The 144179-nt window shown below is 36.6% G+C and overlaps 3 protein-coding genes and 2 pseudogenes across 8 annotated transcripts; 4 read left to right on the forward strand and 1 right to left on the reverse strand.

Annotated features, from left to right (window-relative positions):
• Positions 1-16409: 16409 nt before the first annotated feature.
• NBDY (negative regulator of P-body association) lies at positions 16410-71025 on the reverse strand. 5 transcript variants are annotated; one of them, XM_087829443.1, is made up of 5 exons: positions 70697-71025; positions 68642-68778; positions 51072-51159; positions 18298-18427; positions 16410-17239 (listed from the first exon to the last, which is right to left on the reverse strand). In XM_087829443.1, exon 1 carries the CDS (start codon positions 70930-70932, stop codon positions 70726-70728), a length of 207 nt encoding a protein of 68 aa, XP_087685569.1. In that variant the 5' UTR covers positions 70933-71025; the 3' UTR covers positions 16410-17239; positions 18298-18427; positions 51072-51159; positions 68642-68778; positions 70697-70725. The 5 variants fall into 5 exon arrangements, 3 of the variants coding, with proteins under 3 accessions (XP_087685569.1, XP_087685568.1, XP_087685570.1); XR_015716518.1 differs by lacking the exons at positions 51072-51159; positions 70697-71025 and adding an exon at positions 22686-22746 and having other exon boundaries at positions 68642-70689; XM_087829442.1 differs by lacking the exon at positions 51072-51159.
• LOC107537273 (large ribosomal subunit protein eL39-like) lies at positions 54719-54896 on the forward strand. Its single transcript, XM_087829445.1, has one exon. The coding sequence runs from the start codon at positions 54719-54721 to the stop codon at positions 54872-54874; it is 156 nt and encodes a 51-aa protein (XP_087685571.1). The 3' UTR covers positions 54875-54896.
• A 16930-nt stretch (positions 71026-87955) lies between the features above and the next one.
• Positions 87956-95418, forward strand: LOC107537271 (BTB/POZ domain-containing protein KCTD12-like). Of its 2 annotated transcripts, XM_016213249.2 has the most exons (4): positions 87956-88039; positions 88448-88504; positions 89537-89718; positions 93466-95418. In XM_016213249.2, the coding sequence occupies exon 4, from the start codon at positions 93472-93474 to the stop codon at positions 94348-94350; it is 879 nt and encodes a 292-aa protein (XP_016068735.1). In that variant the 5' UTR covers positions 87956-88039; positions 88448-88504; positions 89537-89718; positions 93466-93471; the 3' UTR covers positions 94351-95418. The 2 variants fall into 2 exon arrangements, with proteins under 2 accessions (XP_016068735.1, XP_016068736.1); XM_016213250.2 differs by lacking the exon at positions 88448-88504.
• LOC107537264 (polymerase delta-interacting protein 3-like) lies at positions 94963-98174 on the forward strand (annotated as a pseudogene).
• A 28099-nt stretch (positions 98175-126273) lies between these two features.
• LOC107537265 (uncharacterized protein C1orf50 pseudogene) lies at positions 126274-126857 on the forward strand (annotated as a pseudogene).
• Positions 126858-144179: the final 17322 nt, after the last annotated feature.

Below are 144179 nucleotides of genomic sequence, written 5' to 3' on the forward strand. Positions count from 1 at the left end.
GCGTTTCACAGGGTAAAATGGAGAGATCTCCCCTCCTAGTTGGAAGTGTGTGAAGCTTCTAAAAGCCAGCCCTACACCCTACAAGGTGGCTGCTCTGCCTTTGTTCTTTTCTTGCTGTCTTCCTTTGAGAATTAATGATTTCCCATAGTTATACTCTGATTTCTTTCTCTTTATCTTGTCTGTATGTACTGTAGCTTTTTGCTTTGTGGTTACAGTGAGGCTTAAACATCTTATAATATGTATTTATATTGTGTACCTATTAACAAACTATTATGGTATAGCTGTTTTTAATACTGTTTTTCTTTAACTTTTATACTAGATTTAAGTGGTTAATACCGTCACATTACAGTATTAGAATATCCAGAATTTGACTATATACCAATTTTACCAGTGTTTTATTATCTTCATGTTACTAGTTAACACTCTTTTACTTCAGCTTGAATAACACCTTTCAGAATTTCTTTTAAGGTAGGTCTAGTGGTGATGAATTACCTCAGCTTTTGTTGAAGAACTTTGTTGGATGGAGTATTCTTGGTTGGCAGTTTTTATCTTTGATTGCTTTGAATATATTATCCTATTCTCTCCTGGCCCCCAGTTTCTCTCCTGAGAAATCTGCTAAAAGGCTTAAGTGAGTTCATTTGTATGAGGTTTTTTTCTTGATGCTTTTTAAATCCTTTATTTTTGACAGTTTTTAAATATCATGTCTTGGAAAAGATCATTTTAGATTGAAATTTTAGGGTATCTTATTAGTTTCATGAACTTCAATGTTCAAAACTCTCCAGTTTAGGGAACTTCTAAGCCATTTTTATTTTTTTAAATGTTTTTATTGATTTTAGAGAAGGAGGGAGAGGGAGAGAAATATAGAAACTGATATTTCTCTCTCAGCCAATCGATGAGAGAGAAACATCGATTGACTGCCTCCTGCATGCTTCCCACCAGGGATTGAGCCCACAGTCATGTGCTCTGACCAGGATTGAATCAGTGACCTCTTGGTGCATGGGTCGATGCTCAATCACTAAGCCACACCAGCCAGGCCAATTTTTAAAATTTAAGTTAGCTTTCTGGCCCTTTCTCCATCTCTTCTCCTTCTGGGAGTACAACAATGTGTAGAATGTTTCTGTTAAGTTTGTTCCATAAATCCCTTATCAATTTTTATTAAAAAAATTTTTTTGCTCTTCTGACTGGATAATTTCAAATAATCTGTCTTCAAACACACCCTTGCAGGACAATTGGTTCTGTCCAAAACGTCCACAGAGACATTTGGTTCATACCAAACGGTTTAAAATTTGGTCCTATCAAAAGTGTCCATAAACATATTTGTCCCACACAAAATTGTCCTTGATATTTCCTTCTGTCAAAAGTGTCCACTCTTAAATAATGTCTCTGGGTTCAAATAACCAAAATATTTATTTATACTTTCGTTTTTCAAGATTAATAAATGAAAAAATAATTATGTTTTATTGGTTCAATAATTGTGTTGTGGCTGTATTGTCAATGATAACTGTTGGGGTTTTTTGTTTGTTTTGTTTTGTTTTGTTTTGCCTTGTTAGCCTAGCTAGTGATGGCACTTGTCAAAGACCAAATATCCAGGACCTTTTGGTGTGGACCAAATGTCTGCCACTCAATCTCACCGATTCTTTCTTCTGCTTTTCCAATCTGCTGTTGAAGATTTCTATTAAAGTTTTCAGTTCAGTCGTTATATTTTTCAGTTCCAAATGTTCTATTGATTTTCTTTTATATTTTATATGTCTTCGTTGAACTTCTCATTTTATTTTTCTATTGTTTTCCCGATTTTGTTACATTGTTCATCTCTGTTGTTTTGTAGCTTTCTGAGCATCTTTAGAACAATTATTTAATTCCTTTTTGGCAATTATTCTATGCCCATTCCTTTGAGGTTACGTAGTTACCAAAAATTACTGTGTCTTTTGGTGGTGCCAAGGTCTCCTGATTCTTTGTGATCCACGTAGTCTTGCATAGGTGTTTGCAAATTTGAAAAAGCAGTCACCTCTTCCACATTTTACAGATTGACATTGGTAAGAAAAGATCTTCACCTGGCTCAGCCAGCACGGCTTGGTGGTTGAATGTTGACCTATTAACCAGGAGGTGATGGTTCAATTCCTGGTCAGGGCACATGCCTGGGTTGCTGGCTCAATCCCTAATGGAGGGCGTGCAGGTGGCAGCCGATCAATGACTCTCATCATTGATGTTTCTAACTCTCTCTCCCTTTCCTTTCCTCTCCCTGAAATCAATAAAAACATATTTTAAAAAAAAGATCTTCACCTGAAGGTGAAGGCACATTGGAGTTTGCAGCATGCTGTCATCTCTGTTCTAGTGGTGAAGGATACCAAGTACAGGGATATATGGCCAGGGGGCATGGTGTCTTATTAGTTTGGGCTGCAGGATTCCGCAGAATTGACAATGACCTTTTCTTTGTCAAGCCCTGTGGAAGGTCCTTAGAAGCTGGAAGGGCAGGCATCAGAGATAGATTCAGTGGGGTGCACACATTCAGCTGCAGGAACCAGCTGGAGTTGCCTGTGTAGTGGAAGGGGCTGGTGCAAAAACACGTTAGTGGTGTGAAGTAGGGCAAGCAACAAGGTTTGGGGCCAACTCCAGGTTCACTTGCAGTTGCTGGAACCTTGGCTTTTGGCATGCAGTACTGTGGCTGCTGGGACTTGACACAAGCATGGCAACAGAGACCAATATTAGGAGTCAGGCCAGGGACATGCAGAAGCATAACTGGTGGAGCTAGCTATAGATGAGCCCAGTGGTGTAGGCCAGTGACAGAAGACAAAACGGGTTCTGAGTCAACAAGCAGCTGTGGTGGCTTTGGTTGCTAGTGTGTACTTTCATGGCTGAAGTATCTTACCATGGTTACACATAACAATAGAAGCGGAGGATGTATCTCTGGCTGTGAGAGTGAAGATGCACATCTGTAGGGGCTAGCCTTAAGAATGCCCATGATTTTGGGAGTTTGTTATGGAGGTCTTGGCTGGCACTGTACATTTGTGCATCAGCATAGACTTGGAGTGGCTGCTAGTAAAAGTCAAAGGCTCTGGAACAGGTGAAAATAGGGTGGAGGACTCATGTGGCTGGCATCTGCAAACACGAATACCTGTGAGGTAAAACCTGGTGAAATTTGCAGGTCTGTGGCAGCTGTGCTGGCCATTGGTTTGTTCAGTGGTGAAAGCAGCTGAAACGGTCTTCTGCAGAGCTGGTCACTGGAAACCATGGTCATTCTTAATGCATGGTTGAAACTGGTAACCTCTGTTTTTCTTCTTTGTTTCTAGCCATCTATATATCTCAGCTCTGTTAGCCTTTGGGTGGAGTAAAACCAAATCTGGTTCTTCTTGCAGTGCCACAAAAGGCTAGAGAAGCTTTTCACTCACTTCATTCTCCCTTTTCCCATCAGGGGAACTATTTCTAGCTGGGTAGTTCCCTCTCGGTAATGAGCAACCCTGGCTTTGGAGATGGAATGATGCAGACAAAATGAACCTATCTTTCCTTCCCTTTTTGTGCGATTATTTTCATATATTTGTTCCAAAGTGTGTTGAACTTTAAAAAATATATATATATTATTATTGTTGAAAGTATTACAGATAACCCCTCCTTTTTCCCTCATTGATCCCCTCCACACCACATCTGACCCCGCACCCCAGGCCTTTGCCACACTATTGTCTGTATCCATGGGTTATGCATAAATGCATATAACATCTTTGATTAATCTCTCCCCATCGACTCCCTCACCCCCACCTTCTCACTGAGATTCATCAGTCTGTTCCATGCTTCTATGTCTCTGGATCTATTTTGTTCCTCAGTCTATTTTGTTTATTAGATTCCACATAGGAGTGAGATCATGTAAAACTGAATCAAGGAAAATCAGTAAATCAGAATAGGCTAGTAGCAATTGAGTAAATCGAAGCAGTAATAAAAAAAACTCCCAGCAAACAAAAGCCCTAGTCTGGACGGCTTCATAAAGGACCTATTTCCTTAAATTGTAGGGTTAGATGGTTTACTAAAAATTTTCCTTGCTTCTTGAGGTAGGCCTGTAGTGATATGAATTTCCTTCTTAGGACTGCTTTCACTGTGTCCTATAGATTTGGGGTTGTTGTGTGTTAATTTTCATTTGTTTCCAGGAAGTTTTTCATTTCTTTCTTGATCTTATTGGTAACCATTCATTGCTTAATAACATGCTATTTAGCCTCCATGTGTTTGAATGTTTTTGACTGTTTTTACTGTAATTGATTACTAATTTCATGCCATTGTGATCTGAGATGCTTGATATGATTTCAATCTTCTTGAACTTGTAGAGACTTGTTTTGTGTCCTAACATGACCCATGTGCACTTGAGAGGAATGTATCTTCTGCAGCTTTGGGGTGAAATGTTTTGTAAGAGTCAATTAAATCCATCTGATCTAGTGTGCCATTTAGAGTCACTGTTTCTGTGTTGATTTTTGTCTGGAAGATCTATCCAGTGAAGTCAGTGGGGTGTTAAAGTCCACGACTATGACAGTATTGGTGTTGATCCCTCCCTTAAAGTTCTTAAGGTTATTATTGATAGGTCCTTATTTATTGTCCTTTAAATTCTTTATGCCTATGTTTCTCTTTCTATTTCTTCTTCTTATTACACCAGTTCCTTTAACATTTCCTGCAATGCTGGTTTGGTGGTGATAAACCCCTTTAGCCCATTTGTCTGGGAAGCTCTTTATTTCACCATTTCTTTTGAATGATAGCCTGGCTGGATAGAGTAGTCTTGGTTTCAGATCCTTCTTTTGCATTACCTTGAATACTTCATGCTATTCCCTTCTGGCCTGTAGTTTCTGATGGGAAGTCAGCCGACAACCTTAAGGAAGCTCCTTTGTAGGTAACAGATTGCTTTCTCTTGCTGCCTTTAAAGTTCTCTCTTTGTCTTGAATTTTTGGCATTTTAATTATGATGTGTCTGGGCATGGGCCTCTTGGGATTCTTCTTGCATGGGACACTCTGTGCCTCCTGAACTTGTGTGACTTTTTCCTTCACCAGGTTAGGGAAGTTTTCTGCCATTATTTCTTCAAACAAATTCTCTATCTCTGGTTTATTCTCTTCCTCTTTTGGCACTCCTATGATGCGAATAATGTTCCATTTTATGTTGTCCCACAGCTCCCCTAACTGTGCTCCTGTTTTTTGTTTTTTCTTTTTGGATCTCTGAGTGATTTTTCTCTACCCTCTCTTCTAATTTGCTGATCTGATCCTCAGCTTCCTCTAGTATGCTGTTTATTCCTTCCAATGTGTTCTTTATTTCTCCTATGTCATTCTACATTTCTGACTGGTCATTTTAAATAGCTTCTATATATTTTTTTCATGCTGATGAGCATCCTTACAATCAGTATTCTGAACTCTATATCTGATAGATTGCTTATCTCCACTTCACTTAGCTCTTTCCTAGAGATTTCTCTTGTTCTTTCATTTGGGACTTGTTTTTTTGTTTCTCCATTTTGGCTACCTATTTGGGTTTGTTTCTATGTATTAAGTAGGCCCCCTAGGACTCTCAGTCTTTTTGAAAGGTCTCTGGTGCAGGCCAATGTCAGATGCTGTTTGTGACTGGCCTGAGCACCCTGTTTGGAGCTATCAACAACCCACGGCTTTAGGTCCCCTTCTTTGGGGCTGGGTGCGGTTCAACAGCATCAAGATGCACATCTAAGTCTGCTTTTCCAAGGCCTGGGTCCACAGATCAGGCAAAGACTCAAAGCACTCTGAGGTCTGCCTGCAGGTTGGTTAATCTGATTCTGTTAATGAGCCTCAGGCTGTAGAAACTCCAGGGGTAGGGTGAGAGGTTTTCCAGCAGGGTCAGGCAATTGCTTTCCCCTCAGGCAAAAGCTCCTTGGAAGATAAATGTCTGCTTCTGCAGTATGGGGGAATGACTCAGCACAGGAATCCAGAGGGGTGCCCTCTGAACTCTATCTCCAGAGCCCACCACCCTAGATTCTCTTCATACAGCTCCAGTCCACTCTGCCATCCTTCTGCTGGAGCCCAAGGTGAGTGGCTGTATGCAAAACTTTGTATGTTGGTTCTTAAGAGGGTGCCTGCATTTCCAGCCATCTTTCCCTGGCAGATGGAAACCTGACTGCTTTTCACAGCCAGATGTCATGTGGGTACCTTTCTCAGTTCTGGTGCTCCTGGCTGGGAAGCTTAGGCTGGGGTTTAGGCCCCAGAGTCCTCAGTGGGAACCTCCCACCGCTGAAATATCCCTCTAAACCCTCATCTGCTGCCCGTGGGAGCCCATCCAGCCTTCTTGTGCCTCCGTACTTCCTACCAGTCTCTATGTGGTGTCCTCTTTTCCTCCTTGATTATGAAAGTGCTGTCCAGCTCGTCTTCAGTTACAGTTGATTATTCAGGATGGCTTTTCTATATTTTAGTTGTAATCCCAGTTTGGCCATGGGAGAGTGTCAGTGTAGCTTACATTCAGTCTGCTGCCATCTTTAATCTCTGAACTTTCTTAAGGTTACTCCAGTGCTCTTCCAGAGCTGATTTTGTTCAAACAGAGCTGCAAACTATTGATCTTTGATAGGGGACAATGGCTTCGGTAGCCGACATGGCCATCTGGTGACAGCCTAGGTATAGTACAATTTTTCATTTATTTTCAATATTTAGCTTCTCCATACCACATAAAAAGGATGCTCAAAGTATATAAACTTAATATTAGGTTCAGTAATTAGTGTTTTAGTTGCTTATATTACTTAGAAATGACCCAGACACTTAATAAATATCTATTACTTAACTTGGCATAACTCTATGATTGCAAGACAGCAAAGTAAATTTGGAAGCTCTTTTTAGGCAGACATACTGTAATAGCAATAAAATCTAACCATCATCTCAAGTCATTTCTTTGTTATCTACTTTTAACCTTATTTTGATAAGAAAATCAGATAGAATAAAAATATATGCTGACATTGTATTTAATGCTGATAACTCAGAAGGTACAGCTGTTTTTATTTAACAAACAGAATTACACTAATCTTATTTACCAAAGACTTTCAAAATTCATGTTAGTTTGAACAACCTTTGAACTTGCCCTTATATTTCTGGTAGTTTTAATAATATTTAATTTATATTAGCTCTCATTTATCTCTAAGTCAATTTAAATAGGAGTCATAATATTTTTATAAATTACTTTGGTAATTTCCATCTGGAGATAGAAAAATATCACATATACATAACATAAATGCATACACGCACACACAGACAGACAGATGCAAATAGAGATCTTATATATTTTATTGTAAAAATTAACCATGAATTGGGCAACACAGCAATAAAAACCTACTTGTTTATATAAAATAGCTGCCTCGCATCTTACTCCTCTTTATATTTATATCTCAATTGTGTTTTTGGACAAAATGAGACAAGTAAAGGTTACATGGTCAATATGAGGGATAATGCTTTTTACCCATATTTGTGGTGAAGACTTTATTTTATCTTGATACGCAATCTTACGATATTTGTAGACTATATTTAGGCTCAAGTGGTATCTAATGGCTATCTAGGGGTCACCAAAATTATCTGATTGGATAAACAGTTCAGTCTGTTTTCAATTAGCCATTTTACTTTTCAGCATCAGGCACTTGCTCTTGTTGAAACTTCAGTCCCCTGAGAGGCCCTGATAGGGGTGTGGGACGAAAGTTCAAGCAACTGTAGGGACCTGATGGGCTGAAGAAGGAAAAGTGTGGCAAGGATGGGCAGAGGAAGGAGGAGGTAGTAATCTGACATATCAAAGGATTCAAGAGAGTGAACAAAATATCAGAGGTGTTAAACAGGGGGAGGAGGAGTAGAAACAATGAAAATGGAGAGGTCTTAGAGCAGCCAGTATGGGGAGATTGCAAGATTCTCAAGGAGGCCAGAAAGTTCCAAATTATCCTCAGCAAAATCATGCCAGTGAGAAGGAAGTGGACAGAGTTGGCAAAAGGAGGAGGACAAAATAAACAAATAAAATATAGAAAGACATAGATACAGAGAACAGCCTGATGGTTGTCAGAGGGGAGGGAAGTTGGGGCCTGAGTGAAAAAGGTGAAGAGATTAAGGAGTACTACCAATTGGTAGTTACAGGATAGTCACAGAGATGTAGATTGCCACAGAAAGAATACAGTAATTACTGTCGTGACGGCTATGTGTGGGGCCAGGGGGGTGCTTGGGATGTCAGGGATACCATTCTTTAGACTACATGATTTTGTGACCACGGTGCTGTACATCTGAAACTAGTGCAGAATGGTGTTAAGTGTAAACTGTAATTGAAAAATCAATCAGTTACTTAATTAAATAAAAACAGTAAGAAGGATGCAGCCCCACCTCAGTTTAGGGTCAAAGGAAAAATGTGGAAGGGACACAATAAGGGCTACACATATTGCAAACATTTCCTTTGTGGAAAAAAAGGGAAAGGCAGCAGTAGTAGCAGCTTCTCCTGGGTCAGGAAATATTGGTTTAAGGCTGACTCTTATAGGACATCCCTATGTTACATTAAACATTTTGCTCTCTCTTGACCTGTTCCATACTCAGTGTAAGTGAGGAGGTGAAGTAGTTAATCTTAAATGCCCAAACAGCTCTAGAATTCGAATCTGTTCTCACCAACAAACCTTGTTTGTGTATGCTTAATGCCTTAACTTCTATGTACCCAATTAGTAATCTTCTATGTATCTAATTAACAAGTTGAGAGGAGTGATATTAGAGGAATGCTGGTGTGAGAGATCCCCTTGGCCCCTCCCCCTGAAATTTCAACAAATTAACCAACTATAATTCAACAAAGAATTCCCTACTCAACACAGAGGCATGCCTGAGACCTGCACATTGAAACATCTAAAGGTGGGCAACCTTGAATAAGCTGGGAGACAAGAAGGGAGGAAAGCTCAGACAGTCCTCAGATGCAGCCCTGCAGTCATGAGTTTGAGGCATGGCCGGAAGAGGGGAGGAAGCCCACAGTAGCAGGCTCTTCCTTTGGCCAGAACAAACAGAGCGCTGCTGTAGGCAGTCCAGCAGGGCAAGCAGAGAAAAGAGTGACTGAGCCAGCAGTTGCTGATATAGCATGGGATTCTGCCTTGTGGCTGTCCACTGTTGGGTGTGTGTTTCTGTCCAAGAAACGGAACCCCAGAGCCCTTCCACCCCTTGGACTCCCAAGCCCCTTGGATTTGTTTTACATTTTATCCGTAAAACAAGACCTATTGAAGCGGAACCACTATTTCCCTCTTTGACTGATCCTTGTGTTTGGTGCTTAGGGCTGGACCCCATGAAGGTCTGGGGCGTCCATTAAAGTTAGGGCAAAACAAAGCCTACCTGCAAGCAGCATGGCTGTGCTGACTTACAGAAGCCAGAAGCCATGGAGGTCAAGTCTGGGAGATCACAGAGGTAAAAAAATCTTGCGATTTAGTGCCATCTACTGGAAAATAGTAGAAAGACCTCTTCAGAGAATGCTGCTATAGAAGGAAATTTATGCCTAGATAAAGGAGAGGAGCAAATACCATGAAGAGACACAGTAATGAGGATGATCAGAAAGAAAATGAAAAATCTCCAGAAACTGGAACACATGGAAATATGTGATATAAATGACAGAGATTTCAAGATTGCAGTTCTGAAAATATTCCACAAGATGCAAGAAAATACAGACAGGCAATTCAGTGCACTCAGAAAACAGATCAATGAACAAAATGAGTACCTTACCAAAGAGACTGAAACTTATAAAAGAACCAATCAGAAATCCTGGAAATGAAGCATGCAATTAAGGAGATTAGGAATGAGCTACTGAGTATAGAAAACAGAGCCAATCAGATAGAGGAAAGAATTAGTGATATCAAAGATAGGAATCTAGAAATGATGCAGAGGGAAGAAAGGAGAGACCTGAACGTAAAGAAAAATGAAAGAGCTCTATGAGAACTATCTGACTCTATCAGAAAAATCAATATTAGAATAATAGGCATTCCAGAAGAAGAAGAGAGGAAGAAGGGAACAGAGAGTCTATTCAAACAAATAGTGGATGAGAACTTCCCAAACCTATAGAAAAACCTAGATCCTTGAATTCAAGAAGCAAACAGAACACCCATTTATCTAAATCCAAAGAGGCCCTCTCCAAGTCACATTGTATTAAAATTGTCAAAAAATATGGCCAAGAAAAAATTCTCAAAGTAGCCAAGGAAAAGAAAGAAGTGATTTGCAAAGGAAAACCCACTAGAATTTCATCCGATTTTTAGCAGAAACTACAAAGCAGAAGAGAGGAAAACCAAATATTCAAATGTCTGAAAGAAATTACTAGCCACAAATAATATATCCAGCAAAATTACCCTTTAAATATGAAGGAGAAATAAAGATGTTTCCAGACATACAGAAGCTGAGAGATTTTATCACCAGAAAACCTCCAAAACCTCCATTGCAGGAAATACTCAAGGGAGTTATTTTACCTGAAACAAAGAATATAAGGTCACCACCACACTACAAGTAAGATCACCAAAAAACTTATAGCATAAATAGGGATAATTTGTGACAACAAAAACATAAAAGAGGAGGGAGTAAAGGTCTAAACTGGCAAAGGAGGATGAACATCATATGCACTCAAAAGAAAAAAAAAAACACTATTGTACACATGCAACTATATTTTTAATAAACCTAATGGTAACCACACACAAAAATCCCGAAACTAGGACACATAGCTTAAAAAAAGGGGAACCCTGGTACATTGCTGGTGGGAATGCAGACTGGTGCATCCACTATGGAAAACAGTATGGAGGTTCCTCAAAAAATTCAAAATGGAACTACGTTTTGACCTAGTGATCCCACTTCTAGGAATATATCCTAAGAATCCCGAAACACTAATCAGAAAGAATATATGCACCCTTATGTTTATAGCAGCATTATTTACAATAGCTAAGACCTGGAAACAGCCCAAGTGCCCATCAGTATACTGATGAGTGGATAAAAAAGCTGTGGGTCATTTACACCATGGGATACTATGCAGCTGTAAAGAAGTATCTCTTACCTTTTGGGACAGTATGGATGGACCTGGAGAATATTATGCTAAGTGAAATAAGCCAGTCAGAGAAAGACAAATATCACACGATCTCACTTATATGTGGAATCTAAAGAACATAATAAACTGGTGAACATAGATTCAGTGACATAGAAGCATGGAACAGACTGACGAATCTGAGAGGGAAGGTGGGGATGGGTGGGTGGGTGGTAGAGATTAACCAAGGAATTTATATGCAGATATATATAACCCATTAGGCTTGGGGTGGGGAGTAGGTGGGGTGTGGAAGGGGTTAATGTGGAGAAAAGGGGACATCTGTAATATTTTCAACAATAAAGGTAAGTTAAAAAAAATAAGAGGACACAGAGGAAAGAAGTATGAAACACCACCAAACAAACGGAGGCACAGAGCCACCAGAAAACAAAAGATAAAATGGCTATAGGAAATCATCATACATCAATAATTATCCTAAATGTAAATGGTCTCAATTTACCAATAAAGAAGCACAGAGTAGCAGATTGGATAAAAACAAAAAACAAAATACAAACTCAACCATATGCTGCCTTCAAGAGACACACATAAGTTGCAAAGACAAAGGTAGATTCAAAGTGAAAGGGTGGAAAATGATTCTCCAAGCAAATAACATCCACAGAAAAGCAGGTGTAGCCATACTTATATCTGGCAAAATAGATTTCAATACAACAAAGATAACAAGAGACAAAGATGGGCACTTGATAAAGGGGACACTACATCAAGAAAACATAACACTTCTTAATATATATGCACCCAACTAAGGAGCACCAAAATATATAAAGCAACTACTAACAGAACTAAGGGGAGAAATAGATCAAAACACAATCATAGTTGGGGACCTTAATACTCCATTGGTGGCTCTAGACAGATCAACCAAACCGAGATCAATAAAGAAATATCGGCCTTAAATGAAACGCTGGACCAAATGGACATAATTGACATTTACAAAGCCTTTCATCCCAGAACATCAGATTATACATTCTTCTCCAGTGCACATGGAACATTATCAAGGACAGACCATATGTTGTGTCACAGTACTAGCACCAACACATTGAAGAAGACTGAAATTATACCAAGCATATTCTCTGACCAAGATGCCTTGACATTAGAAATCAACTGCAAAAAGGAAGTAAAGAAACCCACAAATACATGGATATTGAACAACATATTACTAAAAAATAACTGGATCAAAGAAGAAATAAAAGGTGAGATCAAAAAATATATAGAGAGATAAATGAGAATGACAATACAACATATCAAAATTTCTGGGATGCAGCAAAAGCAGTAATAAGAGGGAAGTTTATATCATTACAGACCTATCTCAAGAAACAAGAGAAATCCCAAGTAAAAAACCTAACATCACATCTTAAAGAACTAGAAAAAGAACAAAAGCAACCCAAAGTCAGCAGGAGAAAGGAAATCATAAAAATTAGAGCAGAATTGAATGAAATAGAGAACAAAAAGACTATACAAAAAATTAATAAAACTAAAAGCTGGCTCTTTGAAAAGATTAATAAAACTGACAAACCCCTGGCTAGACACACTAAGGAAAAAAGGGAAAAGACCCATGTAAACAAAATCAGAAATGAGAGAGATCACCACAGACATCACAGATATACAAAGGATCATACTAGAATATTATGAAAGACTATATGCCACCAAACTCAATAACCTAGAAGAAATGGATAAGTTCCTAGAAATATATAACCTTCTTAGACTAAATCATGAAGAATTGTAAAAACTAAATAGACCGACCAGCAGTGAGGAAATTGAAACAACCATCAAAAATCTCCCCCCAAAAATAAACGTCCAGGACCAGATGGCTTCACCAGTGAATTCTACCAAACATTCAAAGAAGATTTAAAACCTATCTTCCTCAAACTCTTCCGAAGAACTGAAGAAGGGGCAATACTTTCTAACCCACTTTATGAGGCCAATATAACCCTGATACTAAAACCTGGCAAGGATAACACACAAAAAAGAAAACTACAGGCCAATATCTCTGATGAATACAGATGCAAAAATCCTGAACAAAATACTAGCAAATGTAATAAAGCAGTACATCAAAAAAATAATACATCACAATCAAGTGGGATTCATTCCAGGGCCACAAGGATGGTTCAACATACATAAATCAATCAATATAATAAAACACATTAACAAAAATAAAAATCACATGATCTTATCAATAGATGCAGAAACACTCCATAAAATAGGAATAGAAGGAAAGCACCTTAACAGAATAAAGGCCATATATAAACCCTCAGCTAATATCATACTCAATGGTGAAAAACTGAAAGCTTTTCCTCTGAGATCAGGAACAAGAGAAGGATGTATAGTTCTAGAAGTGCTAGCCACAGCAATAAGGCAAGAGAAAGAAATAAAAGGATGGAAGAAGTAAAATTGTCACTTTTTGAGGATGACATGATTCTGTATATAGAAAACCCTAAAGACTCCACCAAAAAGCTATTAGAAACAATAAACTAATACAGTAAAGTTGCAGGATACAAAATCAATGTACAAAAATCCATTGCCTACCTGTATACTAACAACAAAACTTCAGAAAAAGAAATGAAAACAATTGAGACGTTGACATTTTATCTACTGGTTCACAATGAGGCATGAAATTTAAGAGAAGACAGAACAGAAAAATATTACTGAAATATAAACAGTGAAAAAGATTGGAACATTGAGGGAAATAGCATTGTTGGAAAGAAAGGACCCAAGTCATGAAGACCATTTGATGCCTGACTGAAAAGTTGTTCTTTATTCAAGAGGGGGATATTTTATGAATATTCTGCAGCTCAGCTTTCCTGGGGCACACTTTCACCTACAAACTTTGAATTCACACACGGCACTTTCTCCTTTTTCTGTTTTGTGGTGCTATTATCAGAGGTCATATCAATAGAGTTAAAGCTTTTGCAAAGGATATCACCACTATGATATAGTAATAAATTTTTAGATGCACTGGCATATTTAAACCCAATTTTATGTAAGTCCCAATTTTATGTAAGTTCAGTGTATCCACGTGGACAATGTGAAGGGAAGAATTATATTTCATAATACCTGAATCACAAGAGCAGTTAGGACAATGGATCTAAGACAAAAGGAAATGCAAATTATAACTGGCTGGCCTTATAAAATTAAGGCAATAGAGGAAGAATAAATGCAGGACCAGGTGAATTTTAAAGTACTATGTAAGCAATGTGCTTTGAAAACAATCGCAGGCTTTGTCCTAATAAGACCCCCTAGGCATCTATCTCACAACACTCTAAAATGCATATTCGTGTTCAAAGATATTCTACACAGTTACTATAATCATACTGCCTTGGAATAGCTGAGCATGAAGCAAGTCACCAGGTAAACCAAGATATAGCCATTGATGGAATAGCATGTGGACATGGTAAACCTGAATACCTTGAGGGGGAGAAGGGAAGGGGCAATGCTATAATGTGGAAAAGGAAGAACCCAATGTATTTGCTAAAGAATGAGGTATCCTGAAGTGCTAGTCTTTTAAATGTGCCTTTCCTCTGAAAAGTCTGTATGGAAGCCAGTGCTTTCCCCTAGTAGTTCTGCTCTTCCCCCAGGGTTTTGGCAGGCCCTGAGGTCCTGTTTTCCTGAGTCTTTCCCTCTGCTGGTACTAGAGGTAAAACTGAGAATGCAGTGGTGCTTGTGTTAAACAAAACACTTCCACAGCTGAAAGCTTTCCTGAAGGAAGGGTTTATATAGCCAAAATGCTAGCTAGAAAGGATCAGGTCCCAGTGCCTACAGGTTAAACCAGCACAAGCAGGGCTGGGTGAAAACAACAAACATGCCCTCTGTCCTGGAGTTGATGGGCACTTTGTTACAGTTTGTGGAATAGGTAAGTTGTTTTGAAAATATTTACATTGGGTATAGATAAAGAGAGTGGGAGAAAATGAAGCAGGGCTAGTTCTGGGACAGGTGCATAATCCTTAAGGAAAATGTTTTTGCTTAAGGATTGATGGTGGGCAAGAGTCCAGAAAGTTCATGTGTAAGCATAAAGCTGGGGTGCATGCTGGTTGGTGGTGCCTGACTATTCTCTTTAGATAATGGAGGGAATAGCCACCTGGAAATTAATTCAAACATTCAACATACATTCAGGAATGTAAGTAGCCTTTTGTTGGTTTTGCCCTGTAGTTTTTAAAAATTTTTCTTTCTTTTTTTTTTTAAGTCCTCACCTGAGGATATTTTTCCATTGATTTTTAGAGAGTGGAAGGGAGGGAGGAGGGGGTGAGAGAGAGAGAAACATCAATGTGAGAGAGACACATTGATTGGTTGCCTCCCAAGCACAAACCCTGACCCAAACAGGGCATTGAGCCTGCAACCAAGGCACGTACCCTTGACTGGGAATCAAACCCGAGACCCCTGGGTCCGTGGGCCGACACTCTAACCACTAAGCCAAACCAGCGAGGGGCAAATTTTATTTTTCAATTACAGTTTACATTCAATATTACTTTGTATTAGTTTCTGTTGTACAACATAATGATTAAACAGTCATATACTTTACAAAGTGTTCCTCCCAATATTTCTGGTACTACCTGGCACCATACATATTTATTACAATCTTATTGACTATATTCCCTATGCTGTATTCTACATCCCCATGACTATTTTGTAACTACCAATTTGTACTTAATCCCTTCACCTTTTTCACCCAGTCCCCCAACCTCCCCTTCTTGCCATGCCCTTTTGAACTGAGTACCCTCTCTTGTCTCTTCCTTCCACCCTCTGGCCTGCTGTAATTTAATTTAGGATATCTCAGAATTTTCTCCTTGTCACTTGGATGGTGGCCACCAGCACACTTTCACCACGGAATGTGAACTTTGGTGAAACTTGGGCCTCCAATGAGGGCAGGGATCACAAAACATCCTTGACAAAGGCAAAGCAGAATGGTATGTACCAGAGAATGGGTGCTTTTTAAGTAACAAGGTCCACACTTACAAAGGATATTTTAAAGGAGCACTTAAGTCCAAACTGTTAAAAAAAGAGAAAAAAAGAGCCCGGCCGGGCGTGGCTCAGCGGTTGAGCATCGACCTGGGATCCAGGCGATCGGGGTTCGATTCCCGGTCAGGGCACATGCCCGGGTTGCGGGCTTGATCAATGACTTTCTCATCATTGATGTTCCTGTCTCTCTTTCTCCCTCTCCTTTCCCCTCTCTGAAATCAATAAAGATATATTCTTTAAAAAAAGAAAGTATTTTCCCTAGAACTGATAGGGAGAGGTTGAGATTGTGAAAGAAGAGTTTGGTCGAATAAATTCATTCTTATTCTGACATTTCCTGGCTTTTTTTTTTTCTTTCCAATTCGGAGTCACTGAAACCTCCAATGTGGCCCCGGTGCTTGCCCCTGTTGAACAAACTCAAAGAGTCTGGACACTTTGCTAGAAATAAATAATACAATTTATTCAAGGGTATTAGGGTTTACAAACTAGAAACATTGCTAGGAAATAGCCAGAGTCTTCCAAAACAAAAGAAAAAGAAAAGCTAAGTGTCTTATAGTAAAAGGTACATTCTTGAGAAAAATCAGTCCTGCATTCTTAGCCTCTGGATTGGTCCAAGATGGTAATTCTCTAGATGACCAGTGATGTGGACACTGCATGTCATGTGGTCTGGATACATGAAAATTCTTTCCTTCATCCTTCAGGGGTTAAATCAGAGGGTTATCTGGAGGTTTGATGTATGTACCGGCATTGAGGCAGGACTGGAAAGTTCATAACTTTGTCTCAGTCTAGTTAAAACAAGAATAGAATAGTTTCCTCATACCTTAACCTACTTGATATTAGTAATTAGCAGCTTGACTATAGTGGCTCCATTTTATTTCTGCACTCCATTCCTAATTTTCCCCTTTTGATCAGGATTTTTCTTTCAGAAACCATCATAGATCAAACAAAACATTTTAAAGTCTCTCGATGCCAAGTTGACAATGCCTTTCTTGGGTCCATTATGTCCCATGTAGGGGAGATGTGGGCAAGAGACATGCTTACCATATATGAGTTTATATTCAGTTCAATATTTGTGCAATTTTTATGTTGAAGCCTTAGGATAGGTCCAATTAGAACATTATTATATATATTTTAAAACCAGTTTAAGTCTTGAAAATAGGACAGTTCAGTTAAACAGCCGTCTCATTTCAGGAGGTGATGATGCAGGTGGTTCCCAAATTTAGGCCTATGGTACAAGCAATCTGGTATTTACTAAGAGGCATCCCTATGGAAACAAAAAGATAAGCAAAGGTTACTTACTGATGCAGAGTATAATCCTAATGTCTCATTTCTGAAGACTGCCAGTTGAAAAGATTTCTAGAATGTCTGGGTTAAAGAATCTCTAGGTGGAGTAAAGGGAGGAAGTGATGATCTGATAGATTGCAAAATGAATGTCTCTGGTGATTTTTTTTTTGCAACTGGCATTGAGATTGTGCATGTATAAGGTGTTGTGATTGTTCTGAAGTTTATATTGCTGTCCCACTTTAACTTGCATGACTTTTGGAAAAGAGCAGTTTTAATTTTCAATGATTTCAAGTCAGAAGGCTGGGAGAAAAATTGGAAATGTTAGTTTGGAGAGTCAGCCAGATGTTGTAGGAAACAAGAACAATTCTGGTCCAGTCCAACATACAGGTAGGAAAATAAAAACTTCAAAATATAATGAATAGCACTGGAATTTAATATCCAAAATGGTGTATTACTCAAATATAATTTTTTCAGAATCACCTAATTTTTTAAAAAGATAGCCAAATTAAGACCAAGGTGTTTCCAAAATAGGTCTATTTAAAAAAGATCTTTTTCTGTTATTTACATAGAAGCAGCAAAATTGGGCTTTTAAAAATTGGCTTTGCTGGAATTTTTCATAAGGTATCTTCGGATTGAATTTTAAAAGGCCTTTTGAGGCCAGAAAAGTCAAGGCAAGGACTTGCCATTCAACTCTGCCTGCAATACCTATAGATTTGGTGAGTTCCTTTCCTCTCAAGGTTCCAAAATATCTTGAGTTTCCTGTGTCTGCCAGGAAGTGACCTTTCTTACTTACCTGGTAAGGCTGCTTGGGGCCCTGGAAGGAAGGTATCAGGCTGATATTTGCAAGGGTTTTACTGGCCTACATAAGTCAAACTTAGCTCCTTACAGCTGTTTGGTCATATCTGAGTCTATGCATGTCTCTTTCAAATATGACATTCCAGTTAAAGCCTTTATAATATAATCAGTTTCCAATTGTGTTCTGTTACAAAGAAAACAGATTCTTATTGAACTTATGCAATAACAAATAAGAATACTCACACAGAGTTTCTGAATTCTGGAGGAATCAAGTAGGGAGAAAAAGACAAATGTTTCAATTCTGCTCACGAAGGTATATTTTACCAAATTGCTCTAAGTCATAGGTAGCTTAAGAGAAAAAGTTTTCTTATATCTGCAAAACAAAAGATTAAAGAACCAGTAATATTTCAAACAGAAGTCACAGAAGTTATAATCATTCTTATCAGTTCATTCAGTCCCTTGTTATTAATTTTTGTTGCTCTTGATCTTTTTGTTAATAGCACTTTATGAATCCAGTTTTTCCATTAGTTTTCTTGACTATGCCTGATGATCGAGGGTGTTGGGGTTAGTGGTAGATAACTCCAAGTTGTTTGCAAGGTTTTCCATCAAGGTTTGTATGATTTACTTAGTAAAGTGTGTGCCTTAAACACTAGAGATTGTGGAAGGTATGCCCCAACTTGCAAACACATTTTCTAACCATTTCTTTGCCACTGAGAATGGCATTAGCCTTTTGGCAAGGAAAGGCTTCAACTCATCTGGAAAACACATACAAGAACATATCAAGAACCCATAATAAGTGGAAGTTGAATGGTCAGCTTAAATGCACTATGGAGAATGAAGGAATGCAAAAAAACAACAAAAGAGCTTTGGCGAGGCAGCGTTGAAGAACCAAGTGGTTGTCTTGGGTTTTCTATAGTCCTGTTTGTTTAAGTTTATAGCTATTCTTTACCCATCTTAGTTTCTCTGATTTAGGAGCAGATTGTTGCCATGTTACAAGGTTATCAAAGTCAGGCACCGAGGGGTCAGTTTTGCAGAAGCAGAATGGACTTCATCTGCTTGTGCCACAATCTTTATAGATTTTGTTGATGTTGCCTTTACATGAAAGTCAGCTAAGACATTTCCTTGATACTCAGGTTCAGTTCTTTTAGTATGAGCCTCAATTTTTAAGACAGATATCTTATTCACGAACATATCAGAATTCCAGGAATTTCCCACATTTTCTGGAACATTTATACACCTATACAGACACAACATGCAGAAGGCTTAATATTTGGACAGAGATTATTATGAAATAATACTTCATATATTGACCAAAGTAATAATAAAATATTTCAAAGACAAATATAGAAGGTTAGCTCTTACTATTGAGATGATTCAGTTTTATTAAGTAACCAAAGACCTGATTAAGATGACATAAAACACAGAATATTATTTAGATAGAACACAGAATCATTGCTTTCTTGGCAGAAAACTTTTCACAATATCTAATTAAGAGAAGTCCAAAAAAAGTTTGTTCTTCTAGGAGATGAAATGGTACTCACTTTACTTCTATTCAACTTATTAGAAGTCCTAGCCACAGCAATTAAGCAAATATATATTATCCAAATTGGGAAGAAATAAATAAAATTATCCCTGTTTGCTGATGACATGATCATATATGTAGAAATTCTTAAAAGGTCCCACCAAAGAAACTGTTAAACCTAATAAACAAATTCAGTAAAATTGCAGGATACAAAATCAACACACCAAAGTTGTACAAAATTCACATTTTTATACACTAACAATGAATTATCTGAAAAAGAAATTATGAAAACGCCACCTAGAGTAGCATAAAAAATAGAAATAAACTTAACCAAGGCAGTGAAAGATCTGTAAAGTAAAAACTAAAACAATGATGAAAGAAATTGATGAAGGCACAAATAAATTGAAAGTTATCCCATATTCTTGAATTGAAAAAATTAGTATTGTTAATATCTTCATACTACCCAAGCACAATCTATAGATTCAATGCAATCCTTATCAAAATTCCAATGGCATTTTTCACAGAAAGAATCCTAAAAGTCACATGAAAATGTAAAATACCCCCAAATAGCTCTAAAAAATTGTGAGAAAAAATAGCGAAGCTAGAGGCATCACACTTTCTGATTTTTATCTATATTACAAAGCTACAGTCAGCAAAAGAGTATATGGTGTTGGCATAAAAACAGGCACATAGACAGATGAAATTGAATAAAGCACAGAAATAAACCTATGCACATATGGTTAACTAATTTGCCAAAAATAGACAATGGGGAAAGAAGGTATTTTCAATAAATGTTGTTGGAAAAACTGGATATCCACATACAAAAGAATGAAATTTGACACTTTTCTTAAACTATACATAAAAATCAACTCAAAATTTATTAAAACTTAAACATAATATTGAAAATTACTAGAAAAAAACAGAGGGGCAAAGCTCTTTGACATCAGTCTTGGCAATGGGTTTTTGTGTTTTTTTTTAAATAAAATACCAAAAGCACAGGCAATAAAAAGCAAAAGCAAACAAGTGGAACTACATCAAACTAAAAAGTTTCCACGCAGCAAATGAAACAATCAACAAAATGAAAACACAACCCATGGAATGGGAGAAAATATATGAAAACCATATAAACAATAGGAATAATATTCAAAATATATAAGAAACACTTAAAACTCAATGTGATGATGATAATAATAATAATAATTCAATTTAAATATGGCCAAAAATTTGAATAGACATTTTTTCCAAAGTCATAATGACCAATGCATATGTGAAAAGATGTTCAACATCAATAATCATCAGGGAACTACAAATCAAAAGCACAATGCAATATCACCTCTCACTTGATAGAATGGCTATTAACAAGATGACAAAATTTAATAAGTGATGAGATTGTGGAGAAGAGGGAACCTATATACTGCTGATGGAAATGTATACTGATACAGCCATTTTGGAAAATGGTATGCTTATTCCTTAAAACTTAAAAAAAGAACCTCCTTTGATCCAGAAACCCCCCTTCTGGGCATATATCCAAAAGAAATAAATTCACTATTGTGAAGTAATATCTGCACTCCCATTGTCACTGTAGCATTATTCACATTATTAAATATGGAATATTTATTAATATTTCCATAAATAAATATGGAAACAACCTAAATGTCCACTGATGAATAAATGTATAAATAACATGTGATCATATATGTATAACATTAATCCATGAGAAAGAACAAAATCCTGCCATTTGCAACAAGACAAAAGAACCTGGAGGACATTATGCCAAATGAAAGAAGCCAGACTCAGAAAGACAAATATTACATAATCTCTCTTATATGTGGAGAGGATGATATATATATCTCCAAACTTATAATAACAGAGAGTAGAATATTGCTCATCAGCTGACTTGTGGGGGACAGGGAAGATTTAAAAAAAATTAGAGTGTTAGTTGCCAGAGTCTAAGGTAGATGGAGTCAGGAGCAGTTATTATTGAATGAGTACAGAGTTTTGCAAGATGAAAGTATTCTTTAGATGTATGGTGGTGATGGTTGCACAACCATATGAAATTTATTATCATTTAATTGTACATTTAAAGATGGTTAAGATAGTAAGTTCTATGTTATGAGTATTTTACCACAATAACAAAAATGTAATTATGTAAAGTGTGGATGTTAATTAATTTGATTGTCATAATCCTATAACAATGTATACATATATAAAATCATCACCATAAATATACATTTTTGTTAGTCTATCTCAATAAAGCTGGAAAAACTAAAAAATACATTTTTTAAAAAAAGCTGTTTCTTTGAAGACATCAATAAAATTGATAAGCCTTTAGCCAAGCTAATTAAGAAAAAAACACAAACAGGACACAAATAACTAATATCAGAAATAAAAGAGGGGAAATCACTACAGGTACTATAGATATTAAAGGGATAATAAAAGAATACATGAACAACTCTAAGGACACAACTTAGATAAATGAAATGGACCAACTGCTTGAAAGATACTATTTGCCAAAACTCATACAAAAATAGACAATCTTAATTGGCCTATATCCATTAAAGAAATTAAAATAGTAATTAATAATCTTCCAAAAGAGAAAGTACCATGCCCAGATAGGTTCACTGGTGAAGTCTACTAAATTTTAAGAAAGAAATTATATAATTTTTCTAAAAGCAGTATACTTCCCAGCTCATTCTACAAGGCCAACGTTACCCTAATACATAAAGCAGACAATGATATTATCAGAAAAGAAAACCTCAAACCAATATCTCTTGTAAATATAGATGCAACAATTTTCAACAAAATATAAGCAAATTGAATCCAACAATGTATGAAAAAATTTTATATCAATATCAAGTGGGATTTATCCTAGATATGCAAGTTGATTGAACATTCAAAAATCAGTTAATGTAACCCTTACATCAGTAGGCTAAAGAAGAAAATATACATGTTCAGAGATAAAGCACTTGACAAATTCCAGCACCCATTAAGAATGCTAAACCTTCTCAATAAACTAGGAATAAAGGGGAATTTCCTCAATTTGATAATGAATATCTACAAAAAACAGACAGCTAACATCATGCTTAATGGTGAAAAATTCAAAGCTTACCCACTAGTATCAGGAGGTCCCCTATCACCACTCCTTGTCAATACTGTACTGGAAGTACTAGCTAATGCAGTAAGACAAGAAAATAAAATTATATATATATATTTCAAAAAAATACATAAAACTGTCTTTGTTTGCAGATGACATAATAATCTATGCAGAAAATCTGAGAGAACTGACAAAAAAAAGAAACTCCACATTGAACTAAAAAGTGATTATAGCAAGGTTGCAGGGTACAAGGTTAATATACAAAAGTCAATTGTTTTCCTATATACCAGCCATGAACATGTGGAATTTTAAATTGAAAACACAATACTATTTACATTGCAGCAAAATAAATAAAATATTTAGGCATGAATCTAACAAAATATGTACAAAATCTATATGAGATAAACTACAAAACTCTAATAAAATCCAAGCACTAAATAAATGAAGAGATATTCCATGCTTGTGGACAAGACGACTCAGTGTTATTAAGATGTCAGTTTTTCCTAACTTGATTTATAGATTCAATGCAATCCCAATCAAAATCCCAGGAAGTTATATTATGAATATCAACAAATTGATTCTCAAGTATATAAGGAGAAGCACAATATCCACTATAGCCAACACAATTCTGAAGAAAAACAAAGTTGAAAGACTGATGCTACCTAACTTCAAAACTTATTATAAAGCTACAATAATAGAGGCAGTATGATATTAGCAAAAGAATGGGCAAATAAATCAATGAAAAAGAATAGAGAGCCAAAAAATAGACCCACAGAAATATAGGCAAGTGATCTTTGACAAAGGAGCAAATACAATACAATGAAATAAGAAAGCTTCTTCAACAAATGGTGCCAGGAAAACTGGACATCTACACACACACACACACACACACACACACACACACACACACACACACACACACACAATGATTCTAGACACAGTACTTACACTCTTTAGAAAAATTAAGTCAGAAAAGATCACAGACCTAAATGTAAAACACAAAACTAAAATTCCTAGGAGATCATATAGGAAAAACCCTAGATGACCTTGGGTTTGACAATGACTTTAGATACAACACCAAAAGCATGATTCATAGAAGAACTCATTGATAAGCTGGACTTCATTAACATTTAAAATAACTGCTCTGCAAAAGACAACTTCAAGAGACTGAAAAGACAAGCAACAGACTGAGAAGAAAATATCTGTAAGGGGACTGTTATTCAAAAATATACAAAGGAAACTTAAAACTCAACAATAAGAAACAACCAACCTGATTAAAAAATGAGCCCAAAACCTTAACTGCCGAAGATGATATACATGGCAAAGAAACATAAACATCAGGGATATACAAATCCAAGCAACAATGAGATACCACTGTACACCTATTAGAATGACCAAAAATCCAGAACACTGAAAATGGCTAATGCTGGCTAGAATATGGAGCAAAAAGAACTCCCATTCATTGCCGCTTAAAATGCAAAATGGGCCCTGGCTAGGTGGCTCCACTGGTTGGAGTGTTGTCCTGTGCATTGAAAGGTTGCAGGTTTGATCCCTGGTCAGGGCACATACAAGAATCAACCAATGAATGCATAAATAAGTGGAACAACAAATTGATGTTTCTCTCTCTCAAATCAATTTAAGAAAAGAAAAGAAAAGGGGGGATGGGGGATATCTGTAATAGTGTCAATAAATAAAATAAAATGCAAAATGGTTCAACCACTTTGAGAGACAGTTGGTTGATTTCTTACAAAGCTAAACCAACTCTTACCCTACAGTCCAGCAACTGTGCTCCTTGGTATTTTACCAAAAAATCTGAAAATATGTCCACACAAAAATCTGCACATAGGTGTTTATAGCAGCTTTATTCATAATTGCCAAAACTTGGAAGCAAGCAAGTTGTCTTTCAGTAGGTGAATGGATTTGTATAATATGGTACATCCATACAATGGAATATTATTCTGCTCTAAAAATAAACAATTAAACCTTGGAAAGACATCGAGGAAGCTTAAATGCATATTACTAAGTGAAAGAAGCCAATCTGAATAGATTACATACTGTATGATTCCAACTACATGGTATTCAGGAAAAGGCAAAACAAGGGAGACAGTAAAAAGATCAGTGGTTTGGTGGCCAGGAGTTGGGGGTGGGGAGGGGAGGAATGAATAGGTGAAGCAGATGATTTCTAGTGCATATGTTCATATATCATTATACATTTGTCCAAACCCCTGGAATGTAAAACACCAACAGTTAATCTTAACGTAAACTGTGTAATTTGGGTGATTACAATTAACTAATGTAGGTTTATCAATTGTAACAAATGTACCACTCTGGTGGGTGATGTTGATAATGAGGGAGTTTATGCATATGTATGGGCACTCTGTACTTTACACTCAATGTTTTGTGAATCTAAAATGGCTCTAAAAAAATCTTTAAAAAAATTCAAAGAGGAAGGAAATCTTATCACATGCTACCTTAAGAACATTATGCTAAGTGAAATAGGACAATTACAAAAAGACAAATACCATATGATTCTACTTATATGAGGTATCTAGAATAGTCAAACTCAGAAGCAGAAAGTAGAATGCTGTCTGCCAGTGGATAGGTGGAGGGGGAAATGAGTAGTTTACTGTGTATAGAATTTTAGTTTTGCTAGATGAAAAGATTGGTTACACAATATGAATATACTTAACACTACTGAACTGTATAGTTAGAAATGGTTAATAAAGTAAATTTTATGTTGTGCATTTCAGCACAATTTAAAAAGGGCATTCTAATACACTGTTATAACATGAACAAACCTTGAAGAGGCTATGTTAAGTGAAATAACCTATATACACACACAAAACAAATATTGTGTAATTCCACTGATACAGGGTAGTCAGAGAAGTTCAATTCATATAAAGTGCCTTGGTCAGGTGGGTCACTTGGTTGGAGCGTCATCCCGTACACCAAAAAGGTTGTGGGTTCAATTCCCAGTCAGGGCACATATCTAGGTTGTAGGTTTGATCCCCGGTTGGGTCATATGTGGAAGATAACTGATCAATGTTTCTCTCTCACATCGATATTTATCTCTTTCCTTTCCTCTCTCTCTTATAAAATCAATAAAATCATATCCTCAGGTGAGGATTAAAAAAATATATATCAAAGAGAAAGTAGATAGGTAGTGTTCAGGGGATGGGGGAGGAAGAAACAAGGAGTTGTTGCTTAATGGGTAGAGTTTCAGTTTGGGAAGATGAAAAAGTTCTGGAGATGGATGATGGTAATAGTTGTACATTAAACATATGTGAATGTACACTTAAAATGGTTGAAATGGTAAATTTTACATTATGTATAGTTTACTGCAATAAAAAATCTTTGGTATATTCACCCACTAGCAGCCAAGATATTCAGGCAGCCACCAGAAGCTGGAAGAGGCAAGAAATGGATTTTCTGTTAGAGCCTCTACATGGAGCCCAGCCCTGCTGAAAGCCTAATTTTGGCCCATTGATGTTAATTTCAGAAATTTGGCCTCCAGCACTATGAGATAATACACTTCTGTTGTTTCAAGCCATCAGGTCAGTGGAAATTTTTTATAGCAGCCCCATGAAAATAATGCAGCTCCTCACATACATCTAGGTGACTTGTGATCTGGAGAAAAAAAGGTATTCTGTATGACCTAAGACATGTTCCGGGGAAGTTAAGCCTGGAACTCTGTATTTACTTGCCTGTGCTTTCTTTCTATTCTGCACCATATGGTACATTCATGAGCACGATCTGTAGAGGTTTGTGAGTCCTGTCAATTATCCGGCCTGTGTAATCTCTGCAGTCCACATTATGAAAAAGATTTTTGTAACAACTCCTGACTCAATAATTTAAGTAATGGCTAAGGCTTTTATGGGGAGGAAGAAAGATGAGGGAAGTGGGTTTGAGAAACTGTTGTTGCCAGGATGGTTCCTGGCCATCACTGGGGTGAGGTCACCCAAACACGGCAAGCATGGATGACAGGAAAAACATATTGATGTCCCAGGTCTGGGGACATTGCAAAAAACAAAACAAAAACAAAAACCCTTTGGTATAAAATCTAAAATCTATGGTACAATTTGCGTATCTCCTTATGATCTCCACTACCTATTTCTCCTGCCTGATCTCTCACCACTCCATCTACTTTCTTTTAATTAGTCAAATATGCAATATTTTCTCATCTTTGGGTTTTCATATGGTTGCTCTGATTGACCTCTTTCCCCTTCTGTTTGCCTAGTTACTATTCATTATTCTTCAGCTTTATACTGAATATGTTACTTTGTGAACTGTACCATTTCCCTTCTTTTCAGGAATTGTCCCTCCCTGATTCCTTATGACTGTTGAGACTGTCAATCAAGGAGCCTCATCTTTCTCTCCTTAGTGGTGAGCATATAGTCTTAGACTCTCCAATCGGAGCACCTACTCTGGAGGATAGTGATTCATCCATAAATTGACATGTGATCCAAAAAGTCAAATTAAGTACTTTTTGAGCTACTTATATGTGGAGTTGGAAAAGAGACCACCTTTCCTTCTGAATGCGTGAGCTTGATGTAATGTAATTCGGAGTGCCATCTTTCTCATATGAAAAGATGGCCTGGCTAAAAATAAAGAAAGCTGACCTGAGGGATGAGAGATGTCTGAGGACAACTTGAGCACATGGACCTAGACATGCCTTATAACTTGTTTAATGGTCTGCCCTTCCTGTTAGACTAAGCTACACTGACTGCTCTCTTACTCACCATGATATGCCCAGTACTTGGTATAGCATTAGTCACATTATAAGTATTTAATCAATAAGTTTTGAAAGACTGAGTCATTATTATCTATGGGTTTATGCCCATTTTACAATAATATAAATATTTATCAAAGCTTCCTTCTAATATTTTTGTGATTTGATATCTCATTTAAACTTATGGTACAAGGAGGGAGATCTAATTTTTCCCCATATGATCAGCCAGACATACTTAACACAATTTAATGAATGATTCAGCCCTTCCCCACTAATTCAAAATGCCACCTTTAGATTCTTAGATAAGCTTATGTCCGTTTCTGGGTTATATATCCTGTTACGTTGATTTGTGTACATTATTTCTATGATAGTAATAAACAGTTTTATTTATTGTAGCTCTACTATATTATTTAATGTACATAAAGATATCCCCAAAATTAATTTTAATTTTTTCATCAAATTTCTGAACAATTTTGAACTATGTGAAACACTGAAAGTTGCTGACTGAGGTTTTCTCATTCTTGTATTTTTCACAATAATTTTTATTAATGCTTTTAATTAAGATACCCTATTTATTTAATGAGTATTTTAGAAATGAAGTGGAATATTACAAATAATAAGCACATCAACCATCCTGACCAGGAAAACAGTTAAGATGTAGAATAAGGGATATCATAGAACATATAGATAAATACCATCGAAAAACTGATAATAAAATGAAAAGAATGTTCTAGAAACTTAATTTTTTTCAAATTTTACCCCTTCTCCCCCACATACACTTTTCTGATATTTTCATACTATCAAGTATGAGGAATGGCCATTTGTAGGAAGAAGATCATATTCTGACACTAATTTTAGTAATATTTTATATTTGGAGTTATTATGAAATTTTTACTGAAAATTCACATTTTCCTAGATAGTAATCAGACAGAACTAACACAGCAATGAGAGACAAAATTTAATGTGACCTTAATGGATTTATAAGAATTCAAAGTTATATAGTAAGGACTGGGTGTCACCAAAAGAGAACACTGATGGCATTATTTGCTTTGGTGAGTTCACCATGATCCAGGACATGGCCTTCAATCTTAGAGGTTAAACCTGATCTTGGTCATGTCCCAGAATTAATCCAAATCAGGAGATGGAACTATGCTGATTATATCATAATACTGAAAGATATAAAATGAAAACAGTTTATTAATTTATATTGAGAAATGCAATTAACACACACATCAGGTACATCTGTTAAGAGGATAACACCCCACTTTCTCTTCTAGGTAGATTACAATGGAAGCAAAATTATTAGAGTGTTTCTTCTTAAACATTAAATCAAAGTCATAGAATGCTGATAACTGGCTTTGTGATTTATACCTGATATATCTGCCTACACAATGAAGATTTATCTGTCACATACACCAGAAATTTACATCACCCTAGGCATTTTTCCCTGAGAATAGTGCTGGGATGTCTACCTCTGTGTGTCTTGTTTTTCTAGGCTTCCACAATTGGTTACGGGTCCCATTCTGTCCCCATTACCCATAAACACATTCTTATATTACTTAGAAAATCTATATTTATTGATTTACACAAATACATAAATATAATTTAATTGCATATAATCCAAACAACATAGGCAAAATTACTCTTGCCACCAAACCTGTCTTTCTTTAGTCATCTTATCTCTAGAAGAAAACACGAGTATCAGTTCTTTCTAGACCTTTTTCTTTCTCTTCTTTTTTTTCTTTAATCCTCATTCGAGGATATTTTTTCCATTGATTTTCAGAGAGAGTGGAAGGAAGGAAGGCAAGAGGGTAGAGAGAGAAGCATTGATGTGAGAGAGACACACTGATTGGTTGCCTTCTTCATGCATCCCAACCAGGGCCGGGGAGGAACTTGCAACCCAGGTATGTGCATTTGACTGGCAATGGAACCCACGACCCTTCCATGCACAAGCCAATGCTCTAACCACAATGCTCTAGCCACACTGGCCAGGGATAGACCTTTTTCTGTGTATTTATATGTATACAGAGAAGGTAGTTACAGTAATATAGTTTTTGATAAGAGGTTTTAAATATAAATTATACCATATATACTATTCTGCGAATTTTAATCCACTTAATGTCTTAATAATTTTTCTATATCAAAACAGATCTATCTCAATATTTCAACTGCTTCACGATATTACATGGTATAACAGAATAATTTTCTCTATAGTCCTGTTTTATTCATCTTTGTGCTCTCAAACCTGAAAAGTGCCTTTGTATCATAGCAGGTCTCCAATTAATAGTTGGTTAATATATTAATTACTTTTCTGGACATCTATTATATACAGAACATGACTCATCATTCAAGATAAAAAGAAATACATATAATGCTTCTGACTTCAGAAAGTCTGCAATCTGTTTGCAAATGCAAGGTATAGAAAATAATAATAACAATGACAAAAACAATAGAAAATATTTATATAACACGCACCATATGCCAAGGGCCATTCTCAGTGATAATTTATTGAGTTGTTCCTTTGTTAAAAAGTATTTAGTAGCACTGCAACTTTTTTTTATTACAAACAATGAAGCACATTTGTTCATATGTGGGAGGGTCTCCATAGGTTCCATAAATGAAATATGCATCAAAGAGTACACACTTTAAAGTTTTGATATTGCTAAAATAATATAAAAATTTTGCAATCTCATAGACAATGGATATTTCATCACAGCCTTTCTAAAATTAAAGATTATGGACTTTTAATTGTTGCAAATATGATGGGTTAAAATGATGTCTCACACTGAATTATATCTCTATGATTAATAATGAAGTCAACTTAATTTATAATTATTGGTCATTTATATTATGTCTTATAAGAACCATCTGTTTTGTTTTTTTAATATGTTTTTATTTATTTTAGAGAGAAAGGAAGGGAGAGGGAGAGAGATAGAAACATTGATCTGCTGCCTATGCACGCCCCCTACTGGCGATCGAGCCCACAACCTGGGCATGTGCTCTGACCTAGATTTTAACTGTGACCTCTCTGGTTCACGCTTAACCACTGAGCCACACCAGCTGGGCAAGAACTGTCTGGTTTTTCACCATTTTTCGATTGGAATAGTGTTTTTGTATTATTATATACAAGTGTTTTACATATTATGGAAACTAATAATTTATCCATTATATGTCTTTTAAATCTTATCACACTGTACATTGTCTTCTAAATATGTGTATGATGTCTTTCATCATTAAGGTTGAATGTTTTATATAAAATATTTTATTTGCAAAGGTAATAGACATTGAAACAAAAGACAGATAAGGTTAATAATCTTCATTCCCAATCAATAGAGGTTAACAGATATTAATAGCCTGAGGTGGTAGTGACAGCAAGATGGCAGTACAGGAGTTTCCAGTCCTCCTCCCCTAACAGAAACATCAATTTGAACAACTATGAACAAAAATACCTTCTCAAGAGCTAATGACTGCAGGTGAAGGATTAAAGGATCTGGGTGGAGCACAGAAATAAGAAAAGATGCAATGAAGTGGGTACAAGTCCTGGCAGTGCAGCACAGAGAGCAACATTCTCTTATTGGGGGAAGAGAATTAAGTGAATACCTGACTTCAACATGGACTTCGGCACCAGACCTGAACCAGTGCCAATCCAGCCCCCCAAGCCCCAGCCTCCAGGCAGGCTCCCAAGGAGCCAGGGACATGACCCACCCCAGTGTGGAACTGGAATCAAAAGCCACAGGTACCAAACAAACTCTTAAAGAACCAGGCTACTAGCCCACCCCAGCATCTGGATGGTAACTGTGGGCCCAGCCTCCAGAACAGCTCTAACAAACTAGCCTCTAGCCCAGCTCTTTTAAACCAGACACCAGGCTTGCCCCTGCACCAGATAGGCTGCAATGACTAGGCCCCTGATCTCCCCAGTGCCAGGATGAACCCCAGCTTCAGCCTAAAACCCTGCCCCAGAGACAGGGTGACCTCATGGAACCAGCCTCTTGAGTGGCTTTTCTGGACCCTAACCCCCAGCCTGTCATAATGCCAGGTCCTAGAAGACCCAGCCTCCAGACCAAATCTTGAGGATCCAGCCCCAGCACCAGGCCAGTCTCTACAGACAAAGCCTTCAGCCTGGCACCCTGTGGCCCTAGCATCCTGGTTGATCTTGTGGCTCTAGGATAACCTCACAACCAGGCTTATCCCAGCAGACCTAGGCTCCAAGCCAGCTCTGACAGACCCAGGCTCATGGTCCACTTCAGTGCCAAGCCAAACCCCACAGACCCAGCCTCCAGGCTGGCTCCTGTGGACCACAGTTCCCAGCTGACTCTCACAGACACAGGGCTCAAGCTCATTACCATGGACTCTGGCACGAGGCCCACCCTCTCATCCAAGTCCATCTCCCAGAGATACAGGCTCCAGGCCAACCTTGGACACCAATGTAAGGACAAATGAATCACAAATAATTAAGGAAACATGAAACCAGCAAGGGAAACTAATAAAGCTTCGGTAAGTGACTCTAAAGAAATGGAGATCTATGAACTATCTGACACAGAATTCAGAAAAATTCCTCTTACAGAAATTCAGTGAACTACAAGAATATACAGAACACTAAACAAAATTAGGAGAACAATGCATAAACAAAATGAGAATTTCAACAATGAAACAGAAACCATTAAAACAACAGGGATCCTAGAATTAAATAATACAATTACTGAAGAATTCAATAGAGAGCTTCAACATCAGACTCAACGAAGTAAAAGAACTAGTGAACTCAAATACAAGATATTTGAAATTATCCAGTGAGAAGAAAAAATAAAGAATAAAAATATTGAAGAGCCTGGCCAGGCGAGGCTCAGCAGTTGAGCGTTGACCTAGGATCCAGGTGATTGGGGTTCGATTCCCGATCAGGGCACATGCCCGGGTTGCGGGCTCGATCAATGACTCTCTCATCATTGATGTTTCTGTCTCTCTCTCTCCCTCTCCTTTCCTCTCTCTGAAATCAATAAAGATATATTTTTTAAAAAATACTGAAGAAAGCCTATGAATTATGGAATACTATTAAAAGAAACAACCTACTTATTGAGTCCTAGAAGGAGAATGAGGGAAATGCTCATTTAAAGACATTAATTGCTAAGAACTCCCCAAATCTGGAAAGAGATTTGGACATCAAAGTTCATAAAGCTCATAATAACCCCAAAAGTTTCAACCTTTAAAGCAGAAACAGAAAAAAATTCCTCATATACAAGGGAACCTCCATAAGCTGGTTATTATTCCACTCTCACCTTGCAGGCCAGGAGAGTGGAATAATATATTCAGAGTGCTGAAAAAAAACCTGACAACCAAGAAAAGAATGAGAAACACTTTCCCAAACAAAGAAAATATGGCTACTATCAACAAATCGACAAATGACAAGTGCTGGTGAGGATGTGGAGAAAGGGGAACCCTAGTACACTGCTGGTGGGAACGCAGACTGGGGCAGCCACTATGAAAAACAGTATGAAGTTTCCTCAAAAAATTAAAAATGGAACTGCCTTTTGACCCAGTGATATCACTTCTAGGAATAGATACTAAGAAACCTGAAACACCAATAAAAAAGAACTTATGCACCCCTATGTTCATAGCAGCACTATTTATTTACAATAGCTAAGATCTGGAAACAGGCCAAGTGCCTATCAGTAGATGAGTGGATAAAAAAGCTGTGGTACATTTACGCTATGCAGCTGTAAAAAAGAAAGATCTCTTACCCTTTTGGGACAGCATGGGTGGAACCGGAGAGTATTACGCTAAGCAAAATAAGCCAGTCAGAGAAAGACAAGTATCACATGATTTTACACATATGTGGAATCTAATGAACAATATAAATTAATGAACAAAATAGATCCAAAGATATAGAAGCATGGAACAGACTGACGAATCTCAGAGGGAAAGCGGGGGTGGATGAGTGGGTGGGGAGAGATTAATCAAAGAACTTATATGCATGTATGCATAACCCATGGACACAGACAATAGTATGGGGAAGGCCTGGGGGGGGGCGGATGTGGGGTGGAGGGAATCAGTGGGGGGAGAACATATGTAATAATTTCAACAATATAGAGAAATTTAAAAAAAAGAAAAGATGTGAGAGCTCATTACCACTAAATTTATTTTGGAAGAAATGCTAAAGGATATTCTTTAAGTTTAAATGAAAAGATAATAACATGACAACAAATAGAAACATAAAACTAACTGTAAAGGTAATATACAGTCATGTGCCACATAATGACTTTTCAATCAACTGCAAACTGCATACATAACAGTAGCACTGGAAGATTATAATACAACTGAAAAATACCTATTGCAAAGTAGTAGCCGTAGTAACATCACAGTGCAACACATTATGTGATTGTGATGATGCTGGTGTTAAAAACCTACTGCACCAACAGTTATATAAAAGTATAGTATGTACAATTATGTAAGTATGAAATACATGATAATGATAATAAACAGCTATGTTACTGCTTTATGTATTTACTATACTATATACTTTGTATCATTATTGTAGAGTGTACTCTTTCCACTTATAAAAAAAGTTTGCTGTCCAATAGTATGCTGTGTTATGCCAGCAGCTGCCTCATACATCTTGTGTTTACCACATCACTTAATTGAATCATTTTCTCTTGTGCTTAATTTAATCTTGTGATGTTTTATACATTAATATGCTATACAGGCTTGTACAATAGGAACAATAGGCTATACGATATAACCTAGGTGTATAGTAGGCTATACCATCTAGGTTTGTGTAAGTACAGTCTATGATGTTCACATAATGGTGCCCAAAAATGAATTTCTCAGAAAGTATCCCCATCTTTAAGTAGTGCATGACTGTAGTCAAATTCAGAATACTCAAATACTGTAATGGTGATACATAAATCAATTTTAACTCTGGTATAAATATAAAATTAAAAAGTATTAAAAATAATTACAGCTACAATATTGTGTTATTGAATACACCATATGTAAAAGATCTAAATTGTGACACTTATTAATGTGAGATTAACACAAATGTGAGAAGAGGAGAATTTAAATTGTAGAGTTTTTATATACAGTTGAATTTATCACCTTAAAATAGACTTATATTTATAAGACACTTTATTTAAACCCCATGGTAATGACAACTAAAAAACTTGTGGTAGATATAAAAAAGATAAAGAGAAAAGAATCAAAATGTACCACTAAAAATCATCAAACCAGAAATGAAGACAGCATGACAGAAAGAAACTATAGAAGTCATAAAACAAAATTTTTAAATGACAATAGTAAATCCTTACCTATCAATAACTAATTTCAAATAAAATGAGGCATAAGACATTCCTCATTTATGTTCCACTGCAAAAATAAAAAAAAAATCACATCTATCCAGGGAAAAAAGTTCCTTTAAGGAAGCTGCGGAGTCCACCACCTTAAGCCTTAAGCAAAGGGACCCAGGATGAGTCTCACCCACCAATGCATCTTATAACAGAAAGACAACCTCAGTTCTAGCTGTGGTCACTGCAGTAGTCTGTGAACTGGCTCCAACACCTCTTAGCCACAATCAGGGAGCCCCTGGAGAACACTGAATTAGACAATTACTCACGGATGAGAAAGCCTTTGTGGATGTCCAGGTATTAAGAGAAGTGCCAAACTCCATTGGAAAAAAAATTAATACAAGATTAGATGCACTGGAATGAATAACAGAAACAGTCATCTTTACCTGTGTCACCCATCACCCAAGCAGCAAAGTGTAGGGAAAAGAGAGAATTTGTCATCCCATGAAAGAGAGAGCATGTGAGCGAGTACCCAGGTTCCCAATCTGTGCAGAATTTTGCCAAAGGGGATAATTTCTACCTAACCCCATCCAGAATACAGAATCATGAGCTATATGAAGGGGAGGGGCAAAAAGAGGCAAGGAGGGCAGCAGACAGGACACATACAGACATTAAAGGGATGCAGATCCTACTGAATGAATTAAAGATTCCATAACATAGCCTGCCCACTAAGAAAGCCTTACCTACAGATCCTCTCAACTGGCCCATGGGCACTCCAATGACCCATGTGCCTCACCAACACACATCCCCTGCCCTGTGACTGGCTCCTTCTGTGTACAGTTGCAATGGGTAGGTCAAAACCACCCAGCACATATAGTCTACACAGAGGTCACTTCTGCACAAGGTTGCTTTCTCAAGACATGGACAGAGAACTATTTAGCCTCATTCATATAAACATAGAAAGTCAAACAAAATGAGAAGACAGAGGAAAATATCTCAAATAAAGGAACAAGAGAAATCCTCAGGGGGAAAAAACACTAATGAAAGAGAGGTAAGTAATTTACTTTATAAAGAATTCAAATAAATGGTCATAAAAATGCTCACCAAACTTGAAAGTGAAATAGAGGAACTTAGGTAGCATTTCAACAAATGGGTAGAAAGTACAGTAAGAACCAAGCAAAGCTGAAGAATACTATATCTAAAATGAAAAAAAAAATGAAACAAAAAACATTAAAAGGAATCAACTGCATATTAGCTAATACAGAAAAACAGATCAGTTACCTGGAAGACAGACTAGTGGAAATCAAGCAATCAGAGCAACAAAAAGAAAAAAAAACACTTTTTTTTAAAAGGATGATAGCTAAAGAGACCTCTGGGACAACATCAAGCACACACATATTCACATTATAAAATGGAGGAGGAGAAGGAGGGGGAGGGGCAGGGGGAGAAGGGAAACAAAGAAGGAAGGGAGAAAGAAAGAAAGAAGCAGATAGTTTATTTGAAGAAACGACTGAAAGCTATCCTAGTCTGGGAAGCAGCATCCACATCCAAGAAGCACAAAAAGTATCAAACAAGATAAACCCAAAGAGACCCACACCAAGAATATTTTAATTAAAATGGCAAAAGTTAAAGAGAAAAAGAAATTCTTGAAGGCAACAAGAGGAAAACAGTCTGTTACATACCAGGCTATCAGCTGATTTCTCAGCAGCAACCTAACAAGAAGAAGGGCATGGCAGAACATATTTAAAGTGTTCAAAGCATGGAACCTACAACCTAGAATACTTTACCTGACAAGGTTATCATTCAGAATAGAAGGAGAGAGAGAGTTTCCTGGATAAGTAAAACAACTTTATAAGAAATGTTAAAGGGTCTTCTTTAAGCACAAAAGGAAAGGCCATAATCAGAAATAAGAAAATATGATAGGAAAAAACTTACATAAAGGCATATATTCAATAAACACAGCAAATCAACCATTTTAAAAGCTAACATAAAGGTCAGAGACAAAAGTTAAAACTAAAAACAAAAACATAATATTTAGTTAGGAGATACAGAAAGCAAAAACTTCTAAACTATGACATTAAAACATAAAGCATGATAAAATCCTAGAAGTGGGATCACTGGGTCAAAGGGCATTTCAACTTTTAATTTTTTGAGGAAAGTCCATATTGTCTTCCATAGTGGCTCCACCAGTCTGCATTCCCACCAGCAGTGTACTAGGGTTCCCTTTTCTCTACATCCTTGCCAGCACTTATCCGTTTGTTAATTTGTTGATGGTAGCCATTCTGGCAGGTGTGAGGTAATATTTCATTGTTGTTTTAATCTGCATCTCTGATGATCAGTGACTAAGCATTTTCTCATGTTTCTTGGCCATCTATATGACCTCTTTGGAGAAGTGTCTATTTAGGTCCTTTGCCCATTTTTAAATTAGATAGTTTGTCTTCCTTTTGGTGAGTTGTATGAGTTCTTTATACATTTTGGAAATTAACCCCTTATCAGATGTATCATTGGCAAATATATTCTCCCATACAGTCGGCTCCTTTTTCATTTTGTTGATGGTTTCTTTTGCAGTGCAGAAGCTTTTTATTTTGATGTAGTCTCATTTATTTATTTTCTCCTTTGTTTCATAGTAGCACTATTTACAATAACTAAGATCTGGAAATAGCCTGTGTCCATCAGTAGATGAGTAGATTAAAAAGATGTGGTACATTTACACAATAGACTATGCAGCTGTAAAAAAGAAGGATCTCACCCTTTGAGACAGCATGGAAGGACGTGGAGAGTATTGTGTTAAGCAAAATAAGACAGTCAGAGAAAGACAAGTATCACATGATCTCACTCACATGTGGAATCTATTGAACAAAATAAACTGATGAACAAAATAGATCCAGAGACACAGAAACATGGAACACACTGACGAATCTCAGAAGGAAAGGGGAAGGGGGTGGGTGGGAAGAGATTAACCAAAGAACTTATATGCATATATAATGCAGTGAAGGCCTTGCGGGGGGCAAGAGCAGGGTTGAGGGGGTCAATGGGGATAAAAGGGGGACATCTATAATACTTTCAACAATAAAGATAAATTTTTAAAAACATAGAGCATAGAGGGAAAAGGAAAATGTATTCCTTTTATAATATATTCAAACTTAAATGCCTATTAGCTTAAAACAGACTGTTATAGATATAAAATGATATACATAAACCTCATGGTAAGCACAAAGCAAAACTCTAAAACTATAGAGAAAGAAACCTAAACAAAATACTAAAGAGCCCAGCTGGTGTTGCTCAGTGGTTGAGCATTGACCTACGAACCTGGACATCACGACTGGATTCCTGGTCAGGGCACATAATCAGGTTTAGGGCTTGATTCCCCATAGGGGGTGCAAGAGGCAGCAGATCAATGACTCTCATCATTGATGTTTCTATCTCTTTCCTTCTCCCTTCCTCTCTCTGAAATCAATAAAATCGTATAAAAAAACAAAACACTAAAGAAAACCATCCAACCACTAGGGAAGAGATCAAGAGAAGAGAAATGGAGCAGAGAAGTACTACAAAGACAATCAAAAAGCAATTTAAAAAAATGGCAATAACTACATACTTATAAATAATTTAAATATAAATGAAATAAATGCTCCAACAAAAAGACATAGGGTGGCTAAATGGATTAAGAAACATGACCCATCTATATGCTGATTACAAGAGACTCACTTCAAATTGAAAGACACATACAGACTGATGATAGTTAAGCGTGGAAAAAGATATTCCATGCAAAAATAAACATAAAGAAAGCTGGGGTAGCAATACTCATATCAGACAAAACAGACTCTGAAACAAAGAAAGTAAAATAAGACATAAAAGCACATTACATAATTTTAAAGGTGTCAATCCAAGAAGAAGATATAACAATCATAAATATCTACACATACAACAGAGGAGCATCTAAATATATGAAGCAAATATTAGTGGACAGAAAGGGAGAAACTGACAGTATTACAACAGTAGGGGACTTTAATATCCCACTGACATCAATGGGTAGATCACCCAGAGAATTAATAAGAAAATAATGATCTAAATTGTCACATTAGACTAGATTGACTTATTAGACATGATAGAACACTTCATCCAAAAACTGCCAAGCTCAAATAGACCATTCCCCAGAATCAATTACATATTAAGCCACAAAACAAGCTTCAATAAATTCAAGAAGACTAAAATCATATCAAGTATCTTTTCTGACCACAACTTGCCTGAAACTAGAAATCAACAACAGGAAAAACACAAGGAGGAAATCAAACAGGAAATGAAAAAGCTACCTTGAAACAAACGGAAATGAAAACACAGCTTTCCAAAATTTATGAAATGCAGCACAAGCAGTTCTAAGAAGGAAGTTCCTACTTATATGGGCTTACATCAAGAAACAATAATAATCCCCCGAGTAATTTAAATTTACATCTAGCCCGGCCGGGCGTGGCTCAGCGGTTGAGCGTCGACCTGGGATCCTGGCGATCGGGGTTCGATTCCCGGTCAGGGCACATGCCCAGGTTGTGGGCTCAATCAATGATTCCCTCATCATTGATGTTTCTATCTCTCTCTCGCCTTTCCTCTCTCTGAAATCAATAAAGATATATTAAAAATAAATAAATTTACACCTAAAAGAGCTAAAAAAGAAGAAACAAACCCAAAGTTATTATCTATCCTTCTTCAACTATTTCAAAAAATTGAAGATAAAGGAACACTTCTAACCCATTCTATAAAACCACCATTACACTGATACTAAAAGCAGACACAGGCATTACTGAAAAAGAAAATTTCAGACCAATACCATTAAAGAACATAGATCCAAAAATTCTCAAAAAAATATTAGCAAACAGAATTCAACCACATATGAAAACAATTATACACCATGACTAAGAGGGATTGATCTGAGGGATGGAAGGATGGATCAACATCTGTAAATCAATCAACATAATATATTAAAAAAAAAGAATAAAAATTATATGATCACCTCAATAGATGCAAAAAAGCATGATAAAATTCAACATGCTATTATAATAAATCTCTCAATAAAGTGAGTACAGAGGGAACATACCTCATATATAATAAAGGCTATATATGACAAACCACAGCAAATATCATACTCAATGGTGAAAAGCAGAAACCCCTTCCTTGAAGATCAGGAACAAGACAAGGATGCCCACTATAACCACTTCTATTTGACATGGTATTAGAAGTCCTAACCACAGCAACTAGTCATGAAAAAGAAATAAAAAACATCCAAATTGCAAAGGAAGACATAAAACTGTTAATAACTGCAAATGACATGATATTGTATCTAGAAAATCCTAAAGACTCCACCAAAAAAAATTATTAAAACTAGTAAATGAATTCAGTAAAGTAGCAGGATACAAAATCAATATACAGAAATCTGTTCTGTTTCTGTATACCAATAACAAACAATCAAAATGAGGAATTAAGAAAACAATTCCAATCTTAATTGCATCAAAAGCATAAAATATCTAGACATAAATTTAACCAAGGAGGTGAAAGACCTGTACTCTGAGAACTATTGCAAACTGAAGAAAGATATCAAAGTGGACACAAATAAGTGGAATGATATATCATGGTCAAGGATTCAAAGAATTGATATTGTTAAAATGTCCTTGCTACTTAAATGTCAGTGGTAGTCTTCTCAGAACTTGAAAAACTAATCATAAAATTTATATAAAAGCACAAAAGACCCTGAGTAGCTAAAGCAATCTTGAGAAAGAAGAACAAAGTTGGAGGTATAATGCTCCCCAAACTATACTACAAAGCCACATTAATCAAAACAGTATGGTACTGGCATAGAAACAGACATATAGAACAATGGAATAGAACAGAGAGCCAAGAAATAAATTTTCTATTACATGGTCAATTAATTTATGGCAATAGAAGCAAGATTATATAATGGGGTAAAGAGAGTTTCTTTAATAAGTTTGTTAGAAAAGCTGGACAGATACACGCAAAAAAACCCACAAAAAACTGGACCACTTCTTACACCATATAGGAAAATAAACTCAAAATGGATTAAAGACTTAAATGTAAGACCTGAACCATAAAAATCCTAGAGGAAAATGTAGGCAGTAAACTTTATGACATCAGTCTTAGTAATACAATTTAAATATGTCTTCTCAGGCAAGGGAAACAAAAGAAAAAATAAGCAAATGATACAATATCAAACTAAAACATTTTTGCATAATGAAGGAAAGCATCAACAAAACAACAGGACAACCTACTGAATGGGAGATGATATTTACAAGTGATATAGCCAGTAAAGGGTTAATATCCAAACTATGTAAGAAACACATGCAACTTAACACCATAAAAACAAACAATCTGATTAAAAAATGGGCAGAGGACCTTAATAGACATTTCTCCAAAGATGACAAACAGATGAACAACAGACACATGAAAAGATGCTCAACGTAATTAATCACTAGGGAAATGCAAATCAAAACCACTCAAATGCAACCATACAACTCTCAGAATGGCTATAAGCAAAAAAATCACCAAATAAGTGCTGGTGAGGGTGTGGAGACAAGGGAACCCTCATACATTTTTGGTGGAATTGTAAACTGGTACAGCCACTATAGAAAACATTATTTAGATTCCTCAAACCAATTAAAATCTAGCTGCCACAGACCCAGCAATATAACTTCTGGGTATTTATCCGAAAAAACAAACAAACAAAAACAGCAATTTTAAAAGATATATGCATTTGTATGTTCACTGCAGCATTATTTACAACAGCCAAGATATGGAAGCAATCTAGGTGTCCATCACTAGATGAAGAAATAAACAAGATTTGGTATAGGTAAAATGGAATATTGTTCAACAGTTGAAAAAGAATGAAATCTTGCCATTTGTGACAATGTGGATAAACCAAGAGGGTATTATGTTAAGTGAAATAAGTCACACGGAGAAATACAAATATCAGATGATTTCACTTATATGTAGAGTATAAACAAAACTAAACTAAACGAATAAAACAGATACAGACCCATAGATACAGAGACCAAGCCGATGGTTGCCAAGGGGGAGGTGGTTGGGGGATAAGTAAAACAAAAATTAAATTAAATTAAACTCTAGGGACAAAAAGGCAGGATACATCAGCTCTGCAGGCCAGCAACAGAATACAGAAGATGAAATGCAGACTGGACTCAAAGGCTCTGTCTTTTATCAACTAGGTTGCCTTTGTTCTTAAGCTGAACCCCTTCCGACTCCCTCAACATTTCGTCACTGCTTTCATTTCAAGCAGCAGCAGCCACAGGCCATGTATTAAATAGAGGAGGCAAAGGTTTGCCTTTACTTACTCCACTTCTTTTTTCCTCACACCTCTTAACCTCAAAAACCCAGCAATTTTATCATCATCATTGTCACCATTTTTTCATCTCCACCTTCCTCCCATGTGCACAGCACACTAAAGAGTGTATACTTTATAAACCACTTGTATACCCACTGTTTCTCTTGGCTCTTTCAATTACCTTGTGAGGTCACCCATGTGGAAACTGATGCCCAGGAAGGCTGCAGGTATGGCTGAACTCAAGCCTGGGTATTATTGGTTTTGCTTCCTCAGAAAGCTGTATTTTTAAAATGTCTCTCTCTGAGTTATACTGCAGTTTCCTAATTTTACAGTTCTACATTAAGAGACTCACCTTAGATCTACCAAGAAATAAGGAAGAATGATGTGTGGAATATGGAACACAAACCAACCCAAGGTCAATCCAAGAAAACTATTTGGATAGAGAATGAAGAAGTCACAGAAAATATTAAGGTATAATTGAGGCTAGCCTATTTAAAGATGCCAGCACTGGAACCCACAAAAGAATACAAATAATTTTTAAAAGAACCATACATATATGATAGAGCTGAAGAATACAATGAATGAAATGAAAAATGCAATAGGGAGCATCAACAGCAGGCTTGATTATGCAGAAGACAGACTCTAACACAGAAGAAAGGACCTTTAAAAGAAAAAGAATGAAAAACAGTAACGAGCCCTGGCTGGTATGGCTCGGTTGGTTGGAGTGTTGTCCTACATACTAATAGGTGGTGGGTTCAATTCCCGTTCAGAGCACACACTCAGGTTGTGAGTTTGATCCTAGGTTGGGGTGTGTGTGGGAGGCAAGTGATCATTGTTTCCCTCTCACACTGATGTGTTTCTCTCTCCTCCTCCCTTTCTCTCTCTAAAATCAATTTTAAAAAAGAAAAAGAAAAAAACAGTAAAGAAAGCCTACATGATCTATAATATAAAATCAAAAGAACCACTTTGTGAAATATTAGTGTTTCAGAATACTATATTTATTAGTGTTTATAATTAATATAAACAAATAAAGAAAATATGTGAAAAGAAATAATGGCCAAGACTTTCCCAAATCTGGGGAAGGATTTGAATATCGAAGTTCATGAAGCTAAAAGGTCATTAAACAAAATCAACTTAAAAGTATCTTCTCCAAACAGTATTATGCTAACAGTGTGAAAAATCAAAGATAGAAAATCTTAGGAGCAGTGAGAGAAAAAATTTGTAACTTACAAGGGAACCCCCATTAAGATATCAATGGGTTATATATTCAAGTTACTGAAAGAAAAAAAAAATGTCACTCAAGAATATTTAACTTAACAATGCTTTCCTTCATAAATGAAGGAGAGACAAACAAAAGTTGAGAGAATTCATCACCACTAGATCTGCCATACAAGAAATGATGGAGTTCCTCAAACTAAAATAAAATGATACTAATCAGGAATACGGAAACGTGAAAATAAACAACACACTGGTAAAGGTATATATATAGTGAAACTCAGAATACTCTAATACCGTAACATAGTGGATTGTTACCACTTAACTGTAGTATAAATGATAAAGAAAAAACTACTAAAAATAACTATAGCCACAATAATTATTAAACAATACACAATAGGAAAAAAATAAATTGTAACCTTAAAAACATAAAATAGAGGGAAGTAAAAAGATTGAGTTTTTGTGTGTGATGGAAGTTGTTACATTCATAAAAGAGTGTTATATCTATAAGATGCTTTATATAAACCTCATGGAAACCACAGAGCTATAGTAGATTCACAAAGAATAAAGAGAAGGGAATCAACCAATTCCATTAGAGAAAAGAATAAATTTTGAAAAGCAGGCAGCAATAGAAGACATATAGAACTTTGGAACTACAAAACAGCCCCCAAAATAACAAAATGTCAACAAATACATATCTATCAATAATTACTTCAAATGTAAATGAACTAAATTCTCCAAGGAAAAGACAGAGTGCCTGAATGGATTAAAACACCAGACCAAAGAGGATTAAAGGTGGTAGTGGGCTGAGTGGAAGCTACACTGACACTCTCCTGGGACAAAACTGGAATTACAACTAAAATATAGAAAAACCAACCAGAATAACCAACTGCAACTGAAGACTAGCTGGAGAGCACCCTCATAATCAAGGAAGAAAAGAGGAGACCACATAGAGACTGGTAGGAAGTGCAGAGGCATGAGAGGGCTGACTAGGCTCCCACAGGCAGCAGCTGAAGGTCCAGAGGGATATCTCAGCTGTGGGGGGTTCCCACTGAGGACTCTGGGGCCTATACCCTAGGCTGGGCTTCCCAGCCAAGAGCACCAGAACTGAGAAAGGTGCCCACATGACATCTGGCTGTGAAAAGCAGTCAGGTTTCCATCTGCCAGGGAAAGATGGCTGGAAATGCAGGCACCCTTTTAAAGAGCCAACACACAAAGTTTCATGTGCAGCCACTCATTTTGGGCTACAGCAGAGGGATGGCAGAGTGGACTGGAGCTGTGTGAGGAGGACCTAGGGTTGTGGGCTCTGGAGATAGAGCTCAGAGGGTACCCCTGTGGATTCCTGTGCTGTCATTCCCCCATACTACAGAGGACATGTTTCTCACGCAGATATTTTGCTGCTTTTGCCTGAGTGGGAAGCAATTGCCCCACCTTACTGGAAAACCTCTAGCCTTACCCAGAGGAGTTTCTACAGCCAAGGCTCATTAAGAGAATCAGATTAATCAGCCTGCAGGCAGAGGCAGACCTCAGAGTGCCTTGAATCTCTGCCTGATCTGTTTCTGGACCCAGGCCTTGGAAAAGCAGACTTTGGTGTGCATCTTGGTCCAGTCCAACCGCACGCAGCCCAGCAGAGGAGACCTCAAGCCAAGGGTTGTTGATAGCTCCAAACAGGGTACTCAGGGCCAGTCACAAACTGCGTCTAACATTGACCTGCACCACAGACCCTCCAAAAAGACTGAGAGTCCTAGCAGATCTACCCAATATATAGAAACAAGCCCAAACAGGCAGCCAAAATGGGGAGACAAAAGAACAAGCCCAAAATGAAAGAACAAGAGAAGTCTCCAGGAAAAGGGCTAAATGAAATGGAGATAAGCAATCTATCAGATGCAGAGTTCAGAATACTGATTGTAAAGATGCTCAACAGCATGAAAAAAGATATGTAAACTATGAAGGAAACTAAGAATGACACAGCAGAAATAAAGAATACATTGGAAGGAATAAACAGCAGATTAGAGGAAGCTGAGGATAGGATCAGCAAATTAGAAGACAGAGGTAGAAAAAAAATCACTCAATCAGAGATCCAAAAAAAGAAAACAATTAAAAAGCAGGAGGACAGTTAGGGGAACTGTGGGACAACATGCAATGTAACAATATTTCCATTATAGGAATGGCAGAAGAGGAAGAGAATAAGCAAGGGATAGAGTATTTGTTTGAAGAAACAATGGCATAAAACTTGCCTAACCTGGTGAAAGAAGAAGTTACACAAGTTCAGGAGGCACAGAGAGTGCCAAGCAAGAAGAATCCAAAGAGGCCCATGCCCAGACACATCATAATTAAAATGCCAAGAATTCAAGATAAAGAGAGAAACTTAAAGGCAGCTAAAGAAAAGCAACCCATTACCTACAAAAGAGCTCCCATAAGGCTGTCAGCTGACTTCTCATCAGAAACTCTACAGGCCAGAAGGGAATGGCATGAAGTATTCAAGGTAATAAAAAGCAACGATCTGAAACCAAGACTACTCTATTCAGCAAGACTATTACTCAAGATAGACGGTGAAATAAAAAGCTTCCCAGACCAAAAAGAAAAAAAAAAAAAAAAGCTACAGGAGTTTATCACCACCAAATCAGCATGGCAGTAAATGTAAAGGAACTGCTGTAATTAGAAATAGAAATATATAGAGAGAAACATAGGCATAAAAAATTAAAATAGCAATAGATAAGTATCTATCAGTAATAACCTTAAAAGTAAATAGATTAAATGCTCCAATCAAAAGACATAGGGTGGCTGAATGGAATAGAAAACATGACCCAAATATATGCTGTCTTCAAGAGACCCACCTCAAAACAAAAGACTCAAGCAGGATGAGAGTGATGGAAAAAAATTTTCCATGCAAATGGAAATGAAAAAAAGCTGGAGTAGCAATACTCATATCCGTATCAGGCAAAATGGACTTCAAAATGAAGACCATAACAAGAGACAAGAAAGGTCACTACATAATACTAAAGGGATCGATCCAACAAGAGGATATAACCCTGATAAACATATATGCACCCAATATACGCGCACCTAAATTTCTAAAAAAACTTCTAGAGGAATTTAAGGGAGAGACTGACAGCAATACAGTCATGCTAGGAGACTTTAACACTCCACTGACTTCACTGGGTAGGTCTTCCAGACAAAAAATCAACAAGGAAACAGTGACCTTAAATGACACATTACTTCAGATGGATTTAATTGACATTTATAAAACATTCCACCCCAAAGCTGCAGAATATACACTCTTCTCAAATGCACATCAGTAAATGAGTGGAGAAAAAAGCTTTGGTACATTTACACATGGAATACTATGCAGCTGTAAAAAAGAAAGATCTCCTATCCTTTGGGACAGCATGGAGGGAACTGGAGAGTATTATGCTTAGTGAAATAAGCCAGTTAGAGAAAGACAAGTACCACATGATCTCACTCATGTGTAGAATGTAATAAACAAAATAAACTGATGAACAAAATAGATTCAGAGACATAGAAGCATGGAACAGACTGAGGGATCTCAGAGAGAAGGTGGGGGTGGGGGAGTGGATGGGGAGAGATTAATCAAAGAACTTATATGTTTACAAGCATAACCCATGGACACAGACATTGGTATGGCTAAGGTCTGGGAGTGGGGTGGATGCGGGGTGGAGGGGATCAATGGGGGAAAAAGAGGGAAATCTGTAATACTTTCAACAATAAAGATAAATTTAAAAATATATATATCATGAAGTAGAATTTTATTAGAAAAATCATTAATAAACCATTGAACTGAAAGGAAAAAAACTATGACAAAATATGCAAGAATATACAATGAGGCAAAGAACTTCTTCAGTAAATAAAGTTGGAAAAACTGGACAGATACATGCAAGTAAAGGAAACTAGGCTATTATTTTACACCATGTATAAAAACAAATTCAAAATAAGGAGGGGTGGAAGGGGTCAATGGGGAGAAAAAGGGTCATCTGTAATATTTTGAACAATTAAACAACACACAAAAAAGTAAATTTAAGACCTGAATGTAAGATCTGAAACCATAAAACTCCTAAAAATTTATAGGCAGTATGCTATTTGACATTGGTCTTAGCAATATTTTTTGGACCAGTCTGCTCAGACAAAGGTAACAATAGCAAAAATAAACAAATGAGATTACATCAAAATAAAAATCTTTTGCACAGTAAAAAAACAAACAAAAAGCCCCCAACAAAATAAAAGATAACTTACTAAATGGGAAAATATATTTGCAAATCATATATCGTATAGGGGATTAATATCCAAAATATATAAAGAACTTGCACAACTTAATATTAAAAAAACAACCACCCAGTTTAAAAAAAGGTCAGAGGATTTCAATAGATATTTTTCTTTTTTTTAATTAATTTATTTTTTTATAATTTTTATTTTTGTTTAAAGTATTACAGATGTCCCTTTTTCTCCCCAATGACCCTTCCCCCACCCCATTCCTTCCCCCTCCCCAGTCACTCTCCCCACCATTGTCCGTGTCCTTGGGTTGTGCATATATGCATATAAATTCTTTGGTTACTCTCTCCCCCTCCACCCCCTCTCCCAGAGGATTTCAATAGACATTTTTCTTTTTTTTTCTTCTTTTTTTTAAAAATATATCTTTATTGATTTCAGAGAGAGGAGAGGAGAGGGAGAGAGAGGGATAGAAACATCAATGATGAGAGAATCATTGATCGGCTGCAGCCCTCAACCTGGGCATGTGCCCTGACCGGGAATCGAACCCCAATTGCCTGGATCCTAGGTCGACACTCAACCGCTGAGCCATGCCCGGCCGGGCTCAATAGACATTTTTCAGAGAAGACATACAAATGGCCCACAAGCACATAAAAAAATGCTTAACATCCTTAATGATCAGGAAAATGCAAATCGAAACCATAAAGAGATATCACTTCAAATCTGTGAGAATAGCTATTATCAAAAAGTCAAAAAATAACAACTGTTGGCAATGATATAGAGAAAAGGGAGCCCTTGTATACTATTGGTGATAATGTAAAATAGTGCAGTCACTATGGAAAACAGTACGGAGATTCCTGAAAAAATTAAAACTAAAACTCCTATACAATCTACCAATTCCATTTCTGGGTATTTATACAAAGAAAAGAAAAACATTAATTCAAAGAGATATATGTACCCTTATGTTCACTGCAACATCATTTACAATTACAAAGATATAGATGCAACCTAAGTGTCCATCAGCAGACTAACGGATAAGGAAGATTATATATATACATATATATACATATAAAATGAAATATTACTTAGCCATATAAAAAATGAAACCTTGCTATTTGTGGTACCATGGATGGACCCAGACGGTACTAGACTAAGTGAAGTTAGTCACATATAGACAAATAGCATTATGATTTCATGGAAGTTCAGTTAAAAAGCAAAACAAATGAATACACAAAACCAAGCAGAAATATACTCACAGGTACAGAGAAACAAACTGGTGGTTACCAGAGGGGAGAGAAGTTGGGGAGCGAAACAGGTGAAGGGACAAAGAGGTACAAACTTTCAGTTATAAAATAAGTAAGTCATGAATATGTAGAGTACAGAATAGGAAATATAGTCAATAATACTATAATAACTTTTCATGGTGACAGATGGTAACTAGACTTGCCATGGGGATCATTACAGAATGTATATAAATATCAATCACTATGATGTACACCTGTAACAAATACGATATTGTATGTCAATTATGTGTTAATAAAAAATTAAAATAAAAAATCTTTAAAATGACACCCAAAACTTTTAGAACGATCAAATTTAATAATGTTGCAGAATACAAAGTCAATATACAAAAACCCGTCATGTTTCTATACACTAATGATGACACATCAGAAAGAGAAATTAATAGAATAATACCATTTACAAGCATCAGAAATAATAAAACGTCTAGGAATAAAATTAACTGAGGTGAAATACCTGTACACTAAAAACTATAAGACACTTCTGAAAAAAACTGAAGATAAAAATAAACAGATAATCAATATTAATGGATGGGAAAAATAAATATTGTGAAACTATCCCTACTACCAAATCTATCTACAAATTCCATACAGTCCTTAGCAAAAATACAATGGCATTTTTTCACAGAAATAGAAAAAAATCCTAAAATTTGTATGGAACAACAAAAGACCCCAATAGTTAAAGCAATCTTCAGAAAGCAGAACAAAGCTGGAGGCATCACGCTTCTTGATTTCAAACTTTATCATGAAGCTACAGTAATCAAAAGAGTATGGTATTGACATTAAAACAGACACATAGATCAATGGAACAGAATACAGTGTTCAGAAATAAAATCATACATTTATGTTCAATGAATTTACAACAAAGGAACCAAGAATATAAATGAGGAAAGGATAAATGGTGTGGAGAAAACTGGACAGCCACACGCTAAAGAATGAACCTGGACCACTATCTTACACTATACACACACACACAAAAAAACTAAAAATGGATTAAAGTATTGAATATAAGGCCTGAAACCCTAAAACACAGAATAAAACATAGACAGTAAGCTCCTTGATGTTGGTCTCAGAAGTGTTCTTGTAGATTTGACTCCAAAGGCAAAAATAACAAAATGGGACTACATCAAACTAAACAGCTTGTGCGCAGCAAAGAAAACTATCAACAAAATGAAAAAGCCACCTAGAAATAGAGAACTATATTTGCAAACCATACATCCAAAATATATGGGGTTAATATCCAAAATATATAAGGAACGTATACATCTCAACAACAACAACAAAAACCCAAACAACTCTATTAAAAAGGAGCAGATTCTCTGAATAAAGATTTTTCTAAAGGAGACATACAGGTGGCCAACAGGCACATGGAAAGATGTTCAACACCACTTACTATTAGGGAAATGTAAATGCAAACCACAATGAGATATCACCACACCTGTTAAAATGACTATCATCAAAAAGACAAGAAACAAGCGTTGAAGAGGATGCAGAGAAACAGGAACCTTCATATACTGTTGGTGAGAATGTACATTAGTACAGCCACTATGAAAAACTATATAGGGAGATTGCTCAAAAAAATTAAGACTAAAACTACCATATGATCCACCTATCCCACTTCTGGTTATTTATCCAAAGAATATGAAAACACTGATATGAAAACAGATATGCACCCCTATGTTCACTGCAGCATTATTTACAATAGCCAAGATATGGAAACAATATAGGTATTTATAGACAAATTAAATTTTAAAAACATGTGATAGATATATATATGTGTGTGTATATATACATATATATAAATATATGTATATATATTTATATGAATACTATTTGGCCATAAAGAAAAGTGATATCCTGCCATTTGTGAAAACATGGATGGTCCTTGAGGGTATCATGCTAAGTCCAGGAGAAAAAGATAAATACCATATGACTGCACCCATATGTGGAATATAAAATGAAAACAAACTCATAGATGCAGACAACAGATCATTCTTTAGCAGAGGTAAAGTGGAAATGGAGGGAGGGTGAAGCAGATAAAAAGGGTCAATTTTATGGTGAGGATTGGAAACTATACTTTTGGTGGTTAGCACTATGTAGTAAATACAGGTGTTGAATTATAATGTTGCACACATGAAACTTATATATAATGTCATAAACCAGTATTACCTATATTTAAAAAATACATCAATTTCCACCTTTATCAGAGCGCATGGGTACATATAGTCCACTTGTGGAAAAAATTCTGCATCTATTATTCATGTAGACCCTTATATACACTCTTTATTGTTGAGAGTAATAGTCACAAAACTAGCTTTCACTCACCTTTTTGCAGGTCAAGTACACTGGTGTCATGGCTGACTTTGAAAGCTTGGAGGAGTTGATACATACTGATTTGACAGTTCTGCCCAAACTAAAATTGCAATAGATTTATCTTAATATATTGTTACATGCACACAGTCTTTTTATTTTAATTATGTCGCTTGACCTTCATAATAGCTTATGAGTCAAATGTTACAGATATTTATTATCCTCATATACAGAGATGAAAATTGAACTCAGATGTTTAATGACTTGCTTCAGGTAATATAATCAGAAAATGAAAAAATTATATTTGGCCCTAGCCGGTTTGGCTCAGTGGTTAGAGCATCAACCCGAGGACTGTAGGGTCTCAGGTTCAATTCCAGTCAAGCATGTGTACCTTGGTTGCAGGTTTGATCTCCAACCCCAGTCTGGGCACGTGCAGGAGGCAACCAATTGATGTGTCTCGCTCACACTGTTCTCTCTCTCTCTCTCTCTCTCTCTCTCTCTCTCTCTCTCTCTCTCTCTCTCTCTCTCTCTCTCCTTCCACTCTCTCTGAAAAGCAGTGGAAAAAATATCCTCAGGTGAGAATTAAAAAAAAAAAGAAATTATATTTGAACCCAGATTTTGTGATTTCAGAAAAGACTGTCTTATAACAACATAAAAATACCTCTATTCACTATTATTTTTCCTCAAAAGTGAGTTATATTACCATCCTTTTAAAAGAAAAATAATGTTACATTCTCTTAGTATGACTATATCTTTTTTAGTCCAATGCTATTTAAATATATACACATTTCCTAGATTACATAAATTTCTAAACCTTATGCCTCTTAGAAAAAAAGGAAATAGATAAATTCTAACATGATAGTGACTCAATCTGCAGTTGTTGGCTTCGAAAATGAAAGTAGGGCATAATAAGCCAAATAATGCAGGTGGCGCAGCTGGCGTGCCTCAGAGGTTGAGCATCAACCTATGATCCAGGAGATCACGGTTCTATTCCCGGTCAGGGCACATGCCCGCGTTATGGGCTCGATCCCCAGTGGGGGGCGTGCAGGAAGCAGCCGATCAATGACTCTCATCATTGATGTTTCTCTCTCTTTCTCCTTCTCCCTTCCTCTCTGAAATCAGTAAAGGCATATTTAAAAACACACACACATGAAACAAATAATGCAGGTGACCTCTAGAAGCTGAGAACAGCCAGTGAGGAAACAGGGAGAAATTGAATTCTGCCAAAAACAAAATGGGTAACATAAAGAGTCCCCCCCTAGAGCCTCCAGGAAGGAATGCAGCCTGTCACACCTTGATTTTCATCCAATGAAATCCATACCAGACTTCTGATCTACAGAACTGTAAGATAATAAATGTGTTGTTTTTAAGCCCCTAATTTTGTAGTAAATTTGTTATAGCAATTTAAAAAAACATACAAAACCAGCCCAGCCGGTGTTGCTCAGTGGTTGAGAGTCGTCCCATGCACCAAGAGTTCACGGGTTCAATTCCCAGTCAAGGCATATGCCCTGGTTGTGGGCTCTACTCCCAGTAGGGGGCATGCAGGAGGCAGCCGATGTTTTTCTCTCTCATTGATGTTTTGGTCTCTCCCTCTCCCTGCCTCTCTCTCTAAAGTCAATAAAAACATTAAAAAAATACAAAATCAATGCAAGAAAAGTTGGTGAACTTCCACGAAAGATAAAGGACTGAGGTGATATGATAAAAGGTCAGGAAATAAGATTATCAGGAAAAGAACTTAATCATATCATATATTCCTTTTAAAAATGATCATTCTTATAATACTGTAGAAAGGTCTGCATGTAAGGAGAGGGAAAAAACTGGCTAACTTCACAGAGAAAGGTGGTTAAGAAGACTACAAGTGAAGCTGCTGACAAAACTCTTCTGAAAGAGAAAAACAGCAAGGCTAAGCAAATGTTCTGAGGCAGGAAAATATGATGGCAGAATAGACAAGAGCACTACCTTTAATGATGAGCACTTCTACATAGAGGTAATCTAGACAAGGAATGTGGTGCTATTTATAAAGTATAACTTTGCCTATGTCCAAAAATATGTGACTGTTTCCTAACGGAAAAGTATAAAGTACCTGCCTAGCTATCCATGAATTCACCAAAGGGCATCAAAGCGTTACATCCTGAAATCTCCTCAACAGCATTCTGTAACAAGAAATTAAAAGTTCAAGTTACAGAGCAATTTGACACCAAGTGCTTCCTAGTATGCAATATATTGTGAAGGGCAAAACATACTTTCAGTGGTATTCCTTGACAGAAGTGTATAAGCTAAATCTAATCACGAGGAAACATCAGATAAACTGAAATTGGAGTACATGCTATAAAATAACTATTATCATCTTCAAAAAATATTTTTCTTAGACAAAGAAAGTCTAAGAAAATATTGCAGATTAAAGAAAACTAAACAGACATGACAGCTAAATGCAATATATGATTCTACATTGGATCCTGGATCATTTTTTTTCTATTTTATGCTTGAAAAGACATTTATTAGCATAATTTGTTAAAATAGCTAAGATCTTTAGGAAATACATGCTGAAATATTTAGGAATCAAGAGGTACCTTGTTGTTAAATGGTTCAGAAAAAATATGTGCAGTATATGTATTTATATATGTATGTGTATATAAATATATATAAATACAATTATAAACATAAAAATGTAAACATAAACAAGTGTGCTTCTTGATATTTACCAAAAGGAGTTGAAAACTTATATCCACACAAACACCTGCACATGGATGTTTACAGTAGTTTTATTCATAATTGCTAAAACTTGGATGCTACCAAAATGTTCTTCAGCAGGTGAATGGATATATAAATTGGTACAGACAATGGAATGTTACTAAACAAATGAGCTATCAAGACAAGAAAAGACATGGAGGAACCTGAAATGTATATTACTAAGCAAAATAAATCAACCTGAACAGGCTACATACTGTATAGTTTCAACTATAAAACACTCTGGAAAAGGTAAAACTATGGAGACACTAAAAAGATCAGTGGCTGCCAGGGGCTGAGAGGAGAGAGATGAACAGGCAGAGCATAGAGACTTTTCAAGGGAGTGAAATACTCTGTAGATGCTATAATGATAAATATGTCATTATATATTTGTTGTTACCCATAGAATGTGTAGCACCAAGAGTGAACAATAGTGTAACTATGGACTTTGGGTGGTTACCTGTCAACGTAGGCTCATTAATTGTGACATCATTTGTGCCACTCTGCTGATAATAGAGCAGGCTATGCATGTGTAGAAGCAAGGGGAAGATGAGAAAACTCTGTAACATCCTCTTAATTTTGCTGTGAACTTAAAACTGCTTTTTAAAGTCTTTTTAAAAGGTCAACAAAATTAGTATCATTAATAATGAATGGGACAGAGTGCCACTAAATAAGTTCTTTTGCTTTCTCCACCAGCGTGTTGTGTGTGGTTGATTCTCCTTCACCATGACTTTTTTTTTTTTTAAAAATATATCTTTATTGATTTCAGAGAGAGGAAAGGAGAGGGAGAGAGAGAGATAGAAACATCAATGATGAGAGAGTCATTGATCGAGCCCGCAACCGGGCATGTGCCCTGACCAGGAATCGAACCCCAATCGCCCGGATCCTAGGTCGACGCTCAACCGCTGAGCCACCCCTGGGCGGGCTCCTTCACCATGACTTCTCACAAGACTTTCATGATCAAGAGGTTCCTGGCCAAGAAACAAAAGCAGAATTGGCCCACTCCCCAATGGATTTGGATGAAAACTGGTAATAAAATCAAGTACAACTCCAAGAGGAGACATTGGAGAAGAACCAAACTGGGTCTATAAGGAATCACACATGAGAGATGACTCACATGTTTATGCCGTATCTAGGTTGCCTACATCTTTAAATGACTGAAAAGATCACTACTGTCTGGACAGTTGGGCATTTTAATTGGGAAATTACTGGAAGCATGATTTTTGTCTTGATTTTTTTTTCTGCAATAGTAGGTTGGTTCAGTAATAAATGTGAGACCTTTTAAAAATAATGATAATAATAATAATAATAATGATGATGATGAATAGGACAAACTGGCATTTTGTGCCTTCTGATGTGATGTAATAACAAGGACCACAGTAGTCTTGCTCAAAATGCTTAATTACAGGAATACAGACAAGTTCAGAATGTGAAACATAGGCAGCACAGCTATCTGGACTCATTAGAAATGCCAATGTTATAAAAAATTAAAAGAAAAAGAAGTTGCTATACTAGATTTTAAAAAACCTCAAAAGGGTATGACAACTAAATACAGTGCATGATGCTTGACTGAATACTGGATCAAAACAAATAAAAAATGATAAAGGAAATTGTTAGGACAGTTGGGGAACTTTGATATAAACAGTATATTGATAATAGTGTTGTATTAATGTTAAATTTCTCTGAGTGTGATAATAGTAATGCCCATTTGCCCAGCTGGGCGTGGCTCAGCGGTTGAGCGTCAACCTAGGACCCAGGAGATCGGGGTTTGATTCCCGGGGGAGACACATGCCTGGGTTTCAGGCTGGAGGTGGCTGACCAATGACTCTCTCATCATTGATGTTTCTATCTCTCTCTCCCCCTCTTCTTTCCTCTCTCTGAAATAAATAAAGATATATTAAAAAAAAAACCTGTAATTCCTGTTCTTAGGAGATAAACACTTAAATGTTTAGAGCTGAAGTTCCATGGTATCTGCAAGTTACTTCCAAATGGTTCAGCAAAAACAAAGTGAGTGTGCGTGTACATACTTATAAAGAGATATATGTAGCAAAATAAAGAATTGGTGGATCAACCCAAAGAATGTCTAAAAAGTTAAAATTTTATTTAAAAAGCTGGTGAAGACAAATAATGTTTGGAGATATAAAGCTTATCTTTTCTGCTAATTATAGATCCTGCTGTTAAGTTCAGAAAGAACTCAATGCATTTACTTTTGTTGGTAGAACATTTTCTGAAAAATAAAAGAAAAAAGTGAGTAAGTAAAAGGATGGAAAAAGAAATACCATCCAAACAAAGGAAAGTCTGTCAAACAAAAGAGACTTTTTACATGCAAAAAGTAAAACAGGTCACTAAAAATAATAAAAGATGTATCTATTTCAGACTTTTATGCATATAATAAAAAAGCCTCAAATATATAGATCAAAAATTTACAAAATTATAAGAATCTGACAAATCCACAATCACAGTGGGAGATTTTAAGCAAAACAGAGAAAGACTCATAGATAGAGAACAGGCTGACAGCTGTAAAGCTGGGGTGGGGGAGGTGGTTGGAGGGCTGGGGGGGGGCAGATGGAGGGATTGAGCAAAAAGAAAAAGAAAGAAAAAACTCATGTACACGCACAACAGTGCAGTGATTGCCGGGAGGAGGGGGGGAGGATATGGGGGGATAAATGGTGATGGACAGAGACTTGGGGTGGTGAACACACAATACAGTGTACAGATGATGTGTTGTGGAATTACGCACCTGAAACCTGTATAACTTTGTTAACCAGTGTCACCCCCATAAATTCAATAGAAAGAAAAAAATTACTTTCTCTATAATTGATAGATTTAGCAACTAACAACATTAATGGTGATATAGAAGAATAATCATAAGTTTAATAGACATTTATAGAACCCTACATGCAATAATTGGAATATACAAAATCTTTTCAGGCTCACATAAAACATTTAAAAATTGATCATGTTCTCTATAATACACACCTCAACAAATATTAAATTACCAGTATCATATAAACCATGTCTGTACTATGTTCAATTAAAAGGAAAAGAATAACAAAATGTTAAGGTAAAAAATATTCATGTACCCATGTCTTGGTTTCTAAATACTATTTCCCATTAGAGGAAATGATTTTCCACAAAGAAATGATTAATGAAGCAGGAAATGTAAGACAGGCCTGAAAGCAAGAAAGTAAAAATATTCGGAGGTCAAAGTATGTATCAAAGAATGATGGGGACATGTTAAAAGCCAGGGAAGCCAGGGACACCAGCTTGAGTTGGTTGCCACTGGATAAATATGGGAAAATGAATAATAAAAAATGATAGAAATAGGATATTTATGAAATAAAGTAACAAAATCTCTTCCTTGAAGTAGAGTACAAGCTAATAAATGCAGTAAAAATTATGCAGTTTGAAAATTACCATTTTGCAGCCATCATATAAAAATTGATTCAGTCAAAAACCATCATGGCTATCAAACCAGTGGATTTTAGTTTGATGAGAAACAGGACATTCACACGGTTTCAAAGTATCCCCAGCAAAATCATTAACTGCAAAGAGAAAAATGGTAACTTTATAGTGGCTGAATCTAGCAAGCATTATCTTAACCAAGTAATAAAGGTTAACATTACTTCTAAAGGGTCAAACCAGCATCACGTGCCGCTGATACGATGCTCTGAGAACAATACAACATTACCTCTCTGGTATTCATGCCAAAATGCAAAAACAAAATATAATAATGAGAAAATGGCACACAAACTTCAACTAAGAGGCATAATAATTTTCTTATGTTTTTTTAAATTGTCAATATCATGAAGACAAAGATAAGTTGTACTGTTCCAGATTAAAGACAACTGAAGAGACACGAAAACTAACTGCAATGTATCACCCTGAATGAAAACTTTGACTAAGAAAAGAAAATAGCTATAAAAGACATTATTGGGACAACTGGTCAAATTGGAACATGGCCTAGATTATACTATTGGAACACAAATTTCAGACTACACTACAAAGATATAATAGTCAAAACAGTATGGGATTGGAGGCAGGTCCAAGATGGAGTAGAAGAGGACTCTGAACCTGCCTCTCCCACAAACCACACCAAATATACACTTACATACAGAGCAATTTTTCTTGACAACTGAAGGTTGACCGAACAGCTTCTGCACATCAAACTAGAAAGAGAAACTGCAGAAGAAAGTTGGGGAACCACAAAAGCTCTCTGGAATCTGTGAGACCTCTCCAGAATTGAAGGTGGTGATGAGTACCATTGTTAACCTTCCCCTTCCACCGGGATAACACAGGTCGGACATCTATCCAGGTGCTTCAGCAGACCTGCAAAGCTGCTGCAGGACATTCCCAGCTTATTCTCAATCTGGCCCAGGATATCCAGGGTGCCACTGCATATACCAACAGTGGGATGACTCACCAGGAGCTTGCTCCAGCCCTGAAAGCCAGACCAAGAAGGGGTCACGGCATGCATATGTGTACTAGGCTGCTTTGCCCAGAGGCTGTACCTGCCTCAGACAGCTGAGATACTACTGCATATACACACACTGGAGCAGACCACCGGGGGCCCACTTCAGCAAGGACAACTATACTAACAGAGAGCCACTGCAAGTGCAAATGCACTGGGCCACCCTGCACCAAGGATGCTGAAGCTCCAGCCAAGCAGTGTATCAGGTGTCGCATGTGCCCAATATGACTCCAAATGGCCTGCCAAAACCACCCTGCACACTCAGTCTAATACAAGATCATTTTATCAAGATTGGGAGAGAAAGCTACTCTATCTAATTCACAGAAAAACAACAACAGAAAGTCAAAGAAAATAACAAAACATAGGAATACGTTCCAAATAAAGGAGTAAGAAAAAAGTCCAGAAATAAACCCTAATGAAATAAGAGATAAATAACTGCCTGATAAGAAATTCAAAGTAATGGTCATAAAAATGCTCACCAAACATTGAGAGTAAAATAGAGGAATTCAGAGAGAAATTCAACAAAGAGTTAGAAAATATAATAAAGAACCAATCAGGGCTGAAGAATATAATCACCAAAAGGAACCAACAGCAGGTAAGAAAATACAGAACAAATTAGTGACCTGGTAGGTATAATAGTGGAAATCACCCAATGAGAACACCAAAGAGAAACACACACACAAAGACAAATATAGTTTAAGGGAACTCTGGGACAACATCAAGCACACAAAAATCTGTATTATAGGGATCCCAGAAGAAGCAAAAGGGGAAGAAAGTTTATTTGAAGAAATAATGCCTGAAAAGTTTCCTAACCTGGGGTAGAAAAAAAAATACACATCCAGGTCCAGAAAGCACACAGAACTCCAAAAAAGATGAAACTAGTCCTGGCTGGCATGGCTCAGTAGTTAGAGTGTTGGCCTGTGCACTGAAGGGTTGCAGGTATGACTCCCAAGTCAAGGGCATGTACCTGGGTTGCAGATTCCATCCCAGGCCCTGGTTGGAACACATGCGGGAGGCAACCAATTGATGTGTCTCTCACATCAATGTTTCTCTCTCTTTCTCTCTTTCTCTCTCTCTCTCTCTCTCTCTCTCTCTCTCTCGCCCCCCCCCCTTCCACTTTCTGAAAAATCAATGGAAAAATATCTTAGAGAAGATTAACAACAATAAAAGAGAACTCATAGAGGCCAACCAAGACATATTGTAATTAAAATGACAAAAGTTAAGGATATAGAGACAGCAAGAGAGGAGAAACAAGTCACATACAAGGGAAACCCCATAAGGTTATTAGCTGATTTCTCAGAAGCAACTCTACAGGCCAGAAGGGAGTAGACAGGATATATTTAAAGTACTGATAAACACTCTAGAATACTCTACCTGAAATAAGAAAATAGAAATTGAAGATTAAAAGACAGACGTAGCAAAATTAACTATAGCTATAATAAGTAGTTAGGGAATACAGGAAATACAAAGATCTAAAATATGACATCAAAAACTTAAAGTATGGACTGGGAGTAAAAATGCAGTTCTATTAAAATGCACCCAAACTTAAATGTCTATAAACTTAAATGGACTCCTATAAATATAGATTAATACACATGAACTTCATGGTGACCACAAACCAAAAACTACAAAAAACACATCAAAAATAGAAATATGAACTCCAAAAAATGCTAAAGAAAACCAACAAACTACAAGGGAAGAGATCAAGAGAAGAAAGGAACAGAGAAGAACAACCAAAACAACCAAAAAGTAATTAACAAAATAGCAATAAGCACATACCTATAAATAATTACTTTAAATGTAATTGGACCACATACGCCAATCAATAGGCATAAGGTGGCAGAATGGACAAAAATACAAGACCCACCTATATGCTGCCTACGAGAGATTCACTTTAGATCAAAACACAAATGGACTGAAGTGAAGGGATGAAAAAAGATATTCGATGCAAACAGAAACAAAAAGAAAGCTGGAGGAGCAATACTGATCTCAGATGAAATACTCTTTAAACAAATAATGTAAAAAGAGATAAAGAAAGACTTTCCATAACGACAAAGTGGTCAGTCTAAGAAGAGGACATAACAATTGTAAATATATATAGACCCAACATAGGAGCACCCAAGTATATAAAGCTAATATTAACAGACATAAAGGCAGAAAATAAAACAGTAATACAATAATAGTTGAAGACTTTAATACCCTACTTATCTCAATGGATAGATATCCAGACAGAAAATAAGAAAATAATGGTCTTAAATGCCACATTAGAACAGATTGACTTAATAGACATTTATAAAACATTTCATCCCCAAACTGCAGATTACACATTTTTCTCAAGTGCACATGGAACATTTTCCAGGATAGACCACATACTAGGCCACAAAAAAAGTCTCAATAAACTGAAAAAGATTGAAATTATATTGAGCATATTATTTTCTGACCACAACAGCATGAAACTAGAAATCAACTACAGGAGGAAAGCTAAAAAACACACACAAATATGTAGAGATTAAACATAGTACTAATCAAAAACAATGGATCACAGAAGAAATTAAGCAGGAAATCAAAAGCTACCTTGAGACAAATGAAAACACAACCTTACAAAATTCATGGAATGCAGCAAAAGCAGTTATAAGAGAAAAGTTTATAGCTATACAGGCCTACCACAAGAAGCAGGAAAAATCCCAAATGAACAATGTGATTTTATTCCTAAGGAAACTAGAAAAAGAAAAACAAACAAAACCCAAAGTACACGGAAGGAAGGAAATAATAAAGTTTAGAGCAGAAATAAACAAAATAGAGACTAAAAAGCAATGGACGAGATTAATGAACCTAAAAGCTGGATATCTGAAAGAATAAATAAAATTGGCAAGCCTCTACCAAGACTCAAGAAAAAAGAGCCCAATAAATAAAATCAGAAATGAAAGAGGGAATATTGCAACCAACACCACAAAACAAGGATCATTAAAGAATATTATGAATTATATGCCAACAAATCAGACAACCTAGAAGAAATACAATGATCTCTAAAAACATAAAACCTGCCAAGACTAAACTAGGAAGATACAGAGAATCTGAACAGACCAATTACTAGCAATGGAAGTGAAGTAATAATCAAAACCTCCCAAAAAACAAATGGCTTCACAGGTGAATTCTACAGAACATCTAAAGAAAAATTAATACCTATCCTCCTCAAACTACTCCAAAAACTTGAAGAGGAAGGAATGCTTCTAAACTTATTGTAAGAAGCCAGGATTATTCTATACCAAAACTAGAAAAATACAATATAAAAAAAAGGGAATTGCAGGCCAATATTCCTTATGAGTATAGATGCCAAAATTCTCAACAAAATACCAGCAAGCCAAATTCAACATTAAAAGGATTATACACCACAATTAAGTGGGATTTATTCCAGGGATGCAAGAGTGGATCAACATCCACAAAACAATGTGATCCACCACATCAACAAATAAGGATAAAAGTAATATGATCATCTCAACAGGTGCAAAAAAAGCATTTCACAAAAGTCAGCATCTATTTGTGATAAAAACTCTCAACAAAATTGGTACAGAAGAAAGTTACCTCAAATGATAAAGGCTATATATGAAAAGTCCATAGCTAACATCATTTGCAATGGTGAAAAGCTCAAAGCTTTTCCTCCATGACTAGGAACAAAACAAGGATGCCCTCTCCCATCACAATTATTCAATATAGTACTGGAAGTCATAACCACAGCAATCAGACAAGAAAAAGAAATAAAAGGTATCCAAACTGGAAAGGAAGAAGTAAAACTGTCACTATTTGCAGATGACATTATAATATATATAGAAAACCCTAAGGAATCCACCAAAAATTAATAGAATAAATGAATTCAGTTGTGTAACAGGAAACAAAAATCAATATGTAGATATCCATCACATTTCTATACTCTAACAAATGATCAGAGGAGAAATTAAGAAAATAATCCCATTAACAATAGTACCAAAAAAATACTAGGAGTAAATTTAACCAAAGTGAAAGACCTGCACTCTGAAAACTACATGACATTGAAGAAAGAAAACAAAGAGGACACAAATAAATGGAAGGATATACTGTGTTCATAAACTGGAAGGATTAATATTGTTAAAAGGATCATAGTACCCAAAGCAATCTACAGATTCAACGTAATCCTTATAAAAATACCAATGACACTCTTCTCATTACTAGAAAAAATAATCCTAACAGTTATATTGAACCACAAAAGACCACAAAGAGTCAAAGCACTCTTGAGTAAGAAGAACATAGTGGGAGGTATCATAATCCCTGATTTCAAACTATACTACAAAGCTATAATAATCAAGACAGTATGGTACTGGCACACACACACACACACAAACAACACACATATATCAATGGAACAGAACAGACAGCTCAAAAATAAACCCTTGCTTATATGATCAACTAACCTGAGACAAAGGAAGTATGAATATACAATGCAGAAACAACAGTCTCTTCAACAAGTGGTGTTTGGAAACTGGACAAACACATGCAAAAAAAAAAAAAGGGAACTGTACCCCTCTCTTACATCACATATAAATATAAACTCAAAATAGATTAAAGACTTAAATGTAAGACCTGAAACTATAAAAGTCCTAGAAGAAAATATAGTTAGTATATTTGACATCAGTCTTAGTAATATCTTTTTGGATATGTCCCTTCAAGAGAAGCAAACATAAGCAAAAAGAAACAAGTAGGACTTTGTAAAACAGCTTCTGCATAGTGAAGGAAACCATCAAGAAAACAAAAAGAAGCCTACTGAATGGGAGAAGACATGCACAAATGATATACACAATAAGGAGTTGATATCCAAAATATATTAGGAACTCATACAACTCAGTAACAAAAACGATAAACCCAATCAAAAATTGGCCAGAGGATATGAAAAGACATTTCTCCAGAGAAGATATACAGATGGCCAACAGACATAAGAAAAGATGCTCAACATCACCAATCATCAGGGAAATGTAAATCCAAACCACAATAAGGTTATACCTCACATGTGTCAGAATGGCTATCATCAATAAATCAACAAATGAGTGTTGGCAAGGATAAGGAGAAAAGGGAAACAACATGCACTGTTGGTGGAATGGTAAATTGGTGTAGCCTATATGGAAAACAGTATGGAGGTTCCTCAAAAAATTAAAAATAGAATTAGCATACAACCTAGCAATTCTACTTCTAGGAATTTATCAGAAACAAATGAAAACACAAATATGAACACATATATGCACCTCCATGTTCATTACAGCATTACTTACAATATCCAAAATATGGAAGCCATCTAGGTCTGCACTGATAGATGAATGGATAAAGAAGATTTGACATATACATGGTGGAATATTACTTAGTCATGAAAAGAATGAAATCTTGCCATTTGCTACAACATGAATGGATCTAGAGAGTATTTTGCTAAGCGAAATAAGTCAGACAGAGAAAGACAAATACCTTATTATTTCACTTATATGTGGAACCTGAAAAACAAAACAAACAGAACAAAACAAAAACATTCATAGATACAGAAAATAAACTAATGTTTGCTAGAGGGGTGGGTGGTTAGAGGATAGGTGAAAAGTGTTAAGGGGAATAAAAGGTACAAATTTCCAGTTATAAAATAAATAAGCCATGGGGAATATAGTGTGCAACACAGGGAATAGAGTCGATGACATTGTAATAATTTGTATGATGACAGATGGGTTACTAGACTTAGTGTGGTGATCACATTGTAAAGTATATACATGTTGAATCATTATGTAGTAGACCTGAAACTAATATAATATTACATGACTATTATACTTCAACAAAAATTTATAAAAAGAGCAGTATGCCAAACTCATAGAAACAGAGAGTAGATTTTTCTGGGGTGGGAGGGTGGGGGAAATGGATGAAGTTGGTCAAAGTGTATAAATTTTCAATTATTACAAGTTCTCAGGATCTAGTGTACAACAGGATGTACATTATACTATAGTAAATAGTACACTTATAGTATATTTAACTATATAGAGAGATATAACTATAGTCATAGTATAGTACTATATACTATAGAACAGTGACTATAGTTAACAATACTCTATTGTATGTTTAAAAGCTGTTAAGAGAGTTGATTTTAAAAGTTCTAAGCACACACAAAAAGTGGTAGCTATGTGAGATAATTTATGTATTAAATAACCTTATTGTGCTAATCATTCTGTAATATATATGTATAGCAAATCATCACATTAAACTTAAAAATGTTATATGTTGCCCAGCCGGGCATGGCTCAGCGGTTGAGTGTCGACCTAGGATCCAGGCGATCGGGGTTCAATTCCAGGTCAGGGCACATGCCCGGGTTGCGGGCTCGATCAATGACTCTCTCATCATTGATGTTTCTCTCTCTCTCGCTCCCTCTCTCCTTTTCTCTCTCTGAAATCAATAAAGATATATTTTTTAAAAAAATGTTATATGTTAAATATATTTCAATAAAGTTGGGAAAAAAGATTACAGCTTACATTGTCCATTTGAAATATATGCATGAAACAGACTGATAGATCTCAGAGGGGAGGGGCATGGGGAGATGGGAAGCGATTAACGAAAGAACTTATATGCATAGCCCATGGCCACAGACAACAGTGTGGTGAAGGCCTGGGGTGGGGCAGGGGCTAGGAGAAGGGGTGCAAAGGTAGGGGGAAATGGGGGACATCTATAATATTTTCAATAATAAAAAATTTTAAAAAGAACAAAAAGAACATCTGTTTTAACAACTGAAAAAAAAGCAAAGAATAAAAATGCAACAACAAGTAAGAACTGGTATCAAAAAAGGTAAAATAAAAATAGTTGGGTCAACCAGATATTAAGTGTCTTTGATATGATGCCTTATGAAATACATATACTATTTTAAGTTCAAAATGCATAACATGATTTCATCAGGCCTCTAAATATGCATTCCACTTTACAGGAAATGTGAGATATAGAGGAACACACTAAACGGCACCAAGAAGCAGCAATTAGTTCCATCTAGAAGGTGGAGTGTTCTGGTTCAACACCTGGCATAGTCTCCTTAACAGATCAAGGTTATAAATTGTGGAATGGAGCTGAGGAACCCAGGAAGTTCGGTGGGAGAGGAGGATTAAAAGGGAGCCCCAAGAGAATGTGCAGTATTATCTTGACTGTGATTATGGTCTCATCGATATGATAAAACTTACGAAATTGTACATTTTAAATATGTGGACTGTTAACAGTTTATTAATGTTAACTATACTGCAATAAAATTGTTAAACTGTTTTAAAAAAGAAATATATGTTTTCCCAAAATCATCCCTTTTTTCAGTAAGTATGAGTGTATAATTTTGACAATAAAGATTTATGGAACAATGTCAAATTTTTATTATGTCACACGTACTGAGGTTGTGTAAGGGAAAGACATCGTTGTGAGAATATATATCCTGAAGTATTTACAGTTAAAGGAGCATGATGTCCGCAAATTATTCTCAAAAAGTTCAGAGAGAGGAAAAGGGAGAGTGGGGAGGAGAGAGGAAGAGGGTGAGGTGGAGGAGAGGGAGAGAGAGGGGGAGGAGAGGGGAAGAGGGAGAGAAGGAGGAGAAGGGAAAAGGGAGGGGGAGGAGAGAGGGAGAGGTAGAGGAGAGGGGGAGAAGGAGAGGGGAGTGGAGAGGGGAAGAGGGAAGCGGAGAAGAGGGAAAGAGGGAGGGAGGAGAGGGGGAGACAGAGGGGGGGAGGAGAGGGGACGAGGGAGAGGGGAGGAGAGAGGGGAAGAGGGAGGAGGAGGGAGAGGGAATGAGGGAGAGGGGGGGAGGAGAGGGGGAGAGGCAGAAGAGGTAGGAGAGGGGAAGAGGGGAGGGGAGGGGAAGAGGGCAGGGGGAGGAGAGGGAGAGGGGGAAAGGGGGAGGAGAGAGGGAGAGGGAGAGGGAGGAGGAGAGAAGAGGGAGAGGGGAAGAGGGAGAGAGGGGAGGAGAGGAGATTAAGGAGAAGGGAGAGGGCGGGGAGAGGAAGAGAGGGAGAGGTAGAGAAGAGAGGAAGAGGCAGAGCAGGGGAGAGGGGAAGAGGGAGAAGGGGGGAGAGGAGAAGTAGAAGAGGTCTAGGAGAGGGGAAGAGGGAGGGGGAGGAGAGAGGAAGAAAGTGGTAAAGGAGAGAGGAAGAGGATAGGGTGGAGGAAAGGGGGAAGAGAGGAAGAAGGAGAGGTAGATGAAAGAGGGAGAGGGGGCAGGATAAGGGAAGAGGGAAGGGGAAGGAGAAAGGAAGAGGGAGGGGTGTAGGAGAGGGGTAGAGGGGGAGGACAGAGGAAGAGGGAGAAGGGAAGAGAGGGGAAGGGGAAGAAGTGGAGGAGAGAGGGAGAGGGAGAGGGGGGAGGAGTGGGGAAGAGGGAGAGGTGCAGGAGAAGGGAAGGAGTGAAGAAGGAGGAGAGAAAAAAGGTATATAATGGGGGAGCGGAAAGACAGGAAATGAAAAAGAATGATATAGAAACAGAATGACATAGAGTGATAAAGCGACGGCAATGTGTTAACTGGTGAATCAAGGTAAAGGGTATATGAGAGTTCTTTGCAATATTCTTACATATTTTAAGTGTAGAATTAGATTAAAATTAAAAAAGTTTAAAAAACACAAGCATAAATATCAGCAATAATTCCATCATTGAATGGTATAATCACACTTTTCCTATGTATTTAATGAAAGAAAAAGTTTTATATTGTTAAAATCTATTGTGATGAGGAGCCAGTGTATAATTTTGTTTTTGTTACCAGAAGGGTAAAAAACATTAAACACTTTAGAGCAGAAAATAAGATGAAGTTTGTCTGTAACTGAACTAATGATTTCACAATATGATTTTTCAAAAGAGACATGTGTTTGTAAATTTTTAAAAAACACCAAATAACTCATGAGTCAAAAAGAAATCATAAGTGAAATTTAAAAATAACTGAATGATAATAAATTACTATGTATAAAAACCTATGAAAATCTTCTAAAGTGGTACATAGTTAAAAATTTATAGTCATAAATTATTTTAGAAAAGTGAAAATTACTGAGTTAAAGGTCCAAATAAATAAATTAGAAAAATAGCAAAAAAAAAAAAGTAAAGAAAAAACGATAAAAGCAAAAATTACTAAAATAGAAAACAGAATATTTAATGCTGAGATCTGATGAAATCAAAAGCAGGAAATGTATTAGAAATTGATTATCTTAATTTATCACACAGTCACTCTGTCATATTAATGGAGAAATAACCCATATGATCATGTCAATAAATACAAAGTATCTGGAGAAAAATTCCATACTCATTCATAATAAAAACTCTCAGCAATTTAAGAATATAGGGTGTCCCAAAAAATGTATACACACACTTTGAATAATTATAAAAGCTGTGTTTATTAAAATATATTTCATTTTCTTTCTTTTTAATCCTCACCCGAGGATATTTTTTCCATTGCTTTTCAGACAGAGTGGAAGGGGGAGAGAGAGAGAGTGAAACATGGATGTGAGAGAGACACATTGATTGGTTGCCTCCCCCACGGGTCTCCACAGCCTGCAACTGTGGTACATGCTCTTGGCCAGAATCGAACCCAGGACACTTCAGTCCACAGGCCGATGCTCTACCCACTGACCCAAATGGGCTAGGGCAAAATACATTTTATTTTAAAAATTGAGCTATCAGCTGTTAAAGTGTGTATACATTTTGGGGCGACACCCTGTAGAAAGGAGCTTCCTAAAGCTGCAAAACAAAATCTAAAAATAATGAAACATTTTCAGAATTTCCTTGTAAATTCAGTAGCAAGACTAGGAAATTCTCTATCACTTCTATCACTTCTACTATATTTTGTTGTACTGAAGATCCTAGCTAGCACAGTAAAACAAGCTGAAAAATTGCTAAAAATATTGAACAAGCTAAAAATTTAGAAAGGAAGAAATTGTAATTATTCCCAATACAATTAACAGAGAATCCATAAATTATTAGAATAGAATTCAGAAAGGGTACAGCATATAAAATGAGTATGTAAATATATCAATCATGTTCCCATTTACCAGAAATAATGAGATAATGTGGTTTAAAAGATATATTTCACTGTAACAACAGAAACCATAAGGTAATTAGGAGTTAATCTAACCAAACAGCTTATAGATTACATTATTATGTGGTGTGTGTGTGTATGTGTGTGTGTATATATATATATATGTATATATATAGAGAGAGAGAGAAAGAGAGAGAGATTCATATAGTGTAGAATATGGTTTCAATTTTATCATTTGGTGATAGCTTTTTGGTTTTTGTTTGGCTAGTCATCTGTAATGTCATAATCAATTTAGTGTCATAATCAACTCTTATTTTTCTTCTCCCCTTAATGAGTTTTTGGTAAAGACATTACCTTAAAAATCACAACTTTCCAGTGCAGAACAACACAAAAAGCAGGGTAGCATTGTCAATAATCTTCATTGTCTTCATTGGATAAACTACTTTATGAATGCACCAAGGAAATGGAGTCATATTGTAATCCCTCAAAGACTGAAAAATAGTAAAATACGGTAAAATCATTTTTTCTGTTGCTGTTTATCTCTTTTCCCTGGCCTCAAGTCCTTATGCTCCATCATTCCTACATTTCAATTATATATTCCCGTAAAACAGTTATATAGATAGTATTAGAAAAGGTTTATTGCATAGCAATAATAAATAATACTATTAATAATAAGCATAACAATAAGCATAGACTATAGAAGCCCTTTAGAACAGTATCTGGCTCATAAAAATGTTCATTAAATATTTACTATTTTTACAATTTTCAATGATTTGAATCACTGGAGGAAATTATGTAGTTCTTGCACTTCTTGCCATATGCTACCTCCTTTGCTTTCTATCTAAGCACTGCTCTCCCTATGCTCTCCCTCCCACCACCACTACTGGTTTGGACACAGAGGTAAAGTTAAGGGAAGTGAGGCTGTAAGGGACGGGTAGGGAAACTTTTTTCTGCCAAGGGCCATTTGGATATTTATAACATCATTCACAGGCCATACAAAATTATCAACTTAAAAATTAGCTATGAAAAAAACTCCTAGATTTATTGAATTTTGAGTCCCGCCTGTGTTTGCCTTGGCCAGGCCAACAGTCCCCACCCCTGCTGTAAGGAATGACCAGGCGACGCTTTGAAATAAAATAGAGCCCCTTCATTTTCTATGCACTATCACCAAAGCCTAAATCCAGAATCCCCTTAGTTGCCACTGTTGTCCTATCATTCACTGACTTATTTATTCAAATGTCTGTTTCACTCCTACTATGTACCAGGCACTATGCCTTGGTCATCCATCCCTTTCAGCTGCCAGCACAATGCAAGGGCTTCATAGTGAGGTTTATTGCATAAATGAAGAAAGGATGGCCTGTCTCCTTTGGATTACAAGGCTCTGTGAGGCTTAGATAAGATTTTGGTTTTATTTTTTGCATTCTATAAACTCATGTAAATAGAAGATTGTTTCTCTGATATTAAAAACTGGACTCTGAAAATACATCACTTGTTTGAAAATCTTCAATGGTTGCCACTGCTTAAGGATTAAACTGTATATTCCTTAGTATAACATTCAAGGCCCTGCAACATTCTACTTCACCTCCTAGGTCTTCTCACAGATTTCAGAGTTATAGCCCAGCTTTTCCCAGAACAAACCTGTCTTGGGGCTTTTGCTCTAGAAGCACTAGGTCTGAAAAACACTCCCTCCTCCTCCTCCACAGGGCAGATGTCACTCACCCATTAAGGCTCACCCAAATTTCCCTTTTTCTTTTTGAAAGTTCATCACTACCAGGCAGAATGACTTGGTCCATCCTAGGCTGCTTTCTGAATACACTGAACAAGCAAACGTTATGGCACTTGGGTTTGACTTACCATATTGCAACAGTTTTTACTTATTAAATTCTGCCATTCTCTGTACACAGAGAAACACACACTTCTGTAGCTCACCTTATAAATACCTTCAGTTGGCACAGTGCTAGGCATAGGAATTAGGCCTTGAATGCACTACTAATCTTGAGCAAAGCGTTTTTAAATTGAAAAGTTTCAAATGTACACAAAAGTAGTGAGAACATTCTAATGAATCGCCATGAATACATTACCTAGCTTTAACAATTATCAACTCATGAACCTTGGTTTGTACCCCCCACCTGGACCCCACCAAATTACTTTCGAGTATATAAAAAAATTCAAGTCTACTTCTTAAAAAATAGAACCCACAATTATCACAACTAATATATTAAAAGTAATTACTTAATGCCATTAAACATCCAAAATTTCATCCAAGCATATTTTGTAAAAGAGCTATTTAATGTTTGCATATTCTTTCTTCACTTTTAAAATCGTGGAGAGAACAGGGAAAATGGGAAGGAGATCTGGGAAATGCATAATTAAGTTTCAGAGAGCAGGATGAGAAAGGAAGAATCTGACCTGGTTTCGGGTGTGAGAAGTGTATTCTACTACTTCTCTGGAGGAGGAGGTTGCGACTTCAGGCCCGGTGGTGCAGGAGGAGGTGCGGAGGGGAGAGGGGTACTACCTCCGTTTGGAGTCCCTTCCGGATAATCCCACCGTGGAGCTAGGAGGCAGCGCTTTTTTGGAGGCTTGGTTTCCCGCGTGTTTCCAGGTGGGAGCGTGGATCTCCCGGAGGTACAAGGTTGGTCCCCCATAAGGATTATCGGACCTGGGCGTCAGCTCTCTCTGGTGGGCCTTAGCAAGCCGGAGACCTGAGATGGCGGCGGGTCCCCTCCCCTCCAGACCCAGAGCTTCCTCTGGGTTTCTCTCTTACCGTATTTCCTGTATCCTGAGACGTATATCCCCTCTCCGCCTCCGCCCAGCTCCCTACCCCACCCCATTTTAATGTTACTGCCAAGATGGGTCTTTGAAAAAAAGATTCGTTTATATAATATAATGTTTTTCCATGTCTTTTCCCTAGTGTAGCGAATTCTAAGAACAGTCATATACAGCCTGTACAATTTTATGATTAGAAGAAATTCAGGTTTGCCCCTAAGCCATAAAATCTGCATTGATTGTTGAGGGGCGGGGCGGGCGAACAAAGAAATTATTGAAGAGCTAAGGGCTTTAGGATCGAGTTGCAGGCGTACAACACCAAGCTGTGGAACTACCTCCAACCCTTTGAAAAACAATATACACCTGCGACAGTCGACGAAAGTGCAAAATACCACACTAGCATTGACCTTGGAAATTGAATATGGAAAATAAATTCACCGTATGTCGTAGAATCTAAGATCATTTTCTTCTTCATATTTTAACAAATTAGAAACCTCTAAAGACTCATCTTTTTAAAAAATGTTTCAGCATCTAGGAAATCTTGGACAATTGATGGTGTGTCATACTTTAATTGGCAATGTTTGTTTTTTCCCTAGAGTTGTGGAAAATAATGACTCATCTTACTATCGCAGGTGTTTCGTATTCTATGATATACGGTAACTAACCAGAAGAGGGTGCATATTGGCTTAGAAGAAGCTACTGGAACTTACTTCGTGGTTCACACTCATTCATTCCCCTTTGGCTATGGACCAACTAGACCGCACATTCCCAGCACTGTCCTAATTTTTTAAAATGGAGATAGTTCAATCCTTAATATCAAAATATAACTGACTTTCAAAATACTCTGCTAAATGCAAACTTTGCGATATTTAAGTAGCCGATCAAACACTTTGAGTTACTTTCCAGGAGATAATACCTTTTTTACCTTGCAGGACTATTGCCGTAATCAGTTATAATGCAATTAAAGCGCTTATTAATAATGATTGCATCTCATCTCCACCATCACTACCTTCCTCCAAGTACCAGTGCAGCCTTTTATACAAACTAGATACTCAGGAAATGTTCGGAATACAAATGACCCTATGGTTTTCTACTAGTAGATTAATAGAAATATGTAGAGGGAAATCAAGAGAAACAAGGTTCTAGAGCTAGATGGGTTAGGACTGGACATATAGATGTGGGAATCATTAACATAGATGTGGTAGTTAAAGTCATGGAAAGGGATGATATCCCCAAGAGAAAATATAGAGAAGAGAGAAGTGGGCCAAAGACAGAATAGTGAGTAATTAGAGACAGAGAAGGGAAGCCTGCTACAAAGGCTAAGAAAAATGGCCAAAGTCAGAGGAAAGAACTCTAACCAGGGTTTCTCACACTTGACACTATTCACATTTGAGGACAGATAATTTTGGGGGAGGGGGAAAAGGCCTGTCCTGTGCATTGTAAGATGTTTAGCAGTATCCCAACCCAGGCCAGTAGCACTCCATTTGTTCCTTTCCTAGTGTTTTTCACCTCAGTGAATGTCATGCCTTCAACCCAGTAGAAGTCAAACCTTGGAAACTTTTAAAATTTATTTTTTATTGATTTCAGACAGAGTAAGGGGCAGGGAGAGAGAGATAGAAATATCACGCCCCCCACTGGGGATGGAGCTGCAACAGAGGCATGTGCCCTGACCAGAATCCACCCATGACCTCCTGGTTCATGGGTTGATGCTCAACCACTGAGCCATGCTGGCCAGGCAGTTTTTATTATTATTATTTTTTGATATTGCAGAATATTTTATTATTTTCCAAAGTAAATGAAGTAACACTTTTGCAATCTTTTTACATGAGTCTCTAAATCTTTGAGACTAAAGACTTTAAGAGTAAAAGTTGAAATGAAGTTGTTTTATAGCTATAGTCTTTGTAAATTAAGAGAAATATGTGCCTATTTTAGTGAAATGACAGGAATTAAAAATTATATCAAATCTAGGTGGATTTGAATTATTATAAACATTTGACTTGAGGTGAAAACAGTTCCATCTTAGAGCTACTGCCATCAACCTAGAATCTTTCTGTTTCAATTGGATTTATTTATTTTTATTTTTAGTTGTAGTATAATACATATCACAAAATTTATCACCTTAACCATTTTAAGTGTACAGATTAGTAGTGTTAAGTATATTTCCAAATTTGTACAATCTCCAGAAATTTTTCATACACATTAAAAATAACTTTCCGTTTCTCCCTCTCTCCAGCCCTTGGCAACTACCATTATACTCACAACTGGATTTTTGTTCATTTGTTTTGTCATAGCAAGGTGGAAAACTAAAGCTTTTTACTTCTAGGTTTCAAAATAATTTTTCCCCATCATGTTTTACAAGTTAAGCTTTCCGCCCCACCCCACCCCTTGATGAATTAGCTGAATGTGAATCGTGGAACCAGAAGAGGGCACTGTTAGGTTGAAGTATCAGATTTGAAAAGTGCTATAGATCCGAATTTCTTTCGTGATTTCAAGTGCCCAAAGACTGAACAAAGGCGAAGAACTAAACTGAACTCACCTCGGGGTGATATTAATCTGTTTTCACTTAAGTGGTTTTTTTAAATTGAGAAGCAGGTTGATTCATTGTGATTTCTTTTGGAAATGAGCTTTCATCTCAAGGCCAAGAATTTTTCTCTTCCATGTGGAAATATAAAGGACTTCTCTGTTCATTGTTTTTTTTTTATTAAAAAAATTTTTAATGTTGACCTTATTGCAGGAGTCTTACCCCTCCCCCTTTACCTACCTCCACCCTCCCCTACGTCCCCCTTCCTTAGCTTAGGTACATACCTAAGGACAAGCATCTTGGAGTTTCTGTAACATTCTCATAAAATGAAAAAAAGAATGATTTGGAGGGAGAATACACATGATTTTTTTTGGTTTTACTTTAGGTTTTAATGTATTATTTAATTAGGAATTTTTAAGAATTCTATGACGTATTCACAGTTTTTGTACTTAGTTTTTTGTTTTGTTTTTAACTTAACCATACAGTTTGGCAAGTTTTCCAGATAACACATTCTTTCTAATCATTTTATTTTTATAAATTCATCTTTATTGTTGAAAGTATTACAGATATTCTCTTTCCCCCCCCATTGATCCCCTCCACCTCGCATCCACCCCCCCAAGCCTTCCCCACTCTACTGTCTGTGTCTGTCCATGGGTTATGCCTATATGCATATAAGCTCTTTCATTAATCTCTCCCCACCCACTGCCCTATCCCCATCTTCCCATTGAGATTCCTCAGTCTGTTCCATGCTTCTAAGCCTCTGGATCTATTTTGTTCCTCAGTCTATTTTGTTTATTAGATTCCACACAGGAGTGAGATCATGTAAAACTGAATCAGGAAGAATCAAACCTGAATAGGCTAATAACAACTGATGAAATTGAAGCAGTAATAAAAAAAAAATTCCAAGCAAACAAAAGCCCTGGTCTGGATGGCTTCACAGGGGAGCTTTCTAATTGCTTAAGTTGTAGAGTTAGAGAGTTTACTAAAAATTTTTCTTGCTTTTTGTGATAGGCCTGTAGTGCTATGAACTTACCTCTCAGGACTGCTTTCCCTGGGTCCCATAGATTTGAAGTTGTGTGTTCATTTTCATTTTAAAATGTCTTTTTAAAAGTTTCACAAAAATCTCAATTTATGGACTTATTATAATTTTTTTAACTTTACTTTTATTGTTGACACGATTACAGATGTCTCCATTCCCCTTCCCTTTTGCCCACCTCCACCCAGCCCCCACCCAGCCCCTTCCCTCTGGCCATCACCACACTTGTCTGTGTCTGTTTGTTATGCATATATGTTCTCTAGCTAATCCTTTCACTTTCATTCAGTCCCCACACTGACTCCTCTCTAACAGCTGTCAGTGTGTTCCCTGTATCCATGCTTCTGTTTCTACTTTGTTTGTCAGTTTATTTTGTTCATTAGATTCCAAATATAAGTAAAATCATATGGTACTTGTCTTTCTCTGACTGGCCTATTTCACTCAGCATCATAATTTCCAGGTCCATCACAAAAGGTAAGATGTCCTTTTTTATGGCCACATAGTATTCCATTGTGTAAATGTACCACAGCTTTTATATCCACTCATCTACTGATGGGCAATTGGGCTGTTTCCATAATTTTTTATTTAACTAATTCTCAATTGATGGATGCCTGTCAACACTTTGGTTGTTTCCAGTGTGTTTTTTTAATTAAAAATTAATCTACATACCATAAAATTCACATTTTTAGTGTATACAATTCAGTATTTTTAAGTATATTCACATAATTGTGCATCTATCACCAATATCTAATTCTATAATATTTTCATCACTCCCAAGAAACCATGTACCCATTAGTAGTCATTCCCAATCCTCCCTCCCCACAGCCCCATGAAAACATTAATCTATTTTCTGTCTCTATGGATTTGTCTATTTGGACATTCCAGATAAATGGAAATGTACAATATATGGTCATATGTGGCTGTCTTATTTCACTAACCATAATATTTTCAAGATTCATGACATTTTACCATGTATCAGTACTTCATTTCTTTCTATTTATTTTTATTGTGATAAAATATACATAACATAAAATTTACTATCTTTGTATTCTTTTAAAATTGAGATTTAGGCTACTTTCTTAACCATTTTAAAGTGTATAGCTCAGTAGTGTTAAGTACATTCACATCTTATTCAACCAATCTCTAGAACACTTGTCATCTTGCAAAACTTAAATACTATACTCATTAAACAATAACTCCCCATTCTCCACTGCCCCCAGCCCTTGGCAATCACCATTCTACTTTTGCTTTTATGAGTTTGACTATTGTAGCACTGTGTATAGACAGTATCATACAATATTAGCCTTTTGTAACTGAATTATTTTATTTAGAATAATTTCCTTAAGGTTTATTCATATTGTAGCATGAGTCAGAATTTTCTTCCTTTTAGAAGCTGAATAATATTCCATTGTATGTATATATTACATTGTGTTTATCCATTCATCTGTTAATGTACACTTGGGTTGCTTTCACCTTTTGGTTAATATGAATATCCTATTATGTAGACGGGTGCACAAATATCTCTTGAAGATCCTGATTCAAGTTTTTTGGATAAAACCCAGGAGTGGAATAGCTAGATCATATGAAAATTTTATGTTTAATATTTTAAACAGCCATTTTTCATAGTGGCTGTACCATTTTACATTATCACCAACAGTGCAAAAGTATTCCAATATCTCCACATCCTCACCAACAATTGTTATATTTGTTTTTTTTAATAGTAGTCATCTTTTCTTTTTTTTGCTGTTTGTTCACAGTCCTGTTTTTTAAACTTGTGTGTAACTGACATACACATATTAGTTTCATGTATACAACATGATTCGATATTTGTATATATTGTGAAATGATCTCCACCATAAACCTACTTATCATCCATCACCATACAGTTACAGAAATTTTGTTTCTTGTAATGAGAACTTATAAGACTTACTCTCCTAACAATTTTAAAATATGTAGTACAGTATAATTAACTATAGTGAGCATGCTTCACATTACATCCCCATGACTTATTTATTTTATAGCTGGAAGTTTGTACCTTTGGACTCCCTTCACCCATTTTGTCCACCTACATCCCTCGGACTCTGGCAGCCAATTTATTCTCTGTATGTATAAGCTTGTTTTGTTTTTGTTTAGATTACACATATAAATGAGAGCACATGATACTTGTTTTCTTCTTTCTGACATAGTTCACTTAGCACAATGCACTGGAGTCCATCCATATTGTTGCAAATGGCAATATTTCATTTTTAATGGTATATATATATATATATATGTACATATACATATACATGTTTTTCTATGGATACTTTTTTTAAAGATTGTGGCCAAGAGTCATATGAAAAAATGCTCAATGTCTCGAATCATCAGAGAGATGCAAATTAAAACCACAATGAGGTATCACTTCACACCTATAAGAATGGCTGCCATCAACAAATCAACAAATGACATGTGCTGACAAGGATGTGGAGAAAGGGGAACCCTAGGACACTGCTGGTGGGAATGCAGACTGGTGCAGCCATTAAGGAGAACAGTATGGAGGTTCCTCAAATAATTAAAAATGGAGCTGCCTTTTAACCCAGTGATTCCACTTCTGGGAAAATATCCTAAGAATCCTGAAACACCAATCAGAAAGAACGTATGCACCCTTATGTTCATAGCAGCACAGTTTACAATAGCTAAGATCTGGAGACAGCTCAAGTGCCCATCAGTAGATGAGTGGATAAAAAAGCTGTGGGATATTTACACCATGGAATACTATGCAGCTATAGAGAAGAAGGAAATCTTACCTTTTGTGACAGTATGGATGGACCTGGAGAATATTATGCTAAGCAAAATATGCCTGGCAGAGAAAGAGAAACACATGATCTCGCTGCGCAGTATTCTGTGGTGTAAATGTACCACAGCTTTTTTTCTTTTTTTAAATACATCTTCATTGATCTCAGAGGGAGGAAGAGAGAGGAAGAGAGAGTTGAAACAACAATGATGAGAGAATTATCATTGATTGGCTGCCTCCTGCATGCCCCTGACTGGGGATCAAGCCCGCAACCCAGGCAAGTGCCCCTAGTGGGAATGGAACCGCGATCTCCTGGATGCTTAGGTCAACACTCAAATGCTGAGCCACGCCCGGCCAGGCCACATTTTTTTTATCCACTCACCTACTGAGGGGCACTTGGGCTGTTTCCAGATCTTAGCTATTGTAAATAACTCTTCTACGAACATAAAGGTTCATATATTCTTTCTGATTGGTGTTTTGGGATCCTTAGCATCTACTTCTAAAAGTGGGATCATTGGGTCAAAATGGCAGTTCCATTTTTAATATTTTGAGGAAACGCCACACTCTTTTCCATAGTGGCTGCCCCAGTCTGCATTCCCACCAGCAGTGCACCAGGGCTCCCCTTTCTCCACATCCTCGCCAGCACGTGTCATTTGTTGATGTGTTGATGATAGCTATTCTGGCAGATGTGAGGTACTACTTCATTGTCATTTTAATATGCATTTCTCTGATGATTAGTAACTTTGAGCATTTTTTCATCTATCTCTTGGCCATCTGTATGTCTTCTTTGTAGAAGTGTCTGTTCAGGTCCTGCCCATTTTTAAATTGGATTGTTAAGTTCTATGAGTTCTTTATATACTTTGGAAATTAACCCCTTTTCAGATGTATCATTGACAAATATGTTTTTCCATACAGTGGGCTCCCTTTTAATTTTGTTGATGGTTTCTTTTGCTGTGCAGACGCTTTTTATTTTGATGTAGTCCCATTTGTTTATTTTCTCCTTTGTTTCTCTTGTCCTAGAAGATGTATTGGCAAACATATTGCTATGAAAGATGTCTCAGATTTTGCTGCCCATAGTTCTGGGATTTTTATGATTTCACAACTTACATTTAAATCTTTTATCCATTTTGAGTTTATTCTTGTGTATGGTGTAAGTTGGTGATCTCGTTTCATTTTTTACATGTACCTGTCTAATTTTCCCAACACCATTTATTGAAAAGACTGTCTTTACTTGATTATATACTCTTGCCCCTTTGTCAAATTTAAGTGAGTGTTACGACTTGATCTGATTTCTGGGTTCTCTGTTCTGTTCCACTGATCTATACGTCTGTTCTTGTGCCAGTACCAGGTTGTTTTGATTATAGTAGCTTTGATGTATAACTTGATAGCTGGTATTGTGATCCCTCCAACTTTGTTCTGCTTTCTCAAGATTGCTGAGGCTATTTGGGGTCATTTTTGGTTCCATATAAATTTTTTGAGTATTTGTTCTAGATCTGTAAAATATGCTGTTGGTATTTTAATAGGGGTTGCATTGAATCTATAGATTTCTTTGGGTAGTGTGGACATTTTAATGATGTTAATTCTACATATCCATGAACACGATATATTCATACACTTGTCTATATCTTCCCCAATCTCTTTTTCAACATCCTGTAGTTTTCCGAGTACAGGTCTTTTACCTCCTTGGTTAAGTTTATTCCTAAGTATCCTAATTTTTTTATCCGATGGTAAATAAGATTGTTTTTTTTTGTTTCTCTTTTGAGAGTTCATTATTCGTGCATAAAAATGCCATCGATTTCTGGGTGTTAATTTTGTATCCTGCTTCATTGCCAAATTCATTTATTAAATCTAGTAGTTTTTTGGTGGAGTCTTTAGGATTTTCTGTGTACAATATTATATCATCTGCAAATAATGACAGTTGTACTTTCTCCTTTCCAATTTGGATGCCTTTTATTTTTTCTTCTTGTCTGATCACTGTGGCTAGGAGTTATAGTACTATGTTGAATAAGAATGGTGAAATTGGACAACCTTGTCTTGTTCCTGTTCTTAGGGGAAATGGTTTTAGTTTTTGCCTATTGAGTATGACGTTGAGTATAGGTTTGTCATATTTGGCCTTTATTATGTTGAGGTATGATCCCTCTATTCCCACTTTGATGAGAGTTTTTATCAAAAAAGGGTGTTGGATTGTGTCGAATACTTTTTCTGCATCTATTGATATGATTATGTTATTTTTGTCTTTCAATTTGTTTATGTGATGTATCATATTTTTTGATTTGGGAATATTGCGCCAGCCTTGCATCCCTGGAATAAATCCCACTTGGTCATGATATATGGTCTTTTTAATATATTGCTGGATCTGATTTGCTAATATTTTGTTGAGGATTTTAGCATGTATGTTAATCAGGGATAATAGCCTGTAATTTTCTTTCTTTGTAGTGTCTTATCTGGTTTTGGAATTAGGAGAATGCTGGCCTCGTAAAAAGAGCTTGGAAGTGTTCTTTCCTCTTATTTCTTGGAATAGTTTGAAGAGGGTAGGTTTTAGTTCTTTAAATGTTTGGTAAAACTCCCCTGTAAATCCATCTGCTCCCAGTCTTTTGTTTATTAGGTTTCTTTTTATTACTTCTTCAATTTCATCAGTTGTTATAGGCCTATTCAGGTTTTCTGATTCTTCCTGATTTCGTTTTGGAAGAATTTTTTTTCCAAGAATTTGTCCATTTCATCCAGGTTGTCCAGCTTGTTAGCACATAGTTGTTCTAAGTATTTTATTACAATCCTTTGTATTTCTGTGGTGTCAGTTGTTACTTCACCTCTACGGTTGCTGATTTTATTTATTTCGATCTGCTCTCTTTGTTTCTTGATTACTCTGGCTAAAGGTTCATCAATGTTGATTATCTTTTCAAAGAACCATCTCTTGGCTTCATTGATCTTTTGTTTTTGTTTGTTTTTTTAAGTCTCTATGTCATTTATTTCCACTCTGATCTCTATTATATGCTTCCTTCTACTTACTCTGGACTTTTGTTGTTCTCTTTTTAATTCTTTAAGTAGTAGGGTTAGTTAATAAATTTTTTTTTGTTCCTGTGAGGTAGGCCTATAGTGGTATGAACGTCCCTCTCAGAACTACTTTCACTGTGTCCCATAGATTTTGGGTTGCTGTGTGTTCATTTTCATTTGTTTCTAGGAAATTTTTGATTTCTTTCTTGATCTCATTGGTAACCCATTCACTGTTCAGTGACATGCTATTTAGCTCTGTGTGTTTCAATGTTTTTGAGTGTTTTTACTGTTGTTGATTTCTAGTTTCATGCCATTGTGATCCTAGAAGATACTTGATATCCTTTCAGTCTCGTTCAACTTGTAGAGACTTGTCTTATGTCCTAGCATGTGGTCTATCTTTAGAATGCCCATGTACACTGAGAAGAAATGATCTGTAAATGTTAATTAAATCTATCTGCTTTGGTGTGTCATTTAGTGTCCCTGTTTCCTTGCTGATTTTTTTGCTGGAAGATCTGTCCAGTGAAGTCAGTCGGGTGCTAAAGTCCCCTACTATGACGGTATTGCTGTCGATCTCTCCCTTAAAGTCCTCCAGAACTTATATTTATATGAAGTCTAATATGTCAGATATGGGCATTCCTAACCCCAGTATTTATAATGGTATGGAAAATGTTTTCCATCCCTTCATTCTCATTCTCTGTGAGTCTTTTGTTTTGATGTGGGTCTCTTGTGAACAGCATATATGTGGGTCATGTCTTCTTATCCATTCAGCTACCTTATGTCTTTAGATGGGAGCATTTAATCCATTTACATTTAAAGTTATTATTGATAGGTACTTAGTTATTGCCATTTTATTTCTATATGCCTATGTTTCTCATTCTTTCTATTTCAACTTCTTATTACAGTAGCCCCTTTAACATTTCTTGCTGGTTTGGTGGTGATAAACTCCTTTAGCCTTTTTTATGATAGGGGAAGCTCTTTATTTCAGCATTTATTTTGGATGATAGCCTTGCTGGACAGAGTAGTCTTGGTTTCAGATCCTTGCTTTTCATTACCTTGAATACTTTATGCCATTCCCTTCTGGCATGTAGACTTTCTGATTAGAAATGAACTTACAGCCTTCTGGGAGCTCCTTTGTAGGTAACAGCTTGCTTTTCTCTAGCTTTCTTTAAGATTCCCTCTTTGTCTTGAATTTTTGGCATTTTAATTATGATGTGTCTGGGAGTGGGCCTCTTTGAATTCTTCTTGCTTGGGACTCTCTGTATTTCCTGAACTTGTGTGACTTTTTTCTTCATAAGGTTAAGGAAGTTTTCTGCCGTTATTTCTTCAAACAGGTTCTCTATCACTTGCTCACTTACTTCACCTTCTGGTACTCCTATGATGCTGACATTTTTACATTCTGGTTGCCTGACAGCTCCCATAAAATGTTCTCCTATTTTATAATTGTTTTTTTTTCTGTTTGGACCTCTGACTGAGTTATTTTTTCTACCATCTCCTTCTTTAAAAAAAATGTATCTTTCTTGTTGGAAGTGTTACAGGTAGGCCCTCCTTTTCCCCTCATTGATCCCTTCCACCATGCATCTGCCCCCATCCCCCAGACCTTCACCACACTATTGTCTGGGTCCATGGGTTTAATAATGAGTTATTTAGCCTCCATGTGTTTGAATGTTTTTATTGTAGTTCTTTCATTAATCTCTCCTGACCCACTCCCCCACCCCCGCCGTCCCACTGAGATTCATCAGTCTGTTCCATGCGTCTAAGTCTCTGGATCTATTTTGTTCCTCAGTCTATTTTGTTTATTAGATTCCACATAGGAGTGAGATCATGTAAAACTGAATCAGGAAGAATCAGAAAACCTGAATAGGTTAATAACAACTGTTGAAATTGAAGCAGCAATAAAAAAAAATCTCAGGAAACAAAAGCCCTGGTCTAGACAGCTTCAGAGTGGAGCTTTCTAATTCTTTAAGTTGTAGGGTTAGATAGTTTACTAAAAATTTTTCTTGCTTTTTGTGATAGGCCTGCAGTTCTATGAACTTCCCTCTTAGGACCGCTTTCACTGTGTCCTATAGATTTTGGATTGTTGTGTGTTCATTTTCATTTGTTTCCAGGAAGTTTTTGATTTCCCTCTTGATCTTATTGGTAACCCATTCATTGTTTAATAATGTGTTATTTAGCCTCCATGTGTTTGAATGTTTTTATTGTAGTTGATTTCTAATTTCATACCCTTGTGATCTGAGATGCTTGATATGATTTCAATCTTTTTGAACACGTAGAGCCTTGTTTTGTGTCCTAACATGTGGTCTAACTTTGAGCATGACCCATGTGCACTTGAGAGGAATGTATATTCTGCAGCTTTGGGGTGAAATGTCCTGTAAATATAAATTAAGTCCATATGATCTAATGTGCCATTTAGTGTCACTGTTTCTGTGTTGATTTCTGTTTGGGAGATCTATCCAGTGAAGCCAAAGCCAGTGCGGTGTTAATGGCTGTACTGCTGTTTATCTCTCCCTTAAAGTCCTTAAGGTTATTATTGATAGGTCCTTATTTGTTGCCATTTTAATTCTGTATGTCTACGTTTCTCTCTCTCTCTCTCTCTCTCTCTCTCTCTCTCTCTCTATATATATATATATATATATATATATATATATATATATATATATATATATATATATATATTTACTATTACAGCAGTCTCTTTAACATTTCTTGCAATGCTTCTATTTCTACTTCTAATTACAGCAGTCCCTTTAACATTTCCTGCAGTGCTGGTTTGGTGATGATACACATCTTTAGCCTTTTATTGTCTGGGAAACTCTTTATTTTACCATCTATTTTGAATGATAGCCTTGCTGGATAGAGTAGTCTTGGTTTCAGATCCTTGTTTTACATTACCTTGGATACTTCATGCCATTCCCTTCTGGTCTGTAGAGTTCCTGATGAGAAGTCAGCTGACAGCCTTATGGGAGCCCTTTGTGGGTAACAGATTGCTTTTCTCTTGCTGCCTTTAATGTTCTCTTTGTCTTGAATTTTTGGCATTTTATTTATGATGTGTCTGGGAGTGGGCCTCTTTGGATTCTTCTTGCTTGGGACTCTGCCTCCTGAACTTGTGTGACTTTTTCCTTCACCAGATTAGGGAAGTTTTCTGCCATTATTTCTTCAAACAGGTTCTCTAACCCTTGCTTACTTTAGACCTCTTCTGGCACTCCTATGATGCAAATATTGTTACATATCATGTTGTCCCACAGCTCCCTTAGACTGTCCTGCCGTTTTTTAATTGTTTTTTCTTTTTGGATCACCGATTCAGTGATTTTTTCCTACCTGTCTTCTAATTTGCCAATCAGATCCTCAGCTTCCCCTAGTCTGCTGTTTATTCCTTCCAATATATTCTTTATTTCTGCTATGTCATTCTTCATTTCTGACTGGTCATTTTTCATAGTTTCTGTATATTTTGTCATGCTGTTGAGCTTTCTCACAATCAGTATCCTGAATTCTATATCTGATAGATTGCTTATCTCCATTTCATTTAGCTCTTTTTCTGGAGACTTCTCTTGTTTTTTTATTTGGGCCTTGTTTTTTTGTCTGCCCATTTTGGCTGCCAATTTTGGTTTGTTTCTATGCATTGAGGCCTCCTAGGACTCTCAGTCTTTTTGAATGGTCTCTGGAGGAGGCCAACGTCAGACGTTGTTTGTGACTGGCCTTGAGTACCCTGTTTGGAGCTATCAACAGCCCACAGCTTGAGGTCCCCTCTTTTTGGGCTGGGTGCATTTGGACAAGACCAAGATGCACACCAATGTCTGCTTTTCCAAAGCCCAGGTACAGAAGAAGCAGACCAGGCAAAGGCTCAAAGCACTCTGAGATTTGCCTGCAGGCTGATTAATCTGATTCTCTTAATGAGCCGCCGCTGTAGAAACTGCACCTGGTAAGGCAAGACGTTTCTCAGCAATTGCTTCCCCCTCATGCAAAAGCTGTTTGGAAGGCAAATGCCTGCCTGTGAAAGACATCCTCTGTTAATGGGGAATAACTCAGCACAGGAATCCAGAGTGGCACCCTCTGATCTCTAGCTCCAGAGCCCACAACCCTACGTTCTCCTCACACATCTCCAGTCCACGCTGCCCTCCCTCTGCTGGAGCCCAAAGTGAATGTCTGCAAGCAAAACTTTGTGCACTGGTTCTTTAAGAGAGTACCTGTCTTTCCAGCCTTTTCTTCCTGGCAGACAGAACCCTGGCTGCTTTTCACAGCCATATGTTATGTGGGCTCCTTTCTCAGTTTTGGTGTTCTTGGCTGGGAAGCCCAACCTGGGGTTTAGGCCCCAGAGTCCTCAGTAGGAACCCCCCACAGCTGAGATATCCCTCTAGACCTTCCGCTGTTGCCTGTGGGAGCCCACCCAGCCCTCTCACCCCTCCATACTTCCTACCAGTCTCTATGTGGTCTCCACTTTTCCTCCTTGGTTTTGAGGGTGCTTTCCAGCTCATCTTCAGTTGCAGTTGGTTATTCAGGATGGTTTTTCTATATTTTAGTTGTAATTCCTGTTTAGTCCCCGGAGAGTGTTAGTGTAGCTTCCACTCTGTGTCCTGCCATCTTTAATCTCCCTCTGTCTGCAATTTTAGTTTGGTGGGTTTTTATGATGCTATTGTCTGTGTCCTTTTGTTTAATGCTTTGTGTCTCAGGTCTGAATTCTTTTGTTTACTATGAAGTTCGCATAAAATGTCTCATAGATAACCTATTCTTTTTTCTTCCAAAAGCATTTTATCTTCATTTTCCCACACAAGTCTGTTTTTCTTCTCTTCCTTTATTTTTTTGTTGTCACAAATTATCCCTGTCTATGTTGTGTACTCATTACCAAATTAAAGTACAGTAGTTATGTTTAATGCCTTTCCATGTTAACCTTTATGTTATAATGAAGTATTAAACACTCTATTTTAATATAATGTTGCAAGTTTTTGTTTATGTCAGTCACCTTACCCAAAGTTTTGTATACTTTGTCTTTTTGTTTTAGATAATAGAGCTCCTTTAAACATTTTTTGTAGTGCAGGTCTTGTGGAGGTAATTACCTTCAGTTTTTGTTTATATGGGGAAGTCTTTCTATTTCATACCTAAATGGTAACTTTCCTGGACACAATATTCTTGGCTGGCTATTTTTAACTTCCAGTATTTTGAATATATAATTCCACTATTTCCTGCCCAGTGAGTTTCTGTTGAAATCTGATGATAATGTGATGTGGTTTCCTTTGTAGGTTACAGCATTTATTTACCCTTAGCTACCTTTAGAATTCTGTCTTTATTATTGATTTCTGACAGTTTTAATATAATAAGTCTTAGAGAATGTCTTGTTGAGTTGAAATAATTTAGTGTTCTGTTGGCTTCTTGTGCTTGTATGTACAGTTCTTTCCTAAGGTTTTGGAAGTTCTCATCAATTATAGTTTTGAATAGGCTCTCTGTTCTCTTCTCCATCTCTTCTCATTCTGGGATACCCATTATCCTTTATGTTGTTCTTTTTAGTAGAGTCAAATATTTCTTGTAGAGTTCTTTAGTTAAAAAAAAAAATATTAGCTCTCTCCTTTTTCATGTGAATCATTTCTAGATTTCCATCTTTGAACTTGCTAAGCTTTCTATTTCATATGGTGTCCTAGATTTCCAGTGCTTTTCAGTGCATTCTTCATTTTATTTGAGTTCTTCTACTCCAGAAGTTCTGTTTGGATTTTTTAAAGAGTTTTAATATTCTTGGTAAAGTACTTCTGTTCATTAATTTTATTTGTTTTCATTGAGCTGCCTTTTGAGTTTTATTGTACCTTGTTTAGTTTGTCCATGACTGCTATTTTGAATTCTCTATCATTTTGATTATAATCTTCTATGACTTTGAGTTTAGTTTCTGAAAAATTGTCATTTTCCTTTTGTTATTGTTACCATGGTTATTCATGGTACTTGATAAGTTGGTCTCTGCTAGTGCATTTGAAGTAATGAACACCTTTCTTATTTAGGTACCATTTTGATTTTAACAACTCAGGAGCTTGATAAGTAGAGGTATTTCTTTTGTTTTCCACTAAGTGGTGCTATAGGGTAAGTTTTTGTTTTCTTTCCTGAACTACTGCAATTGGGGAAAGAAGCTCAATTTTTGATACCTAAGATGCTGCTTAGATACATCACCCCAATAAATTCAATAAAAAATTTTAAAGATTGATTTAAGCCTATGATTGTTATCTAAATCCCCTTACCAATGATAGGTTTATAAGTGGGCATATGACCCAATCAGGACCAATGTGATCTTTTGGAATATCTACTGGGGGAACAGGTAGTGCTCCTGGGAATGATTGGCCTACCTTAAAAATAAATATTTGAAGGGCTATAGGTAATGAGATATTCTAATTACAGAGTCCAAATACATTAGTTTCTAAATACTATTTGATTATACTGCACACATCCTTCTTTGTTTTGTCATTATTCAAATACTCCCAAAATGGAAATGAGAGAGAGAGAGAGACAGAGACAGAGATGGCTTTTGGAAGGAATAGTCCCTTTCTTCACTTCCCGGTTTTTAGAGAATATTGTGAAACAATACATTTGAAGCTGCTAAAACCATTTGGTGACTGAGAAGGGTGTTGTTTACATGCCAAAGAGAGTGGAACATAATAATGGAAGGTGTCCTTAATGAAATAATTTATTTACTGAAATAACCGATAGTATAATTGGCCCACCTAAAGGTTTTTTTATGTGAAAAAATACATAGATAATCTGAAGAAAATTAGTTTAGAGTTTGGGGTTATAAAATCCTGCCTCTCTACTCCAACATTAAAAATAATTATGGTTCCTAATACATGACATACTCTTTAAACCCATTTCGCTTTGCTAACACTGTTCTTTCTGCCTAAAATTCTTTTCCTACTTATTTTTCCCACTAATTCTTATTCACCTGATAAAACTTAGTTTAGACATCTTTTCCAGGAAGTCTTTGGAAACCCCTAGATGGCATAGGGGTATTTCCTTTGTGTTCTTACAGCACTGTGTACATACCTCTTCCATAACATGAACTTACATTGAATTTATTTGTTCACAAATCTTTCTCCTGGACTAAAATGTAAGGCTTTGTGACTAATTTAATTCTTTATCCTCAGCATTTAGCACAGTATCTGGTACTTAAGAAGTGCTTAGTATATGATTTATTTGAACTGTGGAGGTCATTTGAGAGTTTATTGCAACAAAGTTATTAAAGCAAACAGATCTGATGCATCCATGTTGAAAATTCAACCAACTCTTCAGTTTAAAAAAACACATTCAATTAATTTGCACCTCCTAAATGTTTATTTGTTCTTTTTGAAACAACAAAAGATCAGAAAATGTTTTTCTCTTCTCCTCAAATGATTTTTTTTAAATTAACATCACCACAGCCATCTTCTCCCTATCTGGACTTTGCTTCCTCCTTAGCCTGCAGAGTAGAGACCTTGCCTTTTCCATCTAGGAGGCTGTCTGTGGAGGGAGCCAAGTATGTCATAGCAGGAGGGGAGGTTCTACAGGCTTCCTATTATTAAAAGGGGAAACCCAGACTGAGCACCAAAACACACAGCAAAGAAGAGGGAACAGAGCAGGAAGACAGTTCACAAGCTGAGTCAAGCCAGCAGCAAGGCATAGAGGGGCTGAGGCTGTGCTTGGCAATATTTGAGTGGCTGGAGATTCAAGGTAACTACTCCATTGATCCCCTTACCTTTCTTTTCCAGTCTGCTGCTTCTGGAATTCAGGAGCTTCTGCATTTGAGCTGGGGATGAGCTTGTCTCTGTGTGTTGCTTTTGTGTACTGAGAGAGGACTGCATGTGAAATCTGCCTAAAGATCCAAAAGCAAGCAAGTTTCTTCCCTGAAATGGAATTGTGAAAATTCAGATTGCTTTTCATCATTTGATTGTTTTTTAATTTTGAATTTTTAAAGCAACTCGGTACTAGCATTTCATTTTATGAACAGACAAAAAGCCATAGGTCCAAGTTACTTGTAGGGGCTGGGAATGCTGCTGAGGATTTTCTCCATCAAGTAGGAAAAAAAAACCTATTTAATTCTTACTTAAAGTTGTTTTTTCCTTTTGCTTACACTTCCAGTTCAGCCGTTACCTACTTTGCTTTCTTGAATCTCTTTGAACTGGAACAACATAAAAGGTGGGAACCACATTTAAAATTATTATTGATGTGTTCATTTTTATAAGTGAGTGTATTTTTAATACAGACTGGTCAAAATTGGAGAGAGCGAGAGGAAGAGGGATAGAGAGAAGAGGGGAGATACTAAGACACAAAGATATAAGGTTTAATAAAATTGGAAAATGGTCATTTATAAGCTGTCTAATTTCCTTAGAAAATACTTCCTTCTCATTTTCAGGTAGAAACCAGGAGTTTTGATATATCTGACTTTGTTTTTCTTTTAAAAACACTGCATCTTGGTTGCAAGATTGTTTGACTGCAGAGCAAGTGATGCACTAGCTACTTTCTTCAGTCCCTTTGAAACACTGAAATGTAAAGTTTAGCTTTTCCTGGTTTGCAGCATACAGCTGGGTTAAACGTTTTATCCTCTGATTTAAACTATTTACATTTCACATCTTCTCTTTTAACTTCCTCCTTGCAGAGACTTTTACTTCTTTGATTTACTGAAAGCAGCTAATTGTTTCTGTAGTTATCAGCCTGAGGTTTATGTACAAGAGAGAGAAAAATTAAACATTTTAGGGCTATGTCCTAAACAAGTATTTAAAAGACTTAGAAATGGTTAGATTGAATGGACAATGTTTTTGCTTCCTCTTCAGTAAGCTAGCTGAACAGGAAACACTGGGATGGGGGAGGGGGGAGGAGAGTACATGTAAAGAATTTTATATGCAAAAGATATTTTTACAGTAAAAATACATGCAAAACAGTTAAGAAATCTTCCTGTTTGGGAAATGTCCTTCCTGGCTTCATGTTATGATAATACACCAGGGGCTCTTTTGCATTGGTCATTTTTCATTACTGGGGAAACTACCTCCATTTTTATTTCTTTAAAATAACTTGAAATTCCTAGTTATCAGGGGCAGTCTTAAGAATAACTTTCAGAGTAAAATTTCTATTTATGGTTTAAAATATGGCTGTGGTTGTGCCACAGGGGTTTGGCAGTTGAGGATCTACTGCAGTTCTAGTCCTAAATTTTTCCCCTTTGACTTCTTACAGAAATAAAGTTCTGTCCTTAGGATTTAGCTGAAAATCCTCTTCTAATGTGAGAAGCAAAATAGACTACCCATTTTGACTCCTCAAGCTGAATGTGACTTTTACTCAGGATTTTAAACCATCAGTTGACTTGAATAGAGAAAGTAACTCTAAAGCATCAAGAAAGAACAATCTGAAATAAGAAGGTATCAGCTTTACACTACTATTTTTCACCTGCTTAATTGTGTTATAAAATGATCTTTCTCTACAATGAGGAATAACTATCTTTGACTTCTACTATTGTCTTTTGAGGGAATATATAACAGCTTTTTTTGCATTTAGAAATTCGCAAGATCTAGTATATGTATATTTCTTGTTTATATACTCACACATGTACTCAAAATGAGTTCCTTTAAATGGATTTCTACTTATATACTGTGGGATTATGAAAGTAATGAAATTGATATCACATTTGTTGGTGGTTTACTCATCATTCAATAATTGCTTACTATAAGCTTATTATCTACTAGGTTCAAAGTGCTGGGTATCCAGAGATTTTTAAGTCAAGATTATTATGTATCTTAGAAGCTATTTGGAACAGACAAACATAAATAATTATGGTGTGCTGTATAATAAGTGCTCTAAGAGATATTTCCAATATGAAGCAATAATGGATATGAAGGGATGGGGTGGGCAGTTCGAGAGGATGTTTTATTTTAGCAGAATCTTAATGGATCACTATAAGACTTCTAGTGCCATAGTCAACTGGTGGATTGCAATCTTTCACTGCTTGTCCCAAGATAAGCTAAGGGAGCCAGTGTAACCAATCATCCATTAAGCACTTACTATATGATAGGCATTGTGTTAAGTACTTTATATACATTATATATAATTTCCTCCTTATCTTATGAATCTTTTGTTATATCCACTTTCTGGATAAGAAAACCAAGGCTCATAGAGAATAAATAATTTGTCCAAAGTTATCCAGCTAGTAAATGGTAGAGGTAGAATTCAAACGCAGACTTTCCCAAAGCTACTATGTTATAATATTTCTCAAGAAGGGACAGGGAGGTTGGGGTAAGTAGAGTAAAAGAGGATATTTTGGGCAGAAGGAATCATAAGTTAAAGCAATGTGGACATGAAAAAGTGGATGAGTCTGGTGAACTGGGTTTAGATTCAGTAGCTAAATTTAGGGTCATTTTAGTGGTACCAAAGGGAAAGATAGTTGGAATCAAAGCCCAAGAATAAAGCAAAGACCAGTGTGGAAGTTTTCATATACTGTATTTGATATGTCTGAACTTCATTCTCTAGGCTTTGAGAAACCTTTGACAGTGTTTATGCAAGGAAGGCTATAATCAGTTTTGCATTTAAGAAAGATAATTCTAGTTATAGTATGAAGGGTAGATTAGTAAGCGGAGACTAAAAACATTAGTTTGTATGAGGAATTATAATGGACTATGCATCTGCTTATTCCTTTGAGAACTGAGGATTGCAATAGTATTTACTTCATTGGATTGTTAAAAATATTAACTGAGCCGTCACATTAAAAGAAATCCAAAAAGACTGGCATATAGTAAGTGCTTCATAAATGTTAGCTATTGTTATCATGTTACCAATACTACTGTTATTATATTAGGTAAAGGGGTAGGAAACCAATGAGTAAAAAGTGAAATGAAAATTTTAAGTTTAATATAGAAATGTGAGGAGGAACTTAATCTTAATTAGGACTTGAGTTGGTCCTTGACGTCAAAGACTAGAAGGGGAAAGGTATGGGCAAAGGCAACAAAAATATGAACATATCATGGGCAGGCAATAATGCCTACACTATTTTTGTATATGTAAAGAGGTTTTGATAGGTACAATCAATTAAGAATATGGAGACTGGAGTCCCATTGCTTAAGTTTGAATAGCACCTCAGACACTTAGTTTTATGTTGGGCAAGTTATTTACCAGTTTTTTCATTGGCAAAGTAAGGATAATATTTGTACCCACACTATTGGATAAGAATAATGCCTGGCATATAGTAAGTACTGTGCAGTGGTAGGCATTCTTATCATTAAAGAGAGAAAATAACTAGCTTATAGATAGCTTTGAGTTCCAGGAAGGGTTTTGGATTTGATCTTTAGGCAATGTGGAGTCACTGACAATTTTTAAACAGAGAAAAAGGCAATATGACAATAACCAATCTGGTAATAGCATGTAGGATTTTTTTTTTTGAGGTGGGGGCAGGGTGTGGGGCAGATGTGGATGAGTCTCAACTAGAGATGGACAGATCAATTCAGATGTTCAGATCAATTAGTGCAGATTAAGAACAGAAGAGGCAGTGGTAACATGTGTATGCAAGAGGTATCATAAAGGAATAATTTCTAGGTTAGTAAGGAATACACATGAAGTAGATGAATAGGTCAGTAAGATGACTCTGACGTTTCTAAATCTCCAAGTTGAAGACTGGAAAAAGTGTGATATTATTGACAGAAAAAGGTCATAAAATGTGGCCTGTTTAAGCTGGAAAATTAAGACAAAAATCATTATAACTTAGATTTTACAAAACACTTTCACATACATGAGTGTGGTTTGGAAAATACTGAATTCAAGGTACTGTTGGCGCACTCAGCAAGTAGTTGCCAACAGCGAACTGAAGTTTAGGAGAGAAGCTAGGATTTGGTAATCATATATGTAAATGTAGTAGTTAGAAAAGCTTAATTGGATGAATTCTATGAAAGAGAGATTATAGAGCAAAAAACACAGTTCTGAGACTTGCACAGTCACAGTTTAGGATGGTTTGAGAAGAGAAATAAACCAGTGACTAAGATGCAACTGGAATGGAACTTGAGGTAGGAAGAGGCTCAGCAAAGTCTAATATGAACAAAAATGTTGACTGATGAACAAATAAAGGAGAATTGGGTGCAAAGAAAGGTGATCAGAGCACCATGTTTTGTGTTGGAAACAGTGGTTCTAGTAAAGTGATAGGGCCAGAAGTTAGGATATAAAAGGGAAGGAATGAGTGGACAGTGAGAAGGAACTAAGTTATGGTCTTATGATAGTTGCCTATATTCTTTATTTTATAATTAATTTTCTCATACTGCAATGAGGTATCAATTTAGACCCAGTAGAGTGGCAAAAATTTACAAATATGGATAATGCCAAGTCACTCTGGGGATGTGAGGATTAAGTATGAATGCAGACAAGGGACATTTTAGAGGGCAGTATGTCACTACTTAGTCAAATTAGGTATATGCATACAGTGTGACTCAGAAATACCACTGCTGGATATACAGTCTAAAGATGTTCTCTCACAGGTCCATAGGAAACATGTACTGGAGTGTAAATTGGAGCAGGAAGTTAGAAGCAATCTGGGTGTCAGTCACTGGGAGAGTAGATAGTAAAACATAATGGGTGCATACCATGGAGTATTATGTCACAATTAGAAGCAAGAGATTGGAGATAAATATAGCAACGTGAAGGGATTTGAGCACTATAGTGCTTAGGGTGAAAAAATGTATAAATATGTATAACTGAAGGCTGAAATATATAGTACAATGACATATACATCTATTTTAAACAACAAAATTTATTTTTCAGAATATATATGCACAGAAAGATACACACTAAACCTATCAGAATGGCAACCTATGGTGGGACGAGGGACAGGAATGGGAATGGACTGTGAGAGTAAAATAGAATGAGCAACACAAATACCACCACAAAAAATGGGGTTGTGATCATTTGGTACACCCGGCATTCAGAAGGATATTAAAAATATTGCAAAGCCAAATTATGTACTATTTTACTATTCTGCCATTCTCAAGTTAAAAATAGCTAATTTGCAAAAGATTATGGTTTGCTTGATTTTCTTGGTATGTAGTGTGTGTGAATGCAGAAAATTAATGTTTATAAACAGAATCCCCATACTGTAAGCTTTTACTTAGAACCAATGTCTTTTGCTTCTGCAGATCAATATGGCCATGCCGGAGAAATCAAGTTGTACTAAACCAAGTGAAGATTTCAGTCATTTTCCTGAGATTATTGAACTCAACGTGGGTGGTCAGGTGTACATTACTCGCTATCCTACTTTGGTCAGTGTTCCTGGCTCCCTGCTCTGGGAAATGTTCAGTGAAAAGAATCCTTGCTCCCTAATCCAGGACAACAAAGGGAGATTCTTTGTAGACCGAGATGGTTTCCTCTTTCGCTATGTGCTAGACTACATGAGAGACCGGAAACTGGTGCTTCCTGACCACTTTCCAGAGTGTGGTCGGCTCCAGAGAGAAGCAGAATACTTTAAGCTACCAGAGTTAGTGAAGATGTTGGCTTCTAAAATCAACAAGATCAACTCAGTTGGCAATGATCTATGGCAAAGTGATCTAGAAGAGCTTTCCACCAACATTAACATCACATGTAATCTCTCTTCAAGTAATAACATCCATGTTAGTGGCCCTGATAACCCCCTAGCTCTGACAGCAAACAATGGTTCTGATCCCAAGAAGGCAGGTTTCATCACTATTGGCTATCGAGGCTCCTATACTCTGGGTCGGGATAGTCAAACAGATGCCAAATTCCGCCGCGTGGCCCGAATCATGGTGTGTGGTAAGATATCATTGGCCAAAGAAGTATTTGGAGATACTCTAAATGAGAGCAGAGACCCTGACCGTCCTCCTGAGCGGTACACTTCTCGATATTACCTCAAATTTACCTTTCTGGAACAAGCCTTTGATAAACTAGCTGATGCTGGCTTTCACATGGTAGCATGCAATTCCACTGGCACCTGCACTATCACCCATGACCAGACTGATGACAAGATCTGGACCTCTTACACTGAATATGTTTTCTGCCGGGAGTGACACTTAAAAAAATCATCCAGAAAATACAAACCAAACAGACCACTCTCTCTCCCTTGTCTGTTCCTGTGCGAACTATCCCTTTTAGAAATAAGCACATTAATTTTGGATATACAAATCTTGGGCAATGCCACTCCTTTCACCATAGCCAGTTGAACCTTTTTTGGTAACTTTCTTTTTACACATTCTATTCTATCTGGCTTCCAGCCTGCCTTGGATTGTGGAGTTGGATGTCATTTCATGAAAAGTATTCAATGTGTAGGCATATGTGCATGCACATCGCTATAAATAGTAGGGATGTATTTGTTGAGTGAATGCAGTTAGATAAACCCACAAGATTTATTTAGTTAGCTGAGAAATGCTAAGCCATGGTTTCCAAACTAGTTCTCAGCACTACATCTTGGAATTGCTTATATACCTTGTTGTTTGTACTCTCCTAAGGAAAGCTCCATGTATACTTATTCTGAACTAGAGACCCTTGCAGTAAATATGCTTTGTAAACTGTTATTGCTATTCTTTTTATCCAGATGGAATGGAAGAAATTGGCAAGCATCCTCCAGGAGGTTCATAGAAAGGTCAACCATTTCTACAATTATTCATTATTCTTATTAGAAGATGGATGTAAAAAAAGCAGCCAACATAAGTAATTACTGCCAAGAATAAGAGGCTTAGCACTTAAATTGCCTTTACCTGAAAAGGAGAGTGAGGGTGAGCATTATGACTATTACACAGGCATAAGCAGGTATGCCACTTTAAAAGACTGCATCAAAATATATTTTTTATTTATTAGAATTGAAATACAAGAGCATGTAGCTAAGGGAAGGTTAAGCAAAGAATTGCTTTCTACAAATACATATATATAGTAGTATGGTTTTCACTGTGTCAAACAATTGGATGTATGCCAATTGTTAACTTTTGCTAGACTACATGTGTGTGTCTGGGGTGGGAATGGGAGAAGGAAGAGGAGGAAGATGAACAAAAGGAGAACTTTTAAAAAAAGAAATAAAAATGTATCTTCTGACATCCCCACTAATGACTTTTATTACATAGGTTGAAAGAAAAACCCTCATATGAAAACATTAGAGTTTGAGACAAATGATTGGACTGCTAGAGAATGAGACAAGTCAAGAAAAATAAACTTTGAGGGCTAATTTTAAAAAATCTTTATCTCCTCTGAACAGCTCTACAGCAATCCAATGATCAAGTGGCCTACTGATTCCTTTATTTCTTCCCTGATGCCTTATATTTACCCCATGTCTCTGTTGTACTTATTATTTTTTGATTTATTTTCTAGTCAGGACTCAGGGTTGCAAGGAACTAAAACCCATTCAATGTGTCTTGAGAAAAATAAAAAGAGCATGTGTCAGGGGTGTGAATGGGTGGACATTTTGTAAATGCACCTGTCCTGTTGAGTCCAAGGACAAAAAAATGAACTCCAATCAAATTTCAAATGAGCTGGGAAGATGTCAGGAACTAATATTCTCTCTTGTCTGTCAGAGGACATATGGCTTCTTCTTTGGTCATCTGAGTCTGCCAGTTGTATATTTTTCTCTTTATATCTTGGGATCACCTTTTTCTCAGTTGTACCTGCCATAAACCAGACATGTCAGCCTTTTCATGTGCATAAATTTTCAGCCATTCTCTCCATAGTTAACTTGTTTAGTGATACCCTAATTTAAAAAAAAACCCAAACAGCTGTGGTTTAAGAGGGCTTTATGGGTGTTGGCAACCAAAAGTCCAACAGAGGACTGTTATCAACATGTCTAGATGAATTACTACCTGTGCTTGACACATACTAAACAATTAGTGTATAACATGTAAAAGCCTCTTTGATGAGTATTTCCAAAGGTCTCAGGGTCCAGGTTGACTATTAATGGAAGTGATTTTAGAATGTGATCAGAGATAATCTTTCATGGTCTTCCTATCTAGCTTTGCGAATACCCTTCTGATAAGTTACTGCCCTAGAAGGGCAACATTTTAGATGCTTTAGACAGGTGTTTCCCAAACTCAGTCATTTGTGTACCATTCTCATGGCTTTTTCAATTCCCATATCCCTCGTGCACTCTTAATCTAATCTTTTAAAAAGCGAGCTAATAAGTTCACTTTCAGTTTGATTCAAATACATTCAGTAGCTCTATTCCCTTTGACATATTTCTGGTATGCTACAGGCCTCAATGGCTTTATTGTGCAGTAGAGAGGAGGCTATCTTTTGTCCTATGTTGTATGTATACCATAGTTAGGCCATAAGGATAGGGGGATATGCAACGGTGACCTGTTGCTTCATGCCTTGGACTCGGCCTTCTAGAAATGTACTGAACCTGATTAGAGAGGATTTGTAACCCCACTTAGAACCAAGACTATTGCTCTACTCACTTTTATCCTGTCATCAATTTACTGTTCTCTTGGGTTCAAATTAATTCCAAAACATTTTATCATTTGTTCTTCAAATTGTAATTATATTAGCTCAATCAGATTACTCTCCTATCACTTAGTAATAAAATAATGGGGAAAAGAGAGGGAATAAATTGTTATAATCTCTCAGGTTGTGTAGTACATTAAGAAGTTAGAACACAGGATGGTTCACAGGCTAAATGAGGGGATATCTAACTGGGTAGGCAAATATATATTTGTTTTCATTTGAGAGTCACTAGTGTGGTAGGTGTTTATAAATAAATGCTCAAACTATAGTTAATATCATAAATGGCCTTCTATCAAGGCTGTTGTTGTTGGAGGCATCAGAAACTGAATCTGGTTGATAGCTGTAGAAAAGAAATTATCCTTCCAGAAATTCTGTAAACTAGTTGAATTTCAGAACCACCTCGGGCCCATCCTGCTGCAATGAGGACTCACATTGTCAATAATCACCAGACCAAACAGAATTTATACGACCTGGATGAAGATGATGGTGTTGCAGTTCACAACCTCAGGCAGCCTTCTCCACCACATGACCAGGCTGAGTGGTTCGAAGCTTTCCACATCCAGTGCCCTCCTTCTCACCAAAGTGGTTCAGAATGATGCATGCACAGCTCCCATTCTCCCCTCCTCAGTCGGACCAACATGTCCTAGACACTAGTGAAAAAGGAGGATTCCCCCAAAGAGCTGTCACCTGCTGAGCCTGTCATCAGCACTTTGGAAGGCACCGAGATCACTGTGAATAATCTGTACATTAGAGTCACACAGGAAGATATTGTTGAGCTTTTCTGTGTATGCAGAGCCCTGAAGTGGCTCGGTGGGTACATACTGGGGCAGCAGAAGTGGTCTTTGTTAAGAAGCATGATGCTGTCACCTCATATAAGAAATATAACAGCCCTAGCCTGTTTGGGTCAGTGGTTAGAGCGTCAGCCCGTGGATTGAAGGGTCCTGGGTTCGATTCTGGCCAAGGGGACGTACCTCGGTTTCAGGCTTGATCCTTGATCGGGACATGTGCAGGAAGCAACCATTCAATGTGTCTCTCTCACATGGATGTTTCTCTCTCTCCTTCCCTTCCACTCTCTCTGAAAAGCAATGGAAAAATATTCTATATCCTCAGGTGAGGATTTAAAAGAAAAAAGAAAAAGAAATCTGGATAGCAAACCACTAAGTGCAAACTTCACATGAATGGGAACCTTATCACCTTAGACCAGCCTATCCTGCTATAACTGAGTGACAGCCCCTCAGTGATAAAGGAGAGTGATCTGCCTCACAGGGTGAACTCTGCTGCCTCGTCCAATCCTCCTGCAGAAGTGTACTCTGACATCATCCTGAAGGCATCCTTCAAGTCCTCAGAGGCTTCTGTGACCACACAGCCTACAGAATTCAAAATAAAACTTTGAGAGGGGTAGTGAGGCAGTCAGAAGCAGGGACAGAGGAGGGTAGCTGTTTCCTAAAGCAAAGCTTGTGAACAATGGGCCATGGGGCCGGAGCCCCCAAGTAGGGGGTTGAGACTTTTCTCACTGGATGGACCTGCCTTTTTGTGTTGTGTCCTACCCTGTGCTCTTTTGTACATTAACAATTCCCATAATGTGTTTCTTCTCCCTCCACCTCCTCACCAAGATAGGTGTGTTTTGCTCAGAGTGTCTATCTTCCTAACCTCAGCCCCAAACTGATTTTTTAAAAAAATGGTGCCATAAATTCTCTGCATGGCTTTCTTGTGGCTCCAGGAAATGGGAGCCAGATCAGCTACAGAGCTTTGCCACTTACCTGCCTGGTCAATGGAGATGGCCTAGGTGGGGATCAGGTCACATGCTTCTTGTCCTCTCACCACAATTGGCTCAAAATTAATCTGGTCTGGAAAGGGCCCTGTGGCAAGTGCAGGGTGAGCCTGCTGCTCTGGTAGGAAGAGTGTAGGCCCGCTCTTGGCTTGGAGGGCTCATGCAACCTCAGGCAAATCAGGGTAAACCCTGAGAAGTCACATTCCCTTTCTCCCTTGGGTTATACAGAGTCCTCCACCCCAGCTCTATTGGCTTCTGGTTATCACTGTTGGAAAAGCTTGTATTGTTAGCCCTTCCAGTTCTCACTAGCCCAGCACTCATCATGCCCTGATTTTGGTGTCAATGCCAGCTCTCCGCTAGTTCTGTGACACTGTGCATTTGGTGTTGGCTTGCTCCTAGTTCCTCCTTTCTAGGCTCAGATGTCTACAGGACAATAGTCAGGGATGCTGAGAGGCATAGATCTACCTGCCACCAAGGGGCACTGTCTATTGTAAGTGACCCATCTGCCCATGACCAGATGGGAATTTTCCTGCCTTGGCAGTAGAGATAGGGGAATGGTGGGTAGTGGGGAAGGAGTTGAGAAAAGAAAGCAGCCCTTCCAAGTAAGTGATGGGTTATTCCCTTAACATGGTTCCAGGGAGTTGGGGCAAAACTGTAGAAATCAGGAGCAGCCCCTGAATATCAAGACAGCATTGCTCCAGAATCATTCTCAGTCTCTCACTGGTTTGTTCGAACTATAAAGGGAGTCCAGACTGGAAGAGCTGGAAAGAGTTGGGAAGCAAAATTCTGGGAGCTCTAGAGAATTAGTTGTAAATACTATTGAAGGCAAAAGCCTAGAAGGTAAATGGGACCTGAGATATTGAGAGCCTCTCATGACCTGCTTGGGGCCAGTCCAGTGAAGAAAAACATGGAAACTCATATTTCCACAAGTCAAATCTATCAAGGAGGAAGGACCCAGCTTAGTACTCCACCTCTGAGGTTGCCAAGGCCTGGGAAGTCCAAGGAATAGTGTTCCACTTTCCAGTTTTTTAAAGAATACAATTTTTGTTCCCTTCTTCGCCTTTGAACGGGTGCAAACAATTCTCAGAAGCTGAAAGACATTCCTCCTACACTTTCCCCTTCTTGGCCAAAGAGAACACAAGGACAGTCAGACCTGGTTTCTCAGGTCCTGAGCACAGTCTAGTTACTGCTTGGACTTTGCTTCAAGCAGAGATGGTAATTTTCCTGGATGTATGGCATTAACCTCTCCTCTCCCTTCAGTCCCATGACAGACTACTTGGGTTACCAGAGTTTCATTGAGCCAGCTGCAGCTGCCAGGTCATGTGGACCTGGTCCTCTGGTTAGCCACATGGTACATTGTGGGGTGGAGCCTGTTTGCCTCCCCTGCTCTACAGGATGTTATTGCAGGAAACAGGGAAGAGAAGATGATGGGATAATCCTTGTGTCCCTCTTCACTTCCCACACCCCTACATTCCCCACCTGTGTCTCTTTTGTTCAGAAGGAGAGGAAGAGACATTAGGGGATGGAGGAGATGCTGTTACTTATCCATTTCTGAATAAATATTTGTTATCCTAAAAAAAATAAGAAGATAGTTGATTATCAGTTGCTGAAAAGGATAAAGGGAATTCAAGACTTTAATTGCTTAGGCATAGAAGAGCCTTCCCAACTTTTAATAGACATTATTTTTAGAGCAGTTTTATGTTAGTAGCAAAATCGAGTGGAAAGTCCAGAGAGTTACCGTGTCCTCTCCCTCTTCCACATAACTTACTCCACCTTCAACATCCCATATCAGAAAACTTGTTTTCTGTTATTGATATAATTCTACGAAAGTTTTTTTCTTCCTTTTCCATCTGCATCTAATAAATTAATACTTTTTGCTGATTCTGACTGTACAATTTCTCTCCCCTTTGTTCTTTTCTTTCCATCATCATTACCAATATTTCTAGTCCAGAGACTGACATGGACAGCTATAACAGCGCTGTTCTGGTTTTTCTGCCTCCTGACTCCCCTCCCTCTAATCTATCCTCCAGCCTGCTCTGAAAATAATCTTCCTAAAGTCCCTTTTTGTTCAAAAGGAGAGGAAGAGGCATTAAGGGATGAAATGATAAAAAAATCCAAAACTTCCTCTAGCAAATAAATTACAATTAACTTATCTCACCCTTTGTACTTCTTGTTATACAAAAGGCAATGTCCTTAAGATTGGGGAAAGGATATTAACACAAATTGCAACTAGCAGGGTTTACAATTTAAATCTTTATTGATTCCAGTTAATAATACAAGTTCACTCAGATAGATCCATTTTGACTACATGTATTAGCAGTCAAATATCAGCAGTTTTAAATTTATCATGGAGACCTAGAAAAGTCTTGTCCTTGACCTATTATTTTCTGAAATTTAGTTTCAGTTGTGTGATGATTTTTGTCTACCAGTTGCTGAAAAGGGTATCATATATCTAAGTATCAGTAATCTGATTATGGTCTTGTAATTTTCAAAATGACCATTGAAGTTACTGTAGATTGGCTAGCTTAATATTCACTCTAACTTCTATTATGCAGAGATTAGAAATTTAATATTAATAGTATTAATAATAACATATTCTCTAGATTCCCTTGCAGTATCCAATTTAAAATTTACAAATCAGATCCACATCTGTGAGAGTGATTCAGAAATGAGTCATGATGGGACAGGGGCAAGATGTGAGATATTCATTTTACTAATGCAAACTGTGGTGGAAATGATATTGTTTCAGAACTTGCAGTCATAATTGACAGCTTCAAAATTTGGGATGCAATATCCTAAATTGTCAGGTTTATGCAATAGCAGGGTTTAGTGTCTTAACTAAAGACACTTAACTAAACCTTTAGCCAAGGTTTAGTGTCTTAGGTGGCTTGAATTTGTTCCTAAGAAGCAAAGTAGCTTAAAGCCTTATCCTCCAGATCCTCCAACAAGCAAATAAGCATTTAATTTCTTCTATGAAATTTCTTTATGCCTAAGATAGCTAGAGTGGATATTTGGTTATCACAACTAAACACTGACCTATACAGAATTTCTATAATAATTTTCTTTCTTTTTAGAAATATGTTACAACAGAGAAGAGCATAGAAAACAATAATGAAGAGTTTGGAAGTTTTTTTGTTCTCTTAGTAATTCTCTTTATTTTGTTAAATTAAGTAATAGATGAATACATTGTCCTTTTGAAATTAGTATATTACAGATGAAGCCAAAACTACTTTTGATATCTAACTTCCATGCTGATTTTCTCCCATTCCCTGCCAACCAGAGTAACCGCAATTATGAGTTTTGAGTTTTGGACATGTCTTTCAGACATTTTTCAACATCAAACTTTAAGTGTCTATATCAATAAAAACATATTGTCTTTTTGTCTTATATGAAGATACCTTCATTTTTATTTAAGCATAGTTGGTATACAATATTATATTAGTTATAATAGTTTCAGATGTATAATATAGTGATTGACATTTTTATACCTTACATGTGATCACCCCACTAATTCTAGTCATCATCTGTCACTGTGCAAACTTATTACAGTATTTTTGACTCATTCCCCTTCACCTTTTTCATCCATCCCTCCATCCTCTTCCCCTCTGGCAACCATACCTTTGTTTCTATGATTATGTTTTGTTTGTTTTGAAAACATGATTGTTACACATGTTTTTATAGAAATAGTATTTTCCTGTACATATAATTCTACTACTTGTTTTTTTATTCATAATTCTTATTTTGAGCTCTATCCATGCTGATATAGTTCTTTTAACTGCTTTATAGTACTTCATCATATTTGTTTATAGTCACCATATTTGTTTATCCATATCCTAACTGAAGTATGATCTGTGATATGCTACTATTTCTGCTCTCCCTCTCTCTCATTGAATTCAGTAGTTATATCTGTTATTAAGCAATCAAAATCTTGAGAACTCTTTGCACCTCAACAACATTCTTATGCTTGGCTCACAACCAGCCATAAAATTGTCCCAGTTAGGATTCTCCCTTTCCACAGTTCAAGGAAACACTCTGGGAGGGAAGGGAGAAACCACCATTACTTAGTATGGCTTGGCCTTGGGCCAAACTAATTGTTTTATTGTGGTAATATATATTTATATAATATTTATCATTTGCTCATTCATAAATGTACAACTAAGTGGCATTAAATGCATTCACAATATTGTGTAATCATCACCACTACCCATACCCAAAATGTTTTCATCATCCCCAACAAAAACTTTATTCCCATTAAACAATAATCCGTTAAACAATTAAACAGTTCCCCACTCTCCCCACCCATGGTAACCTCTATTCTACTTTCTGTCTCTGTGAATTTCCCTCTTCTGGGTACCTCATATAAGTAAAATAGTACAATATTGTTCTTCAGTATCTGGATTATATTACTAAGCATGTTTTCAAGATTCATCCATATTGTAGTATATATCAAATTTTCATTTTTTATGGCTGAATAACATTCCATTTTACTTATATGTCACATTTTGTTTATCCATTCATCTGTTGGTGGACACTTGGGTTTTTTTCTACCTTTTGGCTATTATTAATGATGCCATCAATGTTTGGTGTACAGATATCTGTTTGAGTCCCTGCTTTGTTTTGGATATATACTCAGGAGTTGAATTCCTAGGTCATATGGTAGTTCAGCGTTTAGCCTGTTGAATAACAGGCCAAACTGTTTTTCACTGTGGCTGTAACATTTTATGTTCCCTCCAGCAGTGCACAAAGGTTCCAATTTCCACATTTTCTCCAACCTTGTTATTTTCTGTTTTATTTTCTGAAATTATTATAATAACCATCCTAGTGGGTATGAAGTCGTATCTCATTATGGTTTTCATTTTCTTTCTCTAATGATTAATGATGCTGACCACAGTTTCGTGTGTTTACTGGACATTTGAATATTTTCTTTAGATAAATGTCTATTTAAGTTCTTTGCTCATTTTGGAATTAGGATGTTTTTTCTTTTCTCTCATTTTTGTTGTTGTTGATCTATAGAAGTTTTTTATATATATTGGAAATTAACCTCTTATTAGATAAGATTTGCAAATGTTTTCTCATTCAGTAGGTTATCTTTTTCCTTTCTTAATAGTGTCCTTTGATGCACAAAGTTCTTAATTTTGATGAAATCCAAGTTATCTATTTTTTCCGTTTTGTAGCTCATGTTTTGGGTCTCATGAGTCAGTCTTTTTAAAAATATATTTTTATTATTATCTTTTCCTTCTTTGTATGTTTGAAATAGTTTAGTTTGGCTCCAGAGACCTAAGGAAGGATAAAGTTCAGACCCTATTATTGTATGTTGGAGTGACACTTCCTGGAGTTGAAAACCACTGGAACTAAAAATAGAGAAGAAAGCCAATGAAAAGTAAAACAGAATGCTAGAAACTCAGATTCAAGAGCTGAGAAGGTTCTCAAGAGATCATTGGCTTAGTCCTAACCTCAGGCAGGCAAAAAAAAAAATCATTTTTCTCATTTATAGGTAAAATTACCAATGCTTGGTGAGGGTCATTTCAATTCAATAAACATCCTTTGAATTTTACCTATCTTTAAAGTATTTTACTGGTTAAATAAATTGCCCAAAGGCTTTATGGCTGTTATTTCACAGAACCAGGAAATTATTTGAAAACTTCTGTCAATTATCCAGGAAATTTTTAGTAATAAGCACTAGTGTTAGTTTAAGACATATGACATTTTGATGAAACAAAGTGCAAAATTCTTCATGTTAGTTCTTTAAGTTTTAGATGTTACTATACATGGGTAAACTGGGTATTTTTTTTTTATTAAGGCCTCACCTCAATTTCTCATCTGAATATTTTGTTATTATTACTCTAAATTACCCAATCCTAGAGAACTTAACTTGGAAATTTTCCCTCTATTTTTATCTGCAAACACTACTTGTATTTTTTCTTCTCACTCTTTCTAGTCCCTTGACCCACCCATTTAGCCAATCCTTCCATCTTATTACTGGTTATTTCTATATGAAAATTTTTCTAATTATTATTTATTATATATGTCTTATATACTAAATGTTTTATCTTATTTAATCTACAAAAAAATGCCAATAAGGTAAATATTACTACTTATACAGAAGAGGAAATGAAATATTCAAAGTCACAAAGTGAGTAAATGAAGCATATAACATTTTAAACCTGGATCTATCTGAATCAATGAGACATTTTACTTCAACCTAGTTCCTTTAGCTATCACTCTCCCCTCCTTATCATTCTTCTTCTCTGACCTAGTTTCCTGAACTTAGAGCATTGCTAGAGAAGTTCACAAAGCCTATTTGACTTTTTTGAAAATATGTTTTTATTGATTTCAGAGAGAGAAGGGAGAAGGAGCGAAAGAAACATCAGTGAAACATCGCCCTCTACTGAGGATCTAGCCTGCAATCCCCAGAGGAATCAAATGGTGACCTCCTGGTTCACAGGTTCATGTACAACCACTGAACCACACCAGCCAGGCTGACTTTTTTCATTTAAAGGTGTCACTAGAGACTTCCAGTTTCCAGTCTGGCATGTAAGGTGCTCAAAAGTCATCACTCCCATATTCATAACTAAAAAAACTAAACAAACTGAAAATAAACAACTTTTATATCCATCAGGTAACTGAGATCACAGGGCAAACTACTGCCTCTAAAATTGAGGAGACATAGCCATCCTCAATGATAAAAGAGAACTTTCATTTCTGTACCTTACAGGAAAAGACTTCTGTATATGTTCCATTGTATGCAGAAGCATAGTTTGCTGGTTTGAAAGAGTATGATGCACACAGTTTTCTAGCAATTTTCTTTGTTTCTTTTTACAGCATTGTCTTTGCTGTACTTTTGCTGGTGGCTGCTAGATTTTAATTTATTTGTTTCCCTACATGATGACATTAGTGATTATTATTTCACTTTTTCATTTGTTTTGCTTTTGTTTTTTCCCTCATGTAATATTGGTGAAGGATCGAAGAATATGACACAAAGGTGGAATAAACATTAATTTGAGGTATTCTTTGGTAATTTTTTGTTTTTTTGTAACTACAAAGCTTTGCTACAAATTTATGCATTTCATTCAAATCAGTGATCTGTGTTTGTGCAATTTCTTAAACATAATTGTGGGTTATAAAAAATATAATATCATAATTACATTCCTAATTAAAATGAGTATGTCTGGTTTTGTATCTTTATGCTGTATTTTAACATTGTGTTATTTAGGTTATTTTGCTTTGGTTAAAAAATGGCTCAAGCAGAAAAGCAGTCTCATTCATATTAAGACAGTGTACAAAACTGTAAATGAAATGTGTACAGTGAATTGTCTTTTAGACAACTAGATTTCTCCTTTTATTTCTTCATCTCTATAGAAGGAATTTGTACTTCTTATTGCAAGCCCATCTCTATTGTGTCTTCTCTTGTAGTCTTTCATGTGAACAGCATAAGTTTGGAGCACTAGTTTGATTAATATGCTTATTAGAATTTCTAATAAATTGAATAGGTAGCATCATATATATGGGATTAAATCGGTATGGCTATCTTTGTTTTTTATAAAGTAAGGCACAGTCCCTCAGTCTTAGGTAAATCATGTACTCTTAAAATGTTATAACTCTTGAGAATTGTGATCTTGGTGCATCACCATTTGATTGGTAGGGATAATAGTTGTAAAACTCGGTTGCTGAATTGAGATGTTCTCTTGTAAGTGTCAAAATGGTAGCATAAGAAAAGAGTACTGGTGATGGGGGCATATGCATTAAGAGTTTTGTTAGTGTTGCTGTCAAAATAAAATAAAATATAAAATAAAATAAAATAAAATAAGGCATTTATATTGGTAAATTGGTATAGTATGGTTTTATGTAAACTTGATCTACTCTTTGTAGGCATCATTTGGAAGCAAATTTGAAAACATGTATAGATTTCAGATCCTGTAAAATGAAATATGGCTATCATAGAGAAAAGTGTAAGCCAAACTGTAGGCAGAATGAAAATCATTAGTTGAGAAGAAAATTTGTTTTTAAGTGAAAATGGGAAAGCTTGACAAAAATACTATATAAAATAAACATGAAATTAATAGTATTGAGTTCATTGAAGAATTTTAAAGCAGTTTAAAGTGTACCACAGGCCACTATCTAAGTCTTCTCGATACTACAAACAAATCTTGTACAGTGTTCTAGAAATACTGACTCTTGTGTTTATAATCTTAATTTACTGTATCTCATATCTGCTGCTTAATCTTGAGTGACTGGTTAAAGTGATTTATTGTTTGTTGATATGTGTAGTTGTGAGCACTTCAAGAGTTTGCTTAAAAGTGGTGGCGGTGTGCTGTCAGTGGGTGGGATTGGAGTCAGTATATATTAAATATGAATGCTCTATTTCCTTAATTCTAAGATACAGTCCATTTTAAGAAGCTTCTGCTTTCAAGGGTGGAGGAATAATAATGCATTAAATGTACACTAGACATGGTTCTAAGTTTAAAAAAGTAATAAAATTGGGGATACAGGTCGGCAGATTCAGAGAACCATAACTTATCAGAGCAGTAATCTCCACAGGAAGCAGTACCTGGATAGGAAAATCTGAACTGTAATTAGTGAATTGTTGGATGATCAGTGTGAACAAGTTTGAGAGTTAAAATTCCAGTAAATCCCAGTCTTACAGGGGCTCCTACAAATTTGTGAGTTTTACCTCAAGGAGCCCTACCAGGTTTTCACAGTGAAGATAAAAAAAAAATTCTCCCTCCTTCCAGCAAAAATGGGAGGATGGCCATTTTGTAATATACCCAGAGCATCCTGTTCTTCTTAACAAGGCTTGTGCTCAAGAAAAATTATTTACTATAACCTAACAAACTTGGAAAATAAATACACAACTCCAGCCCCCTCCAACATTCCTGTCTCATCTAAGAAGGAAAAAACAAAACAAAACTGAAAAACACTTGGAAAGGTCATAGCTTGGAGGCACTAGCTCACTAAAAAGATTGAGACCTAAAGATAGAACTGTACCAATTTCTGGGTTCTCTGTTCTTTTCCACTGATCTATATGTCTGTTCTTGTGCCAGTACCAGGCTGTTCTGATTATAATGCTTTTGTAGTATAACTTGATATCTGGTATTGTGATCCTACCAACTTTGTTCTTCCTTCTTAAGATTGCCGTGGCTATTCAGAGTCTTTTTGGTTCCATATAAATTTTCAAAGTGTTTTTTCTAGATCTGTGAAATATGCTGTTGGTATTTTAATAGGGATTGCATTCAATTTATAGATTGCTTTGGGTGGTATGAACATTTTAATGATGTTGATTACTCCAATCCATGAACACGGTATATTCTTCCACTTGTTTATATCTTCCTCTATCTCTTTTTGCACAACTTAACAAAAGGAAGACAAACAATCCAATTAAAAAATGGGCAAAGGACTTGAATAGACACTTTTCCAAAGAGGACATACAGATGGCCAATAGACATATGAAAAAAATGTTTAAACTCACTAATCATCAGAGAGATGTAAATTAAAACCACCATGAGGTATCACTTCACCTGTCAGAATGGCTACCATCAACAAATCAACAAACAACAAGTGCTGGTGAGGATGTGGAGAAAGAAGAACCCTAGTACACTGCTTGTGAGAATGCAGCCACTATGGAAAACAGTATGGAGTTCCTCAAAAAATTAAAAATTGAACTTCCATTTGACCCAGTGATCCCACTTCTAAGAATATATCCTAAGAAACCTGGAACACCAATCAGAAAGAACTTATGCACCCCCATGTTCATAGCAGCACAATTTACAATAGCCAAGATCTGGAAACAGCCCAAGTGCCCATCAGTAGATGAATAGATAAAAACCTATGGTACATTCACACCATGGAATACTATGCAGCTGTAAAAAAGAAGGATCTCTTACCCTTTGGGACAGCATGGATGGAACTGGAAAATATTATGCTAAGCGAAATAAGCCAGTCAGAGAAAGACAAGTACCATATCATCTCACTCATATGTGGAATCTAATGAAAAAATAAACTGATGAACAGAATAGATCCAGAGACATAGAAACATGGAAGAGACTAAGGGATCTCAGAGGTGAAAGGCAAGGTGGGGAGTGGATAGGGAGAGATTAGTCAAAGATCTTATATGCTTATGTGCATAACCTATGGACACAGACATTGGTATAGGGAAGGCCTGGGGGTGGGGTGGATGTGAGATGGAGGGGATCAATGGGGAAAAAAGGGGGACATCTGTAATACTTTCAACAATAAAGATAAATTTTAAAAAATAAATAAAAATAGGACTGTAGAATCTATCTTCCCTCCTTCTCAGCTTACCATTATATCAATAAGGTTTCTGTATGATAACAGGGAATACAACGGAAAGAACCACATGTAACAGACCTTATCTAAATTACGCCATAGAATCTTAAATTGGTTCAAATTATTTTCATGCAGCTTTGCCAAGATGACCCAGTAAAATTGTAAAATCACTTGTAAAATGAACATAAATGGGGTCAAATATATGGCAATGGGAAATCTGACTTTGAGTGGTAAATACACAATGCAATATGCAGATAATGTATCATAGAATTGTATACTTGAAACCTATATACTTTTATTAGCTAATGTTACACCAATAAATTTAATTTAAAAAGTCTTAAATAAAAAAATGAATATATATATTCACATCTGTGAGTCACATTAGATTATGGGTGATCTTTGTTTTTCATTTTATTAATGTCTGTATTGTTTGAATTTTTATGTATACTTTTAATGTCAGAAAAAATAAAAATAGTTTGAAAGTCTATTAAAACTGGATTAACATCTAACAACAAAAGGTTTATTTAGCATGTGCCATGCTCCAGGTACTGTTATAAGTGCCTTACATATATTGTTAACTCTTTTAACAAGCAACAACCATATTAGGTAAGTTTACCAATATTTGCTCCATTAGATAAATGAGAAAATTGAGGCACAAAGATATGAGTCCACCTGGTCAAATTTACATGTATAGTAAATAATATCCAAGCACTTATGAGTAGAATCCTGTCATATTATCAATTTATCAATATGAGACATTCTGTCAATCATATATATCACAGAGAGAGAGAATATATGTGTTACATATGTATATGTCTCTATATATATACACATAGAATTGTTAAAAACTTAATTCAGAATTTTGTAGTACTTGAAGTAGACACCAAGGGATCATAATATAGTCTAAACATCCTCTAATTTTACACCCCTCAACTTTCTGAATTTTCAATCCATACCAAATCAAGCAAGAATAGCATAATCAGCAAGTCTACAAACCACAGATATACATTAATTGTACATTTAAATAGAAAATTGAATAAGTTCCATTTTTTAGTGTGGCAAGGCCAATGTAATTCTGAAAGATGTCCAGGCTTTAATACCCAGCATCTGTAAATGTGTTACCTTACATAGCAAAAAGAACTTTGTAGGTGTAATTTATACTTTAAAAACTGACATATATTAAGGAAAGAGATTGAAGAAGGTACAAACAAATGGAAGGATATACTGTGCTCACATATAGGAAGAATTAACATAGTTAAAACATCCATTCATAGTTAAAACGTCCATTCTACCCAAAGCAATCTACAGATTCAGTACAATCCATAACAAAATACCAATGACATTTTTCACAAAAAAAGAACAATAATCCTTAAATTATGTGGAACCACAAGACTCCGAATAGCCAAAACCATCTTCAGAAAGAAGTACAAAGTTGGAGGTATTATGCTACCCAACATCAAACTACACTACAAGGTTATAATAATCAAAACAGTATGGTACTGGCATAAAAGACACACAGATTAGTGGAACAGAATAGAAAGCTCAGAAATAAACCCTCATATATAGAGCAGATTAATCTATGACAAACAAGGCAATGTGGTAAAGACAGTCTCTCTAATAAATGATGTTGGCAAAATTGGACAGATTCATGAAAGAAATGACACTAGACCACTTCTTACACCATATAGAAGAATAAACTAAAAAAAGTTTGAAGACTTAAATTTAAGACATGAAATCATAAAACTCCTAGAAGAAAACATAGACAGTAAACTGTGTGAATTAGCAGCAATATATATTTTTTTGTTATGTCTCCTCAGGCAAGGGAAATAAAAAATAAACAAATGTGACTATATTAAACTAAAAGAAAATTATGCACAGAGAAGAAACCATCAACAAAATGAAATATCAACCTACTGAATGGAAGAAAGGATTTGCCAATGATACGCCCAGTAAAGTGTTAATATCCAAGATACATAAAGAACTCATACAACTTAACACAAAAATAAACAAACAGAGGATCTGAATTAAGAAATGGGCAGAGGACCTGAATAGACATGTCTCCAGAAAAAACTTACAGATGGCCAACAGATATATGAAAAGATGCTCAACATCACTAATGATCATGGAAGTGCAAATTAAAACCACAATAATATATCACCTCACACCTGTCAGAATGGCTATCATCAATAAATAAAGGAGGAAAGGGAATCCTTGTGCACTGTTGTGGAAATTGTAAATTGGTGCTGCCACTATAGAAAACACAATAAAGTTTCCTCAAAAATTAAAAATAGAACTACCACATGACTCAGAAATTTCACTTTTCAGTATTTATTCGAAGAATTCCAAAACACTAATTCTAAAAGATATATGCACCTCTATATTTATTGCAGCATTATTTACAATAGCTAAGATATGGAAGCAGCCTAAGTGTCCATTAATAGATGAATGGATAAAGAAAATGTGGTACACATAGACAATGCAAAATTACTCAGCCATAACAAAGAATAAAATCTTTGCATTTCTGACAACATGGATGGACCTAGAAAGTATTATGCTAAGTGAAATAAGTCATAGAAAGACAAATGCAGTATTATTTCACTTATATGTGAAGTCTAAAATTAAAATAAATGATGCCCTGGCCAGGTGGCTCAGTTGGTTAGAGTATCCTCCTATACACCAAAAGGTTGCGGATTTGATTCCTGGTCAGAGCACATACCTAGGTTGTGGGTTTGATCCCAGTCAGGACACTTGGTGATTCATGGTCTATTGTGATTCCACATACTTTAAAATGATTTGTTCTAGTTCTGATAAGAATGCCACTGGTGTTTTGATAGGGATTGCATTGAATTTTTGGATTGCTTTGGGTAGTATTGCCATATTAACAATAGTAACCTTTCCAATCCTTGAGCATGGTATATCCTTACATTTATTTGCGTCTTCTTCAATTTCTTTCTTCAGAATACAGGTTCTTCACCTCTTTAGTTAAATTTATTTCTAGGTGTTTTATTCTTTTTGATGCAGTTGTGAATGTTTTCTTAATTTTCCTTCTAATTATTCATTATTACAATGGATTTCTGTACGTTAATTTTGTATCCTGCTACTTTGATGAATTCATTTATAATACTATTATTTTTGGTGGAATCTTTAGGGTTTTCTATGTATAATATCATGTCATCCACAAATAGTGACAGTTTTACCTTTCTAGTTTTGATGACTTTTATTTCTTTTTCTTATCTGAATGCTGTGGCTAGGGATTCCAATACTATGTTGAATAATTGCGGTGACAATGGGCAACCTTATCTTGTCACTAATCTTAGAGCAAATGCTTTCAGTTTTTCACCTTTGAATATGATGTGAGTTGTGAGTTTGTATATACAGCTTTTATTATGTTAAGGTAAGTTCCCTATGTATCCACTTTTCTGAGAATTTTAAATGGATGTTGAATTTTTTTCAAATGCTTTTCCTGCATCTATTGAGATAATCATAAGATTTTTATCTTTGGTTTTGTTGATATATCACATTAATTGTTTTATAAATATTGAACCATCTTTGCATTTCTGAAATAAGTCTCACTTGGTCACAGTGTATAATCTTTATAATGTATTGTTGAATTCAGTTTGCTAGTATTTGTTAGCAATTTTAGCCTGTAATTTTCCTGTAGTGTCTTTGTCTGGTTTTGGTATCAGGGTAATAGTGACCCCATAGAGTCAGTTTGGGAGTGTTTTATCCTCTTCAATATTTTGGAATAGTTTGAGAGGGATAGGTCTTAATTCTTCTGTAAATGTTTGGTAGAATTCACCTATGAAGCCATCTGGTCCTGGGATTTTGTTTGTTAGGAGTTTTAAAATTACTGCTTCCATTTCATTGCTAGCAATCTTTCTCTTCAGATTCTATTTTTTCTTGGTTCAGTCTTGGAAGGTTATATGTCTGTAGAAATTTATTCATTCACTCTAAGCTGTCCAATTTTGGGGTATATAATTATTTTTTAAATTCTTTAATAATCCGTTGTATTTCTTTGGTATTGGTTGCAACCTCTTACCTTTCATTTTTTATTTTATTTGTGCCCTCTTTCTTTTCTTCTTGATGAATCTGGCTAGAGTTTTGTCAATTTTATTTATCTTTTCAAAGAACTAGCTCTTAGTTTCATTGTTTTTCTCTTTTGTTTTTAATCTCTATTTTGTTTATTTCTGGTCTGATGTTATTATTCCCTTTCTTCTACTTACTTTGGATTTTGCTTGGTTTTCTTTTCTTTCTTTTTAAAATATTTTTAAAATTGATTTTAGAGAGAGAGGAAGAGAGAGAGGGAAACATCTATGAGAGAAACATCAATCTGATGCCCCGTGCAGGCCCCTACCCAGGATCGAGCCCGGAATCTGAGTATGTGCCCTGAACAGGAAAATGAACCATCAACCTCTTAGTACATGGGTCAAAGCTCAATCACTGAGCCACACTGCCAAGGCAGGTTTTGCTTGGTTTTCATTTTCTAGTTTCTTTATGTGTGAAGTTGGATTGTTTATATGAAATTTTTCCTTTTTCTTGAGATAGACCTCAATAGCTATGAACTTCCCTCTTCGAATTGCTTTTGCTGCATATCATAAAATTTAAGTTGTGTTTTTATTTTCATTTGGCTCAAAGTAGTTTTTGATTTCCTGTTGGTTTCCTTTATGATCCATTGTTTATTTAGTAGCATGCTGTTTAATCTCCATGTATTTGTGTTTTTTCCAGTTTTCTACCTGTAGTTGATTTCTAGTTTCATGCCATGTCAGAAAATATGCTTGATATAATTTCAATTTTCTTTAGTTTATTGATGTTTGTTTTGTGACCTAATATGTGGTCTATCTTAGAAAATGTTCCATGTACACTTGAGAAAAAAATGTGTATTCTGCAGTTTTGAGATAAAATGTTCTATTAATATATATTAAGTAGATGGAATCTAATGTGACATTTAAGATCATTATTTCCTTATTAATTTTCTGTTCAAATAATCTATCCATTGAGATCAGTAGAGTATTATAGTCACCAACTTTTTTTGTATTGCTGTTAATTTTTACCTTTATGCCCATTAATATCTTCTTCTATATTGGGTGCTTCTATATTGAATCTACAGATATGTTGAATTGTTATATTCTCTTTTTGGATTGACCCCATATCATTGTGTAATGTCCCTCTTTGTCTCTTTGTACATTCTTTGTTTTAAAGACTATTTTTATCTGATAGAAGTATTGCTACCCCTGTTTTCTTTCATTTTTATTTGCATGCAATATCTTTGTCCATTCCTTCACTTTTAGTCTCTGTGTGTCTTTCATTCTAAAGTGAGTTCTTATAGGCAGCATATACATGGGTCTTCTTTTTTTTATCTGTTCTGCCACCTTATGTCTATTGATTGCAACTTTTAGTTTATTTAAATTTAAACTAATTATTGATAGGTATGTGCTTATTGCCATTTTGTTAATTATGTTTTAGTTGTTTCTATAATTCTCTGTTTTGTTCTTCTCTTGATCTTGTTCTCTTTGGTTTGTTGGTTTTCTTTAGTAATTTGTTTGGGTTTGATAGGGACTCATTTTATCCTACTCATGATACACTTATTATACCTTTGAAAATAAACCAACAATATCATCAAATTAGCCAGTGTCCCAAATTTTTTGAGTGTGTCATAAATCTCTTTTTACATTTGCTTTATTCAAATTAAGATACAAAGAGAATCTGCACACTACATGTGGTTGATAATGTCTCAGAAGTCTCTATAAATTCCTCATTTCTCTCATTTTTCTTGTCATTTATCTGTTGAAGAAATTGGGTTATATACTGTAGAATTTATCACATTGCAAATTTTGCTAGATAAATGAATTGTTGAATAGTTATCTTGTTTATGTGTATAGTTATTGTTGGAATCCAAGGGCCCGGTGTTAAAATTTCAGTGTAGCTTCAATTAATGATCTACAAATAAGCAAGTAGTTAGGCCTTGATAAAATTTCTATTAGACTTAGAAGTGAATAATTATGTTATCTCCAACTGACTTAGGCTAAAAAAAAAATGCCTTCTAACAAGACACCCTTGTTTTTGCATCCTTCTAAAACCAAAAATGTTAAAAGTTACAGAGAATCTTTGGTGGTTGTAAAAATGTAAAGGGTATGCTGTAATTAGATGGCTCTAAGAATAAGATGTTCCAGAAACAATTAATTTATACCAGTAGCTTTCAAACTTTAGTGTACATCAAAATCACCTGGGGAACTTGTTAAAACACAGATTGTTGGGACTCATCCCTACACTTTCTGATTCAGTAGGTCTGGGTGGAACCTGAGACTGCATTTCTAACAAGTTCCCAGGTGATGCTGATGCTACTGGTCTGGTAATTATACTTTGAGAACCACTAGCCAAGGTGAATTATTTTAGTCTATTTACCCTAAAGTATCATTGGATGCCCTAACACTTCTAAAAATTACACATCTGCAAGGCTATTATTCCCGCCCTGGCATTTCTATAATTTATAACCATCCAAAGTGAGGTGGAAATTTAGCAATGACCATTTAATTGAAATTGATGGACTTTGTATCTAGAAAAATCTGATTTCAAATGCCAACTCTGCTACTAGCTGTACAACCTTAGGCAGGTCATTTAACTTTATCACAGCTATAAAATAAGGGAGGCAATCCCTACTTTACAGGGCTATTGTGAGGACTAAATAAGACATCTGGCACTAGTTGCCACTCTATACATTCTTTGACTGCCTGTGCCTCTTCCTCTTATTTAACAGGACACCAATGACATATAGTTTTGTTGGAGACACCAAGGTCTTCCCTGGAGTATCACTGCTCACTGTTTTTGTCAGAAAGAGACACATCCAATATCCAGCTTAGTAAATAGTGGTCAGTAAAATTGTGATTGCTTTGTTTTGTTCTGGTAATTGTTTTTCTTTCTCCTTTCTCTCCTTCTCTTTCTCCATCTCTACCTTCTCATTCATTGATTTGCATATTTAGGCTGGGGCTTGAAGCCCCAGGAAAATGGAATTCAGCTTTTTACTCCCCTCATACTCTTACTCAAAACAATGGCCGTGCCACAGGATTAGGTTACCACATCATTTAGCATATTACAAGCACCTCTGTTTATCAGAGTTGGAGTAGCTACTTTTCCCATCACTTCTTTTTAAAATAACCTTTTGTATTTTAGAATAGATTGAGGTTTACAGAAAAGTTACAAATAAATTACAGCATTCCTACATACTCTGCACCCAATTTCTTCTATTATTATCATCTTACATTAATATAATATATTTCCACAATTAATACATCAATATTAATTCACCATTATTAACTGAAGTCCATACTTTATTCAGATTTCCTTAGTTTTAATCTGTTACTCTTTTTTCTGCTCCAAGATCCATCGCGCAATCCAAATTACATTTAGTTATTATGTCTCCTTAGGCTTCTCTTTCCTGTGACAGTCCACCACTTTTAAGATATTTAAAAATTATTATTCTAAATAAGAACACCATATTAATTCCTAAACCTCATATTTATTACCATTTATAAACTTTGCTAAGATGTGCACTCAACTGACAATACCAAATAGGACAGCTGATTCCAGAAGAAATGGAAGAGCAAAGGATTATTGAAGACGTCACCATGGAAACAGACACTCCCCCACATTTGCCATTCAAAGCTTTAAGAGGCATTCATGCACATCAAATAGGCTTTTTTTTTTTTTTTTTTTCAGACATATGACACTAACTTTGAACTCAGTTGGAAGATTCTTGGAGCAATGAAGAATGCCTATGCTCGTTACAGGGAGATCCACTGGGAAAAGAGTCCAGATGTCTTTGTATTTATATTTTAAGATGCTTATTAAATCCATGCTTGAAATATTCTTAAAGGAACATTAAAGCATGTCTTTTGTATAATAACTATTATTGTACATACGTTTATAAGAATGTACATTTGCATTTAAATATTTTTATATAAAATCAGCTTTGGTATATTTTATCATATGAGATTCAATTTTAGGAGGGAACCACAATTTAGAACACTGAGCCTATAGGAAATTAGGATTTGATTTCTAATGATTAAATATGAGATAATTGTGCAGAAATCAATTAGCTACAAGTAGGGATTCCACAATATTATATGCTCCTTAATCCCTAATAGTTGGTTACTTTTATCTCCTCAACTAGTTTGCTCATGATGAAGGCTGTGGTGGTTGTTTCTTGTATTTTTTCTTCCTAATCCTATTGTAGGTCTTGATAAATACAGGGTGGAGCAAAAGTAGGTTTACAGTTGTTCATATGGAAAATAATACAATAATTAATAAATAATAATACAAGAATAAACTCTGTGTTTCACATACTCACAACTGTAAACACACTTTTGCCCCACCCTGTATAGGTGAGAAGGTGCTCAAGGGCTCAGTGTATACTTCTGGATAGACTGATAAGCTTGATGAAGCTGTTAATCATTTTGTCACTATAATATGTGTTAAATTCAATTTGATTTTGAACTTGCTAACTTTTCTAAGTTCTATAGTTGTAGCCAGTATACTTAACACTATCTATTTCTCAAATATTATTGGCTTAAAAGGGGGTTTAGCTAGCACACTGCTGGTGGGAATGCAGATTGATATAGCCACTACGGGGAACAGTATGGAGTTTCCTCAAAAAATTAAAAATGGAACTGATGTTTGATCCAGCAATCCCACTTCTGGGAATATATCCTAAGAATTCTGAAACACCAATCAGAAAGAATATATGCTCCCCTATGTTCATAACAGCATTATTTATAATAGCTAAGATCTGGAAACAGCCCGAGTGCCTGTCAGTAGCTGAGTGGATAAAAAAGCTGTTGTACATTTACACCATGGAATACTATGCAGCTGTAAAAAAGAAGGATCTCTTATCCTTTGGGACAGCATGGAGGGACCTGGAGATTATTATGCTAAGCGAAGTAAGCCAGTGAGAGAAAGACAAATATTACATGATCTCACTTATACATGGAGTCTAATGAGCAAAATAAACTGACAAAAAAATAGGACCAGAAGTATGGATGCATGGAACAGAACAACAGACTTCAGTGGGGGAGGGGGTTGAGGGGACGGGAACAGGAAGGGATTAACCCAAAAACATATATGCATATATGCATAACCCATGAACACAGAAAATAGCATGGGGACGGCCTGGGGTAGGGTGGGGTTGGGTGGAGGGGGCAAAAAAGAAGAAAACAGGAGACATCTGTAATACTGTCAACAATAAAATAAAAAAAAATAAATAAATAAATCATAGATAAATTTTTAAAGGGGGTTTGGGTGATAGAATGGTGAGGAATCAACCAAAATGTTATTTATTGTTGTAAAAAATAATAGCTCTAATGATGTACAAAGATATAGCTAACCAAATTAAACAATACAGACAAACAAAATGCCTTGGAGTACAAATGACCTAATTGTATAATAAAAATAGAAGAATAGCTAGCTAATTATTCTTCCCACGCACTTCACATTTGTTTAGCATATGTGCTAGGCCTAAGTGCCAAATGGTTTCCATTCTTTATCTCATTGAATCTCACAACAACCTTATATATGACATATTATTATCTCCATTTTATAGATGAGGAAGAAGAGGCTAATCAAGGTCAAAATACTTGTCTTAGGGCATGCAATAGTAAATGGTAGAGCTCAAGAACTCAAACACAGTTCTAAATCCAAATTCATATGCTTAACAATTATTCTAAATAGGATTTATTGAGCACATGCCTTGTCTTTTGTTTTTTTGTTTGTTTTTAAACCCTTACCAGAGGATGTTTTTCCCATTGCTTTTCAGAGAGAGTGGAAGGGAGAGAGAGAGAGAAACATCGATGTGAGAGAGACACATTGATTGGTTGCCTCCCGCACACATCCCGACCAGGGCCGGGGATCAAGCCTGCAACCGAGGTACGTGCCTTTGGCAGGAATCGAACCCCGGACACTTTAGTCTGCGGGCCGATGCTCTAACAACTGAGCCAAACCAGCTAGGGCAGCACATGCCTTGTCTTTACACAAATTTATTTTATTTCTGAAAATAATCCTATTCATTCATTCATTCAGCATATATTTATTGCTGAAATTTCAGGTCAATAATAATATTCCCACTTTAATATTGAAAAAGTGGATCCTCGGAGGTAACCTGTCCAAGATTACAAGCACTAGTAGAGCTTGGATGTAAAATGGTAGTAATAATAGCACCCACCTGATAGAGCTATTTTAAGAATTAAATGAGTTAATATACTTAAAGACCTGAGAATAGAACCTGGTACATAGTAAGTGCTCAGAAAATATTTGTTTCTTATTATTATTAATCACTGTTATCATTACTACTGTACTTCTCAGCTCTTACTGATTGTTACCAAGTAGAAATAAAATCCAGAGTTGTCAGATATTTTAAGGGAAACAGAATATTTTGTGATACCACTTCAATTTAAAATATTGGCAACTAACTGTAATTTAATACACTGTACTGGCCAATATTGTGTAGAGAAAACGGAATGCATCAGTGGAATGGATTTGGCCTGCAGACTTGGCAACATTTGCTCTGTGCATTGTCTTCTTGTTTTTGCCTGCCATGTTTAGTCACAGATTTACCCATACTCTGAACTATTTTCCCTGCTTAGAATTGCTATCTCTGGTTCAGCTGGCTTAGTATCTAATTCTGCCCACACCCATGACTCCAATTGTATTGCAGGAAATAGCTTTTGATGGCTTGCCCAGGCTTTCTCAGGCTTCCTGCCTGGTTTAGGCTTTCTGTCTCTATCCTCAGTCCTTATCAGGTAGCTGACTTTAGTATGCAGCCAAGTACAAGATACAGACTATTACCCAACACATCAAAATTATATATGCCACCATAATTCTAGTCTAGTGTTGAATTCATCTAGAGACAACCTATAGCTATATAGTTTATAGGTGTGCCTATCTACATCTGATTAGTGGCTAGCCCATACAATTTTGGTGTGTTGGGTAATAGCCTATGTCTTGTACTTGGCTTCCTACTAAGGAGGAGGGGAAAGGGGGGAAAATTGAGGGACATGTGTAATATTCTCAACAATAAAGTTAAATTAAATTAAATTTTTAAAAAGTGAGCTTTCAATAAACTTTTGCCTCTTTTTAAGCTGTAACAATGTGACAGGGACAGTGAAGTTGGGATTTGGCTATTGTTTGCAGGCAGGCAAGTGATTTCCATCTTACAGTAGATAATTAAAGCTCAAAATTTGGAAAACCTGACTTTAATTAATATGCTGCTCTCCAATATTCATGATACTTGGAGGTTGCCATAAACTTGAGGAACAATTACATTTTCTTATATAATTAAATGTCAAAATGTCCTTAATAATTAGAGCTGGAGAAAGAAGCTTGCCAGTGGCCACACACAAAAATATTTTTTCTCTAAACAGAGACTTCCATGAGAACCCAGCAGCTGCTAATGGCATAACTCCCTAAATTTCTTTTTTTTCAATCTTCACCTGAAGATAGGTTTTTATTGACTGTTAGAGAGAGATGGAGGGAGAGAGAGAGAGAGAGAAAACATTAATGGGAGAGAGAAACTGATTGGTTGCCTCCGGTACACACCCCTACAGGGAATTGAATGCACAACCTGAGTGTGTGCCCTGACCAGGAATCAAACCTTCAATCTTTTGGCATATGGATGATGCTCCAACCAAGTAAGCCACCCAGCCAGGACTCCCTAAATTTTTTTTATGAGTGGAAAATCACAAATTTTTCTGTGAGAGATTGACTTTTCTAGAGCACTTCCTTAATTGTCTCCTCACTCTGTATTGTCAACTTTCTCAGTCCTTTGGGATATAACCAAATACCCATTTTAAAATTTATTTTTCATGTATTCACTAATTCATTCTGTCTTTGTGTTGACCAATAAATATCTGAAGCTGTAAAACAAAAAAAGTTTATTTGGAGTCTTATAGGATTTGAATCTAGGAGATACAGATGCAGGGGAAAACCTGAAATTTTTTTCTGGGGAAGACAGAGAAAGCCAGACCTTATTATAAAAGGCAAAAACCACAAGTTTATAACAAAATAAACTTTACCTATTGGTTGTCTTACATGGTGTGATGGCTTGTTCAAAAATGATTGGTCAGGTATGGATGGTGAGGCTCTGAGGTAAGCACATTTCAGGATGTGCATCTACAGCAAGCACAAAAGTCCAAGAGTCCAAAAGAAAGATACTGGCTGGTGAACCAGACTGACTCCTTTCAAGATGAAGAGTGCAGATGGTCTCGTTGTTATGGTGAGGAGGAAGTAAAGTTCAGGAGGTGGTCTCATGGCTGGTTCAAAAGTTCATAGGTGGGACGAGAATAAGGCAAACCTCATTGTGACCTCCTGGCTCCATTTTAGTTTCCTTGACATAAATGACTCTATCATGGTAACTTCCATTTACACTTGAGTTCAAAGATCACAGCTGATTAGAGTCTACTTGCCACTTTTTAAAATAATTGTAGTCATTCTTGCTCTGAAAATAAGTCAGAAAAAGTGGGACATGTGGAGAATATAACACACCCAAACTTGCTGCCTTCCAGCCTTCCAGTGCTCATCCTTAGGGTCTCGCTGATGCAAAAGGGGACTGATGGGCACTTTTTCTCTTCTTTCAAACTGGCATATTTGTAACATCAGGCTATAAACATTATACCAAAAGTCCAGAGGATCTACCAATTAATTGAAAATATAAAGCCTTATATTGCAGGATAAAAATGAAACTTGACCTGAAAAGAAAGAAAAAGAATAGTAGACATCTTGGGAAAGACAACAGGGAGAGATAAAGGCAATAAAAAAGATGGTCATTGCAAGCAGGAAAAAAAAAAAAGTGGCACTCCCTTGGTGAAATCAGGGAGTGTTTATCTGCATATAAATTCTGAATTTCAAAGTAAGCGAAGCAAGACCTAGCTGAGTTAACCAATGACACCTAGTTCATGGATCACAAAGTATGGAAGCAGAGAGAATTATAAATGTATTTTAAAAGTAACCCTCTTCATATTTAGGCACATGATGCTAGCTGACAGGGATTAAATAGCATAATATATCTTATAGCGTTGTAGATGTTCAATCAATAGTAGCTACAACTGGTAGAATTATTGTTATAAGAAAAATGGGACAGATGACTTATCTGATAGATTCACAACATATATAATTACAAAAATGTCAAATTAATATTTCAAAGTATTAAAATAATTAACAAACTTATTAAGAATACTGATTTCCCCCAAGTTGTTCTCCTCAGCTCTTGGTTCAAATAAAATTTAAAAAAACATTTGTGAGGGATGATGTCAGAATGATGGCAGAGTGAGAAGACTCCTTTGTATCTCCCCTTAAACTTACAAGAAGTTGGATAACTACAACACAAAAACACATCTGACAGAGCCACACATTGGGACATCTAAAGGGAGCATTGGAATGAGCAGAGGAGGTGGGAGAAGGGGGAAAATAGAGATGGGGGCTATAGGCACCATTTGGAGCATGCTGCAGCCCCTGCTCATGTGATAGCAGTGGAAGAGTTGGGCTGCAGCTGTCACACTGTGACCTGGAGGGTTGGAGTGGTAGAAGCAAAATACCTGACTGAAAATCAAGCTCCTGTTGAGATGAAACCTGGCGACGGAGCAGAGATATTGCAGACATGTGATGTCCATTGCTGGCAAAGTCGTGGTCTTGCAGTGGCCATTACTGACATAGACACAAAATCATAAAATCAAAATCCCACCTGCCCATGCTCATGCCATCACAGTGGACCCTGGTACAGTCAGAACCTAGTTGAGGCAGTGGAGACACCTCAGATAGCACACTATGGGTGGTGGCCATAGGTAACAAGGAAGTAACACCTGGAGCTTTTACAGGCCTCAACCCGCATTGCCCACCATATCCCACCGAAGAGGTGGTATCTTTAGACCAAGGCCACTGTCACACAAATGGAATGCCCACAACCCTAGGGAATGAGGGTCATTTTCCACCACCAAAGGGACACTGCCACACTGAGATATTGGAGGTGCCAGTAGCTCAGGTAAAAGAAAACAAAATTTTCACTATAGCACCATCTGCTGGAAAAAAAAGGAAAGACCTCTATTTGTCAACCTGCTGCATTAAGAGCAAAACAGTGCCAAAAGAAGAGTTCACTTCCTAAAATCCATAGGCACAGAAACAATCCATCAAATACTATGAATAACCAAGGCAACAGTGTAGCACATAAAGAGATTGAAAAGACTTCAGAAACCAACTCAAAGTCATGGAAAATTGTGACTTAAATGACAGAGATTTCAAGTTTGCAGTCATGAAAAAAAAGTCAATGAGATATAAGAAAGCTCAGAAATACAGTTCAATGAGCTCAGGAATAAAATGAACAAACAAAATATATATTTTATCAGAGATTGAAACTATAAAAAAGAACCAAACAGAAATTATGGAGCTGAAGTATTCAAGAAATGAGACGAGAAATGCATTAGAAAGCATTGAAAATAGAGTAGACCAGATGGAAGGGAGAATTAGCAAACTCAAAGACAGAAACCTAGAAATGACTCAGGAGGATGAGACATGTCCCATTTATTCAGCTAGCAGCTGGGCTAAACAGCACACGGGGGGCACAAACCGCAAACCCACTTCCCGGGACAACAAACTGCACCCCTGAAAGTCCTGGGGCAGTCTTATAGGAACCAGAACAATAGTGGCTCTCAGCCAGCTATGGGTCAGACATTAGTCAGCTAACAGGGCATCTGTTATGACTATGTTATATTATGTTTCCATAATTGAGGCCCTCTGCAATGAGAAGGTGGCAAGAAAGCCAAAGAGTTTTCACTTTCCCTACACATGTGCATTTGAAAGGAGTGTGTATTATGTTGCTTTGGGATGGAAAGTTCTAAAAAGATCAATTATACCCATATGATCTAATGTGTCATTAAAGTGAATATTTTCTTCTTTATTTTTAAAATTTTTTAATTTTTGTTCAAAATATTACAGATGTCCCTTTTTCTCCCCATTGACCCATTCCACCCTGCCCCCATCCCCTTCCCCAGTCCCTTGCCACACAATTGTCTGTGTCAATATTTTCTTATTGACTTGCTCTCTAAATGATCTATCCATTGCTGTAAGTGGGGTATAAAAGTCCCCTACTATAATCATATGTTTGTCAGTTTCTCCTTTTAGGTCTGTTAGTACTTGCTGTATATATTTTCGTGATCCCAAGTTGGATGCATACACAGGGGTGGGAAAATGTATGTTTACACTTGTACATGAAACACAGAATTTATTCTTGTATTATTATTTATTAATTATTGTAGTATTAATACAACTGTAAACCTACTTTTGCTCACCCCATCTATTAAATATGTCTTCTTGATGACTTGTCCTCTTTATTATTATTAAATGTTTATCTTTTCCTCTTGTAACATTTTGTGTTTTTTTTTTTATTTTAATTTATTGATTGATTTTAGAGAGAGAAAGGAAGAGAGAGAGAGAGAGAGAGATTTTGTTGTTCCACTTATCTATGTATTCATTGGTTGATTCTTGTATGTGCCCTGATTAAGAATCAAACTCACAACCATGGCGTATCGGGACGATGCTCTAACTAGCTAAGCTACCCGCCAGGGCCTACCTTTTTGCCTTGAAATCTACTTTTTGTCTTATATAGGTACTGCCACACCTGCTTTTCTCTTTGTTGTTGTTTTAATTTAAAAAATTTATTATTTTTTTACATAGCTTTTGCTTATTTTTTTGTTTTCATTTTTCTTTTATTGTTGAAAATATTACAGGTGTCCCTTTTTTACCCCCATTGATTCCCTCCACCCCACATCCACCCCACCCCCAAGCCTTCCCCAGACCAATGTCTGTATCCCTGGGTTATGCTTATAAACATATAAGTTCTTTGATTAATCTCTCCCCGCCCACCCCCACCTTCCCTCTGAGATCCCTCAGTCTTTTCCATGCTTCTATGTCTCTGGATCCATTTTGTTCATCAGTTTATTTTGTTTATTGCATTCCACACATGAGTGAGCTCACGTGGTACTTGTCTTTGTCTGACTGGCTTATTTCACTTAGCATAATACTACCTAGTTCCCTCCACGCTGTCCCAAAGGATAGGAGATCCTTCTTTTTTACAGCTGCATAGTATTCGATGGCTTTAATGTCCCCCAGCTTTTTTATCCACTCATCTACTGATGTGCACTTGGGCTGTTTCCAGATCTTAGTTATTGTAAATTGCGCTGCCTCTGGCATTACAACATGAAACATTCTCAAGGATAGGCCATATGTTGGGGCACAGAACTAGTCTTAATACATGTAAGAACATTTGAATTGTACCAAACATACTTTCCAACTGCAGTGGTCTGAAACTAAATTAACTACAAGAGGAAAGCTGGAAAAAACACAAATATGTGGAGATTAAACAACATGAGACCGAACAACTACATCAAAGGAGAAATATAAGAAGAGATAAAAAGATACATAGAGACAGATAAAAATGAAAATATGACTTAAATTTTTTGGGATCCAGCAAAGGTGGTACTAAGAGAGAAGTTTATAGCATTAAAGGCCAACTTCAAAAAACAAAGAAAATCTCAAATGAACAATCTAACATCATCCTTTAATGAGCTATAAGACGAAGAAAAAATGGAGCCAAAGGTCAGTACAAAGAAGGAGATAATAAAAATCAGAGTGGAAAGCAATTAAATAAAGAACAGAAAGACAATAGAAAAAATTAATGAAACAAAAAGTGGAATCTTTGAAAGGTAAAATTGACAAACCTCTAGCTACAGCCACTAAAGAAAAAATAGAGAAGACTCGAATAAATAAAATCAGAAATAAAAGAGAAGCTATAAAGGACACCGCAGAAATACAATGTGTTATACAAGACTGTTATGAAGGCTGTACACCACCAAATTGGGTAATCTAGAAGAAATGGAAAAATTCTTGCAAGCATACAACTTTCTTAGACTAAATCATGAAGATTTGGAAAACATAAATAGGCCCATCACTGGTAAAGAAGTTGAAACAGTAACAGAAAACCTCCCAAAAAACAAAAGTCCAGCACCAGATGTCTTCACTGGTGAATTCTACCAAACATTCAAAAAAGATTTAACACTTATCTTTCTCAACCTTGTCCAAAAATTTGAAGAGGAGGAAATACTACTCCCTTATACATTCTTTGAGGCCATCATCTCCCTAGTACCCAAACCAGGTAAGAACATAACAAAAAAAGAAAATTGCAGGCCAATCTTCATGTTGCAAAAGTCCTAAATAAAATTCCAGCAAATCAAATACCACAACATAGTAATGCATCAAACATCATGATCAAGTGGGATTTATTACAGTGGTGAGAGTGGTGTATTACATCTGCAAATTGATTTGATACACCACAACAACAAAAGAAAAGAAAAGAAAAATCATGAGACTTTCAGTCAAGATGGCAGAGTAGGCCAGGTTGTGGGGAGGATAAGGTGTTATCATGGAGGGTGCTGCAACGCCCAAGCAAACTGAGGGAATCCCTACAAACCAAGTTCAGTCAGAGACAGATCAGAGAGGAGACCAGGTGGAGCTCACCCGACCCCCACAGCCTGGTCTTAGTGAGTTCCTACAACACCTACCGGGCCAAGTGCAGAATAAGTGCAGAAGGCTGATGAATTCGTCCAAGCATATGCCACCAACAACCTGACAGCGATAGCTGAACAAATCTAGCATTTGCAAGAATAAGCCAGGAAGACATTGAAAGATGTTCATGGAAATGCTGACTTGCACCAGGTAGCTTGTAATATAGTAAAAAAAAAAAAAAAAAAAAAAAAAGGCAACATTTACTACTTTATATATGGGAGAGTGGTCAGCAGTATTTTTCCATTATTTCTCTAAAGAAATGTGGGACAAGTTGTCCACATGACTTCCTTGATGCCTAAAAGCTACAACATAATTTGTCCTGGACTCTGTATGAGGACATTGAGAAGCAAGATGTTAAAATCAGCATAGTGGACGAGTTGCTAAGCCAGTCAGTGGCCGCCTCCAAGCCCTGAACCCAACTTCCAGGAACTGACTCACTGATAGTAGACCCTGACAAACAGCTCTCACAGCAAGGATCTGTCACCTTCCTGTTGTCCCCATTTTCTTCCTTCATGGGAGGTGGCATGAGAATTGAGGGAATATAGATGAATCATGCACTTCTTAGAAAGAGACCCTATGTGACTGTAATGCTGTCATTATTAGTTTTAGTTGGATGGTAATGAATCACATCAGTGTGATTTTGGATCCTCTCTGGGTCGCAGATACCCAATCAGTCAGTTTCGGCATACTGACCACTGTACTTTCTTTCTCTCTTATATCCATCTGTTCTCCTTATAAATCACAGCATTAGAGAAAGAAGAGTGTCTTTTTTTCACAAAAAGGTTGGAGAAGATTTCCAGAAAGGACTGTTTTTATTCCTTTTTTTGCAATTAGTCTTTATGATTTGGTTTAGTCTATTTAACAGTTGGTGCAACTCCAGCTTCAAATTAATCTGTTAACAAAATTGTTGGGTAATGAAAGATGGTAAACAACTTGGCTCGGCTGCACTAGAGAGTGTGTGATTCTGGTATTTCCACACTATTGGTGAGGTTTGGCATGCCCCTTCTGCTCTTTCTGCCCAGCTAGAATAATTGGAGAATCTGAGGCAGCAGCAATGGCCAAGTTTTGGGAGGGTCAGTCACTAAACTCATGGAATTTTAGACTTGGAAGAGATGTTGGAGGCTACCACTAACCATTATATGAATCCACTCTAAGGCCTTAGTGAGGAGAAGATTCAGAGTTCAGCCATCTGCTGCAGGATAAATCTATTTAAATGGTAACTTTAAAATAATTGTGGGAAAGAGAATAGGGCAGTGAGTGAGAAAGAAGAAAAATAGCCAACCTGCTGATTATGGGTTAACTCAGGTATAAACTAATTTTAACCTGAATTATTCGAGAACTAACAGGCTTTTTGGCTGAGTTATGCTAGTTCTGAACCTGACTGGACACTTGTGGGACTCAACCTCAATTTCTGTTTATTCAGTGTAATAAACTAAATTTACAGTGTATCCAGGATGGCAGTACTTCCTTCAGTGCCATATAATCTATCACAGCATATTGTAAAAGAAGAGAAGTGTACTTGAAACCACAGTCACCCAAATTCCATTCTGGGCATGGATGTCCCTTGGGCTGATCTGCTTGGTAAAATACTACCTCCCCAAAAGATGGTAGAGTAGGTAAACAATGTGCTCCCTCCCATGACAACATCGAATATACAACTAATAGAACAGCCATCATTGAGAACAACTTGAAGACTAGCTGAACAGAAGTCCTAAAACTAAGGATATGAAAAAGAAGGCATGATTAGAATTGTTAGAGGGGCAGAAATTTAGAACAGGCAGGTGCCACACCCATAGTGTGGCAATTAAGAATCAAGAGGGATATCTAGGCTGTGGAGGTCCCCCCCTTAGGAGTGAGTTGTCCCAGCCCCACACCTGGCTCCCTAGCCCAGGGCACCAGTGCTGGGAAGAATAATTCCCATAACATCTGGCTGTGAAAATGAACAAGGATTGAATCTGAGTGGGAGGGAGAGCTGCTGGAGTCCCAGGCTTTCCACATGAGGGGCCCACACATGGACTCAGTCACTCACAGACTCACTCTGGGCCCCAGAGCAAGGGTAGCAGCTAGAAAAGTGTCAGGCATGTACGGGAAGAAACAGAATTGACTAGCTTCAGGGCGAGGGCTGTAGAGGCAGGGGCCATGGCAGCACCCTCCAAGGACAGTAGCATTGGCAGGCATCATTGCTCCCATGTTGGGCCCTCTCCAACCCAACCAGCAGGTTCAGGTGAATGCCAAATCTGGCTCTCCATTAATCTGGTAAGCATCTTTCTCCCCACTCTGGTGATACCCTGAGAACCTGTACCACCGTTTCATGCACCTGGCCTGAGCTGCTTCCAGGGGCTTTTCCACACAAGTAGCCTCCCTTGGCTCATGATTGAGGCTTTCCTAAAGTCTCCCAAAAGTCTACAAGCACCAAACAAGCAGAGGTTGGCATCAGCATGCCCCGTACCTCTTGCTAAGCAGCTCCAAGCCCTGCACAAGCGGTGACCAGTCTCAACTTGCATTTTAACTCCCATCAGATGGCTCCATACCTGTCATAAGCTGTGGCCATTGATGACTTGGAATGTAGTTTCAACTAAGTGGCCACAAACCTAGCATAAGTGGTGGCTTCCTTAAGCTCGTTGTGGTAACCATCAAAAGGAACCTATCTGGCACTAGTGGCAGCCACCTTTTGTTTGCAGCATGGACTCTCGAAAGCACCTCCAAACCCAACACAGGAGGCAACCAACTGTAGATCACTTTCTAGATCCTACCAGGTATCGTAAAACTGGGCACAAGTAAGAGTTGACTTTGATATGCACCAGAGCCCCTCCAGAATCAACACTCCTGGTGGATGGTCTCAGACTATACCCGAGCACCACACAACCAGCTGTACAAATGACAAACCTGAAGGGAAGACTCAGCTGGCACCAAGCTCCATTAAAGCTATTCCTGTTCAATGGGTTCAGCCCCTGCATTACAGCTTGTATGCTGTAGTCATGGGTAGCCCTCATAGCCAGTCAGCATGAAGGCCAATCCCAACCACTGATGTGCCAACAGTAATCAAGGCTTAACTACAAGAGGAGGGAACAGGCAACATACACAAGGGAGATTCCTGTAGCACCTGGCTAAGGTAATGCAAGAGACTATGCCACTAGGTCCACAGGACACCTAATATGTAAGGCCATTCTGCCAAGACTGGGAAATATAGCATATCTACCTAATAAAGAGAAACAAACATAGGAATCAGCCGAAATGAGGATACAAAGAACATGTGCCAATGAAAGAACAGGACAAAATTCCAGAAAAAAAAACCTAAACAAAAAGGAGATGAGCAATCTACTAGATACAGAATTCAAAACACTGATTATAAAGATGCTCAATGAACTTAAGGGGAAAATAAATGAACTCAGTGAGAACCTCAACAAAGATAGAAACTATAACAAAGAACCAGTCACAAATGAAGAATACAGGTAACTGAAATGAAGAATACATTAGAGGGAATCAACAGCATGATTAGATAGAACAGAGGATCAAATTAGGAATCTGTAAGACAAGAGAGCAGAAAACACCTAATCAGAGCAGCAAAAAGAATTTTAAGAAATGAGAATAGTTTAAGGGACCTATGTGACAACATCAAATGTACCAACATTTGCATAATAGGAGTACCATGTAACAAGTGAGAGAAAGGGATTGAAAATCTTTTTGAATAAATAATGACTGAAAACTTCTCTAACCTGGTTAAGGAAATAGACATACTACTTCAGGAAGTGTAGAGATTCTCAAACAAGGTGAACTCAAAGAGGCTCACATCAAGATATAGCATAAGTAAAATACCAAAGATTAAAGACAAAAACAGAATCTTAAAAGTAGCAAGAGAAACAGTTATGTACAGGAGATCTCCCATAAGACTATCAGCTTTTTTTTTAATTAAAAAATTTTTTTTTGTTTAAAATATTACAGATGTCCCTTTTTCTCCCCGATGACCTGTTCCACCCTGTCCCATCCCCCTCCTTAGTCCCTCTCCCCACTCTTGTCCCTATCCTTGGGTTGTGCATATATGCATATAAATTCTTTGGATAGTCTCTCCCCCTCCACCCTCCCGCCCTCCTCCATCCCTCTGACATTTGTCAGTCTGATCCATGCTTCCATGTCATTGAATCTATTCTGTTCATCAGTTTATTAAGTTCTTTAGATTCCACGTATAAGCGAAATCATGTGATGTTTGTCTTTCTCTGCCTGGCTTATTTCACTTAGCATAATTTTCTCCAGGTCCATCCATACTGTCCCAAAGGGTACGAGAACCTTCTTCTTTACAGTTGCGTAGTATTCCATGGTGTAAATGTCCCACAGCTTTTTTATCCGCTCATCTACTGATGGGCACTAGGGGTTGTTTCCAGATCTTAGCTATTGTAAACTGTGCTGCTATGAACATCGGGGTACATATATCCTTTCTGATGAATGTTTCAGGATTCTTAGGATACATTCCTAGGAGTGGAATCACTGGGTCAAAAGGCAGCTCCATTTCTAATTTTTTGAGGAACCTCCATACTGTTTTCCTTAGTGGTTGCACCAGCCTGTATTCCCACCAGCAGTGTCCTAGAATTCCTCTTTCTCCACATTCTCACCAGCAGGAGTTGTTTGTTGATTTGTTGATGGCAGCCATTCTGACAAGTGTGAAGTGAGACCTCATTGTGGTTTTAATCTGCATCTCTCTGATGATTAGCAACATTGAGCATTTTCTCATGTGTCTCTTGGCCATCCGTATGTCCTCTTTGGAGAAGTGTCTATTCAGGTCCTTTGCCCATTTCTTAATTGGGTTGTTTGTCTTCCTCTTGCTGAGTAGTATGAGTTCTTTGTACACTTTGGGAATTAGCCCCTTACCAGATTCATCCTTGGCAAATATGTTTTCCCAGACCGTGGGGTTCCTTTGTATTTTGAGGCTGATTTCTTTTGCTGTGCAGAAGCTTTTTAGTTTGATGTAGTCCCATATGTTTATTTTTTCCTTTGTTTCTCTTGCCCTAGGAGATGTATCAGTGAAAATGCCAGTACATGAGATGCCTGTGACTTTACTGCCTATGTTTTCTTCCAGGATTTTTATGGTTTCATGATGTACATTTAAGTCTTTCATCCATTTTGAGTTTATTTTTGTGTGTGGTGAAAGTTGGTGATCTAGTTTCATTTTTTTGCATGTATCTGTCCAGTTTTCCCAGCACCACTTGTTGAAGAGACTGTCTTTACTCCACTGTATTCTCTTGCCTACCTTGTCAAATATAAACTGACCATAATGGCGTGGGTCTATTTCTGGGGTCTCTGTTGTGTTCCATTGATCTATGTGCCTGTTGTTGTACCAATACCAGGCCATTTTGATTACAGTGGCTTTGGAATATAGTTTGAAGTCTGGTAATGTGATCCCTCCCACTCTGTTCTTTTTTCTCAAGATGGCTGCAGCTATTCGGGGTCTTTTTTGGTTCCATATAAATTTTTGAAATGTTTGTTCTAGGTCTGTGAAATATGCTGTGGGTATTTTAATAGGAATTGCATTGAATGTATAAATTGCTTTGGGTAGTATGAACATTTTAATGATATTAATTCTTCCAATCCATGAGCATGATATATTCTTCCACTTGTTTAAATCTTCCTCTATTTCTTTTTTCAGTGTCACGTAGTTTTCCGAGTACAGGATTTCACATCCTTGGTTAAGTTTATTCCTAGGTATCTTATTTTTCTAGTTGTAATGGTAAATGGTACTGCTTTTTTACTTTCTCTCTCTGAAAGTTCATTGTTAGTGTATAAGAATGCCATTGATTTCCGGATGTTGATTTTGTATCCAGCTACCTTGCCAAATTCGTTTATTAAATCTAGTAGTACTTTGATGGAGTCTTTAGGGTTTTCTATGTACAGTATCATGTCATCTGCAAATAATGACAGTTTTACTTCCTCTTTTCCAATTTGGATACCTTTTATGTTTTCTTCCTGTCTGATGGCTATGGTGAGGACTTCCAGTACTATGTTGAATAAGAGTGGTGAAAGTGGGCATCCCTGTCTTGTTCCTGTTTTTAATGGAAATGGTTTTAGTTTCTGCCCATTGAGCATGATGTTGGCTGTAGGTCTGTCATATATGGCTTTTATTATGTTGAGGTATGATCCCTCTATTCCCACTTTGCTGAGAGTTTTTATCAGAAATGGGTGCTGGATTTTGTCGAATGTTTTTTCTGCATCTATTGAAATGATCATATATGATTTTTGTCTTTCATATGATTTTGTTTATGTGATGTATCACATTTATTGATTTGTGGATGTTGTACCAGCCTTGCATCCCCGGAATAAATCCCACTTGGTCATGATGTATGATCTTTTTAATGTATTGATGGATCCAGTTTGCTAGTATTTTAGTGAAGATTTTAGAATCTATGTTCATCAGGGATATTGGCCTGTAATTTTCTTTCTTTGTAGTGTCTTTATCTGGTTTTGGGATTAGGATGATGCTGGCCTCATAAAAAGAGTTTGGGAGTTTCCCCTCCTCTTGAATTTTCTGGAATAGTTTGAATAGAATAGATGTTAATTCTTCTTTGAATGTTTGGTAAAACTTGCCTGTAAGTCTATCTGGTCCAGGACTTTTGTTTGCTGTGAGTTTTTTGATTACTGCTTCAATTTCATTAGTTGTTATGGGCCTATTCAGGTTTTCTGCCTCTTCTTGATTCAGCTTTGGAAGCTTGTGTGCTTCTAAGAATTTGTCCATTTCCCCCATGTTGTCCAATTTCTTGGCATAGAGTTGCTCATAGTATTTGCTCACAATCCTTTCTATTTCTGTTGGATCAGTTGTTATATCGCCTCTTTCATTTCTGATTTTATTTATTTGGGTCCTCTCTCTTTGTTTCTTAGTGAGTCTGGCTAAAGGTGCATCAATCTTATTTAACTTTTCAAAGAATCAGCTCTTGGTTTCATTGATTTTTTGTATTTTTTTTTTTTTTTAGTCTCTATGTCATTAATTTCTCCTCTGATTTTTATTATTTTCTTCCTTCTACTTCCTTGGGGCTTTTCTTGCTCTTCTCGTTCTAGTTCTTTTAGTTGTTGTGTTAGATGGTTCATTAAATCTTTTTCTTGTTTCTTGAGATAGGCCTGTAATGCTATGAATTTTCCTCTCAGGACTGCTTTTGCTGTGTCCCATAGATTTTGGGTTGTTTTCTGTTCCTTTTCGTTACTTTCCATGAAATTTTTTATTTCTTCCTTGTTCTCATTGGTAACCCATTCATTGTTTAATAACATGCTATTTAGCCTCCATGTGTTTGAATATTTTTGAGGTTTTTTTATAGTGGTTGATTTCTAGTTTCATGGCATTGTGATCCGAGAACATGCTTGATATGATTTCAATCTTCTTGAATTTGTAGAGACTTGCTCTGTGCCCTAACATGTGGTCTATTTTTGAGAATGTTCCATGTGCACTTGAGAAGAATGTGTATTCTGCAGCTTTGGGGTGAAGTGTTCTGTAAATGTCAATTAAATCTGTTAGGTCTAGTGAGTCATTTAAGGTCTGCGTTTCCCTGTTGATTTTTTGTCTTGATGATCTGTCCAATGCTGACAGTGGGTTGTTAAAGTCTCCCACTATGATTGTGTTGCTGTCAATCTCCCCTTTAAAGTCCCCCAAGGAATTTTTTATATATTTAGGTGCTCCTATATTAGGTGCATAAATGTTTATAAGGGTTATTTCCTCCTGTTGGATTGATCCCTTTAGTATTATGTAGTGACCATCTTTGTCCCTTGTTATGGTCTTTATTTTGAAGTCTGTTTTGTCTGAAATAAGAATTACTACTCCAGCTTTCTTTTCCTTTCCATTTGCATGGAATATTTTACTCAATCCCTTCACTTTTAGCCTGTGTGAGTCTTTAGCTCTCAGGTGGGTCTCTTGTAGACAGCATATATTTGGGTCCTGCTTTCTTATCCATTCAGCTACCCTATTTCTTTTGATTCGACCATTTATTCCATTTACATTTAAGGTTACTATTGATATAAACTTATTTAATGCCATTTTCCCCCTTTATGTTGATGTACCTTTCTCTCACTATTCTTTCTTTTTCTTAAAGCAGTCCTTTTAGCATTTCTTGCAATGTTGGTTTGGTGGTACTGAACTCCTTTAGCCTTTTTTTGTCTGGGGAGCTCTTTATTTCACCTTCAATTTTAAATGATAGCCTTGCTGGATAAAGGAATCTTGGTTGCATATTCTTGCTTTTCATTACTTGGAGAACTTCATGCCAGTCCCTTCTGGCCTGAAGAATTTCGGCCTCTATGATGTTTCTTCAGTGCTCCCTAGTTCACTTCGTGCACTCAGGTATGTTTCTCTGGTTTTTCCAAGCTGGCTACATAGAATTTTAGGAGTAAATCAAGTCGGTGGCTGGGAGCGGGGGCGCTCTGCTGCTTCTCACAGTGCCACCATCTTCCCTCTCTATCAGCTTACTTTTCAACAGAAACTTTGCAGGAGAGAAGGGAATGACATGAAATATTCAAAGTGATGAAAAGGAAAGACATACAATTTAAATTACTCTACCCAGCAAGGCTATAATTTAAAACTGAGGAAGTAATGGTTTCCTAGACACACACACAAAAAAAAAGGAAAAATAGTTCATCACCACTAAATCAGTACTAAAAGAAATATTAAAGGGATTTTTGTAAGGAAAAAAAGAAAAGATAAAAAATATGAATAAGAAAATATATTGAAAATTCTCACTGACAAAGGAAAACATTTAGTAAATGCAGTGGATCAGCCAACCATAAAGCTAGTGCAAAGGTTAAAAGACAAAAGTAGGAAGATCATGTGTAATTACAACAATAAATTAAGGTATACACATAAACACACAAAAGAAGTAAAAAATAATGACAAAAACATAAATGTGGAGAGGGTGACTAAAATTGTAGTTATTTAAAATATGTTTGAACTTAAGCAACTATCAACTTTAAACAGACTGCTATAAACATAGTTTGGTATATAAAGCACATGGTAACCACAAACCAAAAGATTTATGAGATATACAAAGTAAAGTAAAAGGAATCCAAACATATCACTATAGAAATTCATCAACATACAAGAGAAAAGAGAAAGAGAAAAAGAACAGAGCAGGGGAGAACTACAAAAATAGTAAAAACAATTAGTAAAATGTCAATAACTACATACCTATGAGTAATTACTTTAAATGTAAATGGACAAAATGCTCCAAAGACATATGGTGACTGAATGGATAAAAACAAGACCCATACATATGCTGCCTTCAAGATACCCACTTCAGATAGAAAAATGCACAAACTGAAAGTAAAGGGAAGGAAAGAGATATTTCATGCAAATGGAAACAAACAAAAGCTAGAGTAGCTATACTTAGACAAAAGGAATTTTCAAGCAAGAACTCACCTCCTTCTATTAACATGCCAAATCTACAAGTATACATGGAATAATTTCATTTGAATAAAGACCTGTAAAAGTAGCTGAACAGCTCCTCCATGCCAACAAACAAGAGCCACATGAAAGTGAGTAGGAGAATCTAAGATGTGATATTGCCATATACCCCAACTTTGGTGTGGCAACTCGCAACTGGGAGAGAGCTCACAAAACTGAAGTTCTCCCTGAAGAAAAAGGGTTCATACCTCACTTCAAGCACTCCAACTTTTAAGACCTGCACCTGAGATATGAGCCCCCAAAACATTTGGTTTGAAAACCAATGGAGCTTGTGTCCATGAGACCCAAAGGTCTGTAGGGAACTAAGAAATATCTCTTAAAGAGCTCATGCACAAACTCACCCACCCCAGGGCTTGGCATAAATGCAGCATTTGAAAAGTGCCTAGACTTTGTGTGAAATAAGTTTGTTTGCTAATCTTAAAGTATGAAGGATTTTTTCACTTTTTGGTCAAATCTTTCTTCCCTCTCCTCTTTCACATGAAGAGTTTCCAAATTTTTACCCTCCAGTCTGCTTAGTCTATCTTTTATCTGCTCTGCTCTATTTCCAATGGTTTCTAATGCATTCGTTAGCTTATTTATTGATTTCTTCAGCTCCAGAACATTTTTGGTTCTTTTCTATAATTCCAATTATTTTGATAAAGTACTTTTGTTCATTAATTTTATTCCTGAGTTCATTTAATTGCTTTTCTGAATTTTCTTTCAGCATGTTAAGTTTTTTGATAACAGTTACTTGGAATTTTTTAACAGTTAGTTTGCAATATTCTGTGTGTTTATTTTGGTTGCTAAAGAATTGTCATTATTTGGTGATACTGTATTACCATGATTTCTCATGCTGTTTGATGAAAGGTGCTTCTGTTGTTGCATTTGAAGTAGTGAACACCTCTCTTTTTTTGTAGTTTGAAACAATTTTATTCCTATATGCATATTCCATACTGTAAGGTTGTTTTAGAAGAAATGACTTTAGGTTTTTTGATATGTTATAACCATTGCTATATATATGAAAATATTGGGTGGCATTGTGGTGTTTTCTTTTTATTTATTTTTAAGACTTGTTTTTCAATTAAAGTTGACATACAATATTATTTAGGAAAGGGTTTGTTTACCTTTAGTCTAACAGTTTTATAGGTTGGCAATTAGAAACCTTTACTTTGGTTTCCAGAAGGTGGCACTATAGCACAAGTTTTTTATTTCTCCTACCAGAGCAGAAGGGCTGCTAATAGCCTGTGCTGTAAAAAAGCTAGCTTTTTTTTTTTTTTTTCCCTTTAAGCTAGCAGTACAGTGGGGGGGGGGTAAGAGTTGGAGTGTGGACTCTGAGTATGCCCAATGCCTCGTATGGGAATCTTCGAGTGAGGCTGTCCCAGAGGTCTGTGGGCAGACCTTTTGCTGAAATCCTGGGCATACGGCAGGAGTCAAGTCTCATCAGTTCTCCTTATCTCCCTTCTTTCTTTTTTTTTCCATCATCCCATAACTGAAAGTCTTTCATTAAAAAAAGCAATGGATTCCTCATGCTGCAGTCCAAACAGTAGGGCAGGCTTCCATTCATCACTTTCACTTTCCACCTCATCTGTTAGAAAGGTCACTACCGCCACCACTGCTGCTGCCACCACTGTGACTCCTCTGAGGTTTAATCCATCCACTTTCAGATGCACAGATGAATGGATATTTCTGGAGTCCCGTGCAGAGGCTTTTTTATTTGGTTATGGATGTCTGGTTAGTTCTAAATCGAATGGGCTATGAAAAGGAAAAACTCATGCCACCATGATGATGATATTTCTCTCTATTATTAATTTTTGGAGGAACCTCCAGTGGCTGCACCAATTTACATTCCCACCAACATTGCACAAGGGTTACCTTTTCTCCACATCATTGCCAATGCTTGTTATTTCTTGTCTTTTTAATAACAGACATTGTAAAAGGTGTGAGGTGATATCTTATTGGATTTTTTATTTGCATTTCCCTGACGATTAAGGATATTGAGCACTTTTCCATAAACCTATTGCTCAACTGTATGGCTTCCTTGGTAAAATGTCTATCACATCCTCTGCCCATTTTTAATAGGATTGTTTTTTTGCTACCAAGTTGTATGAATTTTTATATATTTTGGATATTAATCCCTTATCAGATACATGACTTGCAAACATTTCAGTAGGTTGCCTTTTATTTTGTGAATGGTTTTCTTTGTTGTGCAGAAGCTTTTTAGTTTGATGTAGTTCCACTTATTTATTTTTACTTTTGTTGCCTTTGTTTTTTGTGTCAAATCCAAATAATCATCAGCAAGACCAATGTCAAGAAATTTACCACTTATGTTTACTCATAGTAGTTTTGTGGTTTCATATCTAAATGTAAGTCTTTAATCCATTTTGAGTAAGTTTTTATATGGTGTAAGATAGTGATTCAGTTTTATTCTTTTGCATATGGCTAGCCAGTTTTCCCAAAACCATTTATTGAGGAGACTTTTCTTTCCCCATTGTATATTCTTGACTCCTTTGTCATATATTAATTGACCACATAGATGTGGGTTTATTTCTGGCTCTCTATTCCATTCCATTGTTCTATATGTCTGTTTTTATGCCAATAGCATATTGTTTTGATTACTATAGCTTTGTAATCTAGTTTGAAGTCAGCGAGTGTGTGATGCCTTTAGCATTGCCCTTCTTTCTCAGGATTGTTTTGGCAATTCGGGGTTTTCTGCAATTCCATGCAAATTTGAGAATAGTTTTCTTCTAGTTCTGTGAAAAATGCCATTGAAAATTGATAGGGATTGCATTGAATCTATAGATTGCTTTTGGTACTTATTGTTAACATTTTAACAATATTAATACTTGTCATCCATGAACACAAAATATCTTTTATTTGTGTCTTCTTCAATTTCTTTCATTATTGCCTTATTGTTTTCAGTGTACAGGCATTTCACTTCTTTAGTTAAATTTATTCCTACATATTTTATTCCTTTTTTTAAAAAATATATCTTTATTGATTTCAGAGAGAGGAAAGGAGAAGGAGAGAGAGAGATAGAAACATCAATGATGAGAGTCATTGATCGGCTACCTCCTGCACGCCCCCTGCTGGGGATGGAGGTTGCAACCCAGGCATGTGCCCTGACCGAGAATCAAACCCATATCTCCATTGAGTCACACCCTCACGGCCGGCTGGGCCATATTGTATTCCTTTAGATGCAATTATAAATGTGATATTTATAAATTTCTCCTTCTGAAAGTTTGTTATTAGTGAATGAAAACACAAAAGATTCTTATATATTGATTTTGTATCATGCAACTTTGCTGAATTTGTTCGTTGGTTCCAATAGTTGGTAGTTTTTTTCCATGGAATTTTTAGGGTATTCTATATATAGTATATCATTTGCAAATAGTGACAGCGTTACTAAAATATTCAAAAAAGTCATCAAAATATGGAATAATTTTGTATCTAGATTATATCAACATTGTCATAAGTTATTATTCTCCTTAAGTAAATAAAAACTATAAAACAATGTTACATCAAGAGTTTTGTTTAGACAAGAACGATAACAGAAAATCTAATCAGCAGATCAATGTTCAAGAAAAAGACGTCTACTGTAAATTTGAAAGATGTGTGAATGTACATTTGCTTTATATTTTTAATTTACAGGAATGAGAATGTCATCAAACTTCTAAGCAACACTGACTAGCTTCACTGGCAATGTTTTCAATGTTCTTAAATAAAATAATTTTAAGCCTAGAGCTCTATAAACAGGCAAATCATTCCCAGGCAAGGATACAGTTTCTCAGGTATTGGCAGCAGCAACCAGTTTGGGGACAATGTGGAGAAATACAAAAAGACAAAAACTTAAGACTGCAGTGTTAGCTTCCTAAGTAAGGAAACACACTCTTTCTGGGGTTACCAACAAATAAGAAGGAACTTCCTAATATAAAGCCAATATATTACTATTGTGAAAAGACAAGATGTTGAATAAAGGAATGCCAGCAAGAGATGAAATCTAATGCTGAAGCTCACCACCCAGGAAACCATTAGCAAATGGTACAAACTAAAGATCAAAATTGACATAATGGGGAACCTAGAAGCCAGGAATGGGAATGCCTTATGTGTCTTTTTTCCTTGCTTATTTTCCCCTGCCCTTTGCTTGAGGATACTAGAGTCACATATTCTCCAAATTCTGACTTTTCTCATGACCAATTCAGAAAAACATCCAAGTTGTGAGTACCTCCAGACAACTTTCTATCTGCTCATTCTCCTCTGGATTTCACATGGAAATAAGTCTTCTGTTTGAGTAGCATGCCTTTCTCTTATTTTCTAATGCTCCTGTTAGCCTATTCAGAAAGAACCTGCAGAGTAAACTAAGGGCTACCTATTTTGTACTCCACATGGACTGTTTGTAGGGCTCCTGGGAGGCAAGGCATCTAAGTTGGTAAATAAGTGTCTTCTGAAAAGGCGACAGGGAGAGTGGCAGTCTCATCTTGTGCCAGAAAGTCACTCAGAATTACAGGGGGAAATCACCTTTATGGATTTTAGGAACAAATGATGCAAGCTTAATATGCTTTATCCCATCGTTATAGCTTACAAAGAAGAAAAAGCATGGCTATGTGGGTGTGCAAAATCATAGCCTTCTGTAAAACAATATCTCTTTCTCTAGCCTGTACTTAGAGAACTAGAAAAACAAGGCATGATAAAAAAGGGAGATTGGTCTTTTAATACTCCCATATTACCTGTGAGAGAGAAAATTTGACAGAAGAAGTTTGACCTGTTTATAGGTTTATTCAAGATCTGAGAAAAAAACAAATGGAACTACATCAAACTAAAAAGCTTCTGCACAGCAAAAGAAATCAGCCTCAAAATACAAAGGAACTCCATGGTTTGAGAGAACATATTTGCCAAGGATGCATCTGATAAGTGGCTAATTTCCAAAGTGTACAAAGAACTCATACAACTCAACAAGAGGAAGACAAACAATCCAATTTAAAAATGGGCAAGGGACCTGAATAGACACTTCTCCAAAGAGGACATACAGATGGTCAAGAGACATATGAAAAAATACTCAGAGAGATGCAATTTAAAACCACAATGAGGTATCACTTCACACCTGTCAGAATGGCTGCCATCAACAAATCAACAAATGACATGTGCTGGCGAGGGTGTGGAGAAAGGGGAACCCTGGTACACTGCTGGTGGGAATGCAGACTGGGGCAGCCACTATGGAAAACAGTATGGAGGTTCCTCAAAAAATTAAATATGGAACTCCTTTCTGATCCAGTGATCCTACGTCTAGGAATATATCCTAAGAATCCTGAAACACTAATCAGAAAGAATATATGCACCTCTATGTTCATAGCAGCACAGTTTACAATAGCTAAGATCTGGAAACAGCCCAAGTGCCCATCAGTAGATGAGTGGATAAAAAAGCTGTGGCACATTTACACCATGGAATACTATGCAGCTGTAAGGAAGAAGGATCTCATACCCTTTGGGACAGCATGGATGGACCTGGAGAATATTATGCTAAGCAAAATAAGCCAGGCAGAAAAAGACGAACATCACATGATCTCACTTATATGTGGACTCTAAAGAACTTAATAAACTGATGAACAGAATACGTTCAATGACATGGTAGCATGGATCAGACTGACGAATGTCAGAGAGAAGGAGGGGGGTGGGTGAGTGGAGGGGGAGAGATTTACCAAAGAATTTATATGTATATGTGCATAACCCAAGGACACAGACAATGGTGTGGTGAGGGACTGGGGAGGGGACTGGGGCGGTGTGGAAGGGGTCAATGGGGAGAAAAAGAAACATCTGTAATATTTTGAACAATAAAAGAAAAAGATCTGAGAAAAATAATTAAGTTTGTGATTCCTCTGACACATGTGGTACCTAACTCTGCTACTCTCTTAACCTATGTACCCGCATAAGGTAAATATTTTCCTATAATGTAGTTATATTCAACTTTCTTTTCCAATATGTTTAGCCAAGAAATCAATGTTCTTCTTTGAATTTGCCACAGGAGGCTTTCAATATTTGTGACAATGAATTCCTCAGGGATTAAAAGATTTTCTATATTCTGCAGGTATTTACAAAAGAACTTACAGTACTCCCCCTCCTGCCCCATTAGTATCCATCCTAATCCAATATATGGATGATTTTTTATAGCTGTTAACACCTTACATGTATAGAAAGAAGGTATTTTAGCATTACTAAAAAATTTAGTCTCCCAAGGACATAGGCCTTCCCTAGAAAAATTGCAATATTGCCAAACTAAAGGCAAGTAATTGGAATGTTGGTTATATGGATGAAAAATACTTCCATTCCAAAGTCAGCCTGTTTTACAAATGAAGCAACACGCCACAAGAAAACAACTCTGCCAATTGTGGGTATTGGTTGGGTACAACAGGCAATGGATCTCTGTGTTTTCTGAAAAAGTCAAGTATCTCACTGACATGTTACATTAATCTGTCTTGTGGTCAAGAGGAGCTGAAACTTTTTGAACCCTTAAGGTAACTATTGTTTCCTCCATTTGTATCAGGTCAACTTTGATAAAGCATTCCATTTTCTCTGTCATGAGAATAAGAGAGCTGCTTGTGTGCTTACTTAAAAATTAGGCCCTGGTACAGGGCCTACTTTTCTGTGTTATTGGATTCCATTGTTCTGGAGAAGGTAGGATGTTTATGAACCATAGCAGCAGCTGCTGTTTTGACTGAAAAGTTTCAAGCTTTTACTCTGGGATATTTCACTTACTTATATGTTTCTAATGCTATTACCATTATTTTTTAAATTTATCTTTGTTGTTGAAAATATTACAGATGTCCCCTTTTCCTCCCATTAATTCCTTCCACCCCCCACCCACTCCCCGCCCCAGGTCTTTACCACACTATTGTCTGTGCCCATGGGTTATGCATATATGCATATAAATTCTTTGGTTAATCTTTCCCCACCCACCCCTACCTTCCCTCTGAGATTCGTTAGTCTGATTCATGCTTCTATGTCACTGAATCTATTTTGTTCATCAGTTTATTTTGTTCTTTAGATTCCACATATAAGTGCCTGGCTTATTTTGCTTAGCTTTTACAAATTCAGAAGACACAATCTTGTCAATGTACTATCAGTCTAGCCTTATATCTAATGCTAATATTGTTCTAGGTGGTGTAACCTTTTAAACTCAGTTACTATGTTAGCAGATCTTGACCAAATAAGTAAACATGATTGCCTCATAGTCATAGAAGATGTTTGACCTTAATCTGATTTACCTGATATTCTTTTTCCCAATTCTGACTTATTATTCACTATGGACATAAGTGAGAAACATTTAGGAAAATATAAAAGTATTTTTTGTAGCAGTTAATCCTTGTGGAGTTTTAGGGGCTTATACTCTCTGAAGCAAAAAAGCAGCCAAAAGAGTCTAATTCATAGCTGTTACCTGAGTTGTTAGTTTAACTACCAATCTTAAAGTGAATATCTATGCTGACTGTGAATATGTATTTGGTGGTCTGTCATAATACATGCTAAATTAGAAAGAATAGAGGTTTCAAATGTCAACTGTAATTAAAATGTGACACAGAAAACTACTGAATTATTAGTTATTGCAACTCTTCCAACAGATTTTTGTAATTTGTTCTTGAGCTTATACTGTACAGCAATGTGAAATATTTAAAAGAAGTTAATTTGCAGTCCAAGCCATAAAAATGACTGTTAAATTTTGGAATGGGAACATTGGAGCCTCATTACTTCTTTTTTTAATTTTATTTTTCAATTACAGTTTGTATTTAATATTATTTTGTATTAGTTTCAGGTGTACAGCACAGTGGTTAGACAATCATATACTTAACAGTGATTCTCCCCGATATTTCAAGTACCCATCTGGCACCACACATAGTTATTGCAATAATGTTGACTATAGTCCCTATACTGTACTTTTACATCCCCGTGACTATTTTTTTGTGTTTTTTGTTTTTGTTTTTAATCCTTACCCGAGGACATGTTCATTGAATTTTAGAGAGAGGGTAAGGGAGAGAGAAAAACATCGATGTGGGAAACATCGATTGGTTGCCTCCTGTATGTGCTCCAACTGGGGATGGAACTCACAACCTAGGTATGTGCCCTGACCATAAATCAAACCTGCCACCTTTTGGTGTATGGAACAATGCTCCAACCAACTGAACCACACAGGCCAGGGTCCGTGACTATTTTGTAACTACCAATTTATACTTCTTAATCCCTTCACCTTTTTCACCCAGCTCCCCAACCCCCCTCTCTTCTGGCAACCATCAGTCTGTTTTCTGTATCTATGAGTCTGTTTCTATTTTTCTTATTCATTTATTTTGTCCTTTATAATCCACATATAAGTGAAATCA

Source organism: Miniopterus natalensis, chromosome X (assembly GCF_054644295.1).
Source record: "Miniopterus natalensis isolate mMinNat1 chromosome X, mMinNat1.hap1, whole genome shotgun sequence".
Classification (NCBI taxonomy): Eukaryota; Metazoa; Chordata; class Mammalia; order Chiroptera; family Miniopteridae; genus Miniopterus; species Miniopterus natalensis.

What these genes read in the sequence shown, in the direction of transcription:
- LOC107537271 (XM_016213249.2), top strand. Translation starts at nt 93,472, where the DNA reads ATGGCCATGCCGGAGAAATCAAGTTGTACTAAACCAAGTGAAGATTTC.
- NBDY (XM_087829444.1), bottom strand. Translation starts at nt 70,932, where the DNA reads ATGGGGGACCAACCTTGTACCTCCGGGAGATCCACGCTCCCACCTGGA.
- LOC107537273 (XM_087829445.1), top strand. Translation starts at nt 54,719, where the DNA reads ATGACTTCTCACAAGACTTTCATGATCAAGAGGTTCCTGGCCAAGAAA.